Here is a 144,179-nt window from a genome sequence, read left to right as displayed (position 1 = left end):
AAGCTAGAGAGAATTCAGATTTTCACAAAATGAATAGATTTATATGAATAGATAGTTTATTATTAGCATAGTAATTATATGTAGTGTACTTATATAATGTTTTTTTATAATAGTGGCAATGGATGAACCACAACTACACACAGACTTTCTGTTTAGTCCTACCAGCCTGTGTTTTTCATGTCCACCACACCATGCCACTCAGTTCCAGCTGGAGATAGCTAGTCAGTTTGGTATCAGTGTGGATTTTCACCACAGCCCCATTTCCCTTCAGACTTATCCCACTTCTGACTCTATCAACCAAACAGTCTCAGGACCCACTCCCAAAGCAGGCGTGTGTGTGTGTGTGTGTGTGTGTGTGTGTTGACTGCTGTGTAGAACAGGAGAAAGGAGGATTCTGGAACAGCATTAGAATTCTGTTAAGATGAGGAAGGAGGAAATGGGTACTGGTACACAGCCATCGTCTACTACTGTTTCTGTCTCCTATTATACCGCAAACTCCTTGAGGGAGGGACCACGTCATGATTATCTTGCATTTCCCCAGCACTATGCCTGGCACATCTTACACATTAAACAAATATTGAAATAAAAAAAAGAAATATTGAACAAAACATTAGCATAAGAAACATCCAGAAACATTAAACTGGTCATATCTAATGAAACAGACCAACTGAAACCCAAATCAGGTCAGGAGCCCCTTGCCAGAACCAACATTCTCACTGAGAAGGCTGGTGTGGACAGACAAGGAAGTGGGTAAGGGCAGATTAGGATACAGATGTAGTTTAAGGGCTACTCTGAATGGCAAAGCAGCTGGTCAGGTGCAGTAAGCTCCCTGGGAGTGAGTTGAGGTGTAAGGACTGATGGACACATTACCTTTTAATGAAAGTGCCCTGGAATCTTTGGAGGTGACTGCACAGTAAAGTGGTATTTGCCTGGTCTTAAAAGTGCAATAGAGAAGACGCATACACACTGAGAAGATGGACTGAGAGACACGGAGAACTGTTTCACTTGACGGCAGTGAACCAGGTGGACAAATGTTCCCTTCAGCACTCAGCTAGGCTGGATCAAGAAGTGCTGGAGTGCAGCGGGCCAAGAGGAGGGCAGTGGACTGGCATTCACATGAGTATCCCAAAAGCAGCATAGGGATTCTTTCCCAGGAAGGATCCTACCAAGAAAGACGACTGGCAGCAGGTCCCCAGCGCTTTTTTTTCCCAGGAGAGAGAGAGAATAAAGGTACTAAACCCTTAGTGCTTCCTTCAGAACAGTGGCTGAATTCATGGACTATACTTCAAGTCAGTGTGGGAAATATTATTCTTCTGTGGCAGAGGAAAGAGGGACAACCCATATCTATCATTATCACAGAGGGAAGTCGCAGCTACACATGTGCTCTTACAGAAGGCATGGTCAGAGAAATGACAGAGAAAAGACATCCCTCAGTTCCGGAAGCAACTATGAAACATCAGCATGTCAGAGGCATCCCAGCCGGCCGAGAATGTATCAAAAGACCTCTACATAAAAGTATATCCAGGGACTTATTCTGTCATTGTGGGCTCAACTTCCTTGACCAAGAAGACTCACGTAGTAGTCATTGTTTACTGGACAAAGTGTCTTCCCTGTTGGCCTTCACTGCCATCACAACACTCTTTTTTTCTTTTTCTTTTTCTTTTTTAATTTTTTTTAGTTGTAGTTGGACACAGTATCTTTATTTTATTTATATATTTTTATGTGGTACTGAGGATGAACCCAGCTCCTCACACTAGCTAGGTGAGTGCTCTGCAGCTGTGCCACAACCCCAGCCCCCCAACATCACTCTTTTTTTAAGTAGCAAGAAGAATAAAACCACCATATGATTTTCTTAATAATTACACATTAATCCTGCTTTTAGCACTAACTACAGAGGTCAGCCTTCCTGGGAACTAGAATATGTCTCTTTCAGTTCCATTTTAACTTGAGAGTCCCCCATCCTCATTTGCCTGAAAGTAATAATGTGATGATGCTGTCTGAGTAGTTTTTACTACTGGCTTTCCAAGTAAAGGCTAATTATGATAATAAAGGGAAAGATTTGGAAACAGAAAATTCATTTTATTGCTATTAAAAAGAGGTCAAACACAATGTTCCCCATGTACAACTGTAGGCTTTATGAAAAGACAGCAGAGAGGCTGTGGAGACATTTGCCCAAATCAGGTCTACTATACCCTGAGGCCTCTGTGGAAGTGTTGTCCTCAAGCAGTGCCACCAAGCAGGGCCACTGGCTCCTGTGCCCTTTACACGTGGGGCCTTTCTGTTGCTCATCTGCAGTGAGGTCTTAATGGGGTGAAGACGCTGCTGCTTACTTGACTCTCACCTGTAGCCTGTGTTCTACCTTCCATTGAACAAGGTCTTGTCGACCACTCTTTGTAATTTGTCAGGTATTTATCGTCATAATTCTTTAACTTCCTGTTAAAAAGAAAAAGAGAAAAATCCTGAGTCCCATGCTGAATAAAAATTTAAGGATCAAGCATTTGCCTAGCCTGCATGAGGCACTGTGTTCGATCCTTAGCACCACATAAAAATAAGTAAATAAAATAAAGGTATTGTGTTCATTGACAACTAACAAATATTTTTTTAAATGTTTAAGGATCAGAAATCACTGTTTTTAGAAAATTCATTAATATATCCCAAGATTTTTTAACCTACCACACCAACTATATCATTTTGAATATAGCTAATCTTTCCTCAGGAAAAATGCTACATATTATGTGACCAAAATAAAGTTTTAAATAGATCTATGTTAGCATTCCCATGAGGAACAGACTTGCCTAGACAGTGAGACTAGTAAAGCCGACCCATGGGTCAGCGCTATTTAAATGGAGAACCTAGCACCTCCCCTCTCCCAAGAAACCAATGATGAGCTTCATGGGTTCTATAAGCCTTCTGAAATTATATGAAAAATTGTGAGTACAATTTTCTGGAAAAGGGAGCCATTGGTTTTATAATTCTCAAAGGGCATGTGACTCCAGACGATCTAAGAACTATGTAAGGATACCCTAAAATGACCCTTCTCAAACATTCTGCTTTACCTAGACCCCCAGGGATTTTAGTTTGAATTCTTGGGAATTCTTGTCCCTTGGATGTATCCTGGTACCTCAGTTTTCTGTGTTCAGCTTCCTCTGGCAGAGTTTACAATGGCTTCCTGTTGGTTGCTTTCAGGGTCAGCTCCTTGGTAGTCCCCACTACTGCAGTTTGAACTCTCTGCTGTTTGTTGTTCTTCTCTTCTTTCCAGATGTTGCAACCTCTTGGTCCTAAACCCAAAATAATTAGGTATGGTGAATATTGATGAGATTAGTCTTGATGACAAGTAGAACTACATTAAGATTCACTGAATGCTTAAGTATCTATAAGCTGCTAATATTGTTCTGTATTTTTAAAGAGAAATAAACTTTGTTAATCATTTTAAAAAAAAAGCACAGTAGAAGTTTTATTCTCTAGTCACCAGGAGTGGAGCCAGGCTGGCCATCCAATAGGACTTTTAGTGGCATTTCCAAGCTCACTCCCTAATTGAGCCAGCCACTCTTTTGACAGGCTGGGGCACCTCAGTTCTCATGCACCAGGCCCACAGGGTTCACCCACTTGCCCCTGTTTAACCAATTAGCCCAGTGTTAACATTTCCTACAACTCTGGTAATGAAGGATTTAGAGCACCTGAGTCTGAGGAAAAACAAGTAACTCTGAGAAACCCAAAGTCTTCCTGACTTATGGTGAAACTGCTAAGATCTGACCATTGTTTCCAAGTATTTCAGGACCAAAACCGAACTTCATTCCTACCTACACCTCAGGAGGATCACACTATAGTTAGATACTTTGTGCATTACATGAAGGCTCTGACTGAGGGGCTCTAGACCTGAATCCAGACTGCACTCTGCTCACTAGACGCAGGGGTCTGGTTGTATCCTGCATCTCCCAGGAGAAGGGGGCCCTTTTCTTCTTATAGAGGCAATTACTGCTTGCCACACTAGAGCTTCATCTGCCCAGAAGGGACCCTTCATCTAACTAGCACAGAGACCCATTCCCTTGCCATTGAATTCCTAAGATGGACCCAGAAGCCTTGGACTGATATGACATCATTCTTGACTCAACAGGAAGTACCTCAGGCTTTCTTACTATCAGTGAGACCATCATAAATGCCTGACCTCATTGATTCTGTTTACCAGATGCTTATTCCCCTTCCTCCAGTAGGGCTGGGATCCTGGCCAATCTTCCCAGCCTTGCTGATGAATATCTCCGTCTCCCCAGCTGCTGTCTTCAGAGCATCCTCTGACCCCTTGATTGCTCTGCTCGGTGGCTGCTCATCCTACTCCTACCTCCCCCCTGGCTCCTCTCCTGGCAGTTTCCTGGCTTACAGTTTAGCTCCGAACTTTCTTTTATTTGTGCCTAGCCTCCTGCGTGAATTCTGACATCAACACTGAATGCTTCTGGTCCTGGTGTTCAATCTTGATTCTGGACTTCAAAACTTGAAGGCTTAGCATTGACAACAACCTCTGATCTGGGCAGAAAGGATTGTTATCCACAGATGGAGTGCCTCTGTCCAACCCAATAAGACATCCTTGAGCAGCCAGACCCAACACACAGGGCATGCTTTACAGATCTCTACTTGGAACTTCCTCTGTTCCAGCACTCACTCCCCACTTGTTCTTCTGCTCAGTGAGCAAGGATTCATCTCACTGTTGTCTTGGATCCCATGCATCCTTCTAGATGATTGGCCTCGACACTATTTTTGGCAATTTGCTCACAAACTCTCAGTAACATCCTTCATAATGTGGCCCATTTCCTAAGATCTTCCCAAATGATGCCTATCACCCCAGCTATCACCCCTAACATCTTCCCTTCACATCCACAACCTGCTTTGGGGTAAGGTCCAGAGACTTTGATTGATGACTAGAGCGGGAGGACTCAGAAGCCAAGTCTGAGAAGGGGCATGTCCTGAAAGTCCACATTGTTACCCAACTGGACTGGCTGCCTGGAACTGAGTGTCATGGTATGTCAGACATGAGACACACAGGCCAGAAGATCTGGAGAGAAAACCAGAATTGGAAAGGAATAAGAGACTAGGTTTATGAACCAAGTTTGTGTCCCTCCCACCAAATTCATAATGTTGAAGCCCTAACTCTCAATGTGATGGTTTTGGAGGTGGAAACTTTGGGAGGTGATTAAGGTTAGATCAGGTCATGAGGGTGGGGACCATATAGTGGGATTAAGGGTCTTTTTTTAAATTTTTTTTTAGTTGTAGGTGGATGCAATACCTTTATTTTATTTATTTATATGTGGTACTGAGGATTGAAACCAGTGCCTCACATGTGCTAGGCGAGTGCTCTACTGCTGAGCCACAACCCCAACCTGGATTAAGGGTCTTATAAAAAGAGAAAGGGTCTACATCTCTGAGTGCACACAGCAAGGAAAGGCTATGCAAAGGCACAATAAGCTATCTACAATCTAAGGAAAAACCCTCCACAGACACTGACCATGCTGGAACCTTGATCTTGGACTTTCCAGACTCTAAATCTGTGAGAAAATAATTATTTCTAAGTCACCAGTCTGTGGTATTTTGATATGGTAGCCCAAGCTAAGACACTAGGGTGCTGATCCTGTCAAAAGCCTGGGAGAAAGATTACTGTTATCATTTAGATATAAGGTATCCCCCAAAAGCTCTTGTATGAAATAATGCAAGAAGGTTTAGAGGTGAAATGATTGGGTTAGAAGAGCTTTAACCTAATCAGTACATTAATCCTTTGATAGGGATTAACTGAGTAGTGAATGTAGACACAGTAGGGTAACACTGGAGAAGGTGGGTCATGGGGGCATGTCTCTGGGGTGTATAGTCAGTGGTGAGGGGTGTCAAAAGTATTATGAATGAGGACCATAAACACTCACCTTATTAATTACTGGGAGCTGTTGACAGGGTTGGCTATCCTCAAGTTTGATAATCTACAAAAATATTCAGGAGACTGATATGCTATACTTAATGTGATATGAACTTGAATTATTTACTTATGAAATACTCCAAGGTCTTTTCTACATATTTAAGAGATTTTAAAGATTTCTATTGTTTAATGAATGAAAGTTAAAATTAAATTTTCTTCAGGTATTTTCCATAGAAACATAAGTGATTTTGTTGTTGTTTGGTTTTGGGGGGTTTTTTTTAACAGTACTGGGGATCAAACCTGTGCTCTCATTCATGCTAGACTGGTGCTCTACCATTACCACTGAACTACATCCCTAAAAGCCAATTTTTTTTCTGGTGAGAGATTTGATTTTTAATATTTTTGTCATATTCTTTTTTTTCCTTTAATTTCTATTGTTGGTTGTTCAAAACATTACATAGTTCTTGACATATCATATTTCACACTTTGGTTCAAGTGGGTTATGAACTCCCATTTTTACCCCGTATACAGATTGCAGCATCACATCGGTCACACATCCACTGTTTTACATATTGCTATACTAGTGTCTGTTGTATTCTGCTGCCTTTCCTATCCTCTACTGTCCCCCATCCCCTCCCCTCCCATCTTCTCTCTCTACCCCATCTACTGTAATTTATTTCTCCCCCTTGTTTTTTCCCCCTTTCCCCTCACTTCCTCTTGTATGTAATTTTGTATAACCATGAGGGTCTCCTTCCATTTCCATGCAATTTCCCTTCTCTTTCCTTTTCCCTCCCACCTCTCTCCCCTGTTTAATGTTAATATTCTTCTCATGCTCTTCCTCCCAACTCTGTTCATAGTTACTCTCCTTATATCAAAGAAAATATTTGGCATTTGTTTTTTAGGGATTGGCTAGCTTCACTTAGCATAATCTGTTCTAATGCCATCCATTTCCCTGCAAATTCTATGATTTTGTCATTTTTTAATGCAGAGTAATACTCCATTGTGTATAAATGCCACATTTTTTTATCCATTCATCTATTGAAGGGCATCTAGGTTGGTTCCACAGTCTTGCTATTGTGAATTGTGCTGCTATGAACATCGATGTAGCAGTGTCCCTGTAGCATGCTCTTTTCAGGTCTTTAGGGAATAGACCTAGAAGGGGAATAGCTGGGTCAAATGGTGGTTCCATTCCCAGCTTTCCAAGAAATCTCCATACTGCTTTCCAAATTGGCTGCACCAATTTGCAGTCCCACCAGCAATGTACAAGTGTACCCTTTTCCCCACATCCTCGCCAGCACTTGTTGTTGTTTGACTTCATAATGGCTGCCAATCTTACTGGAGTGAGATGGTATCTTAGGGTGGTTTTGATTTGCATTTTTCTGACTGCTAGAGATGGTGAGCATTTTTTCATATACTTATTGATTGATTGTATGTCCTCCTCTGAGAAGTGTCTGTTCAGGTCCTTGGCCCATTTGTTGATTGGGTTATTTGTTTTCTTATTGTTTAATTTTTTGAGTTTTTTGTATACTCTGGATATTAGGGCTCTATCTGAAGTGTGAGGAGTAAAAATTTGTTCCCATGATGTAGGCTCCCTACTTACCTCTCTTATTGTTTCTCTTGCTGAGAAAAAACCATTGGTCCACCCGCCTGTTTTGGTACCAGTACCATGCTGTTTTTGTTACTATTGCTCTGTAGTATAGTTTGAAGTCTGGTATTGCTATACCGCCTGATTCACACTTCCTGCTTAGCATTGTTTTTGCTATTCTGGGTCTTTTATTTTTCCATATGAATTTAATGATTGCTTTATCTATTTCTACAAGAAATGCCATTGGGATTTTGATTGGGATTGCATTAAAACTATAGAGAACTTTTGGTAATATCGCCATTTTGATGATGTTATTTCTGCCTATCCATGAACAGGATATATTTTTCCATCTTCTAAGATCTTCTTCTACTTCTCTCGTTAGGGTTCTGTAGTTTTCATTGTATAAGTCCTTCACCTCTTTTGTTAGGTTGATTCCCAAGTATTTTATTTTTTTTGAGGATATTGTGAATGGAGTGGTTGTCCTCATTTCCATTTCAGAGGATTTGTCGCTGATATACAGGAATGCCTTTGATTTATGCGTGTTGATTTTATAGCCTGCCACTTTGCTGAATTCATTTATTAGCTCTAATAGTTTCTTTGTAGACCCTTTTGGGTCTGCTAGGTATAGAATCATGTCATCAGCAAATAGTGATAATTTAAGTTCTTCTTTTCCTATTTTTGTGCCTTTAATTTCTTTCGTCTGTCTAATTGCTCTGGCCAGTGTTTCGAGAACTATGTTGAACAGAAGTGGTGAGAGAGGGCATCCCTGTCTTGTTCCAGATTTTAGAGGGAATGCCTTCAGTTTTTCTCCATTCAGAATGATGCTAGCCTGAGGCTTAGCATAGATTGCTTTTACAATATTGAGGTATGTTCCTGTTATCCCTAGTTTTTCTAGAGTTTTGAACATAAAGGGATGCTGTACTTTGTCGAATGCTTTTTCTGCATCTATCGAGATAATCATATGGTTCTTATTTTTAAGTCTATTGATGTGGTGAATAACATTTATTGATTGTCGCGACCCCCTCGCCAGCAAGGAAGACACGACACAGGATTCTTCTTTCAGCGGTTTATTCAGGCCTTAACTCTAGTTTTCTCTCAAGCGCTCTCTCCCATGCACCCACACACAGCCTAATAAAGCTTACTCAAGTCCAATCCAAGCCTGCCACGCGGGGTTTTCTCATAGGGTATTGAGGGACAGCACGCCAACTCTCCCTAATAAGGAGTTGTTTACCAAGATCCACAACGGAGACCGGCGCCATCTTCTAATGGCGGCAACGGTCTACAAACACGGCTCACCACAGTTCCCCCTTATTTCTTAAAAAACAATGCAGGCGAAAGTAGAGGTCCTATCCCACTGTGCAAACATGGCTGCAATGTATGGCTCAGTCCCAAGGAGGCGCCTTCCCTAGATCTGACACCATATCAGCCGACGCCTTTTTTCGTAGGACGGGGCGTGGACGCCAAACCCGTATGCAATAGGACATGCTTTCCTTGAGGTCCGTTGAGGGATCACTCAAGTGCAGTGCCTTGCCTCGCATCCTGCATCGTGATGACGACGAAAAGGAAAGGGGATTTTACAAGTAGCCGGTCAGTGACTATGAGGTTGGAAGTGGCAATACCATCTCTCAGCCCCTGAAAAAACGAAGGGTCCAAAGCATAAAGTGCAGCGCCAGCATGGAAGCCCACCTGCGTGCAATGGCAACAAGGCCTGCAGAGTGCATGGGCCTTTCATAACTGGGAAAGCAGGAAGAGGAGGGCATGCCAATCCCAGTGCAATGTTAAAGATAACTTGGGGTGCAATGGCCAAAACCCAGGAAATTATTGCTTAAGTTGCGCAAGCCAAACTTGTGGAGAGATACCATTCTCTAGGGCTGCAAAAGCCTGGATAATCATAGCCTTTTCTTGGCTATGTCGAGCTCTTAGGCGACAGAAAAGCCACAGACAAAGGACAACCCCAAAACAACACATCACTCCAAAAATGCCAACTCCCACCCACTCCTTAAAGAAAGAAAAAGCAGAAGACAACCAATTCGTAAATTGGCCCAATGTCACAGGGTCCACATGAGTGTTGTTCAACATGGCAATTTGTGTCAGTTGGGTCTGGATCAACTTCTCTGCTTCCATGGACCAGTTTCTGGCCAGGTACTGTCCAATAATTTGAGAGGTATTCCTGGAATCATTAAATCTGAGAGATGTTATACATAGATGTGCACGATGATCAACACAACCCAAATGTACTAGGTCTGACAATTCCTCAATCTGAGCTTGGAGGAGATCCACCCTTTGATTAACGGCCAAAATTCCTGATAAAATATGTTGATTTATTTTACTTTGAGACTCTAAAATGTTGGAAGTTTGTTGGATGACCTGATTAACTGTGGCCACAGTCTGCACTTGATTAGCCATGGCCACTCCAGCAGTGACCGCTGCAGCAGCAGACACTGCAACCGCTGTCACAATAGCTGCCATGATTCCAAAATCCCTATGGCTCCTGAGCACCTCAACAATAGGGAAGGAGTCCAGATCCGCAGTAACCGGAATCGGGACGAAAGTCGGGACCTTCATAACAACTGCCGTGCTCCAGGATCCATTCCAACACTCAGATAAGACACATGTACAATTAGAACAGTCAATCATTTCTGATCCTGTAGTATTGGTATCATTGGTCAAAAGGAACAGAAACGGAGAATGAAGGCAGACTTCTGCAGAGGGCAGTGTGGCATTGGACACCTGAGAATTGTATGAAATGTTTTTAAGCCTCCTACCATTACCAGTGTCCTGTACAGAGCCAGACACATTAAACAGCCAGCTCTGGACTCCTCTCAATTGAGCCAGAGCAGAGACATCGGCTGTGGCCCCCTTTTCATTGGAAATCAACCAATGAAACCAAGACCAGCCTGTTCCTGTAGTGGAATTAGCCTTGGAAGAATTATACAAATACCTTTTAAGAGAAGGGGAAAGAGAGAAACCCACAGCAACTTGGCGCTTCTCCCAAGAATGATCTTGACAAGGCGTGAATGTCGGGGGGAAAGAATAGTACGGGGTACAATAAGGAGAGGCCTTAAAAGAAGTGGCATTACTAGTGTTAGAAAAAGCCACAGGGAGTGACACCTGGGAAATCATAGCCAAAGTGGTGATATTCATTTCAGTCGAATTTGTAGTCTCTCCTGAGCCCTCCTTTTCCCCATTACTCACTCGGTTAAGCACCACAGACAAGGTTCCCAGTGAGACCCTACTGTTCTGTAAGGGGTCCTCCCAATTGGTCAAATTGTTGCGCTGTAAGCGAATACAACGGGTTCTCAAGAAACTGAAGCAGAAAACTCCCGTGAGATTAACACGAGAAAGGTTGAAAACCCGTTCCCCGTCTCCTCTAGGGGAGACACAAGGGGCAGACATCTCACATGAAATAGAAAAAAGAGTGGGGAGGACACTAGAATTTTTATGGACCGGCATCGGCATCGGCCATGTCCGAGCTACCGCCCACCACTGCATCGGTAACATCTGGACCATTATCGTCTGTGATAGGGCCAGGATACTCAGCAGAATGAAGGGTCTCATCATTGGACTCTTATAGGGTCCCCCGTTGTTGGTCAGTTATCTTCGAGACTTTTCTCGTTAGTCGTTCAGGGATCCACACCGGCTCCGCTCGGTCCTGTGGGAAAACACAGACAGAACCTCATGCCCATGCCAGCACGGGATCAGGCCCATACCATTGTCCGGAAAGGACATCTTTCCACTTAACATACCCAAAATTCGGGGCAGAGGGCGAACAATGTCTATCTGCAGCAGAGCGCCCTTGAATGTCCAAATTTAAAAAATTGATAGTAAATAGAGCCAGGGAGAGGCGCTCTTTCGGGGAGTGGCCTAAGCCAATTCCCCCTTTTTGTTTTAGTAACATCTCTTTTAGAGTCTTATGAGCATGCTCTACAATACCCTGGCCTTGTGGATTGTAAGGTAAACCATGGACAAGTTGGATACCCATCTGGCTGCAAAAGGAAGAAAATTGTCGCCCAGTATATGCTGGACCATTGTCCGTCTTAATGGACTGTGGTAATCCCCAGGCTGCCCAAGCTTCCAAGCAATGTGCAATAACATTTCCAGCTTTTTCCCCAGACAAAGCAGAAGCATAGATAACGCCAGAACAAGTATCTACAGATACATGGACATATTTAAGTTTACCAAAGTCAGGAACATGAGTAACATCCATTTGCCATATAGTTAAAGGCCGTAAACCACGAGGATTTACGCCTATAGAAGGAGGATGATGTAAAATCACACAATTAGGACAATCCAACACAATCTGTCGAGCATCAGCACGGGAGATGGTAAAGCGTTTCTGAAGTGCTCGTGCATTAATATGAAACTTACTATGAAAGTTTTTAGCTTGATCTAAGGAGGAAATAGGGAACACCCAAGAAGGACAAGTAGCAAGATCTGCCTGGGCATTACCCGCAGAAAGAGCACCCGGTAAACCTGTGTGGGCTCGAATATGCAAGGGGTAGAAACAGGCAGAATGATTCCAAATCAATGTTTGAAGATGAAGAAAAAGGGAAGACATTACTCCTGATGTGTGTATGGGACCCACTGCTTCCAACACCTTTAAAGCTTGAACTACATAAACAGAATCTGAGATTAAATTAAAAGGAAATGGACATTGTTCAAAAACTTTTATGACAATTTGCAGCTCCACCCATTGCGGATTGCCAGGAGCAAACTGATGTTGGATAGGAGGTTGATCATTTATCACATAAGCCCCAATACCAGTCTTAGATCCATCTGTAAAGATATTTGCAGCTCCTGGAATAGGCGTAGAAGAAGTGATTTTAGGGAAAATGATAGGATGTTCCTTAACAAATGTAATAAGAGGATGTGATGGATAGTGATTATCTATCTCTCCTAAAAAAGAGCATTGTAATATAGCCCAATTATCCAAGTTAGCACATAAGACCAGAATTTGTTGACATGTATAAGGAACAATCACAGACGTTGGAGAGAAACCAAGAGATTGTACACTTTGTCATATCCCTAACATAGCTAAGGAAGCAACTGCATCAGGATAATACTCAAGAGATTTCCCAGGGGACATAGGTGGATGTATCCACAGTAAAGGACCATCTTGCCATAAAACTCCAGTAGGTTGTCGCACAGTGGCGAGCACACATAGTTGGAGAGGTTTATCCTCTTGAAATCTACAAAGGCTAGCATGTTGTATAGCCTCTTCCACTTTAAGCAACACTGACCTGGCTTCCTCAGTAAGATGTCGAGGGGAAGTAAGATCTGAATCACCTTTAAGAATTTCATACAAAGGTTTTAATTCAACATTGGGAATATGTAGGTAACTTCTAATCCAATTTATATCACCCAATAATTTTTGGAAATCATTTAGTGTCTGTAATTTATCAGTCCTCAGAGTTATCTTTTGGGGTGTGAGAACTTTACAAGAGATAATAGCACCAAGATAATTAATGGAGTCCCCCATCTGTACCTTATCAGGTGAAATAAGCAAGCCTTTTAACTGTAGCAAATGTATTAAGTCAGTATAAGCGGCCTCCAACATACATTGGGTCTTTGCTGCTAACAAAATATCATCCATATAATGTACACACCTTAATGATGGATATTTTTGTCTGAGTGGAGCAATAGTCGCACCTACAAACATTTGACACATGGTAGGACTATTTGCCATGCCCTGCGGCAGAACCACCCACTCAAACCTCTGATCAGGCTCCTCGTGATTACACGAAGGTAAGGTGAAAGCAAAACGTTCTGAATCTAGAGGATGCAATGGGATGGAAAAGAAACAATCTTTAATGTCTATACATATCACTGGCCAATTTTTAGGGATAGTAGAAAGCAAAGGCAACCCTCTCTGAATAGATCCCATGAGTTGCATTTGAGCATTAATAGCCCGTAGATCGTGCAGCAACCGCCATTTTCCAGTCTTTTTTTTTTTATAACAAAGATGGGTGTATTCCAAGGAGAAGTGGATGGCCTTATATGTCCTAACTTTAACTGTTCTTGAAGTAAAACATGTGCTGCAGTCAGTTTCTCAGAGGATAGTGGCCACTGAGGCACCCATACTGGCTCCCCTGATTTCCAGGTAATGGGCACCTGATCCTCAGCAGCCCCTAAGAAAAACCCAACCCATGTCTGTTAAGTTTTGGTATTGATTGTATGGGACGTCTACGTCCCTGTAAATTTTTACCTAATCCAAGACCTGGTCTATATCCCATGTCTTGCATTATCTTTTGGGCAACTGCTGAGTATTCATTACTAAGTTGAAACCCCATGTCCTTCATAAGATCACGTCCCCATAGGGAGATTGGAAGATCAAGCACATATGGTTGAAAAATACCAGAATGTCCTTCAGAATCTTTCCATGATAGATGTCTACAGCTGACTTGTGGAGCTTGAGCATATCCTAAACCCCTCAGCGATTGATCCGAGAGTTGCACCGGCCACCCCTTTGACCAGTCCTTCATTGCTATTATGCTACGATCTGCTCCAGTATCCAGTAATCCTAAAATTGATTTGCCTTCTATAGTTAAGTTTAATGTGGGACGGTCATCCATTTCTAAGGACAAAAATACACAATTTCCCCCCGTTGTTCCAATCTTGTCGTTTAATCTCAAATGGGAGCCAGAAGGAAAACGGGTATGTAAACTGGGTAGGATTAACAATTGAGCAATCCGCTCTCCTGGGGAGATGGACACAATACCTTTCGGAGCTTCTACCATAACCTTTACTGTTCCTATTGTATCCGGATTAATAATTCCAGGGAAAATGTAAAGGCCTTGTAAAGCAGAAGAAGCACGCCCAACTAACAACCCTACAGTACCAGGTGGCAAAGGTCCTTTAAAGTCAGTTTCCACCAATTGGACTCCCATTTTAGGTGTTAATACGAGTCGGGAGGTGGAACAGAGGTCCAGCCCCGCGGCACCTGTAGTGGTTCTCCGCGATCTTTGGGATGTCGTAGAGATGGCCATGGTTCGCTCTCCATGGTCCCATTCTCCATTGCCCCATATATTTGCGGGCCCTGAGGTCGAGGGCCTTTCCGGCCGTTTTATGGCATCTGTCTATCTGATATTGGCTGTCCATGAATGTCCTTCACTGATCTGCATTCATTAGCCCAATGTTTACCCTTCTTGCAATGAGGACATAGTCCTGGCTGTCGAACAATTGAGGATGACCCTTTTTTGTCCTGTAATTGACATGTTCGGGGACAATCACGCTTAAAATGTCCCTCCTGGCCACATCTAAAGCACTTTCCTGTATGAGGGGGTGGTTTTCGGGTTAGCTGGAGAACGGCAGCAGCCAACCCTGCATTAGTAATGGGCCCACCTATTTCCCTACAGACTTTCATCCATGCCTCTATTCCTTTATTTTTATATGGGGTTATAGCTGCTTTGCATTCCTTAGTACATTGTTCAAAAACAAGTTGTTTGATCAAAGGCATAGCTCTATCAGGGTCCCCGAATATTTTCCCCGCTGCATCTACCATCCAAGCCACAAAGTCAGAAAAAGGCTCTGTGGGGCCTTGAATGATCTTAGTTAGATTACCAGATACTTCCCCTCTGTTAGGCAAGGACTTCCAGGCTCGGATGCAGATGTTGTTAATTTGCTCATATACTTCTGGTGGGTACCCTGTTTGTTGATTGGCAAATCTGCCCTGTCCCAAAAGCATGTCCTTATCCCAGGCAGGGCGTCCCGCCGCATGGTTTTGGGCCACCTGCTCTACTGCCCCCTCTAACATAAATGCTCTCCAATCCAGATACTTTCCTGGAGAAACACAGGCACACACCAGGCTCGCCCAATCAGACGGAGTCATACAAAAGCAAGAAAGGCCCTCCACCTGGGTAAGTGTAAATGCAGCATCCACACCATAGGGTCGGACTGATTCAGCCAATGTCTTGACAATTTTAAAGTCAAGGGGTTCATGATATCGCCCCCGATTGGCATCTTGAAACACAGGGAATGCTAGACCCATGTCCAAATGAACCTTTCTCCATGTTTGTGCATGAAATGTCCTATTGGATCCTGGGTTAGGATAGGGTGGAGGGTCAGGAGGAATCTCCAAAATTTCCTCCCCCTCTTCCTCATGTCCCACATCTGTCTTTGAGTACTTATGTTCTGTGTAGGCAGCCTTACGGGGATCACCTCTCCCTTTAGTTTCACCTTTTCCCCTTTTCTCTCTAGCTTGCCGTGATAGCAATTCCAATACTTCCTCATTGTCTGGACTACTGTCTTCCTCAAAGGCTTTCAATTCAGTCAAATCTGGATAAAGTCTAGTATTTGGCTGGCTTGAATGTTTATCATCTCTATCACTTCCCCCACTCTTAATACTTTCAGCTCCCTCGGACCTCTCCTCATGCAATTGTTCAAGAATCTCCTGTCCTTTGGTTAGGGCATCCTGACATCTACTGTCAGATAAACAACCCCTTAATAACTTCCATAAGGGAATCACCCCACCTTCGAGGGTCCCTTGTTCGTGTGCAAAATCTAAATCCCTGCCTAGTTTTTCCCAGCTGGGGGTCGTGAGACTGCCCGAGTAAGCAAACCACGGGGCCGCTAGGTCTACTTGTTTTAAGAACATCTGCAAAGTACTCTGTTTAACTTTTAAACCTTTAGATCGTAGCAGTCCATCCAGGGCTAACAGAATAGGGCTAGAAGCAGAGGCGCCCATGGCGTTAATGCAGAAAGCGAAAGCAAAGAAATAAAGCGAAAGTCCAAAAAATCCCCGCTCTCTCTGCTTACAGAGGAGCGACCCGCTAATTTTTCCGTGGATTCCCACTTACCTGGGAACTTACCGGTGCACCACCCTGACCGCTAAAAGTTCTGGATCCTGGGATTGAGAGGTATTCGGTTCCCCGTGCGGGCCACCAACTGTCGCGACCCCCTCGCCAGCAAGGAAGACACGACACAGGATTCTTCTTTCAGCGGTTTATTCAGGCCTTAACTCTAGTTTTCTCTCAAGCGCTCTCTCCCATGCACCCACACACAGCCTAATAAAGCTTACTCAAGTCCAATCCAAGCCTGCCACGCGGGGTTTTCTCATAGGGTATTGAGGGACAGCACGCCAACTCTCCCTAATAAGGAGTTGTTTACCAAGATCCACAACGGAGACCGGCGCCATCTTCTAATGGCGGCAACGGTCTACAAACACGGCTCACCACAATTGATTTCTGTATATTGAACCAGCCTTGCATCCCAGGGATGAATCCTACTTGATCATGTTGCACAATTTTTTTGATATGTTTTTGTATCCGATTCGCCAGAATTTTATTGAAGATTTTTGCATCTAGGTTCATTAGAGATATTGGTCTGTAGTTTTCTTTCTTTGAAGTGTCTTTGTCTGGTTTAGGAATCAGGGTGATGTTGGCCTCGTAGAATGAATTTGGAAGTTCTCCCTCTTTTTCTATTTCCTAAAGTAGCTTGAAAAGTATTGGTATTAGTTCCTCTTTAAAGGTTTTGTAAAACTCTGCTGTATACCCATCCGGTCCTGGGCTTTTCTTAGTTGGTAGTCTTTTGATGGTTTCTTCTATTTCCTCAATTGATATTGGTCTGTTTAGGTTTTCTATATCCTCCTGACTCAATCTGGGCAGATCATATGACTTAAGAAATTTATCTATGCCTTCACTATCTTCTAATTTATTGGAGTATAAGGATTCAAAATAATTTCTAATTATCTTCTGTATTTCTGAAGTGTCTGTTGTGATATTGCCTTTTTCATCCCGTATGCTAGTAATTTGAGTTCTCTCTCTTCTTCTCTTCGTTAGCATGGCTAAGGTTCTGTCGATTTTATTTATTTTTTCAAAGAACCAACTTTTAGTTTTGTCAATTTTTTCAATTGTTTCTTTTGTTTCGATTTCATTAATTTCAGCTCTGATTTTCATTATTTCTTGCCTTCTACTTCTTTTGCTGTTGTTTTGCTCTTCTTTTTCTAGGATTTTGAGATGAAGTATGAGATCATTTATTTGTTGGTTTTTTCTTTTTTTAAGGAATGAACTCCAAGCAATGAATTTTCCTCTTAGAACTGCTTTCAATGTGTCCCATAGATTCCAATATGTTGTGTCTGTGTTTTCATTTATCTCTAAGAATTTTTTAATTTTCTCCTTGATGTCTTCTATAATCCATTGATCATTCAGTAACCTATTGTTCATTCTCCAAGTGATGCATGATTTTTCCTTCCTTCTTTTATCATTGATTTTCAGTTTCATTCCATTATGATCAGATAAGATGCATGGTATTATCTCTACTCCTTTATATTGTCTAAGAGTTGCCCTGTGACATAATATATGATCTATTTTTGAAAAGGATCATGTGCTGCTGAGAAAAAAGTGTAACTGCTTGATATTGGGTAGTATATTCTATATATGTCAATTAAGTCTAGGTTATTAATTGTGTTATTGAGTTCTATAGTTTCCTTATTCAACTTTTGTTTGGAAGATCTGTCCAGTGGTGATAGAGGTGTGTTGAAGTCTCCCATGATTATTGTATGGTGGTCTATTAGACTCTTGAACTTGAGAAGAGTTTGTTTGATGAACATAGCTGCACCATTGTTTGGGGCATATATATTTATGATTGTTATGTCTTGTTGGTGTATGGTTCCCTTAAGCAGTATGTAGTGTCCCTCTTTATCCCTTTTGATTAACTTGGGCTTGAAATCTATTTTATTTGATATGAGTATGGACACTCCTGCTTGTTTCCGAAATCCATATGAGTGATATGATTTTTCCCAACCTTTCACCTTCAGCCTATGTATGTCTTTTCCTATCAAATGCGTCTCCTGTAGGCAGCATATTGTTGGGTCTTGTTTTGTGATCCATTCTACTAGCCTGTGTCTCTTAATTGGTGAGTTTAAGCCATTAACATTTAGGGTTATTATTGAGATATGGGTTGTTCTTCCAGCCATATTTGTTTATTTATGTTACTAAACATGGTTTGTTTTCCTCTTTGATTATTTTCCCCCCCTTTACTGTCCTACCTCCCACTGTTGGTTTTCATTGTTATTTTCCATTTCCTCTTCCTGTAATGTTTTGGCGAGGATGTTTTGAAGAGATGGTTTTCTAGCTGCGAATTCTTTGAACTTTTGTTTATCGTGGAAGGTTTTAATTTCATCTTCCATCCTGAAGCTTAATTTCGCTGGATACACAATTCTTGGTTGGAATCCATTTTCTTTCAGTGTTTGAAATATGTTATTCCAGGATCTTCTAGCTTTCAGAGTCTGTGTTGAAAGATCAGCTGTTATCCTGATTGGCTTACCCCTAAATGTATTCTGCTTCCTTTCTCTTGTAGCTTTTAAAATTCTCTCCTTATTCTGTATGTTGGGCATCTTCATTATAATGTGTCTAGGTGTGGATCTCTTATGATTTTGCACATTTGGCATCCTGTAGGCTTCTAGGATTTGGGATTCTGTCTCATTCTTCAAGTCTGGGAAGTTTTCTCATATTATTTCATTGAATAGATTGCTCATTCCTTTGGTTGGAACCTCTATCCCTTCCTGTATCCCAATGACCCTTACGTTTGGTCTCTTTATGTTATCCCATATTTCTTGGATGTTCTGCTCATGGTTTCTTAACAGTCTTGCTGAGCTGTCTATGTTCTTTTCAAGTTGAAATACTTTGTCTTCATTGTCTGATTGTATCTTCTAAGTGTTCTACTCTGCTGGTAGTATTCTCAATTGAGTTTTTAAGTGGGTTTATTGCTTCCTGCATTTCTAGGATTTCTGTTTGTTTGTTTTTTATAACCTCTATCTCCCTGTATAGTTGATCTTTTGCTTCTTGGATTTGTTTATGTAATTCATTGTTGAAGTGATCTTTCATTGTCTGATTTTGCTGTCTGGTGTCTTCCTTGAGACTCCAGATCATCTGAAGCATGTATATCCTGAATTCTTTATCTGACATTCCATCTGCTGCAGATATTACCTCTTCTAACGTTGAGTTGACCTGCATTGCTTGTGGTCCTTTCTTTCCTTGTCTCTTCATACTGTTCGCGTTTCTTTCTGCTTGGTGAAACTGTTGTGCTATTGAATTTTCCCCCTATATATTTATATTGCTCTTGTATAGTTGCAAAGTCTCCCTCACAGGCACGGGCAGTGGCTCTGCCCCTCCTCCAATTGGGGCAATGTGCCTACCACGCCAGGAGGCCGCTGGGCCTGTTTTGCCGGTCAGTAGCAGGTCCACCTACCTTGCAGGCGCGGGGGGGAGGGGGGCGGCTCTACCCTTCCGCAGGCCGCTGGGCCTGTTCTGTCTGTTGGTTGCAGGTCTGGCCTGTTCTGTTGGTGGTCGCAAGTCCGCCTTCCTTGCAGGTGCAGGGGCGGCTCTGCCCCTCCGCAGGCTGCTGGGCCTGTTCTGTCGGTGGTCACAGTTCCGCCTACCTTGAAGGCATGGGGGGAGGGGTTTTATTTAGTTATTTTGTATGCAGTGCTAAGGATAGGACCCAGTGCCTCACACATGCCAGGCAAGTGCTCTACCACTGAGCTACAGCCCCAGCCCAACTAGATGAATCTTTACTGACTGAATACATTCTTGGAACCAGAAACCAAGTTGACAGAACTATATCAGTAACCTCCACATGCTCCTGTCTTGTCATTATTTCCTTCTCCCATCAAAAGAAACTTCCAATAGCACAGATTAGTGTCACCTGCTTTTTTTTTTACAATTAACTTTATTAATTTTCTTTTTTAAAAAAATTTACTTTTTAGTTTTAGTTGGAAACAATACCTTCATTTTATTTATTTTTATGTGGTGCTGAGGATTGTACCCAGGGCCCCCAGGGCCTCATGTGTGCTAAGCGAGCACTCTACCACTGAGCCCCAGCCCCAGCTCTTATTTTCTTTTTTATTGGAGCATTGTAGTTGAAGGCTAACAGAGGCATTTGTTGTTACATATTTATATATGCACACGATATAACACTGCTTTGTGTTTTATATAAATTAAATTATACCTTAGTATGAACTTGTATCTGGTTTGTTTCCCTCAGCTTTATGTGTGAGAGTCACTTACATTGTTAAGTATAATTATAGATAGCTTGTGCTCATTGCCTTAAAGTATTCCACTGGAGGAGTATACCATGATTTTTTTATCTATTCTACTATTAAGCATTTGAGTAGTTTCCAGTTTGGAGCTATTACAAATATTAATATTATGAACATTCAAATACTGAACAAATATAAGTACATATGTTGTTGTATACTTATGAGTTGGATATTTAGTTTAATAGAATTCTATCAAATAGTTTTGAAAATTGGTCATACTCATTTACATTCCCAAATAAATATTTAATCATTTTTATTGTTCCACATTCTTGTCAACATTTGATATTTTCTGAGTTTTTAAAGCCATTTTTATGAGTGTATAATGTTCTCTCGTTGTGATTTTCATGTACATTTCCCTGATGAAGTTCAAGTGTTTTTTCTTACATTTATTGGCCATTTGGGTATTTTTTAAATTGTTTCTTTTTAGTTATACATGCCAGTAGAGTCCATTTTGATAAAGTGATACATGCATGGAATATATCTTATTCTAATTAGGGCCTCAGTCTTGTGGATGTACATGATGGTGGGATTCACTGTGGTGTATTCATATATGTACATAGGAAAATTATGTCAGATTCTTTCCACTATCTTTCCTTTTTTTATCCCTCTCCCTTCCCTTCATTTCCCTTTGTCCACTCCTCTGAACTTCTGTTCTTCCCCTCCCTCTCTTATTGTGGGTTAGCTTCCTCTTATCAGAGAAAATATTCACCCTTTGGTTTTTGAGGATTGGCTTATTTTCTCTCTGATTTCCCTTATTTCATATGTTACCTAAGTTTAGTTTAACTGTAAACTTTCTAAATTCTTTCTCTGACATTTCCTGTGATGTCAATTGAGTCTGTTGTTGAGGCATTCGGGGTGGTTTGGGGTGATTTGTTCCCTTGGGGTTTTTCCGTATTGTTTTAATGTCTACTCATCTATCCAAATGGATCTGAAGCAGGAGAGTTTCTACCTTATGAACTTATAGTGTCCTTGTAGGTTTCCAGTACCTCACAGATTAGGGGGAGATAAATAATAGCAACAACATATGCAAACAACTTATAGCAATAAATTAAGTACTTGATTCTTACTATGACGTACAATGTTAAGTGTCACAATAAAGAGATATGGTGGTATCAGCAATTTCCATCTTTAAAAACAGTAAGAAATCATGTATTATGCCTGGAGGTCCCTGGTCCTTTGTTGTAGGATCCCCAAGTCTTGTGTCATTACATATATTCCTAGCAATTCACAGAAAGCAATGTGATCAAAATATATCACACTGTATGTAGACAAAGACTGTGTGGAGGTATTGGGAGTGAAAGTACTTGATACTTAAAATGTTTAAGTATCAAGTACTTTGTTATGCTATACAATAAATGAATTATTTTGGTTGATGGTAGAGTGAAAACATCTGTATTTTGTGATTTAGCCAGTGTTAGAACTGTATATCCTATCCAACATTTTTAACTGCAAGAACTTTATGTTTGTCCAAGCAGGGCACATTTTCCTTTGTTCACATTCTCTTGAGAAATTGGAATTCTTGTTTCTCTTCCAATTATCTGCCTTCTTTTTTTTTCTCATATTTCCTTTAGGTTCTAGGTAGCCCTCTCTAAAATTCAAATTGACAGGAACAGGGATCAAGTTACTGATGGAAATACAAAATGGTATAGCTCTTTGGAAAACAATTTGGTTGTTCCTATAAAGTGAAACACACTTATCTCATCACATGGCAATTCCACTTCTAGCAGTTTATTTAAGAGCAGGGAAAATTATGTTCACCCATAGCCTTTACATGAAAGTTCATAGCATAATAGAATGAAGACAACCTAAGTGTCCATCAAGAGGTGAAAGTAAAATAAACTGGACACCTATATAATAGAATACATTTTTTTTCATAATAAAAAGAAACTACTGAGAAAAAATAAGTGGTGATTGTTTCAAGTAATAAAAATGATAAAAAAGAAACTTTTCCTGATTGCTATTGAATTTGAGTCTTACTCTCTGACACCCCTCTTAGATCTATGTAAGAGCTAATAGCTACAAGTATCCTGCCTTTCATTTCATGCTTTTCATCTCTTTGTCTCTGTTCTACCTTATGAATAATTTCTTCTGTGTTTAATATGTTTAAACAGTATATTTTAATTTTTAGATGTTCTATTTCTTGAGAAAATTTTCAAGGTCATTATTTTTAGTCCTTTTTCCTTATAGAATTTTAAGGCCCTTTATTAATATTTTTTAGCCAATTAAACACTTTTTTGTGCAACTGATAATGATAATATCTAATGTTTTGGGTTTAATTTTTCTACTTTGTTTCTTGGATATTCCCTGTAGTGTCTTGACTGCTTGTGTGTTTTGAGATTTCCTATGGTCAAATCATACTCTTTGATGATATTTGGTGGAAACTTTTAGACATGGGATTTGAAGGTGGTTTCCTTTAGTAAAGATCTTGTTTGTTGAAGTGATTGAAACTTGTAACCAGCCTACATTTTTCCTTTTTATCTTGAAGTTTTTTTTAATTCTCAGAGATATAAAATGTGGAACACAAACTCCTATTTGGATTAGTTTGTAGTTATGAATTTTCAGGGGTGATTTTTACACCCTTCTACCCATATAGTGGTCAAGATGAAAAAATTTCCTTACTGCTTCAATCTGTGGGATGTGTTTATATCTAGTGCACTTGTCTCCTGAAGGTGTTGTCATTTGGGATCCTAGCTACACCTGGGACTCTCCTATTAGACTTTACATTGATTGGGTTCTGAGCTTGTTTCTTGTCTCTTTCTTCTCATGCCACTGTCAAAAGCATGAGGAAGGCTATGTTCAAAGCACTCTCATCTTTCAGAATTCCCACATGTTTATTTCTGATATTTTATAGTCTTATCAACTCAGTGATTCATTTAATAATAACTTTTAATTCCAACATTTTATTTAGCATTTTTGTTTCCAGTGAAGGGATGTTCAGACTAAATAATTTGCTACATTGAAGAAAAGAGGAGTTCTGTTATATTAATTATTAGTTTTTGTATGCTTGAAGTATTTCATATTTAAAAGAATAAATATTTGGGCTGGGGTTGTGGCTAAGTGGTAAAGTACTCGCCTAGCAAGTGCGAGGAGGTTTGATCCTCAGCACCACAGAAAGAAAGAAAGAAAGAAAGATATTGTGTCCAACTAAAAAAATATTTAAAAAAAAGAATAAATATTTTAAGAAAAACTCCTCAAAGGAAATAGATAATCCCCCTGTTTTAGGTTAGGATGGCAAGATTATTGGTAAGTATTTCTTCCCCCCATTTTTCAGTACTATACATAGACAAATTTTGAAAATAAGTGGTGATGAATCTCTAAAATCACGTCCTTTTTTTCATGTTTTTTTTTTCTTTTTCACTACTAAAGATTGAATCCAGGGGTGTTGTACCATTGGGCCACATCCACAACCCTTTTTTATGTTTTATTTTGAGGCAGGGTCTCACTAAGTTGCCCAAACTGTCCTCATACTTGGATCCTCCTGTCTCAGCCTCTAGGGTCATATCTTAAAATAACAGTTCATTTCTATAAACTGAATTGCCAAGTAATTCTTAACTTATTTTAATCAAGTAAATTTTGAGAGGAAGTATACCTACCTATGGAAAATATCCAGGAAGTGGGTAACAAGCATTACTAAATGTTGAAAAAAATACTACCCAGTTGTAAAATACATAAAATCATCATATCTAGAACTTTTTCAGGAACAGTAGAATACACATTTTTCCCCTTAAAGAATTGGCTTTTAAAAAGACCCAGAATAGCAAAAACAACTCTAAGCAGGAAGTGTGAATCAGGCGGTATAGCGATACCAGACCTCAAACTATACTACAGAGCAATAGTAACAAAAACAGCATGGTACTGGTACCAAAACAGGCAGGTGGACCAATGGTACAGAATAGAGGACACAGAAACCAATCCACAAAACTACAACTATCTTATATTTGATAAAGGGGCTAAAAGCATGAAATGGAGGAAGGATAGCATCTTCAACAAATGGTGCTGGGAAAACTGGAAATCCATATGCAACAAAATGAAACTGAATCCCCTTCTCTCACCATCCACAAAAGTTAACTCAAAATGGATCAAGGAGCTTGATATCAAATCAGAGACACGGCATCTTATACAAGAAAAAGTTGGCTACAATCTACATACTGTGGGGTCGGGCTCCAAATTCTTCAATAGGACACCCATAGCACAAAAGTTAATAACTAGAATCAACAAATGGGACTTACTCAAACTAAAAAGTTTTTTCTCCACAAAAGAAACAATAAGAGAGGTAAATAGGGAGCCTACATCCTGGGAACAAATCTTTACTCCTCACACTTCAGATAGAGCCCTAATATCTAGAGTATACAAAGAACTCAAAAAATTAGACAATAAGAGAACAAATAACCCAATCAACAAATGGGCCAAGGACCTGAACAGACACTTCTCAGAGGAGGACATACAATCAATCAACAAGTACATGAAAAAATGCTCACCATCTCTAGCAGTCAGAGAAATGCAAATCAAAACCACCCTAAGATACCATCTCACTCCAGTAAGATTGGCAGCCATTATGAAGTCAAACAACAACAAGTGCTGGCGAGGATGTGGGGAAAAGGGTACACTGTACATTGCTGGTGGGACTGCAAATTGGTGCAGCCAATTTGGAAAGCAGTATGGAGATTTCTTGGAAAGCTGGGAATGGAACCACCATTTGACCCAGCTATTCCCCTTCTAGGTCTATTTCCTAAAGACCTAAAAAGAGCATGCTACAGGGACATTGCTACATCGATGTTCATAGCAGCACAATTCACAATAGCAAGACTGTGGAACCAACCTAGATGCCCTTCAATAGACGAATGGATTAAAAAAAGTGGCATTTATACACAATGGAGTATTACTCTGCATTAAAAATGACAAAATCATAGAATTTACAGGGAAATGGATGGCATTAGAGCAGATTATGCTAAGTGAAGCTAGCCAATCCCTAAAAACAAATGCCAAATGTCTTCTTTGATATAAGGAGAATAACTAAGAACAGAGTAGGGACGAAGAGCATGAGAAGAAGATGAACATTAAACAGGGATGAGAGGTGGGAGGGAAAGGGAGAGAGAAGGGAAATTGCATGGAAATGGAAGGAGACCCTCAGGGTTATACAAAATTTCATACAAGAGGAAGTGAGGGGAAAGGGGAAAATAATACAAGGGGGAGAAATGAATGACAGTAGATGGGGTAGAGAGAGAAGAGGTGAGGGAAGGGGAGGGGAGGGGGGATAGTAGAGGATAGGAAAGGCAGCAGAATACAACAGACACTAGTATGGCAATATGTAAATCAATGGATGTGTAACTGATGTGATTCTGCAGTTTGTATACGGGGTAAAAATGGGAGTTCATAACCCACTTGAATCAAAGTGTGAAATATGATATATCAAGAACTATGTAATGTTTTGAACAACCAACAATAAAAAAAATTAAAAAAAAATAACTAAATAAAATAAAGGTCCATCTACAACTAAAAATATTTTTTAAAGATTCATCTAACTATACATGTAAATGCATTTTATACATATAGATAGTAAATTTTTTAAGTGTTTGCTTAGATTAGAAAATATCTTATGCAGTTTTTCTTATTTTTTGCCAGAATTGCTCTTCTTTCCATTTCCAATATATAGAAATTTTAGTTAAAGTATTTACCTAATCTCATTACATTCCAGGTTGGTTCTTAGATACTGTCGCCTCCCTCATGGAGCTTACATTCAAGTGTCACTTCTGATTTAATGTTTTCCCAGTCTCTTCAAGGCAGAAATAATTATTCCCTTTTCTGTTCTACTCTTAGTTCATAATACAAGGATGACACTTAGTACCAGTTAATATGTTTTAAAGCAGAGTGCCATGTCTTATTTATTTTTGTGAACTACCTAACTCAGTGGTTGGCACAATAAATAAGTGCCAATAAATAAGTGTTTGCTGAAATAATAAACATTTACAATTGCAGAGATCAAAAGATCAGCCATGCAGGATATAAATCCCACACAAGGGGCAATGAAGAGAAGGGAGGCAGGATAGGAATCAGAAAGACAGTAGAATGAATCTGACATAACTTTTCTATGTTCATACATGAATACAATACCAGTAAAACTCCACATCATGTACAACCACAAGAATGGGATCCTAACTAGAATAAGTTGTACTCCATGCATACATAATATGTCAAAATATACTCTACTGTCATGTATATCTAAAAAGAACAAATAAAAAGAATAAAAAGCATGTGGTAATAAATGTGGACATAAAGAAGACACAAACTTATATCTACCAAGTTTTGTAAATATTTATGATTTCTCTTTTTTACATATTTTAATTAAAATTAAATTACCCACACATTTATGGGGTACATGTGATTTTTACTTTGTAGTGCTAAGGATTGAAACCAGGGTCTTGTGAATGCTAGCAAGTGCTCTACAACTGAGCTGTACTTCCAGCCCAAAATGTGAGTTTTCATTCATGAATACATGTGTAAAAATCAGATCATAGTAACTGGCATATCCATCACCTCAGACATTTATCATATCTTTGTGTTGGGGACATTCAAAATTCTACTATCTAATCTGAAATAATTAATTGCTGTCAATGATTATTGTCTGACTATGCAATGGAACGTTAGAAATTATTCCTTCTACCTAACTGCATCTTTGTTAGCCAACCTTTCTTCATCCTTCTTTCCCCTATACCCTTTCCAGAGTATTTATGAGTGGTTAAGAGGAAAAAAATCAAATTTCTGAGTAATGTGAATAAGAATGACTTTATTTTGTACAACAAATAAATCAATAAATTTATTTTTAGGTATGCAATTGATCCTTCTTATTAGTAGATGTCACATTTGTGTGTACTTGCCTAATAACTGTAATTTATTTGTAAACCCCAAATTAATACTCTTTCACTTTTGCAATCACTCTCAGATAAGCACAGAGCAGCAACAAATTTGAGACAAGTGAAGCACATGTTCCCATGTTTACAATATTTAGTGCCCAATTACATTAAATGTTTATGCTGCCTTTGGTGATTTTTCTATTTAAAATGGCCACACACATTGTGCTAAAGTGCTGGTTAGTGTTCTGAAGTTTAAGAAGGCTGTGATATTCTTTAAAGAGAAAGTATATATGTTTGATAACTTTCATTTAGGTATCAGTGGGTGAGGGTGTGTGTGGGGGGGGGGTATGTGTGTGTATACACTTGTACATGATGTGCATGTTTGTATGAGCAAGGAAAAGGTGTAGAAAAAAAGCATATGAAGTTCTTAACACTAGTCATCTCAGTTATTGACTGAGGGTAGAAGGATATGAAAGAGACAGTATGAAGGAATGGCTAAGAGCAAGAACTGTACAGCCAAAGAATCAGGTTCAAATCCTTATTCTGCTACTAACAAGTTTTATGGTCTTGGGCAGGATCATCAAGCTCTCTATCAAAGAACCAGACAGTGAATATTTTAGGCTTTGCAGTTAATTCTACTATTATAACATGAAAGAAGCTATAGACAGAATGAGTAACATTCTGTTACAGAATGGGTACAGCTAGGTACCAATAAATCTTTATTTACAATATCTGGAAGGAAGAAACTCCTGGTCTTCCACAAGTTGTTTAACATCTCTGGACTTTAATACTTTCATTCATTTGAGAAACAGATAATAGTGACAATGTATTGTTGTGATATTTAAGTGAGTTAATGTTTACAGATAGTGCCTGATCCAACTGTTACTTATTTTTCATATATGGTTTCCCTTTTTACAATAAGTGTGTATTACTTTGGTAATTTATCCAACATCAAATAAAGACAACCAAACGTAAAATAAAGAGAACACCTGTACCCTCGGGGAATATAAAAATCCTGTCAAAATGACTTAAACATAAAACAGGAGTTAGTACACAAGACAGCAGAGACTAAGCAGCAAATGAGTGCTAACAAGAAAGTGAACTGTTGGTTACCTGAGGCTGGTTCAGAGTAGAAAAACTTTGTGGGCAAAGTAAGAACTAGTTGGGTAAGAAAATGTGGAATTCAGACAAGTGGCAAGGAAGAAGAATGTGATCAGTCCAGGCAATGAAGCAAGAATGCTGTGACACATCTGGAACAAAAGAATCAGGTTAGTGTTGCTGGGGCTGAGTTTAAAAAAGAGTAGAGTGAGAGAAAAGATAAAGAACATAGAAAGCAAAATGTAGAAAATCTAGAATGTCACTTTTTTAAAAAAAGAAATGCATTTAATCATTTAAAAATTGGAAACACTATATAATAAAGATTTTTAATAAAGATTGAGTTAAAACAAAAACTCCAGCTCTAGGTCCATCAGAAGTATTTTTATATGTGTGGCAAAGTACTAGTCCTTAAACCTGATTAATTCTTTTTAAGAACAAGTCATACTTATAACCTTCTATTACCAGTAAGTGTCCATATGATAAAATGCATTTGGTTAGGTTCTGGGGATTCCAAAACTCGGTGACAAAATAAACTTTACCTTTTATAATTGTAGTGAAATGATACTAATCTAGATGGGCCTTAATAATAAACAGGCAGAAGAGTTTTTCTTTCTTCATCAGATTAAAGTTTACACAATTTCACAGGTAGTTCAAATCTGAAGTTCTTTTTAGGCTTTGAACAGCATTTTTAAATTGGAAGAACTTTCAAACTAATATAATACAATACACTCATACAGATGCCAAAAAGAAACCTAGAAAATACTGATTTGCCATATCATAGAGTTAGCAAATGCCAGGGGTCCTTTTACTATACTACACAGTTCAACAACTTGAATTCTAATAATTATGTTACCTAGAGGCAGGTACTTGTAAAGAATAATAATAAAGAGGAGACACAGACAAGGTACAGGGGCAGGGAAGGTGGCAGAGTGGCTCTTTGTTCAAGAGGCCATGTTTATTTATAACAATAGGTTACATTAGGTCATTAGTACCATAGCCACATTATTGTTTCGAGTATCAGTAAGCTTGCTTATTTTGCAGTTACATATCATAGTTACAATATGCAATGTTGGGAGTTTTGTGCAGTTCTCAAAAAAGGTCCATTGTCTGAAGTTACTGTTAGGTGGGCAGCTCCAGGAGCACTGGAGATTGGTGAAACATTGTAGTTATCAAGAAAACAAGTTCCTTTATTTCCAGGAGTTATGAAGATTAAGGTTGAAGCTGATAAGACTCTAGCATGGAGGGCATTACCATAGTGACTGGGCATCCTGTGCCTTTGCACAGAGACTTTCCCAGGCACCAAGCACGCCACAGCCATGAAGTCATCAGAGACCCCAATCCCAAACACAGAACCCCTACAGGTACTACCTGAAAGAACAATCAAGGCTTGCCAATGGAGAAAATGCCCTTGTGGCAGCTATGAGTTCAGCTTGTTGGTTGGTGGTATTGGATGGGAGAGGTTTTGCCTCTATGATGGATGAGAGTGAAACAACATCATACCCCGCCACTTTAACCCCTTTGTGTATAAAGGAGCTACCATCTGAGAACCAGAGGAGGTCTGAAGAGGGCAGGGGTCCCTCAGAAATGGTGGTAGGGCAGGGTAAAATCGTCTCTAATACCTCCAGGCATTTGTGGATGGGATCTTGTGAGGGAGAAGATGGGAGAAGGGAGGCAGGGTTTAGAACCCTGGAAAGACAAAGTAGCCCCTTGTAAGTGAGGAAATCCTTTAGATGGTGAGGAGATGAGATGGTTAGTGGGGAGCCAAAGGTAAGCTTATGTGCTTCTTTCTGGAGGTCATGGGCTGCTGCTAGGGCTCTGAGGCATGGGGGCCAGCCCCTGATGGTGGGGTAGAACTGTTTGGATAGGTAGGCCACTAGTGCAAATGTGGGGCCATATTCCTGACCCAGAACACCCAGACTTTGTCCCTGTTTTTCATGTACATAGAGGGTGAAGTGTCTGGAGAGGTCTGGGAGATGCAGGGCGGGTGCCCAGAGGAGGGTCTTTTTGTAAAGGGCTTCCCTACCGCTGAGGGTAGGGGTTCACCTTGGGGGCCCTTGGTTAGATTATATAGTGGCCTGGCAAGGAGGGAGAAATTCAAAAGTAATCCAGGCCCTGAAGTATCCAGCCAAACCCAAGAAGGAGAGTCATCTTTGGTCTTTGGTGTAGGTATAGACACAATAAGCTGTTTTCTGTCTACTGTAATGGCCTTTTTCCCTTGAGAGATAGAGAACCCTAGATACATGCTATTTGAGCCTTTTGTGGAGAGGCCCGATATCCCTTTAAGGCCAAGAAATTAAGTAGGAGAACTGTGTCATCTGTTGAGCACCCTTTGGACGGGCTTGAAGAATTTGTAGAGGTTTGCAAGAGGTGCAGAGAGCAGGATTGGATTGGAGCAAGAAGAAAGCCTGGAAGAGATCCCTTAGAATGGAGGGATCCAGGGACCCAAAAAGGGGCCATCTGCTTTGGTTCTCTAAGGGATAAGTAGGCCAGGCCTGGGTGCTATATTTGATCCAAGAGGCATTGTAGGGGAGAGTCGACCGGCAGAGAGGACACATTACCCATGTAAGGAGGAGGGAAGAGGACTCAGAGAAGGAGAAAACTGATTTATTGGCAAAAGGGGCATCCCTGCTAGAGCCAAAAAATCAGGAGTGCCTAAGTGGCAGGTTCAAGCTGCAGAGATTGGTCATCACCAAATCCTGACAGTCGAAGCTCTCGTCCTGGATGGAGCCAGAGCCATAGGAGACCTTGGCCAAGGCTTTTCAGGACCCCTCCTGGAGAGGCCGGATACTCCCAGGGCTGGAAAGAGGGGAGAGGAAGGGGAGGGTAAGTGTCTCTCTAGCTGCAAAGTCTTAAGGTGAAAGGACTAGGACTTTAGACTCTGCCCAAGGAAGGAATCCCTGAGGGCCACCGTAGCCTTAAAGGCTGTGGTGGGGTGCTTTCCTCCCCACAGGTGGGCAAAGAGATTTGCCAGACGATAATCAACATATTGCAAGAGGGTGGATTCAGGACACTGGGGGTGAAAAGATTGGAGGTCAGAGGCCAAGGTTTGTCCAAAGAGGTGTGGACTATCTTGAAATCTCTGAGGAAGGACAGTCCAGGTTAAAGGCAAAAAGATATCCTTTAAATCTATGACAGAGAAGTGGGTGGCAGTGTGGGGGATCTGAGACAGCAGGGTGTATGGGTTGGGAACCAAAGGATGTATGGGCCTAATGGAGGTGTTGATGAGTCATACGTAGGACCTGTTGGGCTTTTTTACTGCTAATAAGGGAGAATTGTAAGGGGAATGAGCAGGACGGAGGTACCCCTTGCTAAGAAGGTCCTGAATAATAGGTTGTAGGCCCAAGAAGAGATTTTGTGGACAGGGGGTATTGAGCCTGATTTGGGAAGGTGTTAGGATCTTTGAGATGAATGTTAACTGGTGGGCAGGAAATGGTGGAGGGGGTGTGGGTATTTGGGCTTGAAGCAAATAGGTGATAAAGAACCAGACAGAGGGTTTGAGAAGCCAGGTCATCCTGCAGCTAACTTTGTTTGGCATGATCTGCAGACCAGCCTGTCCTGCACCTAACACCCTCAATTCCACTCTTCATTCCTAGTACAATCTAGCTCCCTCCCCTCTCTATTAAGGCTGCTCTTCAAACTTTCTCCTAACTGAGTGTACCAGCTTGCTTCTCTCTTTGCTTTTCTCGAAGGCGGCCAAGGGAGAACGGTGGCCCATTGTTACCATGTTTCCCTTTGAGAGCAGTCAGATCTCTCCAGGTTTTATGTGAAACACCTCAACTTTAAATACTGATACTTGAAATTCTTACAAAACTGGGAGGGTAAACAAAACACACATGTTCCTCCTTAGGCCCAAAAGGCAACTGGTAAAGTGCTCTCTTATGATCACACTTATTCAGGGGTCATCATGCTCTGGACACCTAAGTGGTTTGTCAGAAGGACAACACACAACGGTTCCACTACCGGCCAGATCCAAGCAAGTAGGGGGTCTGTAAGGAAGAGAAGGGGGTCTGGCTGGAGGGGGCCCTTAGGGTCACTTGCCTTGAATGTAGGGCAAAGAGAGAACCCAAGAGGGGCCAGAAATGAGGGGGAGCATTAGCATTAGGTTCTCAGATGGTAGCTCCTTTATACACGAAGGAGGTAAAGTAGTGGGGTATGCTGTCGTTTCCCTCTCATCCATCATAGAGGCAAAACCTCTCCCAGCCAATACGCTGAACTCAGAGCTGCCACAAGGGCATTTGCTATGATGGCAAGCCTTGATTATTCTTTCACTACCCACAAATATTTTCTTTATATGAAAAATATATTCCCAAAAACTTATCTGTATTTATAAATCTGCTCCTAGAATGTCGTTAAGACATTTGCTGTATAAGAATGCCTCTTGTTTAGTATACTATGTAGTAAGTGGTAATGATTCTTCCAAAATGTTGAGGCAATACTTGAAAAGCACATTTGTAAGACTAAATAACTATGTAAAGATGTTTTATTTTTAATATGCCAATTGAAAGTCCATTTGTAGTAATAAAGATCAATGATTGAAAAAGACCTCTATAGGTTTGTTACTAGAAGAATTATTTTTACTCAGTTCAGCTTGTATAGTACTTTAAAGAAAATTATTGATATTTTAATAAATGTCAAATACATGAAAATCTATATCACATTATCATAAAATTATTTTAATAATGTAGTGTGCTAGTGCCATAGTGCTGTTTGAAAGTTCAGCTATCAAGTAAGTGATTGTGGGCAAGTTACTTTACTTCTCCAGTTTCTTCCTTAACTGTGAGGTGTAATTGAAATAATAGCATAAAGTTCTTTTGTTGGGGGGCAGTACAAGGGATTGAACTCACTCAGGGGCACTCTATCACTGAACCACTTCCCCTCCCCTATTTTGTATTTTATTTAGAGATAGGGTCTCACTGAGTTGCTCAACACCTCCATTTTGCTGAGGCTGGCTTCAAACTCTTGATCCTCCTGCCTCAGCCTCCCAAGCCACTGGGATTACAAGTGTGTGTCACCAAGCCTGGCAAAATAATAAGATAAAGTTCTTGGCACAACACCTGGCACATAGTTAAGTGCTTAATAAATGTTGGTTTTTATAATTATTGTTGTTGCTTTTAGTTCTAAAACAAAAATCACACAGACACTTAAAATTTACTGAGAGAAGTAGCTCAAAAAGTCCAAATAACAAAGATTTGGTTGAAGCAAAATGTCAGTGTGTTAATTTACAGTGAGAAAAAAATAACTGTGAAACTATTCATATACTCAGTTCAGAACTTTCCTCTCAGGAAGGAAACACATTTAGGAACCCAAATGAGATCAGGGTCTACTTGGTGAGTACACTGAAATCAAGCCAGAAATGTGACAGCTTTCTCTCTGCTCTATTTCTCCTTTAACTTCAATCTTTCCTATCTCTACTATAATTTAATATTCCTAGGAAAATTATTTTACTTGCTATCATGAACAAACCCTCTGGCTTTCCATTAGCTACAGAATAAAGCCATAAATCCTTAGAAAAGTTTTTAAAATCCCTATTAATATGTTTCCAAAGTTGCCATCCAGATGTATTCCCTCTTTGTGTCCAATACAATGAGCTCTACACTCAAGATTGGTTGTTTGGGGCTGGGGATGTGGTTCAAGCCGTAGCGCGCTCGCCTGGCATGCGTGTGGCCTGGGTTCGATCCTCAGCACCACATACAAACAAAGATGTTGTGTCTGCTGATAACTAAAATATATATATATATTTTTTTAAAGATTGGTTCTTTGTTATTCTCTGAAACATGTCGTGCTTATTATTTTTTATTACTTATTTATTTTAATCAGATACGTATGACAGCAGAATGCATTTTGATGCATTATATACAATTGCAGCACAACTTTTCATTTCTCTGTACATAATGTAGCATCACACCATATGTATAGTCATACATGTACATAAGGTAATAATGTCTATCTCATTTCACCATCTTTCCTGCCCCCATACCCATTCCCCGATTTGCCCAATCAAAGTTCCTCCATTTTTCTCATGCCCCCCTCCCCATATGGATCAGCATCCATTTATCAGAGAGAACATTTGGCCTTTGTTTTTTTTTTTTGAGATTGGCTTACTTTGTTATCGTGATATTCTCCAACTCCATCCATTTACCTGCAAATGCCATAATTTTATTCTCTTTTAATGCTGAGTAATATTCCATTGTGTATATATACCACAGTTTCTTCATCCATTCATCTATTGAATAGCAGGTTGCTTCCACAGTTTATCTATTGTGAATTGAGCTGCTGTAAACATCTGTGTGGCTGCATTACAGTAGTATGTTGGTTTTAATTCCTTTGGATATAGACCAAGGAGTGGGATAGCTGGGTCAAATGATGGTTCCAACCAATAAATGGGATAAGGAGCTGAACAAACACTTCTCAGAAGAAGATATATGAAAAAATGTTCAACATCTCTAGTAATTAGAGAAATGCAAATCAAAATTCTCTAAAATTTCATCTCACACCAGTCTGTTGCCATGCTTATTCTTATTTCATAATTTCCTCATGAAATTCTCCTCTTTCCAAAGTTTTTTGATCATTTAAGTTCCAGTTTAAGTCCTACCTTCTTCATAAAGAATAGACAATTCATTCCAGTCTATACTAAATCTCTCAACTCCTATGATTTGATTTGCCTTACCCTTTTTTACAAATATGCAAATATAGGCAAATTGACCTAACTCCTATAAGTGTTATTTCCCTAATCAGATTATAAACTTCTGTAAGAGGAAGTGTTTGGGGTTTGGGTTAATTTGTATATACTTTTACAATATAACAGTGTTGCATATATTATATAATACTGAATATCAAGGAATAAAAAAGATGCATTAATGATTGTCCTAATTCAGCAAGGTTGTTTGTCCCTGACATGCCCCTTTTTATAGTTTGGATCCTAAATGTCCCCCAGATGTTCTTACATTAATGTGAATGGCAAGTCTGTAGCACTTTTGGGAGTTGATAGAAAATTTAGGAGATCAGGACTAGTGAGAAGAAGTTAAGTCATTGAGGGTAAGCCCTTCAAGGGAATATCAGGACCCCGGACCCTTTCTTTATATTTGTTTGCTTCTTGGCCACCATGAGGTGAGCAGCTTTGCCCTACCACCTACTTCCTGCCATGATGTCTGCCTTGAAAACCCTCAAAACCATGGACTGAAACCATGAGCCAAAATAAATTCTTTCACCTTTAAAGATCATTGACTCAGATATTTTGTTACAGTGGTGGAATGCTGATCAACACACTCCCCTAGGCTCCTAGCATTCAAGTTTCTCTGAGTGCTCTCCCTACCCTTTAATTTCTATCATTTCATCACCATATACAGCACAATTTCCTAACTGCTTCGGGAAGTCAATAACTAACAAAGAATCACTCTCTTCAAATATCTCTTTATTTCTGATTTATTTTACTCTAGACGATAAAAGTACATAAACATGAAATAAATAGGCAATAAGTAACTTTGTAGACAGTTAAAATGTAGACATACTCTCTCAAAATATTATGTGCCAATTAACTGATAAAAATGCTGCTAAATGGGGGTGGGAAAGACACATGAAAATTCTGAAGTGACTCACTAAATGATCATTGACCTCTCTTTAAATTCTACACAAATTGTGTATTTTTTCAATTTTTTTTTAGTAGTTGTAGATGGATGGCATGCCTTTATTTAATTTGTTTACTTTTATGTGGTGCTGAGGATTGAACACAGTGCCTCCCAAGTGCAAGGCAAGCACTCTGCCACTGAGCTACAGCCCCGGTCCCAAATTGTGGATTCTGATGGAATTAGAGAGCTGAGCAGGAGCCATTTGTGAGAATGTTTCAGTTCCTTCAACAATTAAAACTTGTAAAAAAAAATTAGAGAGCTTGCCTAATACACTACTTCCTATCTTACTTGACCCAAGGATGGAAATGAAAAATTCTAAAAACTATAATCAAGGATAGTTATATAAATAATTTCCCAGGTTGTTCAGTTAGGGATAAATTTAACAAGCTCAAATTTGAAAACACAAAGGAAGAATGAATTCAAAAATAGTCTTATCAGACCCTATCTGAATCTGAGTGGGAAATATCTTTATTGTGAATTTTCCAAAGGAGAACTATTGAGATTGGTTGCCTTCTTTGGTAAATAAGTTTAATAAACATTTTAATCTCCACTACCAATTATCTATAAATTTAACATATGGTCTCTGGATTAATTTTATCAACTGCTCAATGCAAATCATGGATGATTTGTTCATTCAAAAATACTTTTGTATAACCCAATCCAAAGGAATTAAATAGGAAATTCACAGAAGAAATATGAATGGTCAACAAATATATTTTAAAACGTTCAACATCTTTAGCAATTAGAGAAATGCAAATTAAAATGACACTGAGGCTGGGGATGTAGCTCAGTGGTAGAGCACCTGCCTAGTATGTGCGAGGCCCTGAGTTCAACCCCCAGAACAGCAAAAATAAATAAGTGAATAAAGACACTGAGATTCCATCTCACTCCAGTTAAGAATGGCAATTATCAAGAATACAAGTAATGGGCTAGGGTTGAATTCAGTAGTAGAGCATTTGCCGACCATGTGTGAAGCACTAGGTTTGATCCTCAGCACCACATAAAAATAAATAAATAAATAAAATGCATTGTGGCCATCTACAACTAAAAAATATATTTTAAAAAAGAATATATGGCCACATCAATGTTCAGAGCGACTCAATTCATAGTAGCTAAGCTATGGAACCAACCTAAATGCCCTTCAACAGATGAATGGGTAAAGAAAACGTGGTATATAAAAACAATAGAATACTACTCAGCCATAAAGAAGAATGAAATTATGGCATTTGTTGGTAAATGGGTGGAACTAAAGACTATCATGCTAAGTAAAATAAGCCAATCCCAGAAAACCAAAGGCCAAATGTTCTCTCTGATACCACACAATAAGTGGGGGATATAAGTTCATTGGATTAGGCAAAGGGGAATGAAGGGAAGGGCAGGATGATGGGAATGGACAGAAAGACAGAAGAATGAACTAGACTTAACTTTCCTATGTGTGTATATGAATACATGACTAGTGAAATTCCACATCATGTACAACTGCAAGAATGGGATCCTAATTTGAATAAGCTATACTCCATGCATGTATAATATGTCAAAATACACTCTACTGTCATGTATAAGTAAAAAAAAATACATTTGGAGGAGAAAAATAAATTATAAATCATGTGAAAATTCAAAAATATATCTTACTCATTTTTGTGACTCCCTCAGAGTGTAATACTGCTCTGCATACAACAGGGGTTCAAAAACATCTCTTGAATTAATTTCATATGTAATTTGTTTGTAAATTTCAAACTCAAAACTTAACATGTATACTTTATACCTGTTAGAATGACTATCCAAAAAGTGGAAAAGAGTAATTGTTAGGATGTGGAAGAAATTAAACCCTATCCACAGCTAGTGGACTGTAAGAGGGTCCAGTCATTGTGGGAAACAGTATGGCAATTCATCAAACATTTAAACACAATTACCATAACATCCAGAATCCCACTTCAAGGTATACACTGAAAAAATTTGAAAGTAGGGACTCAGGTACCTGTAGACTAATGCTCATAGCAGCATCAACTGAAATAATAAAAAGGTAGAAATAATCCAAATGTCTAACAATAGATGTATGAATCAATAGGTGTGGTGGTATGCACCAGTAGTCCTAGCTACTCAGAAGTTTGATGCAGGGAGATTACTACTGTCCGGAAAATTGAAATGAGACCTTGTCGCAAAAAAACAAAATGACAACAACAAAATGAAGACAAATGAATAAACAAAAGGTGGTACATACAGGGAATATTATTCAATCTTTAGAAAGGAGTAAAATTCTAATGCATACTACAAGATAAATGAACCTTGAAAACATTATGCTAAATGAAAGAGCCAGACACAACAGAACAAATACTGACTGATTCCATAGATGAAGTAACCATCACAGGCAAATTCATAAAATAGAACATAGAATAAAGGTTATCAGGAGCTAGAGGATGGAAAAGATGGGGAGTTTAGTGGGTAGAGTTTCTTTCGGGGGTAATTTTTTTAAAAGACTTGGAAAAGCATAGTGGTGACAGTTACACAACATAGTAAAGGTTCTAGTGCCACTAAATTTTACACTTGAGAATAGGTGAGGTGATGAGTTTTATATATAGTGCACCAAAGTAAAAACAAAGTAGTATTTAAGACATCTGGTTTTCACCTCTTTTGCTTCACAACGTAAACAAACTTCCCTTTTCTTTTCAAAGACCTTAATTAATTTCAGTTGAGGTTATTTTCAGTGTTTTATGGAATTCTAACTAAAATATTTGTAAAATAAGCCATATGAAGAAATTTTATTCTGGATCACTCAGGATAGGTTGTTGTGTTATCAATTAACTCAAGATTCTAGAAGCCTTTTGCCAGTAACAGAAGGTAGAATTATTTCAGGATACTGCCACAAGGTAGTGATAGAGATTACAAACAGTAATATTTAATTTCTCAAATTACTTCTTCAGAGAGGCACTAGGAGACACTATTACAATATTTTTATGATACTGAAAACTATCAAGTAATTCCTTAAAACTTCTAAAGTCTCTTGTTGACTTCAAATTATAACCATTAAATCTGATTCAACACATCTGTTGCCTCCCTTAAATTTCAACAATTAAAAAAAATGTTATTGTCTAGACCTTCATTGGGAGTTTGGAATATAGTGTTATTCTATCAGTTCTTTCTTACTTGCCAGTTGGAATATTTCTATGAAACAATTCTTCCAACTATAATTGTTATGTACTTGTAGATAAGATAAAAGAAAAATCAAGATAAATACTTGATTATTTTCCTCTATTCACTAGATTTTCTGAAACAATAAATTGATTTGCAAACATCCTGCAATGATAGACAATTATTTTTGATTTATTGGTATTATTGTGAATTCATAGATTTTTTAAATGCATTTGGTGTGTTTGAATCCATTAAGTTATCACCTTTTAAAAAAAAATGAGGAGTGGGGGTGTGAGTAGCAATATGAGTTTCAGATCTAGTTCTAGCTCATTAAACTAGGACCCCCTACTGATGTATTATTAGTTTCAGAGACAATAAATAAGATGAATGATGATTTTTAAATAGCTTTCTATACTTGTGGGGTCCTTTTTTATGGATCTACAATAACAAGATATTCTGATGGCATGTCTAGAGAAACTGATGCCATCTGACATGCCCTGAAAATAGTGTCAACCAATTAGAACACGGTACATTACTACACCTATATTTTCAGAATGTACAGATGGCCTGAATTAAATAGATATTATCACTAAAAACCCTGAGACAGTTAGGGCATTTGCTTTTGAGAACAAGTTAAGTATATGGTAATATGTGGTAAATTCCTTAGGAATTAATATTTATGAGTAAAATTAAATTTTATACACACAAATCTATGTATACAGAGAAAAATAACCAGCAGTACAATCTAGTAGAAAAAGGCTTTGAAGTTAAGGGACCTAGATTCAAATTCTGACTCAACTACCTAGCAGTTATGTGATTGTAGCCAAATTACTTAATTTCTCTGGGCCTGAGTTTTCTTTTTGTAAAATGGAGACAATAGATCCAACTTCCCATGGCTCTTTTCTGAGCATGTGTTTTTCTGGAGAGGTAGCATAGCACAGCAGTTAAGTACTTGCACTCTTTTGAAGCTGGCTGCCTAAAATCATATCTGTACTTTACTCACCATATGACTATATGACTTTGGGCAAATAGTGTGCTTCAGTTTTCTCATTTACAAAATAGAGATAATAATAGTATCTACTTCATAAGGTTATTTAAGTATTGAATTAGTCATTATTTGTAACTTGTACACTCTCTGATACATATTTCATTATATGTAACAAGTCATATTTGCTTAAAAACATTACAATCTCCTGATTTTCCTCTAGCCTCCTAGTTGTTCTTTCTCACTGTTTACTTTAGACTTTTCTCCCTGCCCATTTTTTCTTTGTTATTTTGATGTTCTTCCAGGTCTGTCCTAGGTACTCTTCCTTTTTTCACTTCTAAACACACTCCCTGGATGAACAAATATACTCTCGTTTTCAATGACAATTTATATTCTAACTATTGTTATATGTATATCCCCATCCCAGATTGTTCTTGTCAGTTGCTGACCAGTACTTCTGCCTCTCCATTAGACAGTTCCACTTGATGTACTTAGCATATCCAAATGTGAATTATTTTTCCTAAAAATCTACATCTGTTTCCTAGCTAAGTGAAAGACATTATCAAATACTAATCATCCAAGCCTAAAATATATGACTCAACCCTGATCCCTTCCGTATTCCCCTGCCCAATCATTTTAATATTTCTCAAATGTGTTCACTTCTCAGTTTATCCATGTTATGGTAATCTCCACTTTAGATCAGACCAGACTTGACTTTTGCCTGAACAGTTGCAATCACCAATCTGCCTGTTGCAAGTCTTGCCATTCTCCATTCTGTTCTTTACATTGCAGCTAGAGATTTCCTTTCAAGTCACAAACTTAATAATGTATTATTTCCTAGGCTGAAATACTTCAAAGGTTCCCCATTGCCCTCAGAATAAAATCCAAACTCCTTAGCATGTTTCAAGATTTAGCTCAAGCCTCCATAGCCTCATCTCTAATCTAATTTCCTCTTGCATTTCTATCCACTAGCCCTTCTAATCTAGTTTAATTACCCTAAGGGACTCTATGCCCTCTGGCTTTCAGGCTTTGGCAATATTTTCTCCATCTGAAATGTCCTTCTCTATCTATTCCAAGGTCCTACTCATATCCTGGAGATGGCTTAATATAATTTCCTCAAGTAATTATTTCCTGATTCTCATTTTCACCACAATCAAGTTCAAATTATGTGTCCATTGCAAAATATACTGTATCATAGTTGCCTTTACCTACTGACCATGTATACTGCGAGCTAAAATAATGACAAAGTTTTAATATATATATATCTTTACCATTCAACCATTACCACTATCAAATTCCAGAACATTTGTATCACTCCTAAAAGAAACTACATGCCCATTAGTCATCATGCTCACTCTTCTTCTCTCAGCCTTCAGAATTACTAATATTTTTCATCTCTATGGATTTGCCTATTCTGGATATTTCATATAAATTGAATCATATAATATGCGATCCTTTGTGTCTTATTTATCACATTCTTAAATCCTAAGTGTCATCACAATATGGGAACAAAACAGGTGCTCAATAAATATTTGCTCAATCAATGAAGAAATACTATTGTAACAAAGAATTAATGGTCTAGGGGGGAGAAATTACAAAATTGCAGAGGTAGGAGGAACTTTAAATATCATCCAGTGCAAATCTCTAATTTTCTAGATGAGGAAATCAAGATCCAAAATATCATTGACTTACCCAGGGTCAGTCAGCCATTTAGTGGTAAAAATGAAACTTAAAAATGCAAAATGTTGGTGCAGGACCCAGGCCCACAGTAGGCCCAGGTCCATCCCGCCACTGGCAGACATTTGCCAGAGCTCAAGCTCTGGCACAGGACTGCCTCTTCTGACTAGCAGACCATCACAGGAGCTCAGGCCCAGCCCAGATCTGCCAACACCAACATATGCAGGACCCAGGCCCAGGTATTGGCACCAAAATTTTTAAAGAACTCAAAAATCTTAACACCAAAAAACAAATAACCCAATTAATAAATGGGCCAAGGAACTGAACAGATACTTCCCAGAAGAAGATATACAATCAATCAACAAATATATGAAAAAATGTCCAACATCTCTAGCAATTACAGAAATGCAAATAAAAACTACTCTAAGATTCCATTTCACTCTAGTCAGAATGGCAGCTATTAAAAATACAAACAACAATAAGTGTTCGTGAGGATGTGGGGGAAAAGGCACACTCATACATTACTGGTGGGACTGCAAATTGGTACAGCCAATATGGAAAGCAGTATGGAGAATCCTTGGAAAACTGAGAATGGAACCACCATTTAACCCAGCTATTCCACTCCTTGGTCTATACCCAAAGCATACTACAGTATATGAATGGATAAAGAAGCTGTGGTTTATACACAATGGAATATATACATAATGGAATATTATTCAGCATTAAAAGAGAATAAAATCATGGTATTTGCAGGTAAATGGATGGAGCTGGAGAATACTAAGTGAAATTAGCCAATCTCAAAAAAACAAATGCCAAATAATTTCTCTGATTTAAAGATTTTGATTCATAATATGTTACTGGGGGGCAGGGGATTAAATGAACTCTAGATAGGGCAAAGGGGAAATGGGGAAGGAGTAGAAGGGAGGAGGAATAGGAATAGGAAAGATGGTGGAATGCAATATCATCATTACCCTAAGTACATTTATGAAGACATGAAGGATGTGACTCTACTTGTGTACAACCAGAGATATGAAAAATTGTGCTCTATATGTGTAATATGAATTGTAATGCATTCTGTTGTCATATATAAAAAATTAAAATTTTAGATAAAATTTTTTAAAATGCCAAAAGTTTAATTCACAACGTAGGAGTTTTTCTAGACTGACTCCCCAAACTGAAAATTCCCTTTTTCTTTCCCTTTACTTAAAATGATGAAGTATCCATTGCTTTCCTAAGTGTTGGGCTTGCTTACTTGCTTGTGTCTAAACATGGTAGATTCTTTCTCTGATGTTTTAAAATGAGCTTGCTTCATGAAGGTAAAAAGACATAAATTATTTTTCAAAATAGCCAAGCCCCTTTCAGTCTTTAATATTCTGCTGCTACTATTGTTTCTCCCTTTGAGCAAGTGTCTTGTGGAAGTTTCCTATTGAAGTACAACTTCTACTTAATTTTTTTAAATTTTTTTGTAGTTGTAGATGGACCAAATGCCTTTATTTTGTTCATTTTTATGTAGTGCTGCATATTGAACCCAGTGCTGCACGCATGCTAGCCAAGCAGTCTGCCACTAAGTTATAGCCCCAGCCCAGTTCTGCTTAATTTTGAAAGCTCACATGCTAATGGCCCCAGGAGGTATGACTATCAGAGATCACACACTCTCAGAGAATAGCTCTGATTTCTTTTAATCACCTTGTTCTGATTCAATGTCTAAAACCTAGAAGATATTTCATAACTATGGAAATTAAGAATAGAATTCTTTCAAGTGTCTTTTGCTTGTGTATTTGCTTGCATATTGGACCCACAAACATCTGAAATTTCACAGCGTATCCATATCATTCAGTCTTATGATGGATATGCTGATTCTGTGACAAAAATTAATGATCTTCTTGAAAAGTCAAGATTTCTGTGATCTTTTGGAAAAAAAATCACTTTAGGCTTATCTCTTGACCTACATCTCAAATATTCTATTTTATTTATTATTTATTTTATTATTTTAATTGGGGTTTTTTTATACATGACAGTAGAATTTATTTTGATATATTTACATAAGCATGGAATATATCTTATTCTAATTAGGATCACAGTCTCATGCATGTACACATGTTGAGATTCACTGTGGTGTATCAAATACTTTATTTTAAATGGTGGCACAATTACTTACTATTTTACTCCTTCTGTGTGTGAATCCAAGATTATCAGAAAAAGATTAACCAGCTGTCGTTGTGTTTATTGAGACCTAAACCATATTTTTTGCCATTTCAAGTGAAGCAAAACCCAAAGCTTATTAGATCCGTTCAAAAAATAATCATATTTGATATTACAATAATTTTCATATACTAAAGATTTCTATACATCTTTCCCAAACTTCCAAAACTATATTTTTACAAGAAAATCCTCTATAAATTAATTATACACAACAGATAGATTTTGAACTGCAACTATGTACATTTATTTGTTTGTTTGTTGTAGTTGAACACAATATCTTCATTTTATTTTATTTTTTTTTAATGTGGTGCTGAGGATCTAACCCAGGGCCTCGAACGTGCCAGGTAAGTGCTCTACCACTGAGGCACAACCCCACCTTAGATGACCTTCTTTGCATATGTATGATATGAAGAATAGTTTTGCTTAAATGAAATGCATATCAGCATAAATGGATTAAAAGGATTCATAAAGCTGTAAGGAAGCAGAGATTTCATTTATTACCAATTCAATCCCTTCATTTTAAAGAAAAGGAAAGTCAATTTAATGGAGGAAGGATAGTCTTTTCAATAATGTAAGAACAAGAGGATGTCCCAGGCAGAAGGAGAGAAAAAGAAAGGAACAGAGGAAGGAAAGGAGAAAAAAAAGAACCTCATGCTAAAACTCACACCATGTACAAATATTAACATAAAATGGATCATGGGAATGTTACAGAGCCGAGATAGTGTGTGGCTCTCACTCTTACAGCCATTGCAGTACATTGAGTTCCATAGAGACAGCAAGTGAGAGCTCCACAGGCACTGGGCAACTTTGAAGAATAATTAAACCTGGGCAAAGGAGACACTAACAAGCTGAGAGGCAAAATGTCATCATATGCATTCTTTGTGCAAACTTCCTGGGAGGAGCATAAGAAGCAGCACCCAAATGCTTCAGTCAACTTCTTAGAGCTTTCTAAGAAGTACTCAGAGAGGTGGAAGACCATGTCTGCTAAAGAGAAAGGGGGGAAATTTGAAGACATGGCAAAGGCAGACAAGGCCCATTTTGAAAGAGAAATGAAAACTTATATCCCTCCTAAAGGGGAAACAAAAACAAAGTTCAAGGATCCCAATGCACCCAAGAGGCCTCCATCGGCTTTCTTCTTGTTCTGTTCTGAGTATCACCCAAAAATCAAAGGAGAAAATCCTGACCTATCTATTGGTGATGTTGCAAAGAAACTGGGAGAGAGGTAGAATAACATTGCTGCAGATGCTAAGCAGCCTTATGAAAAGAAAGCTGCTAAGCCGAAGGAAAAATACAAAAAGAATATTGCTGCCTGTCGAGCTAAAGGAAAACCTGATGCAGAAAAAAAGGGGGGGGGGGGGTTGTCAAGGATGAAAAAAGCAAGAAAAAGAAGGAAGAGGAGAAAGATGAGGAAGAAGATGAGGATGAGGAGGAAAAGGAAGATGATGATGATAATGAATAAGTTGGTTCTAGTGCAGTTTTTTCCCTTGTCTATGAAGTATTTTAACCTCCATGTACACAACTCACTTCTATTAAAGAAAAAATTGAAATTAAAAAAAAAACAAATAATGAATTTAAATGTAAAACATAAAACTATAATAAAAAAGAAAGTGAAGTTCAGCAAAGAATCAAGACAGCTTCACAAAGGAAGTGGCATTTTAGGAGAACATGCCTATATAATTTCCTTTATTTGTTCTTTGGCAATGGTTAGCCTACTTCAAACCAATAGAAACAAACATTTTGCCCACCATTTTAGAATCAGGAAAGGAAAGGAAGTATAAGACCTTTTCTTTCCTGTCAACAATGCTCCTGAGAGCTAAATGTTGCTTTTACAATCCCAGTACCCTACTCATGGCTAAGAGGAGAGGTAAGTCTTGATTCCCTGTTCAGAACTTATGGCTTCCTTCTCTACACACTATCATATGCTTTCTACTTCCACTAGTATTTGCAAAATATTTGTATTAGTCAGAGTCTCTACGGGAACAGAATCAACAGGAGGTATGATTATAAAAAGAGGATTTATTAGGTAGGCTTACACGACCAGAAGCTGGATATTTCACAATGGCCTTCAGCAGGTTGGAGAGCTGGAGGAACCAATAGCCCAGTGGATGTGCAGTTCAACAGCCTCATAACAAGAGGGATACACAGTGCTATCCTAGTCCAAGACTTAAGGCTTCTGGAAACTCCCTGGAGGATCACTGGCAGAGTCCACTTTGGAAGAGTGAAGGAGCAAGATTCTGATATCCTCAGGCAATTGCGGTAGCAATCAAGAGTCCCTTCTAGAAGAATCAAGCTTGCATCTACTGCTGCTTCCTTGTTCTTCCAATTTTTTATTCCAGCCAAGCCAACACCCCATTGTCAGTACTGCCCACACTTAGGGAGGGTCCCTACTGTAGTTCTTTATCCCACGTGCCAATCATTCCTAGACACACTCTCATTGACACATCCAGAAGCCTCTTAATCTTCAGCATCTCTTAATCCAAGTTGACAATTCAAATTAACCACTATTTTCCATGTAAGGAATATGTTTATGAGTGTCCTTCTCTCACTACACCATAATCTCCCACAGCTCAGGGACCAAGTCATTATGTCTCTGATCCATATGGTACCAAATGGAATGCTTTATAAAATGGTAGTATAAAGTAAATGCTTGATGAATGGACAAATACAGTGGTGTCAGCTTTTGATAACTGGAAGTTATATTGATTTTAGGAGTTCTATTGAAAGTTGAAAGCAAATAGCAAAAAATAAACCACCCTTCCTACTTAGCTTCTTTCTAACCAATCTCTTCTCAGTGTGCATAATCACACTGAACAGGGACACCTCTAGAGATGTCCTGGGGACACATTCTATTCAATACGTGTGTTTTGAAAAGTCTCAAGTATCCCATCTTTTGGAGAAGATATCCAAGATTTATCTGAACTTGATGGGCAAAGTTCTGATTGGTTTAAGTAGGCAAAACTGAGCTGTTTATTGTATCACAATGTGTTGTCTGGTTTCTCAGCAGAACCTCTGAGATTCTAAAAGCTGAGAGCCTGACTCCACAAGATTCTATTAACACGTGTTGCCAAATAAAATTATTAAGATCAAAGAGAGAACCATGAATTCCTATTAACTGAGAATTAAAAATCATCCTTAGCACTCAAAGATTAAGGGTCAATGATTAGAGACTGTCTCTTTAGAAACATCTGTGTCATGTGACTGTATCAGATACAGTCACATGACACAGATGTTTCTAAAGTGGAAAGAGAAAATCTTGCCAGTGAATCTGGGTGCAGTGGCACCTGCTTGTATCCTAGCACTTTTGAGGATGAGGATGGAAGACCACTGGAACTGAGGAATTCAAGATCAGCCTGGGCAGCACAGTAAGACCTCATCTCAAAATAACTAATTAAATCCAGCCAGTGAAAGTCACCTCAAATAAGATTTTCCTCCCTGTCCTCCTTTCACCTGTTTTGCCTGTTACTATGTGTATAATAAGTTTTGGAAAAACTTTAACAACCGGAGAATTTTGACATCTTTCATGAATAATGATCAACTTCTAGTGCAATACACATTTCCCCATCCCTAAACAAGACATTTTGCTTTGAAAGCGAGGATTTTCAGTCTCTTATCACTAAAAGGGTGGATGTAGGGGCAGAAGCTGGGAAATTGTTTGAGTTAGTTTACTCAATTATCTATTGAAAACCTTCCATGAATATAACAAATAAAATGAAATTAAGCAGCTCCTGCCCTCAATGAGTTGATAAGCTAGTCGGAAAGGTGAACGTTTTACCCATAGCTCCTACTGCAGGGCCAGGGTCAGGTGCTCATTCATCCATTCAGATTCTAAACAAAAGTCTCAAGGAGATCAGCAAGGAATGAGCAGGGGAAAGAGTAAGAGAAACTTCACAGAAGCAACTAGAAGAAAGAGAGGATAAATTATTTTTTCAGTCCACCAATATTTTTTTTTTAATACCCATTGTCTGCTGGGTACTGTGCTGAGTACTGGGAATCCTGGGGTGGTAATTCAGGCCTCTGACGCAGCTTATTTATAGACTATGGTTAAGAAAGAAGAACAGGTTAACAGATAAATGAAATCTAGGTTGACATAAGTTCTGTGAAGGAAACAGAATAATAAAAAGTGAGAGAAAATAATTGAGTGGGAAGGATTGCCATTAGTAAGGGGCAAGGGAGAAGGTTTTTGGACATGGTATAAGTTGACTGAGCTCAGACCAGAAGGCAGGTGACAATTAGGACAGCCAGCATAGAGGAGCCAGTGGTCCATTGGAATGGAACAAGACCATCTATGTGTGTGGTCGGAGCTTCAAAAGCAGTTACTTCTGGGAAGTATAGGATTAAAGCAGTAATCAACTGAAAGTGATTTTGCTCCCCAGGGAACTTCTGGCCAAGACTGGAGGCAGCTTTGATTGTCAGGACTGAGGAGAAGGATGATATTAGTGCTGAGATTGCAAAAACCTGCTAGGAGAGAGTATTTCATTGGAAATTACAGTTTTCTTCATTCTATTTTGTTTGTTTGTTTTAATTAGTTACACATGACAGTACAATGACCTTGACATATCATACATTTGAATCACATGGGATATAATATCTCATTTTTCTGAAACTCCTGTTCTCAGCAGCTTGGATCTTTTTTCTTTCCGGCAGGAACAAAATAAGAACAGCTAGCTGTCAAGTGGCCCACTCTTTACTCCATTGTCTCAGGAAATCCCATTGCAGAAGCTGAAAGGACTCCAAGAAGCTTTGGAAAGTTGTCCAGGTTAGAAAAGACGTACTTAGACACATGGGAAAAGCCGTGGGGAAACCAGGTCCTGCGGCTGCCAAGGGTTACCTCTGAGGAAGGGACTGAGCTCAGGACTGGATAAGGAGAATCCATGTAGACTTTTTAGTTTGCATAATTACACACTAAAGTTGAAAATACCTAGTAAGTCACTAGCAGGAAAGAGGTGGGAGATGCCCTGGAAAACTGAGGAACTTTGCCCTTTGGATCCCTAACCCGTCCTTCTGTTCAACGCCAGACCCCTCCAAGATCTATCCGGCCCGGGCTCCCTCAGCCCTGCGTTGGCCTGGGACCTCTCTGGGACCCCGCCTCGCAGCGGCCCGTCTATGGGCCCCAAAGTCCCCTGGGACCTCACCCCCACCCAGCCCGGCCGCCTCACCTCGGCGGGCAGGCACCGCCTGTAGGAGCCCCCGAACAGGCCGTTCTCATTCTACCGGTTGCCCAGACAGACCAGGTCCGCCCGCAAGCTTCCCGAGGCCCCGAGAACTCGGTGCGGGTCCCTGGCCGCGCCCCCAGCTCCCAAGGCAGCACGAGCTCCGTGCCGGTCCCTTTAACCCCGGAGCGCGGCGCGAGCCCTAGGAAGTGAGGAGATAAGTGGCTCTAGCTGCGGGAGAGCGGCACTTAGAGCCGGCGCCGGAACTCAGCTGTGAGCCGAGGGGGGCCCCGCCTTCCGGCCGGCGAGCATTAGCTGCCACACGCCCCTGCTTTGCATATTCATTTGGCTGTGCTACGCCTCCCGCGGTCGGTGGAGGAAAAATGCATTATTCATGAGGAAATATCTGACCCCGCCCAGGAAGCCTTTGCTGATTATTCATGAGCCTGAGAGGGCTTGTTTGAGCCGTTGAGTGCGGGTGAGAGGGAGGCGTTGACCCGCTAAGGTGACAGCTGTTCAGAGCCCAGGTCTCTTGAGAAAGGACGCTTGGGCGTTGTTAGTCCTGTGTTCTTCGTGTTAAAAACGTTTTTCTTTTCTTCTTGTTTGAGCCTCTGTTTGATTTTAAAGTATTTCGCAGAGTCAAACATTTTCCGAGGAGAAGCAGAAACGCCGGGGCTGAGGAGGCGGCCCAGGGGAGGCTATAGGTAACTTCCCCCGACTTTTTTTTGTTTATTTTTTACTTATAGGTGTGCACAATGTCTTTATTTTCAAGTGGTGCTGAGGATCGAACCCAGGGCCTCACGCAAGGTAGGCGAGCGATCTACCTCTGAGCCACAACCCCAGCCCCTCCCCCGACTTTTGATGAGGAAAATTTTCATACATTTAAAAAAGGAGACGGAGAAGGAAATACAAATGGGGTGGGAACACCCGCATCCCCACCGTCCAGTAACTTTAAAATTCATACTTTTGAGGAGCCGGAGGGATGGGTCTGGGCGAGGAAACGCAGCCATTAATTTGCCGCGAGGCAGCCGCCGGCTGTGTACTAGAAGGAGGCGCGTGTGGAGCTTTGGGGGTTTTCCTTCACCTGGTCAGGCTTTCTCCAGCCATTGACGTGTTCGGCCTGGAACCGATGCCTGGTGCAGACCAAGATATGAGAGAGGTGGCCACCAGTCCCCGGGGAATGACCTGGGTTCCTCTTTCACTTTATGGAGAATTTGCCTTTAATCTCTGTGGACTACAGTCGTCCTAATAGGACAAGGCAGCTAGTGTCGTCAGGTGTGAACATACTTTATATACAACCAGAGATATGAAAAATTGTGCTCTATATGTGTAATAAGAATTGGAATGCATTCCGCTGTCATTTATCTTTAAAAAATCAATTAGAAGTTAAAAATTTGAAATTTAAAAAAAAAAAACCCTCAAGATTAGCCAATGGCCTAGCTGTGCTCACCTGATGAAAAGGAAGGAAAAGCTTGGTTGTTGCCCCCAGTTGGGGTTTTAAACCTTGTTTGAGGGAAAAAAAAAAAAAAAACTCGTTAGGATGATACTCCCATTTTGCCCCCATTGACTCTAATTCCCTTGAGATGGGAAACGTCTTAGAGTTTGTAATCCTGCAGGATGATGCCTGGCACATCGCAGTTGCCTGGTGAATGTTGCATGAACCATTGAAGTAGCATGAAAAAGTTATGCAAGATCAAAAGAGTATCAACAAATACCCAGTTAATGCAGTGGAAATCTTTTACTCTGAACGAGCATGGAGTAGCAGAATTATTAGGGGCAAATGGAATGTGTTGAACCAGTGAATAATAATTTATTGAAGCAAGCTCTAAATGACAGGTCTAAATCACTGGGTGAACTTTGGTAAACCAAGTCTCCTTGCTGAACTTCACTTTCTTTTTCATTATGGTTATATGTTTTACATTTAAATCCATAATTCATTTTTAATTAATATTTGTATATTGTTAAATTTTAGGTTGAGGTTCTTTTCTTTCTCTTTTTCCCTTTCTCTCCCTCCCCCACCCTCTGTATATCATTTTAATTCTAGCAATATTTGTTGAAAAAACTATCCTTCCTCCACTAAATTGACTTTCCTCTTCTTTAAAATGAAGAGGTTGGATTGGTAGTAAAGGATTCTATGTTGTCTTCCAACTTCATTAATCTTTTCAACTCACTTATGCTGCATTTGAGTGAAGCTATCCTTCATATCATACATATGTAAGGAAAGTCATCTAGAGTTCATGTCCTTAAATAAGGTGCTGTGATACCTCTCCAGATAAACACATGCTCAGATAGAACACTGAACAAGCCTGGAAAGTAGGTGCAATTGCCTCCATTTTACAAAAAAAAAAGGATTTTAAAGCCCAGAGACATTAAGTAATTTGTCTAGAGTCACATGACTGCTAGGTAGTTGAGTCAGAATTTGAATTCAGGTTCCTTAACTCCAATGCCTCTTTCTACTGTGTTATTATGCTGGTTATTTTTCTCAGCATACATATATTTGTGTGTATAAATTTTAATTTTATTCATCTTATAAATATTGATTCCTTAGGAAATTACCAAATACTAAAAAAGCCTAATTTGAATGCTTTCTGAAAAGCAAATGCCCTGCATGTCTTTAATATGAGTTTAATATAGGCCATTTATACATTGTAAAATATAGGTGTAGTAATGCATTATATTTTAGTTGGCTGATGCTATTTTCAGGGCTTGTTTCTCTCAATAGGCCATTAGAATAGCTTATGATCATAGAGAAATAAAAAGAACCCCATCAATATAGAAAGCTATTTAAAAATCATTGTTCCTCTTATTGTCTCTAAATCTAATAACTACCACCCAGTGGGGGATAATGGTTTAATGGGCTAGAATTAGATAGAAATTCTTATTGCTACTTTTACCCTCTCCTCATTTTAATTCTTGAAATTTAAGGGAGGCAACCGATCTGTTAAGTAAGATTTGAGGTTATACTCTGAAGTCAATAAATGGTACTGTGGAAGCTTAAAGACTAAAAGACTATTGGGTGGTTTACTGCCTCATATAAAATATTGTAATACAGTATTCCCTACTGCTGCTCTGAAGAGAGAAATTTAATGTTACTTATTTATAATCTCTATCACCACCTTGTGGCAGTAATCTTCAACTTTTTGGCAAAAATCTTCCAGAATCTTGTGTCAATTGATAATACAATAGGTCACAGCCTATCCTGGGTGCTCCAAAATGAAATTTCTTCAGATGAGTTATTTCACAAATCTTTTAGAACTCCATAAAACCATGAAAATAAGCTCCAAATGAAATTAAATAAGGCTTCTGGAAAGAAAAGGGAAGATTTGCTTTTGTTTTATGTTCATGAAGCAAAAGAGGTGAAAACCAGATATTCTAAACCTTAGCTTTTTTATTATGGTAAACTATATTTAACATAAAACTCATCACCTCACCCATTCTCAGGTGTACAATTTAGTGGCACTAACTACATTCACTATGTTGTGCAGCCATCACCACTATCCATTTCCAAAACTATTCGTCACCCCCCCAAAAAAAAACCCTATCCATTTACTCCCCTTTTTTAATCCCCCCAGCCCCTGATAACCTTTATTATATTTTCCATGAATTTACCAACTGTTGGTACATAATCTATAAAATTATAACATATTTGTCTTGTGTCTAGAATTTTTCACTCTGCATGTTTTTGTGGTTCTTTATATTGTAGCATGTATCAGAATTTCAATCCTTTCTAAACATATATTCCCTGATGTATACCACATTTTGTTTATTCATCTGCCTTTCTTTTCCTTCCTTCTTTTCTTCCTCCCTCCCTTCCTTCCTTTCTTCCTTCTTTCTTTGCAATAGGTTCTTGTTATGTGTTCCTGGACTTAAATAGCCCTCCTACCTCACTACCTCAGCCTTTTCAATAGCTAGGACTATTGGTGCATGCCACTGCTCCCAATATTGATTTATTTATTCATAGGCATTTATGTTGTTTTTACCTTTTGAATATTTTGAAATGCTGCTATGAACATTAGTCTACAAGAATCTGAACCTTCATTTTCAACTTTTTTTTTTTTTTTGCTATCTTCCTGGAAATTGGATTGCTGGTTATTAAGGTTATTCTGTTTAAATTTTTGAGGAACTGCCATACTGTTTCCCACAAGGATGGACGATTTTACATTCCCACCAGCAACGCATACAGTTTTTAATTTCTTCACATTTTCACTAACACTCTTTTCCATCTTTTTGAGTAGTCATTGTAATGGATATGAAGTATACACATTATCTTTTGAATTTGGAATTTGCAAATAAATTACATCTGAAGTTAATTCAAGAAATGTTTTTCAGCCCCTGCTATATACAGAGCTGTATTAAACTCTAAGGGAAATAACAAGGATGAGCAAAATATTTTATTGACTCTCTAGGTGGTTTATAACTTATTTTTCTCCTCAGTATGTGTTTGTGAATGAATAAATCATCATATGATTTTAATTGGGTAGCTTAAAAAATTAATCCAGTGACTTTATGCTAAATTTATAGAAAATGAGTAGTGGAAAATAAATGTTTATTAAACTTATTTGCTGGGGCTGGGGTTGTAGCTCAGCAGTAGAGCACTCACCTAGCACGTGCAAGGTGCTGGGTTCAATCCTCAGAACCACACAAAAATAAATAAATAAAATAAAGGTATTGTGTCCAACTAAAACCAAGAAAAAAATTAAAAACTTATTTTTCCACAGATTATATTCAACTATAACTTATGTAATTCTTTGAAAAATTCTCAATAAGGATTCAAATTTATTTTATAGTTTGGATAAGGCCTGATAGCACTATTGTAGTATTCATTCTTCCTTTATGTTTTCAAAATTAAGCTTGGTCAGCTTCTCTCTAACTGAACAATCTAAGAAATAGTTTATACTTAACTGTCCTTGATTTTAGTTTTTCATTTATCTTTCAGTTCTACCTTTAGGAAGAATAAAATAGAAAATACTATGATAGACAAGATCTCTAATTAATTTTTTTCAACAGGTTTTAATTATTGAAAGAATCCTGAAACATTTTTACAAATGGCTACTGCTCAACTCTCTCATTCCATCAGAATTCACAAGGCATCTAAGGTATTTGTTGGAAGTTAAAAGAAAATCAATGACCATTTATTGTGTCACTTCAGAATCAAGATGTTAATCTTTGCTTTTTATTGAAACAATTTTACCACTTATCAATTGGCACATAATATTCTTGGAGAATATGTCTACATTTTAATTGTCTAATGGATTTGGGATATTTGGGAAATTAAAATAGATCACAAAGTTATTGACTGGGTGCTTATTTCATGTTGAAATATTTCTGTCTTCTAGAGTAAAAGAAATCAGAACTAAAAGGCATTTTAAGAGACTGGTTCTTTGTTAGACATTCATCTCCTGAAGCAATTAGGAAATTTGTGCTGCACATGGTGACGTAATTAGAGGAACTAGAGGGTAAAGCACTGAGAGAAATGCAGATGTTAGGAGCCTAGGGGAGTGTGTTGGTCAGCATTCCATTGCTGTGACAAAATACTTGAGATAATCAATTTAAAAAGAGGGAAGAATTTATTATGACATGGTTTCAGAGGTTTCAGTGCATAGTGGGTTGGCTCCATTGATTCAAGACCTTTGGCAAGGCAGAACATCATGGCTTGAAGCATGTGGTAGAGTAAAGCTGCTCATTTCAGTGGCTGGGAAGCAAGGAAAAAGAGAAAAAAGGGCCAGGATCCCAATATTCCTTTCAAGGGCATACACCCAATGACCTAATTTCTTCCTACTAGGCCCCCCTCCTAAAGATTCCACCACCTCCAAATGGCACCATAGGCTGGCAACCAAGTCCTTTGCATATGGGACTTTGGGGGGACATTTTAGATCCAAACCATAATAGAATGCATGCCAAGACCAGGCAACCTTGCTGGATTAAAACCTTTATTAATACATCATTCATTGAGATTCAATATTATAAAATATATGTAATAGTGTTTTATTTTCTAAGAGAACACCAAAATCAAGCAAACAGACAAAACTAAAATTTTATCTTCCAAAAGTTTATTATCTGTTTAGGATAATAAGATTTATAGACAGTAAGTTGATATACCCATATTTACCTAAGTGTGGAAGAAATATATTTCATATATTGATATGAAATATATAATATATTAGACATTTATAAAACTACCAATAACAATCCTGAAGTATTATACCAGCTGAGCAGAGGGAAAAAAATCCCTATCGTAACAAACTGTAGGGGGCTTTACCAACCATTGATCTTCATTACTACAAATTATTATTATTATTACTTTTAAATTGCACATTTAGTGTAAAATATCTTCATAGTTTCAAATTATTCAGTTTTATAAATATGTTATTCAAGTATTGCCTCTACATTTTGGATTGTTTTCAATAAGTTAATACATGCATGCTCTGCCAGCTACTACCCAATTACTTAAAAGAACCTTAATTCATCAAGATCTATAGATACAAAAAGCAATTTTTTCAAAAATTTTACACACAAACACATACCTCAATACATGTTTCATGCAAAATTAATGATGTTTTATATAACTGTTAACAACTGTATGTACTATGCTTTGACAAAAAGAATGAAATGGTAATTCATTACCACTCTCTGTGTAGTATACCAAACAAGAGGCATTCTTGAGGTGCAGAGCTGAGAAAAGGGAAGTAGAAGTGGAGGCAGAGCAGGAGCAGGAGTCCAAACCCAAACCCAGGCCTAAGCCACAGCTGGAGCCAGATGCCGGACCCAAGTGCACACGGGTGCGAGCAAGCCATGAGGAGCTGGCTGGGCAAGAAGAAGAAGTGATCCCTCACCCTCATCCCCGATAGCCAGACTCCGGATTGGCCTGATGGTCAGGGGACCAAGAGCAGATCCCAAGTCAGGCTTTATTCAGCCTTCCACAAGGGCTAGTCCTTTGGAAGGTGCCTTCAACAGCAGGACCAGGTGGGTCACCATGACTGAGAACTCCATGTCCTACAGCCAAACCCACGTGGGTGAAAGCCTCCAAGAAATCCACAGTCCACCCCATGTATTCAGAAATGATCATGGCTGCCATCCAGGCTGAGAAGAACAGCACTGGCTCCTTGGGAAAATCCATCTGGAAATATAACAAGAGTCTCTATAAGATGGGTAAGAACACCAACTCCCAGATCTAGTTGTCCATCAAGCATCTGGTGACCACCAATGTCCTCAATCAAACCAAAAGGATGGTGCCTCAGGGTCCTTCTGTTTGGCCAAGAGTGGAAAGCCCAAGAGGTCAGTGGCCTCCAAAAAGATCAAAAAAGAAATCAAGAAGGTGGCTATGCCAAAGAAGTCAAAAAAGAAATCAAGAAGGTGGCTATGCCAAGAAGGCTGCCTCCGAAGCCCCAGCAAGAAGCCCAAAGCACCCCCAGTCAAGAAGGCCAAGAGGAAGCTGGCTGCCACACCCAAGGAAAAAAAAAAAAAACAAGATTATCAAAGCCAAGCCCATCAAAGCATCCAAACCCAAGAAGGCCAAACCAGTGAAGCCCAAAGCCAAGTCCAGTGCCAAGAGGGCTGCCAAGAAGTGACAATGAAGGTTTTTCTTATGGACACTCCTTCCTCTCTATTTTCTGTAAATACTTTTCTCCATTCTTCTCTCTTGATCCTCATCTATAACCCTTTGCCCCATTCTATTCTCATTTTATTAGAGACAGAATTTGGATTCCTCAGAAATTGTAGAATAATTTCCTTTTCCTTAACCAGTTGTACAAGGACAGCAACAACCAATCTCATCTGTGTAATGATGAGGATTACTTATATTTTGTTTTGTTGATTTGCTAGTAATATTACAGGGTTAGGGATTTAGGTGGGTATGTGTGTTTTGTTGAGTAGTTTATTCACTATGAAGATAGATGGCAGAGGACAGAATAGGCAAGGTAGTTTGTTCTGGCTAGACGAGAGGGAACCCAGAACTACAGGGGTTGTAGGAGTATCTTTAAGTCTTTCTTTAAGTTGGGCACCCCTTTTGAGACTTTCAGAACCTTTGGTGGGAAGGAAAGGGGTGGCAGCTGCAAGCAGCAAAGAAGGGAGGTAGAAAAAACTCTCCCTGGAGTGACTCCCCAATGATGAGCAGTGGCAGGTCCAAGCCCAGTTTCCTTCTCACTTTTGTTAATCTGCGCTTATGGTCTCTCTGTTTTCTTAGGGAAGGGGATGGGGTCCAAGTAACAGTTGGGAGAAGCTAAAGCTTTTGCCAGTCAGCTAGAAACTATCCATTGGAAGGTCTTTGGGCTTCACAAAGTCCCCTGTTAAATGGAAGTGGAAACTTTTGGGGAAGGTGAGAGGAATCAGTCAGCCAAGTGCTTCAGTGTACACTGTTGAAACTTCGGGTTTTTCCACATAATTGATGGATTGTGTCCTAGGAGGACTTTTTGGTGGTTGTCTCTATTGCATAAGACATCGTTTTATCTGGTCTCACTAGCCACTTAAAAACCTCCTGACCTCTTTTTACTTCTGAGTCTTTTATAAATAGTTATAGACAGGGAAGGGGAAGGACAGGAAGTGGACAGTAAGACAATGCAGTTGATTTTGAATTTGCCAAGCAGTTTTAGAGACTAGGTCTGTATATATGTATATATGCCTGTCTAGGGCTAATATTTAACATTACACACTGGGAGCTGGAAGAAAAAGAAAAAAAACTGTAGAGTTGTCTTCCTTTTATTTTTAATAAAATAGGAAAATCACCCACTTGCATTCCCCCACTACACACACACCTTTTCCAAACAAGTGTTATTTGTGCCAGGAAAAGATTTGCTGTCATCATAATTTTAAAACTTTGCATTCTTATGCATCATAATTACATCTAGAATGTCTTTTGTACATTCTAAAATCATTTTTATGGATATAGAAAAGCTTTGGGGAAGTTCTTTTTCATCTAAAGACCTGTTGAGGGGTAGTTTCTGCTTCTGTGTGACAGAATTATAAAACTTAAGCAGTAGAATTGTGTTATATAGTAAAAGGATCTCAGTCACTTGCTAGCTCTATGATCTGGCAAATAATTTATTTCCTAGGTTTCTTTTTGGCACCTGAGGCATGAGTACATTTTATTAGATTAACTCAAAGAGCCTTTCAGTTTTAAAATGCTGTGCAAGGCCTAAAAAAGGATTGAGGGTAGATCTACCCAACTAATTTTCTCGACCTTAATCTGAAGATAAATGCCTATTTATTATTAAGGCCACATAAGTATTAAAAATAATTTCATCTATGTTAGTGTAGTCTCACTACAATTGTAACAGGTAAAGTATATTCTGTCACAAGTTTTGGAATCCCCAGAACCTAACCAAATTTGTATTTTATCATATTGAGGCTTGCTGGTAATAGAAGCTTATAAGTATGACTTGGTCTTAAAAATAACTTTATCATCTGGGAATGGAACCACGATTTGACCCAGCTATCCCTCTCCTTGATCTATACCCAAAAGACTTAAAAACAGCATACTACAAGGACACAGCCACATCAATGTTTATAGCAGCATAATTCACAATAGCTAAAATGTGGACCCAACCTAGATGCCCCTCAATGGATGAATGAATTTAAAAAATGTGGCATAAATACACAGTGGAATTTTACTCAGCAATAAAAGAGAATAAAATCATGGCATTTGCAGGTAAATGGATGGCATTGAAGAAGATAATGCTAAGCGAAATTAGCCAATCCCCCAAAAAAACAAATGCCGAATATTTTCTCTGATATAAGGAGGCTGACTCATAATGGGGTAGGGAAGGGGAACATGGGAAGAACTGATGATTCTAGATAGGGCAGAGGGGTGGGAGGGAAAGGGGGTTAGCAAGGATGGTGGAATGTGATAGACATCATTATCCAAAGTACATATGAAGACACAAATTGGTGTCAACATACTTTATATACAACCAGAGATATGAAAAATTGTGGTATATGTGTGCAATAAGAATTGTAATGCATTCTGCTGTCATTTATTTTTAAAAAACCTTCATCAACCCTAGCCAGAGCAATTAGGCAAAAAAAATTTAAAAGATATGAATAGGAAAAGAAGACCTCAAACTACTCCAATTTGCCAACGATATTCTATATTTAGAAGACCAAAAACACTGCACCAAAAAGCTTTTAGAATTCATAAATAAATTCAGCAAAGTAACAAGATAACACCCATAAATCAATTGTGTTCCTATACACCAGTGATGAATCAGCTGAAAGAGAAATTAGGAAAACTATCCCATTCACAATAGCCTCAAAAAAAAATAGTGGGAATCAATCTAACAATAGAGGTGAAAGATCTCTACAATGCAAGAAAGAAATTGAAAAAGGTCTTAGAAGATGCAAAGACCTCCCATGTTCTTGGATAGGCGGAATTAATACCATACAGATTTGATACAATTCCTATTAAAACTCCAATGATGTTCTTCACAGAACTAGAAAAAGCAGTCATGAAATACATTTGGCAAAATAAGAGGCCCAGAATGGTCAAACTAATCTTTAGTGAGAAAAGTGAAGCAGGAGGCATCACAATACCAGATTTTATAGTACAGAACTACAGTAACAAAAACAGCAAAATATCGGCATAAAAATAGACACAAAGACCAATAGAACAGAAGACACAGAGACAAACCCACACAAATACAGTTATCTTATACTAGATAAGGCACCAAAAACATACATTGGAGAAAAGATAGCCTCTTCAATAAATGGTGCTGACAAAACTGGAAATCCATATACAGTAAATGAAATTTATCTCCTATCTTTCACCCTACACAAAACTCAATTCAAAGTAGATCAAGGACCTAAGTAAGCATTAAACCAGAGACCCTATGGCTACCAGAAGAAAATGTAGGCCTGCATCTCCATTATGTTGTCTTAGGAACAGACTTCCTCAGTAAGACTCCTAGAGCACAAGAAGTAAAATCAAGTATCAATAAATGGAATGGTATCCAACTAAAAAGCTTCTTTGCAGCAAGGGAAACAAGCAAGAATATAAAGAGAAAGCCTACATAATGGGAGAAAATCTTTTCCACCTGCACCTCAGAGCATTAATCTCCTGGATATATAAAGAATTCAAAAAACTTAACACCCAAAAAACAAATAACCCAACCAATGAATGGGCACTAAATAGGCACTGAATAGGCACTTCACAGAATAGGCATCGAATAGGCACTTCTCAGAAGAAAAAATATGAATGGTCAACAAATATATAAAAAAATATTCAACATCTCTAGCAATTAATGAAATGCGAATCAAAACTACACTGAGATTCCATCTCACCCCAGTCAGAATGGCAATTATCAAGAATACAAGTAACAGTAAATGTTGGCGAGGAAATTGCTAGTGGGACTGCAAACTGCTATAACCACCATGGAAAACAGTATGAAGATTCCTCAGGAAACTTGGAATGGAACCACCAATTGACCCAGTTATCCTCAGCATATACCCAAAGGACTTAAAATCAGCATATTATAGTAACAGCCACATCAATGTTTATAGTAACTCAGTTCACAGTATCTAAGCTATTGAACCAACCTAAATGCCCTTCAACAGATGGATAGATAAAGAGAATGTAGAATATTACTCAGCCATAAAGAAAAATGAAATTGTGGCATTTACTGGTAAATGGATGGAACTGGTTACTATCATGCGAAGTGAAATAAGCCAATCCTAGAAAACCAAAGGCCAAATGTTCCCTCTGATATGTGAATGCTAACACATAATAAGGAGCGGGAGGAGGGAAGAATAGAAGCATTAGATTACACAAAGGGAAATGAAGGAAAGGGTGGGGGATGGAAATAGGAAAGAGAGTAGAATGAATCAGACATAACTTTCCTGTTATATATGAGTACACGACCAGTGAAACTCGACATCATACACAACCACAAGAATGCAAGAATGGGATCCTAATTAGAATAAGTTATACTCTGTGTAACTATCATATATATATCATATGTAAAATTTTTTTAATCTTTTTTTGGAAAGTGGGGTACCAGGGATTGAACTTAGGGGCATTTCACCACTGAGCTACATCCTCAGCCCTATTTTGTATTTTATTTAGAGACAAGGTCTCAATGAGTTGCTTAGCACCTCACTTTTGCTGAGGCTGGCTTTGAACTCGCGATCCTCCTGCCTGAGCCTCCCAAGCTGCTGGAATTACAGGCGTGCACCACTGAGCCTGGCTAAAATTTTTAAAAAATAAAAATTTTTAAAGAACTTCATCAGATTTGAGGACTACTACTTTGCTACACATATAAGATACTTCTGGTGGTCCTAGAGCTGTAGATGTTTTTTAACTCAAGCATTTAATAATAGAAGAAAACTTCCCTATCCAAGTTTCAGGAATTTCCTGTTTCTTTAAGGATTAAATACAATTTTTTTTTATGTAGCATTCTAGATTTGCTACATCTTGGTTTCTATGTCCTTCCCCCTTTTTATTCCCATTATACCCTGCTTGAACTCTCAGCATCACGATTTCAACCTGATACCTGTGTCCCAGATGTGTCACAGCATTCTTGCTTCCTTGCCTGGACTAATTCTATTCCTCTTTCTTGCCACTTGTTCAAATCCTACCTTTTTTTCAGGACCCAACTAGGTCTCGTTTTGCCTACAAAGCCTTCATACTCAGGGCCAGCCTCAGGTAACCAATAGCTCACCTTCTCTTCCTGGAGCCTCTAGTGTCTCTCCATTCATTTACTACTTAGTCTCTGCTGTCTGGTATTCTAACTTCTCTTTTATGTCCAAGTCTTTTCTTTTTGATTGGATTGTAAATTCCATGAGGCTACTGATGTTTTTCCCTCCCCCCACTCCTCCCCCCTCTCTCTCTAGTATTGAGGATTGAACCCAGGGTCGCTTGACCACTGAGCCACATCCTAGCCCTTTTCATATTTTATTTTGAGACAGGGTCTCCCTAAGTTGCTTAGGGCCTCAGTGAGTTGCTGAGGCTGCCTTTGAATTTAGGATCCTGCCTCAGCCTCCTGAGTTGCTGGGATTACAGGCATGCACCACTGCGCCTGGCTCAAGTGTTCTCTTTATTTTAATTTTGGTTTTATTTAATATTTTACAGATTATCAGAGTAATACATGCTTGTTGTAACAATTGAAATGATACATGAAAAATATTAAACTGTTGAACCAGGCTCTATTTAAGCACTTTATAAATATTAACTCAATTACTCTCAGCAACAATTCAACAAAGTATGTATCACTAAAAAATATTTTTAAGTAGTTGTCACTGTTATCTATATTTTACAGATGATAGAAATAGTTTGCAGAGAAGTAAATATCAGGAACTTTCCACCATACATTGTAAATAAAATTTTGTTGGAACATAACCTACTCCCATTCAGTTAAGAGTGTCTATAGCTTCCTACATGCTAAATGGCAAAATCAACTACAAAGCCTAAAATATTTACTACGTGGCCCTTTGACAGAAAAACTTTCTGGCCTGTGACCAAGACCATACAGTTTGTTAGTAACAGAATAAGGACTTAAACCTGACTCTTTGTACTGTCATCCTCTTAATCATTTTACTATACTCCCTTACTGTTATCCTTCTACCCTTAAATCACCCTCTGAGGTTATGCTGTTAAGAACTTCACCTGCTTCTTTCTACACCTTTTTCCTTGCTTATACAAATGTGCGCAATTATCTGTGAATACACACACACACACACACACACACATGCACACACTTATTCATGCCTAAATGAAAGTTATCTAACACATGCATTTTTTTTTCTAACGGATATCACAGGAACTTAGGAATCAATCAGCATTTCCTTATGCTTGGGGCCATTTTAAATAGCAAAATCATAAAAGGAAGCCCAAAAGAGTTAAATAATTGGGCACTAAATAGACTAAAAAAAGTACACATGTTTACAGTATGATAGCTGAACTGAGAAGAAAGAGAGTGGCTTTATTTCAGCTCTCATACTGTAAACATGGAAACATGGGCTTCAGATGACAAATTTGTTGCTGCCCTATGCATATCTGTAAATGATTGCAAAAATGAAAAATTGTTGGTTCTGGATTTACAAATAAATTGTAGTGAGTAAGAAAGTACACAAATGTGCAACCTACTAATAACAAGAATCGAACCCAGTGCCTCACACATGCCAGGCAAGTGCACCTCTGCTGACCACAGCCCCAGCTCCTTTTTCCCCCTTTTGAGATGTTGGGGATTGAACCTCCCACATTAGGCAAGCGCTCTAGCACTGACTACATAATATAATGCAATATAAAGCCCTATTTCCATTTTATTACCTCTAAATATATCAAATTTGAAGTAAAAAAAAAACTTTCTATCCTACCTGTGATAATAGTATAGTTGGTGGGATGAATATATTTAAAAATACTAATGTTTTTCACCTTATTTTTTTCTAGGAAACAGTTTTTCCATCCCAAATCACTAATGAGCATGAGTCACTGATAATGGTGAAGAAACTTTTTGCTACTTCTATCTCATGCATAACATACCTAAGGGGCCTGTTCCCAGAGAGTTCTTATGGAGAACGCCATTTGGATGGTAAAATTTAATTAAAATGGTTGCTTTGGTTGTTATAGCCATTTTCTCTATTTAGCAGGAGTAAATTCATTTCTCACAATGTACCAATTGCAACTCATGGGTCTACAAGACTAAATTGCTCATCCGTTTTCCATTTTAATTTCACTATTTTAGTGGTTTTTCTTAAAAGAAACATTAACTTCTGACAAGTTACAAATGAAAAAAATAAATCTGTATGGACAAGCATAGTAGTATTTCTAAGCTATCCCTATAAAATAATAGCCAGAACAAGATCTGAATGCTAAAGATTCATTTTAGTTTTCACCTTATTTGAATTTGTTCTTTGAGGAAGTTCAAAGGAATCAGGTGAAAAACTCTTCTCCCTATTAACATATATAACTATGCTGGGGGGAAAAAGGCAAATCTATTTGTTGATTATTATGGATATTTAGACAAACTACTATTCTTACTAGTTCTGTCTTTTTCTCAATTGCCAATTTCACTCCTTTTGTTTCTTGTGCCCTTAAACATATCACCTTATTGCCTTGTATCATAAGCTATTTCTGGCTCCTTTCCTTCCTTCATATTAAAAAAAAAATGTACCTGGGATTCTTCAGTTTTTCAAAATATTAGTGTCTTTTTTTTTAAAAAAAAAAAAGACACTAATATTTTGGACTTTGGATCTTTTTGATTTGTTATTAAAATGGGAACTGTCATTTGGAAAATTAATAGAGCCACAAGTTTCCTTGTTAAGATGTTATTTTTTCAAAATCTAAATTTAACTCTCTCACATTCATATTTAATGGCATAACTTAGCCTCATTCATTCCAATTTAATTTTTAAGTAGTATTTAATTCTCTATATAAGCATCAATGAAATGCATGTGTACTATAAACAATATCAGCATGATATTGTGATCATGATAACTTAATTTGTATTATATGACTTTTTAAAAAATTATGGTATATAAATCTGTAGTAGTGAATATGTTTATATATAGCATCTCATTACAGTTTCTCTTTGTATTTATAATATAGAATTGTGAAGGACATGTTTTAGGTAATTAAGCACTTATTGTATGTCAGTCACTATCCTAGACATGGGGTTAAAACCATTCCTTTGACAGTTATAGTAGAAGTTTTGTCTCCTTCTCACCATTTGTACTTAAAGTAACCCACATTATTAAAATGCTCAATTCTCCTATGTCATTTTCTTTCTAATAATCTTTAAATGTTATGCCAACCTGGAATGATTTTCATATCCTTCAATTGAAGAAGAGATGATGTCTATTTTAGGGTAGGAAAACAATATGAAAAGGTAATTGACTCATACAAAATTATAACAAATCAGTGATTGACTTTTGACTGATCTTAATCAAAACACTTTTAATATGATGTTTCTTTTCTTCCCTAAACACTTGGCTTTATTACCAAACATTATTTCCATCTGAAACCCAAGTATTTAGGGAAGAAAAGAACCTTGAGAAAAATCCATGCAATTTTTTTTTTCATTTTTTATTCAGTGAGATGGAGAGAAATTAGATTGAGGTGTATGTTTTAAATTAGTCAATGGAGTTAGTCTCAATACTATGATTACTTAAAATTGAAAAGAAGTAAAGAGTAACAAATCTATTTTGCAGTCCAGTTGTTCTGTGTTATAAACATGAAAGGCTGCTAAACTGTCATCAAATTGGGACTAATATAATTATCAACATAGGATTTATTTTTAAAATGATATTTAGAGATTCAAAATGTTTATAGGCCATAAAACTAAATAAGTTATATAACTAAAATAATGGAAAAACCGTAGCATGGACATTCTCAGTACTGTACTCAGCAGATGAAAATAGACTGTTTCTATTTTTATAGATCTCAGTTTAAAAATTCTTCGAGAAGACAAAAAATGTCCTGGGTCACTGCATATTATCAAATGGTAAGTAACTGAAATTTCAAAAAAGTTGAACAAATTTTTATAATAGCCGAAATTGCCCATAAGATTTGATTTAGTATGATGATTTCCTTAAAACCATTTCTTTCTTTAAAAAAAAAATTCTAGAATTTTGTAGCAATTCTTCAATAATACTTTAAGATTATTTTAAGATACTGATTTGTTTTCAAAAGAAAATAAACTTGTATAAAGAAAAACATCAAGATTTGTTTATTATCATTTGTACCTCAGTGTAATAAACATTATGAGAGAAAAAAAAAGATGTTCCACTGCCTTAGAATTGCTTAAAGTTCTAAAAGCATTTAAAAGATGTTGAGAGATTTAAAAATAATTAAATGGGAAAGGTAAAATGGTTAAATGGTTATCAATTCAATATATTTAAAAGCAGGAAAAGGGTAAACTACTTCTGTACTTGGCAATATTTTGGACTTTTTTTTCATGTGGTCCAAATTGACATCAAACGTTTATTTCTTGACAGGATTCAAGGTTGTTTTGATGCTTTGGAGAAGAGATATGTAAGAATGTTTTTAAATCTTTACCAGGGTCACACTCATCTTTTGTCTCTTAAAAAAGTTTAGATTTTTATCTTATATTTTATTTTGTTGTGTTTAACAGTGTATCAGTACCTACATTTGCATTCACAAACCAGTTTCCTTTTACTTTATGTCTTTGTAGTCTCATTGAGGTCTCCTTTATGACAATTAGAAGTGAAACCCTCATTTTTTTATTTTTCATATGCGTATCTTTTTGACCACAGAATTTCCTCTGAAGTCACTGGAAGATATCCACAGGATGTGGGATAGGGGAGGCAAGAATCTGATATTAGCACATTGAACATATTCAAAATAGTGGTGATTCATTTGCAGATATGAAAGGAAAAATATGACTTGAATAATTGATTTTTATTCTTAGTTATTTTGGTAACTGTGTTCAATTCATGTATGTAACCTGTTCTCTGAATTAACTACTGTTTTGCCTAGAATTTTTTTTAAAAACACAACTGAATAAAAGACATTGTATTTTATATAAAAAATGCAAACATTCAAAGAAAAAAAACATGGAAGTATTTATTATTTGATAAGTTCCTTTTATTTAGCCTAAATTCAAATTTGAAGATTTAAAAATATAATATTTATACTTATAAGATTTCTCAATAAAGTTAAAAATATCAGCCAGAGAAATTTGTTTAGAAAATCCAGAAACTAAAAATAATTATAAAGATGTATTTAAAAGGTATGTTTAGAAAACTATCATTTAATTTTAACCAGTTCTCCAAATATTAGTAAGTTAGCTATAAAGTTTTTGTTTCTAGGATTTTTCATATTTGTTTTAATAACCCTCCAAAATTACCACAATTTCATATGTTATGTGAAATATACCCCTATTGAATATGAAGTAGGAAACTACTTAATTGCTGAGTTGCTGCAAGGCAAATAGGTAATACTGTTCCTCTTACCATTCAGTTACTTGCATGAATTAAGGTTACACTTCAACATGGCTTAAGGGTCATGTGGTATTTAAATATAATTAAATATATATCTTTGTGAATAATATTTTGATGAAACTGTTTCCATCATTTTCAGTCATGATATAGCAATGTCACAATGATACCCAGAGCAAGGAACTGTGCCAAGGAACACTGGGTTATAAAAACTTTATAAACTTCATAGCAATCACTAGTTTTACTATTGTTCTGGACAATAAAGAATGTGCTGCCAAAGCCCATTTTATAAAAATAAGAAAGAATAAAAACACAACTCAAATTTAAGTGCATCTGATCTTTCATGCTTCCCTAGAGAGCTATGAAAAGTGTGAAAAAATGGAGGCACTGGTCTTAGTTGAAGAGACAAGGTGCATATAAATTAAATTTCTACCACAGCTTTCCCTCCTTCTTCCCATCTATGTCTTCTTTTTACTCCTCAATTCTGATTTTTTTTTAATATTTATTTTTTAGTTATCGGCGGACACAACATATTTGTTTGTATGTGGTGCTGAGGATAGAACCCGGGCCTCACGCATTCCAGGCGAGCGCGCTACCACTTGAGCCACATCCCCAGCCAGAATTCTGATTTCTTTAAGAAATTTTATGTGATTAAGCCTTCATGGGTGGGAAGAGCCTTCCATTGGATTATTTAGTACATTCATATATTTCCTCTCTTCACTGAAATTATTATTTATGACTTATTCAACTCTGGCCTTGGGGACCTAGGGAAACAAATATAAAACAGGTGAGGGCAAAAGCTCATAGACCACAGTAGAAGATGAGCACTACTTATATGCAGGGATAATGATCAATGGTTACATACTAGCCCAGCTCTACCTGCTGAGAAAATGTTGGTTGTACTTCTGAATTGATGATAAATCACTGCTTTTCTGAGGCCCCAGGTGAACCTTCACCAACTTCCTTCCTGTTGCTCCACCGTTTTTTTTTTTTTTTTTTCTCTCTAGACTTTTCTCAAATCTAGCAACTAAGGATTAACACCTCTAGTCCAAAAGTTGTGTCTACAAGGCCAGCTCTAGACTAAGTCAGCATCCCTTCTGATTGGTCAATACCTGTGCCATATTGGACTTCAAATATTGATTTTTTCATATCAGTTTGATATTTTTATTTAAAAATATTATATATATATATATATATATATATATATATATATATATATATATATATATATATATATTTGACTATCACCCCTATAACAAGTATAAGTAACTATAAGACTCAGAAAATGATGCATGCTGGGACTGGGGTTGTGGCTTGGTAGTAGAGTGCTTGCCTAACATGTGAGGCACTGGGTTCAATCCTCAGCACCACATAAAAATAAATAAATAAAAATATTGTGTCCATCTACAACTAAAAATTTTTAAAAAAGAAAATGATGCATGCCAAGTTGGGTGTGATGGTACATGCCTGTAATCCCAGCTACTTGGGAGACCAAGATAGGAAGATCACAAGTTGGGAGGCCAGCCTGAACAACTTATTAAGATCCTGTCCCAAAATTTTAAAAGGGCTGGGAATGTAGCTCAGTAGCAGAGCATTCCTGAGTTCAGTCCAATATTGGTAAGAAAAAAAATGATAGATGTCAAAGGAGAGCTACTAATCAGCTGCAGTATGAGGCATGGAAAAGGAAATATTGTATTCCATAAGGACATAAGGGGAAATTTTGAAAGACTTTTGAGCTTTTGAGACCCTGAGGGTTTGGACAGGTTGAAAAAAGGAGGTCATCACTGGCATACTAAACAATATTCTTTTATTCTCCTTCATCTATTCATTTAGCAACATGTTCTGGGTGTTCATCATTAAGGGGCCATACAATATATTTAAGAGCTAGAATTTCAGAATCAAACAGTCTTAGGTGAATCCCAGTTTTATCACTTAATACCTGTGTGACTCTGGTCTAGTAACCTACCTCTTAGGGTTATCTAAGAACTAAGAATTCAATGAGTAAATAATTGAAAACAATGGTTCTCAAACTTTAGTTCATATCTGAATCACCTGGAGGGCTGTGGTGAGCCGTTCTAATAGACCGTGGCCGCCATTAGAAGATGGCGCCGGCTTCCACTGTGGCCTGTGACAAACAACTCCTAATATGGAGAGTTGGCACGCAATCCCTTATCACCCTATGAGAGAGATCCACGTGGCAGCTTGGGATTGGTATGTGGGAGGCTTTATTAGGCTGTGCTTGGGCGCTCGGCGGGGGGTCACTAGAAGATGATACATGAATCAAGGCCTGAATAAACTGCTGAAAGAAGAATCCTGTGTCGTGTTTTCCCTTGCCGGCGAGGGGTCGCGACAGAGGGCTTGTTAAAACACAGATTGCCAAGCCCCACCCCCAAATTTCTGATGTGAGAATTTGTATTTTAGACAAATTTGAGGTGATGCTCTCACTGCTGCTCTAGGACCATACTTTGAGGAACACCGATCTGAAATATTTAGAACAATGCCTGGCACATAATATGCTCAGTGTAGATGTTGACCATTTATGCCTTCATTCTTTATCCTTGACTGTTTAATCTGTACCAGACATTGTGCCTAGACACTGGATACAAATGAGATGAAGATGTGATTCCTCCTCTCCAGGGGGGTCACGGTGTACTAGAGACTTACTTCTTAAATAAAATAAATCTAACATTCTATGTACTAAAATAACATGTAATGTACAAGAATATCTTAACTAGTTTGATGCATTTATTATACTAAATGATTATGTGTATAACTGATGTAAATTGTTTTAGAAATTGACTTAAGCTCTTAGATAAATAGTATTTAATTATTTTTCAGTTGTTAATATTTTATAACTTCTCTCAGGTGATTTTGTGCTTGTAGGGAATAAGATTTTAAAAGTAGTTTAAGTAAAGTCAAGTTGGATTACCTAGAGATTCTTAGAATATGTGCTAGTAGATGATTATTTACAGTTATGAAATTTTGGGTGATTTTTACATTGTTTTCCTTGTGCTGTATGTATACTATGCTTGAATTATTCAAATAATTATGTAAATTTTATATAATTATTATTAAAAAGATGATATATTTATCTCTTTACTCCCATTCTCAGTTCCCCACCATTGCAAGTCCCTGTCCCCATTATATTCTTTCAGAAACCTGAATCTGATCATGTCATTCTTTTACCTAAACAATATCCAGGGCTTTTAAAATAAAAGTCAAGAGTCCTTCACATGACCTGCAAGACCTGTATGATCCCTATCTGCCTTCCCAAAGCATTGCTCTAATTTCCATGTTCAAGCAACACAAAGATTCTAGTACATGCCAAGCTCCTCTGAATTTTGCACATATTGTTTCTTTTGTCTAGAAAATTCTCCCCTTGACCCCATACACATTATCTACCTAACTCCAATTTATCCTTTAAATCTATGCTTAAATATTTACTTCTCCAGGAGAAGTAAATATTCCCTCTTCCCCAGCCTAGATTATCCCTCTATTTAGTATTCTCAAGGCATCTCATGCTGCTTTTTTATAGCCATTAATACAATTGCAATGATGTAGCCACTATGCTGGGTTTTTTTGGTTTAATATTGGTCTATGCTGCTAATCTGCAGGTTTCCTGAGATCTGGGGCCATATGTATTTTACATGTATGAATGAACTATTAATTGATTAATACCATTTCACTGAGTGATCTTAAAAATCAATTATATGCAGCAACCAAAATAACCACAGGGTGTCACTAAAGTTTTAGTTATTTGCAATGAAATTACAGTCCTAAAATTTTCCCATTTGAATTCTAGGCTAAAAAAAAAAAAAAGCTTGATTATTTCTATCTATGTCTATATATTCTATTCTATTAATCAGAGAGAATCTCTTAATAGTAGTGTATATATAGAGGCAAGAGTTTTATAGATATCAGCCTTAGAATTTTATTCTAGGAGATTAGTTTCAAAAGAGATACTTTTTTTTTAAAGATACTTGGGGTATTTTTAATTTTTAGAAACAAGGAATTATTTCATATATCTTGATGCATTTATGCATTTATTGCCTCCCAAATTCAAATATAACTTCTTGAGAATAGGATAGTTACTTTTTTTTTTTTTTTTTTTTTGTATCCCTTTGCTTTCCAGCAGTTTTGGGTATGTAATAGGTACTACTTGAATGAATGAATAATTACTATTCCTTTATCTGACTTTTTGAATAATTTTTTTCTACCTAAATATTTGTAACATGTCTGAAATACTATCTTTTCCATATTTTTATTTGTGCATTATAGTTGTACATAATGGTATGTTATACATACATATAACATAACAATATTAACTTGGCCAATATCATTCCTCAATATTTCCCCTTTCCATCTCCTTCTACCTCCCCTTGGTTCCTTTCCTCTACTTTCTCTGAAATAATATTTTAATTAGCTTTTGTTGAAAATAACAATGATATAGATGTAATTATATTCTAACAAAGTTTTCTTTTTTCTTGAAGCTACATATGGCAGTACTTACAGTAAGTACATACTTAAAGACTAAACCTCTGTCTCTACTTCCTTGACGTTTATATTCTCCCTCTTCCTTTTTTTATCCATATTATTACATTTTGGAATTTAAAAAATAGTTCATCAGAAGTTTTATTAAAACATTAATTATATATTTTGTAGATTATAGATATGGAGAAACATATGGGATATACTATCTGCTTCATCTGTTGGCTATCAGGATTTTTATATTTTTAAAGTTACTTTACAGGCTCAAAGTTTTTTGTTTTTGAAATTTTATAGACTCTTTTGAAGTTTTGTATACTCCTGATTATCACATGGCATATGTAGTTTTAAAAAAATGAGAATATGCCATTAAGAGTCTTAGATATATGATTTGTTTAAACATTTAAACCATGCCAATTATTTAGAATTTATTGTAGCTTATTCACAATAGTTATAAATACCTTGAAATTCCTTAATAGTCAGTGTTCATAAAGTATTCTAATGGATCCGTGTTCACAAAACAAGAGCTTATCCTATCTCCAGCTTGAAATATGTATCAATACAATACTCAATAGAGTACAAATTGTCCTCTTTATGTAGAAAATGTATTCTGTGAGGAGTAATCTAGTAAATTTCAGAAATTAAATGCTGTTTATTTTTACTTTAACAGCTTTACACAAATCCAAAGGAACCTGAGGTAAGAAGACAAATGTATAGGTAGATAGTATATGTGTATTATATTTAAGTATGTTTACCTGAGTTGAGACTATAGACTATGTTGCTACACTACTATTTGAACAGTAAGAGTGAGCTCTTTCAACATATTTTCTTATAAATGTGACCAATTCTTTAGTATGAGATTTTCAAATATTACCTAGGGGTATTATTTTTTTTTAAAGGCATTGAGTAGAACTGGGCCTCTTCCATAACATATTAACATTAAAAGACTCTCTTGATATATAAATATATAAAAAACACATTTTATTTCTTTTAACTGATTCTGAAAATTGCTTATGGTCTTTTAGTAAAATAAGCCAGACATGGCATAATTCTAAACTTTTTTTTTTTTTTTTGCCAACTAAATTCTCCCCTTTTGACCTTTACAGAGTTTCAGAATTTTTACCTTTTTACTTCCCTATCTATTTCTTTCTTTACCTTAGTGATTGCTGCTTATACTCAAGGCCAACTTAAATTCAAATCTTTCATAAAAGCCTCTTTACCTAGATTGTCTACACTAACTTCTCTAAATTTATTTTCCAGAAGAACCCCACAATTTAACACTCTCAATTGAATCATGCAGATTATTTTCCCGAGCAGACTGTGAATTCTTGAGGACAAGGTTCTTGTCTTGTTTTCTGTCTTCCAGAGTGAATATTATAGTCCTAGACACATAATAGTTACTTTTGCCACATTGGCTTCTGTGGCTGTAGTACTGAGTTGGAAGGAGAAGCCCTCTGTTCTCTCCTCTTGTTCTGTTCTCTTCATCTTCTTCCTAGCTTTCTTTACTTTTTCCTTGATTTCAGTTTTTCTTCTCTTAGCCAATGTATTTGGTCTAACTGCTCATATTCAAGACAAAATTGTTTTTAACTCTTAAAATTCTCTCTTTGCAAAATTATGAATAACCATGTAAGCAAAGGGGAAGCAAACTTTGAATACAGATGGATCACAATTTCTCAATGTCCAAACTAGTTTTACCTTTCTTTATCTTTGTCTCTTTTTTGTTTTAAATTTTTTTTGAAGTTATAGATGGACAGAATGCCTTTATTTTATTTATTTTTTATGTGGTGCTAAATATCAAACCCAGTGTCACACATGCTAAGAAAGTTCTCTGCCACTGAGCTGCAGCCCTAGCTGTCTTTGTCTCTTGTCTTCCTTTTTTCTTAGGTTTAAACAGAAGTTTCCTAAACTACAACTTCTGATAAATTGTTAATTGGTTATTTTCTTGGTACAGCATTTATCATGTTTTCTTATGAATGTAAAACTCCTAGTTATAAATCAGTAATTTGGTGGGTAGTGAAATGCTGACTAACTTAGCCTTAAATACAGGAAAATCTTACAGAATGGGGAAAAAAAAAACTGAAATGAGTTTCAATGCTAGCACATACAACAATGAGGATAAAAAACAAAAACTTATTATATGGTAAGTTCTAAGCTATCACTTATGACCCAAGAAAATATCTTGAATATTTGTAAATTATTCCCTATAGTGATGATCCCTAACTACTAGGTGTTCATGGCGCCCTTCTGATTACTAAAAGATTTGATGGTTGCTTGAGGATATTAAAAAAAACTCAAAAGAATAACAGAGTCAGCAATAATTATAGTATAACTACTACTATAGCATAGCAACATTCATAGTGCCTAAAAGCATCCATCCACAAGATTACACTGTTTTATTTGCTGTTTAGCATCATGTCACTGATACTACTGTTTAGTTCCGTGATCATATTCTTTAATGTACTCACAAAACAACATTCTCACATAAACAGTCTTTGGCATTTATCTGATATTGTGCCAAACATTTGAGTCATATCCCTAGAAATATATCCTTCCCTAGACAAAATTTCATAAACAGTAACAATGTTAATATTTACCTAAAGCAGCAAAAATATACTTTACACATCAATTTAAATTTGCAGGACTCTTGTGACAAGTATGTTATGATACAACAGTGAAAGACTTTTTTTTTTAAGATAAATTGTGCTTCCCTAGTTCAAAGGCCAACAAAGTTTGGGGTACTGGCATTTTTGCACATGAAGTTTTGTTCTGCTTGCTCCATCTTTTGAAAGAGAAATTGACAAAGGCAGCTGAAGTAGTAAAGAATGATAGCTTTTCATAGACGCATACTACAAAAAGTATGGTGGGTATTAATAAGATATGTAAGCTGTATGTAAATATGTTAAATAAAGGTTTAATTTGTGACATAAAGAATTAGTATACTTGAATATTGTAAAAATACAGATCTTATGATATTACCATCTATTCCTTTGTGCTTATTAGAGGTAGTCAATGCCCAATTATAATAGTCTCCTTCAGGAACTGAACTATAGGTGGTCCCTGTTTCTAACCACATTATGCTTTCAGAAATTTTGGTTTTTAAAAATGTTTATAAGATGAAACCCTAACTGAGCATGAACTCTGGGCTAAATATTTATTCACTCAGCAAATATAAATTGGGGCTGGACATGGTGGCACATGGCTGTGATCCTAGCAGCTTGGGAGGTTAAGGCAGAAGGATCACAAGTTCAAAGCCAGCCTCAGCAACTTAGCAAGACCCTGTCTCAAAATAAAATGTAAAAAGGGCTGGGGATGTGACTCAGTGATTAAGTGCCAAATGTGTGTGTTTGTGTGTGTGTGTGTGTGTGTGTGTGAGAGAGAGAGAGAGAGAGAGAGAGAATATATACATATTATATATGCATTGGGCTCATTTTATGTGCTTATCATTATTCAAGCTACAAAAACATGAAAGTAAATGGAATAAATAAGGTCCCTGCCCTCTTGAAGCTTTATATTCTTATGTGGAGGGATAAATAATAAATAAGTAAACAAAATTTAGCAAAAACTTTCAGATAGTCATATTACTGTGTATGAAAAAAATTTTAAATGTAGTTTACTAAACAATGCTGATGTAGAGATGGAAAAGGAAGAAATGAATGGCTGTGTTAGATTGGCAGTTCATAGAAAGCCTTCCTACTGGACCACTATTTTAGCTGAGCCTGAATGACCAGAAGGAGTCAGCCTTTGCAGGTCTATGAGAGGCAATGACATGTAACAGGTAGAATAATATGCTAATTAACATTACAGGTACTAGAGTCAAATCTCAGCTCTACCACTTAACCAGCTTCTTCAATAATGAGAATAATAATATATACTTCAGAGTAGGGAGGGCTACTGAAATCTACTTCATGGCTACAGCATTTTGGGCAGTGGCCAAATATTATCATTAACCGGAGATAGCATGTTCCAGAGTATAACTATACAAAGGCCCTAAGATGGGAAGGAATCTTGGATGTCTATGAAAGAAAAGGTGCCATGATCCTATCACTTAGTGAATGGGAGGGAAAGTGCAGGAGAAGTAGGTAGGGGACAGATGAGTAAGGTCTTATAGACCAAAATAATTCATAAATTAAAAGTTGTCAGGGCGCCGGGATGCCATTGGGTAGAGGGGTTTAAGCAAAGGTATTGCATGGTCTGGTTTGTATTGCCAAAAATTTTTTGGCTATAGAATAGAGAATGAATATTAGATGGTCTTCCAATTCGCTTTGAAGATAGTCCTGAAAAGTCTTACCAATGCATTGGAAAGTGGAGGGAGAAGAGGCTGCGTGTGTTGCTGTTGCTTTGGTCTATATGAATGTGATCAGCATGGTTGATAGAAACAATTGATGTTCAATTTAAAATATCACCTTTGTCAGGCAACACATCCTGAAAAGTGGGAGAACATTTTGTGAGTTATAATATACCTTCTTTGATAAATTAGTTTCAAGTTAATAAGAAATAGCATCTTCTATAAAACAATTATAAATGTAAAGCCTATTGCTTCAGTGATCAAATAATAAAATGCAAGTAAAATTATCAGCTACTGAAAGATTTCTTTCATTTAAAAAATAAAAACTTACAACATTAAATAGCTATAGTTGACTCAGAAACATAGGCAGGCAGGAAGTAGGCATTGTTTGACAGGGCAATTATATCCAGCATTGATTAAGAGAAGACACTGTGTGTGTATCTAGCCTGTCCAGAGTGAACCTGTTGCTGTTAGGCAGCTGTAGATGCTTCTAATCTCACCCATCTCTCCTACTGTAGCCATAAGCAACCTTCTGAACTTTCATTTCTCAAGTAGGTTGTCTAGTTAGAGAAATACTTGTATCTTAAAATTAACTCCATGATAAATCTCTCACTTTAGAGTTTAACCAACATGAGCCAGTTTTCCCAGTACATGGTCACCTGTGATTAAGGTGTATATTAAGGTGTAAGATCTGCAGAACTAGAAGACTAAACTTCAGAGTAGAGAAAAGTAATAGAAGCACTGGGACTTTTTCTGATCAATCTAACATCTTCATTCCCACATTATCAAGGATTATATATTCAACCAGATGAATGAGGTGCACTTTTGTGTGTTCTGAAATCTGTCCCTTGTTATTTCTAGCTTTCTTAACAGAAGAGCAGATAGCAGTAATATCCACTTTTTAGTGTAGAATTGAAAAAATAATAATACTTGATAGATCCCTTCTTTTTGTTCGTCTAGTCTTCCCTGAATTTCTGCAGTAGCCTCTTAACATGTCAGTTTCCATACCTTTCTTAAGATTGGCAGGGTGAGCTTTAAAAATGCAAATCACTCCCCGACTTAAAACCCTTCTGGTTTATATGGAATAAAATCCAACCCCCCCTTACCATGGCCAATAAAACATAACAACCCTCTCTACAACTTCATCTCCTACATTCTCCCCCTTGCTCTCTCATCTTTAGCCTCCTCTCAGATCTTGGAAGAGGGGGATATCCCTTCTAGAGGCTTTGTATTGCTGTTTGCTCTGCCTGAATCATCACACCCAAAGACTGCACATGGCTCACCTCTCTTGAGGTTCAACTCAAATATCACCTCTTCGGGGATGCTTTCCTTGGCCCTTTCAAGCCAAATCAGTACTTTTCCCCCTTCATCCTCCATCACAGCATCTGCTTCATATTGTTCACAGCAATCGTACTAGGTGAAATAATTTATTGATTATCTCCTGATCAGACTGTAAATTCAAGAAAAACAGGGAGCAAAAGTTTTGTTCATTACTGTGACTCCAATGCTTGATACAAAACAGACATTCACTAAAATAGGTATTATGTGAATGAATAGTTTCTCAGCTGATTCCTCCCTCATAACCTAGTGGGTCAGATACTTGACTGTGCCTTAGTTTTTCCAACTTCAATTATAATGGAAGCATTTATCATCTAACTCACTTTTGGAGAAAAAATATCTTTATATCTGGAAATATTACTCCTAAATAATATAATACTGTGAAATAAACAGGTATATAGGAAGCATGGTAGGTATACAATGAAAATGTGCCTTATTATCAGATAAAATCTGGATTTCTTTTTAAAATTAATTTCTTTATTACCTTTGGTTTTCTAGAAAGTGACTGAGATATACCAGTTCAAATTCAAATACACAAAAGAAGGAGCCACTATGGATTTTGACAGGTAAAATCTAATTATTTAATGAACCTGAGAAAATATATAGAAGTGAGATAAACATAAGTTTTTATAAGCCAGAAAAAAGTTTTATACTTCGTTTATCATTTTTCCATAAATCCTATAAAATTTCACTATTATAAAAATGAACTGTAATAATTAAATTTCTGAAATCCATGGATTTAATTGATGAGAGTAGAGGAGATGATAAGCATCGCCATTATATTAACAAGGCTGTCTGCACAATGTTGATTGAAGAACTCCATAAGGCCCTGTCTAGTTACTAACCCAATGTTTCTCAACTGCTATATTGAGATACTGATCTTTTACACATTCTATATAGTCAGTTGGGGCCAGGGTTAGATAAAAAACCCTGGACTATTTGCCTATATGCATAACTTTTGTCATCTGCCTACCTCACAGTGATGTACAAATAGCATTTTCTATGTGCTTCTCTGTATGGAAAAGATTGGAAAACACCTTATTGTCCTATCAAATCTAAAACTCCAAGTTTTAAACACATTTAGTGGATTAAATAGCACACTAGTGGATTAAATAGTAGTTCAGAAGGGCCCATTGCAGATGAAGATGTTTTGTTGAGGAGCAATATTTATTCTTCTTTCAGTAGTTTTTTGGCTTCAGATCAGCCAGGAGGTAGAGAGAGCTAAGGATTTACTGATACAATAGAAATGGAAGATGCAAATGATAGTGAAAAGCCCTAGGTAGTAGAGTGCTCCAAGTAAGGGAGATGGATATCTCCGAAAGGAATGAATTTAAGAGAAATGTGGCAGAATTCCCCCTTTTCTCTATTATTAGCTCTCTGGAGCTTGACGATTTCTCTCTAATACTCACCTCCTTAATTATTCTCTCATTTATAAAACTTATAGGCAATACTCAAATGTGAGAACAAAGTTCCAAAAATGAGAGTTAAAATTTTAATCATCACTAGCTAACGTTTGTATAGCACTTTACAGATTATATTCACATTTACACATATTTTCTCACATAAAGCTGTTGTTTTTACTCTCTAAAACTCAAATATAAATATCCCTGGCAACCAGATTAATCTCTTTGGTTTTAAAGACACATATGCCAAGAGGTAAGCAGTAAAATAAAAATGGCCAAATCTTCCAGATATTAGGGAGTCAAGAAAATAATACATATTAGAATTTCCTAGAAGCCAAAAAATAGTATTTGTTTACATCAGAGTTTTGAATGATTTTACTGATGAATCCTGGAGGATCCCCTGGGTCACCTGGCTATAGCCCTTCACTCAGGTTACCTTGTTTAAATTGGTTAAATTCTGGCAGACAAAGCTAAGTTGTTTGAAATTGATGGAAAAGCTTAATAAAGGTTTGCTTTATGAATTTACACTGCCTCTAAAGATCAGTTAGGGGAAAACTCAATAGTTCAATTACTTAGGATTATTTTTCAACACTGTGCAATTATACCAACAATCATAGTTCTTCCCCAAAACTACTCAAATATGAGACTAATTGGAGAAGAAAATTTCAGAGAGAAAAAAAGTTTAGAATTGGAAGGTAATTTAGTCCAACTTGTTCATTCATATTCATTGAATGAAAGATACTGATGAAATATACAGTCACTCGCTGCTTAGTGAGGGACAAACAGTTCTCCTAAGGGGAAAGCTGTGGGGATTATAAGGGAAGACTTCTTTGAAAAGATGACACATTGCATTAGGTTTTAGAAGAGAAATGGAAAAGCACAATACAGGTGGAATGAACAGCAAATGCACATGGTTGAGGGGAAATTGGACAGTAGCTGCTGGTGAGAATAGAGAAGAGTATGAATGGACATTAAATGCATTTTACACCATCCTTTATTTGATTGAAAGGCTATTAATTTAATGGAAGAATTTTAAGCATGAAGGTGATATGAGCATATTTTCCTATTTAGTATTATTATGTTGTCAGTGGTATGGAAAATGGTTTGCAATGTGGAAATGAAAGAAAGGAGGAAGAATAGTTAAGATTCCCATTGGGGTAATCCCTGAAAGTGTGAGGATGGGATACCTTTGAGAGATAACCAGATGGTGGATACAGAGCTAGTAACTGATTTTATGGTTAGGGAGTTATAGAAATGTCTGTAAGCTTATCTTACAAATGACATAAACAATAAAGTGTATCTAAATGATTTGACTGAAGACATTCAGCTAGTTAACAGCAGAGATAATATTAGATGCCAGGATACCTAATTCCAAATCCAGTGTTCTCATTATTATGACATGTGGTTATTTGTAATAAGCAAATTTTTAAAAATAAGGTCATATTTTAAATGCTTTAGGTGAACATATTATTTAGAAGTCCTTTGTATATGCATTGAAAGAGTATAATTATTCCTTTAATTTATAATCTAAAAATTTTCTCTAAAATGTCTAGATGTTTATATTTATTTGATCATATACTCAAAAGTTGTGTTCTTTTGGGAATATATTGTCAGTATTGCATATGATTGAAAAGTATACCTTTTTTTCTATGTGATTATAGCAGTAGTACAAGCTTTGAAAGTGGAACAAATAGTAAAGATATTAAGAAAGCCAGTGTACTGCTGATTCGTAAATTATATATACTGATGCAGAACCTTGGACCCCTTCCTAATGATGTTATACTTACTATGAAACTCCATTACTACAATTCAGGTAGGTGGAGACCTTTATTCAAATTCTTCTTAAGTACTAAACTAATATTTTATGTAAATAGAAGGATTTTACAAACATCTGAAAGATACCTGTTGCTGTACTTAAAATATTAATCTGGCTTCTATTGAAACTAAGTTTCATGGCTTTTTGCCCTTTTCATTTTGCAGTGACTCCACATGATTACCAACCACCTGGTTTTAAAGAAGGGGTGAACTCACACTTCTTGCTGTTTGATGGGGAACCTGTCAATTTGCAAGTGGGATTGGTCTCCACAGGCTTTCATAGCATGAAAGTAAAAGTCACTACGGAGGCAGCCAGAGTATCTGATTTGGAGAACAATCTGTTTCAGGAGAATAATACTACTGAAATTGCCCATCAGGGTCTAGACTGCGATGATGAAGAAGAGGAGTACAACAATCAAGTAAGGCCAAGTTTTAGTGAGCCTCCATTTCTTCAGTTAAATACAACTGACATTTTTCACTTTGCATACAGTAACAACAGTCCAGTGGAGCATGCCAGGTATAAAAACTGAAACAAAACTAGTTTTGACATCAAGGATTTTTTAGTCTAAAAAAGTACAGTCCTAGCCAGGACAGGTGAAGTGACTCACACCTGTAATCCCAGCAGCTATGGAGGCTGAGGCAGGAGAATCATAAGTTCAAAGCCAGCCACAGCATCTTAGCAAGGTCCTAAGCAATTCAATGAGACAGACCCTATCTCTAAATAAAATACAAAAAAGTGCTGGGGATGTGGCTAAGTGGTTAAGCACCCCTGGGTTTAATCTCTGGTACCAAAAAAAAAATAGTACGGGCCTCAAGAAAGAAATATGTTTTTAGATGAAATTGCCTATTGCCCATGATTAGGAGAAAAATATTTCCCAATATATTTCTAATTTTTATAAGTGACATATTTTTAGGACTTACAAATATTTTAGGTGTCTATTTCATATCAAATACAAGTACAAATCAGCTCTTGATTTTCTGGAATAATCAAGTGGGAAGAAGCCAAGAAAGAAAGTTTGTGGATTAACCCAAATCAGAGTGAAAACAAAATGTCAGCACTCGTTTATGTGGAGAGACAAGCTTTGGGTCTAGATCACTGGGGAAAGCCAGGGGAGCTGATGGGTTTGCAGCCAAAGGAGCTGAACAGGCAGGGCTCTGAGCCCCTTACCTTGCCTTTTGCATAGAGACTTTAGAGTTGGGTACTGCTAGGGCCCCACTGTGCCCTAGGTAAATCTATACTGTTGACTTACTGTTTACTGGCTGCTAACTGTAGGCTGACATTGTATTAAAAGGGTTCTGAGACAAACACATTTTTAAAATCTTCTCAGGAGACATTTTAAGATTAGGATAATAACTTATTTGCCTGAGATAATCTGAGTCCTACTTACAGAAGATGACTATTAGGTAATTTCTGAAGGTTCTTTCCAGATCTTTAATTCAGTGATATATATGTTTACTGCATGGAAAACAAGCCCAGTCTTACTTGAATTAATATAAATAATACAACCAAACGAACAACAAGGTTGTTTTGTTTTATTTTCATTTTTAGTATCTTTACAATGTCAGTCATGAAAAAGGCTTTAGATTTTTGGTACAGTTTTCTTCTCTGATTCTACTCAAGGAAGATATAGCTAACATAGAAAGGCTAAGAAAAATAAATAAAGGTTAAGAAAAGAATGAATAGATTTCAACTGGATTTTTATCCTTAAAAAAATTAAGAATTTCTTGTTTGCCAAATAAGATTTAAATAAGACAGCCTAGAAAAGTATATTTTAATTAATAGATTAAATGAGGCAGGTGATGACATTTTCCAAGTATATATTTAACAGAAACTATATGTACAAAGATCTGGCTTTCATGGTAAACTTATATTTGATATTAGTTTCTCTCTCAATCAGCCAATCATATGAGAGAATGCAAATATACTGAAGTGCTACAGACATTTTTCTACTAAAGATTCCTATTGTTTTACTTCATGGAAAATACAAACGTTTATACGCATGTGTACATATGTAGAACTTTAACCTTATTGCTTTTAAAAATTACTGTATTTTGAAACATATAATTCATCAAAGAGAGTACACAAAAGTTATATGTACCATTTAAAGAATAATGAAAACATCCGTATACCCACACAGGCCAAGAAGTAGAAATTTACCACTAGAAGCCACCAGGTATCCCTTTATTAATGCACTTCATGTATCTCTAAAGATAAATACATCCTGAGTTATTTTATAATCCTTCCTTTGGTCTTTTTAGTTTTATCATCTACCAATATTTTGGCCCTTTTAAAATTTCTATATAAAAATAATAATACTTCAAGTATTTTTCTATGATTTTAGTCCTTACCTTGACCATCAAAACTGAGATTCATCATTATGTGTGGTTGTTCTTTCATTTATACTGTTGTAATGTATTCTACTCATTTGTTTTGTTTCATTTTTGAGATGGGGTCTTATTCTGTTGCCCAGGCTGGTCTCGAACTCCTGGGCTTAGGTGATCCTCTTGCCTCAGCTTCCTAAGTGTTGGGACTACACGTGTGTGCCACCATGCCCAGCTAATATCCTACTCTTGTTGAAGTTATTTCTTTTTAATTGTTAGAAACATTCATGTACATATCTCCTGGTACACATGTGAAAGAATATCTCTAGGGATTATATCAGAGAGTTCTAGTCTTGCACATTTTCAACTTCATTAGGTAACACAAAACTATTTTCCAAAATGATTGTACCAATTTATATTCTACCAACAGTGAAGGAAAATCCATACATTCTTGCCAACACTTGATATTGTCAGAGTTTATGTCTTCTGCCAATTTGCTAGATCTGAGGTAGGAGTACAACCTCATTATTGTAATTTTAATTTCCCAGGTTATCAGTGAGTTTGAGAATCTTCTCATTGGTCAGTCTTCTATAGAAAGTAGCTGTTCAAGTCTTTCATACATTTTTTTTTTGTACCAGGAGTTGAACCCAAGGTACACCCCCAGTCCTTTTTTTTAATTTTTTTTATTTTGAGGCAGAGTCTCACTAAGTTGTGTAGGTCCTTGCCAAATTTCTAAAGCTGACTTTGAACTTGTGATCCTACTGAGTTGCTGGGATTACAGGCATGCACCACTATGCCTGGTTCATACATTTTTCTATTGATTATTTATTTTTTCCTCATTGACTTTCAAAAGGTGTTCTGAATTTTTTTTTACTTACTTGTGTTTTAATATTTTTTTCCAGGTTTGTGCTTGTCTTTTAACTTATCTTTAAGAGGTCTTTGATAAAGAAATATTTTTAATTTTAATGTAGTTTATTCTTTTTCTTTAATATGTGCTTATGGGTATCTCAAGAAATCCTTTTCTACCTGAAGGCATTAATAACAATCTCCTGTATTTTATCCTAAAAGTTTTAAAATTTTTCTTTTCACATTTAGGTTTTTAATTTTTGTTCCTTTCTTCCTTTTATTTTCCCCCCAGTACTGGCAATTGAATCCAAAGCCTTGCACATACTAGGCAACCACCCTAACACTAAGCCACATCCCATACCCACATTTAAGTGTTTGTTTACTTGTTTTGTAGTTCTGGAGATAGAACCCAGGCACACTCTACCAATGAGATGCATCCTCAGCCCTTTTTTTGTTTTGTTTTCCTAACTAGGTTCTCAGACTGGCCTCAAACTTACTATCCTCCTGCCTCAGACTTCTGAGTAGCTGAGATGATAGGTATTGTCCACTATGCCCATATCACATTTAGATCATTAAAAGTTTGTTTTCTGAGGTAGACTAGACCCCGTTAACATTTGTTAAATTTAAACATAATCTGTATAATAAAATATATATGTCATAATAATATATTTCAATAAATATTCACAAACTGAATACTAAGACTGGTAGAAGGGTAAGACAAATAAGATGCTTAGGGGAACCTTTTTTTCTAATTTCTAAAAATTTTTATTGGCACATTATAATTGTACATAACAGTGGGATTTGTTGTTACATATTCATACATGCAAATAACAAAATTTGGTCATTTCCATTCCCTAATAACTCCCATTCCCTCCCCTTCTCCCTCTCCCTGGTCTCTTTTCTCTGCTCTACTGGTCTAAGGAGGCACATTTTAAGGTTGCTTTCAGGTGCCAAGAGTGAGCTTAAATTGTGCTCTCTGAGTATATTGCTTTCCGCGCCTTGTCCCAGCTCTACTGAATAAACATGTGAAATCAACAGTCAGACCAAGAAACAGAATAGTACCATCCTTCCAGAAACTTCTTACTTTTCAGTCCCTATTCATTCAACAAGAGTATTGCTGTCCTGACTTCCATTCGTTTCTCTTGATTATTCTATAGATGTAGAATCACATAGTATGAGCTGTCACTTTAGTTGATATTACAATGTAAGATTTATGCATATTTTTACATATTGTTGTAGACCATTATCATAATTTATCATTCCACTGTTGATATGCATTTGAGTGATTTTCAATTTGGGGCCTTTATGAATAGTACTGCTCAGACATCTGGAACATGTGTTTTAGTGACATTTGTAGTGGGAATAGAATTGCCAGGAGTAGAATTGCTGAGTCAAAGGATATGCATACATTTAGTCTTAAGAGACACCACAAAAAGTTTCCAAAATGGTTGTGCCAATTTATATTTCCATCAATGTATGAAAGTGTGGTCACATCCTTACCAACCCTTGGCATTTTCCACCTTTTTACTTCTATCCATTCTGGTGAGTATGCAATGGTATGTCATCATGGTTTAATTGACATTTCTCTGATGCCTAATGAAGATGAGCACCTTTTCGTACATTTATTGGCCATGTTGTATATCTTCTTTTGTGAAGTTATCAGTTCATGTTGTTTGCTATTTTTTATTTTTCTTTCATTTTTATTGATTTGTAGAAATTCTGCATATAAATCCTTTGTCAGATAATGTATGCTGAATATCTTCTTTAACTTTATAAACTGCCTCTTAATCTTATTTTTTCTTTTCCAGTTTTTACTGGTACATGACAGTTGTACATAATGATGAGATTCATTATTACATATTGATATGTGCACACAATACAATACTATCTTTTACTCCCTTAATAAGGTGTTTTATGAGTAGAAGTTCTTCATTTTAATGTAAGTTCAATTTATGAATTACTACATTGAGCAATTTAGGGTACTGCTTAAGAAATTTTTGTTTGCTCCAAAGATTATAGAAACTTTCTATATCTTTTTTTTTTCCTCTAAAAGTGGTAGAGAAATAATTGCAGAAACACAAGGGTTTTGTTTTGTTTTTAATTATAAGAAAAACTTCTGCTGTGTGTAGTAGAGTACCTGCTTAGCATTTGTGACTCTGGGTTCAATCCCCTGCAGGGACAGGGCAGGCAAATCAACAAAACTCCAATGAATAACTTCATACCAAAAAGTATGAATACCTGGAGTTTCTCCCCCACCTTAAAATATGTGAGTGTGTGTGTATGAATATGTAGGATGGAAAGGCAGTTAGAAGATTTGCATTGCTTTTTAAATTAATGTTATTATGATATTGCTTTTTATTTTTTTTATTGGTTGTTCAAAACATTACAAAGCTCTTGACATATCATATTTCATACATTAGATTCAAGTGGGTTATGAACTCCCATTTTTACCCCAATTACAGATTGCAGAATCACATCGGTTACACATCCATATTTTTACATGATGCCATATTTGTGACTGTTGTATTCTGCTACCTTTCCTATCCTCTATTATCCCCCCTCCCTCCCCTCCCATCTTCTCTCTCTACCCCATCTACTACAATTCATTTCTCTCCTTGTTTTTTTTCCCCATTCCCCTCACAACCTCTTATATGTAATTTTGTGTAACAATGAGGGTCTCCTTCCATTTCCATGCAATTTCCCTTTTCTCTCCCTTTCCCTCCCACCTCATGTCTCTGTTTAATGTTAGTCTTTTCCTCCTGCTCTTCCTCCCTGCTCTGTTCTTAGTTGCTCTCATTATATCAAAGAAGACATTTGGCATTTGTTTTTAGGGATTGGCTAGCTTCACTTAGCATAATCTGCTCTAATGCCATCCATTTCCCTGCAAAGTCCATGATTTTGTCATTTTTAGTGCTGCGTAATACTCCATTGTGTATAAATGCCACATTTTTTTTATCCATTCAGCTATTGAAGGACATCTGGGTTGGTTCCACAGTCTAGCTATTGTGAATTGTGCTGCTATGAACATCGATGTGGCAGTATCCCTGTAGTACGCTCTTTTAAGGTCTTCAGGGAATAGTCCGAGAAGGGCAATAGCTGGGTCAAGTGGTGGTTCCATTCCCAGCTTTCCCAGGAATCTCCATACTGCTTTCCAAATTGGCCACATCAATTTGCAGTCCCACCAGCAATGTACAAGAGTACCCTTTTCCCCACATCCTCGCCAGCACTTGTTGTTGTTTGACTTCAAAATGGCTGCCAATCTTACTGGAGTGAGATGGTATCTTAGGGTGGTTTTGATTTGCATTTCTTTGACTGCTAGAGATGGTGAGCATTTTTTCATGTACTTGTTGATTGATTGTATGTCCTCCTCTGAGAAGTGTCTGTTCAGGTCTTTGGCCCATTTGTTGATTGGGTTATTTGTTTTCTTATTGTTTAATTTTTTGAGTTCTTTGTATACTCTGGATATTAGGGCTCTATCTGAAGTGTGAGGAGTAAAAATTTGTTCCCAGGATGTAGGCTCCCTATTTACCTCTCTTATTGTTTCCCTTGCTGAGAAAAAACTTTTTAGTTTGAGTAAGTCCCATTTGTTGATTCTAGTTATTAACTCTTGTGCTATGGGTGTCCTATTAAGGAATTTGGAGCCCACCCCAACAATATGTAGATCGGAGCCAACTTTTTCTTCTATCAGGCGAAGAGTCTCTGATTTGATATCAAGCTCTTTGATCCATTTTGAGTTAACTTTTGTGCATGGCGAGAGAAAGGGATTCAGTTTCATTTTGTTGCATACGGATTTCCAGTTTTCTCAACACCATTTGTTGAAGATACTATCCGTCCTCCATTGCATGCTTTTAGCCCCTTTATCAAATATAAGAAAGTTGTAATTTTGTGGATTGGTCTCTGTGTCCTCTATTCTGTACCATTGGTCCACCCGCCTGTTTTGGTACCAGTACCATGCTGTTTTTGTTACTATTGCTCTGTAGTATAGTTTGAAATCTGGTATCGCTATACCTCCAGATTCACACTTCCTGCTTAGAATTGCTTTTGCTATTCTGGGTCTTTTGTTTTTCCATATGAATTACATAATTGCTTTATCTATTTCTACAAGAAATGCCCTTGGGATTTTGATTGGCATTGCATTAAACCTATAGAGAACTTTGGGTAATATCGCCATGATATTGCTTTTTAAAGTGCTTTCTAGGGGATGTGTGGTAGAATGCATGCTTATTAGGTTCAAGGCCCTGGGTTCAATCTCCAGCGTGTGTTATCATCTCACAAAGCCCAGTGTGATGTTAGTTTTTATTTTAATTCAGATTTTTGGTCAGTTACACACTGGAGAAAATAATGATAATGTTACTTGTCTAGAACTATAATCAGTTTGCTAGGTTATCTAATACTGTTGTATGTCCTTCTAGATTTCCATTTGAAGCTAAATGTCTATTGTTATACTGATGATATTATGCTTATAACAAATCTAGGCATCATGGCAAGTAATTCTTCTAGCATTTATATTAGGAATCCAAATTGAGAGCTAAGACTTCAGAAGACCAATCCTTCAGACAGAAGTAAAGAAAAGTTAGAAACAACTATGTATTTTATGGAGCCCCATCTCAAGTGTGCTTCATCCTGCACAGTAGAGGCTCTTCCCGCTCTGATAACCAAATACAGAACAAACAGAATCATTAAGCTAAAAACATTATTTTGACATTTAAACAAGGCTACTTGAAATTTACCATGAAGAAAGCTTAAAATAATTGAATATATTGTAATAACCATAAATTATTAGCATTTATTCAGCCAACAATTTTATATTGATGCCTACCATGTCACAGTACAAAGGTCACATGCACAAAGATAAATAGACCAAATCCCTGTGGTAATTCTATGTTTAATCATTTGAAGAATTCCAAAACTGTATTCTAAAGTGGCTGCACCATTTTTTTTTTTTTTTTTTTTTTTTTACATTTCCAACATCAGTGTATGAGAGTTTCGATTTCTTCACATTCTTACTTATATGTGTCTCACTTTTTGATTCTGGGTATGAAGTGGTCACTCATCGTGGATTTGATTTACATTTCTCTAATGACTAACAAAGTGAGGCATCTTTTCATGTGCTTATTATCCACTTATATATCTTAATGGAGATATATTGATTCTGATTCTTTGCTCATTTTATGTTGGGTTTTTTTTCCTTTTATTGTTGAGGTATAAGAGTTCTTTATCAAGTCTGGGTAGAATACCTTTTCAGATACATAATTTATTAATATTTTCTCCCTTTCTATTTCCATTTACATGGATTTTCCTTAATTTCTTTCAGCAATGTTTTATAATTTCCTGAGTATAAATTTTGCATTCATTTTGTTAAATTTATTCCTAAGTATGTTATTCTTTTGATACTATTGTGAATGGAATTTTTAAATTTCATTTTCAGATTATTTATCATAAGTGTATAAAATTACAGATGAATTTGTGTGCTAATTTTATATCCTGAAACCTTGTTGAGAGGATTGATTTGTCATGTTGGAGGGTGTAATTAGATGAAATTAATATTTAAATCAGTGAACTTTGAGTAAAGTAAAATCAGCACTCCATAATGTGCATGATCTTCAGATAGTTGAAGGCCTGAAAAGAACAAAAAGTTTGGCCTCCTTGAACAGGAGGCAATCTCCAGCAAACTGCCTTTAGTCTTATCTGCACCATTGACTTTCCTGGGTCACTAGCCTGCCGGCCTACAGGAAATTACACCATTGGCTTTCATCCCTCTGGAGTCTGCTGACACACACTGTATATTTTTTAGACTTCCCAGCCCCCATAATCACATGAGCAAATTCCTTATAATAAGTTTCTTTACAAATAGTGTATATAAATCCAGCAACATACATATACATGCATGCATGCACAAGCTCACACTATAACCAAGCTTGATTTAATATCTGAAAATTAATAAATATAATACAAATATAAATATAATACATTATGTAAAACAATAAAAAGCAAAAATCACATGATTCTATCAAAAGAAACAGAAAAAGCATTTGACAAAATCCAACACTGTTTTAATGACTTAAAGAAAGCACTCAGCAAATTAGAAAGGGCAATGACCTTTTCAACATGATACAGGGCATCAATCCTGAAAAATACTTAATATCATACCTAATGGTAAAAGAATAGATGCTTCTCCCCCCAAGATCAGAAATAAATACTATTGTCACTTCTATTCAACATTTTAATGGAGGTTCTAGCCAGGTCAATGAGATAAGAAAAGAAAAGGTATCCAAATTGAAAAGGTCATTGCCAATAGGATGTTCTTATCTATAGAAAATCCTAAAGAATCCACTAAAAATCTATTACAATAAAGGAGTTCAGCAGGTATTTTAGTCAGGTTTCTCCAGAAAAACAAAATTACTAAGATAAACTTATAAGATTTTTAAAAAAGAAAAAAATGTGTGTGTGTGCGCGCGCCCTCGCGCGTGCTGTCCTGCTGAGTTTTCTTTGCTAGTATTATATTGAAGATTTTTGTGCCCAATTCATAAGGGATACTGAGCCGTAGTTTTCTTGTGATATCTTTGTGTGGTATTAATATCAGGTAACACTGGCTTCATTAAATGAGTTCAAAAGTGTTTGTTCCTCTTCTACTTTTTGAAAGAGTTGGTATTAATTCTTTAAAAGTTTGGTAGAACCCTGCACCTACTAGAAGAAAAAGTAGGCCCATATCTCCATCATATTGGTTTAGGAACCAAATTCATCAACAAGATTCCTAAAGTGCAAGAAATAAAATCAAGAATCAATAAATGGGATTTTAAAAACTAAAAAGTTTCTTCACAGCAAAGGAAACAATCAAGAACATGAAGAGAGAGCCTACAGAATGGGAGAAAATCTTTGCCACCTGAACCTCAGATTGAGTATTAATCTACAGGATATATAAGAACTCAAAAAACTTAACACCAAAAAAAAAAAAACACAAATAACCCAATAAATGAATGGGCAAAGGAACTGAATAGATACTTCACAGAAGAAGAAATATGAATGGTCAGCAAATATATGAAAAAATGTTCAACATCACTAGCAATTAGAGAAATAAAAATTAAAGCTACTGGGCTGGGGATGTGGCTCAAGCGGTAGCGTGCTCGCCTGGCATGCGTGCAGCCCGGGTTCGATCCTCAGCACCACATACAAACAAAGATGTTGTGTCCACCGAAAACTAAAAAAAAAAAAAATATATTAAAATTCTCTCTCTCTCTCTCTCTCTCTCTCTCTCTCTCTTTAAAAAAAAATTAAAGCTACTGAGACTTCATCTCACTCCAGTAAGAATGGCAATTATCAAGAATACAAGTAACAATAAATTTTAGCAAGGATGTGGGGAAAAAAAATGTACACTCATACATTGCTGGTAGGACTGCAAATTGGTGCAACAACTATGGAAAGCAGTGTGGAGATTCCTCAGAAAATTTGGAATGGAATCACCAATTGACCCAGTTATCCTACTCCTTGGCATATATCCAGAGGACTTAAAATCAGCATACTATAGTGACAGAACCACATCAATGTTTATAACAACTCAATTCACAATAGCTAAGCTATGGAACCAACCTAGATGCCCTTCAATAGATGAATGGATAAAGAAAATGTGATAATATTCACAATGGAATATTACTTAGGCATAAAGATGAATAAAACTGTGGCATTTGCCAGTAAATGGATGGAACTGGAGGCTATTATGCTAAGTAAAATAAACTACTTTCAAAAAACCAAAGGCCACATATTCTGATACAGAGATGCTGACTCACAATAGGTGGCAGGAAGGGAGGAGCAGAGGGGAGAAGGAAGGGGGTTGGGAATGGGAAAGACAGTAGAAAATCAAACATAACTTTCTTATGTTCATATATAAATACACAACCAGTGTACCTCCACATCATGTACAACCACAAGAACGAGAAGTTATACTCCATGTATGTGTAATATGTCAAAATACATTCTACTGTCATGAATAAAAAGAACAAATTTTTTTTAAATATACAAAACAAAAGATTGGTAGACTTCAGTGGTGAAGCTCTCAGGAGCTGGGCTTTCCTTTGTGGGTAATTTTAAAATTATTAATTCAGTCTCTTCACTTATTATAAATGTATTCATAGTTTCTATTTCTTTATTTGTCAGTTTGGGTATTTTTAATAATTTAGGAAATTTCCATTTCATCTAATTTGTTGATACAAAATTTTTCATAATATTCCCTTATAGTCTTTTGATTTTTGTACAGTCAATAATTATGTCTCCTTTTTCATTCTGATTTCAGTAATTTTAGTCTTTGCTCTTATTTTCTTGGTCAGTCTGGCTAAAGATTTATCAATTTTTTTGATTTCTCAATCATATTTTGAATTCATTGATTTTTCATATTGCCTTTTATTACTTTATTTCCTGAATTTCCTCACAAATGATTATTAGACCTGTCATTCTAAGAGATGGTGGTATGTGGTGCATGACAATATTTCTTCTAAGATGGGTCTGCTAGCAACAAATTCTCTGTTTTGTTTTCTGGGAATTTTTTAATTTTACCTTTGTTTTTTGTTGTTGTTTTGGGTTTTTGTTTTTGGTGCTGGGAATTGAACCCAGGGCCTTGTGCTTTCAGGGTATGCACTCTACCAACTGAGCAATATCCCCAGCCCCTTTACCTTTGTTTTTATTTTTTTTTTATTGGTTGTTCAAAACATTACAAAGCTCTTGACATATCATATTTCATACATTTGATTCAGGTGGGTTTTGAACTCCCAATTTTACCCCAAATACAGATTGCAGAATCATGTCGGTTACACATCTACATTTTTACATAATGCCCTATTAGTAACTGTTGTATTCTGCTACCTTTCCTATCCTCTACTATCTCCCCTCCCCTCCCCTCCCATCTTCTCTCTCTACCCCATCTACTGTAATTCATTTCTCTCCTTGTTTATTTTCCCATTCCCCTCACAACCTCTTATATGTAATTTTGTATAACAATGAGGATCTCACTCCATTACCATGCAATTTCCCTTTTCTCTCCCTTTCCCTCCCACCTCATGTATCTGTTTAATGTTAATCTTTTCTTCCTGCTCTTCCTCCCTGCTTTGTTCTTAGTTGCTCTCATTATATCAAAGAAGACATTTGGTATTTGTTTTTTAGGGATTGGCTAGCTTCACTAAGCATAATCTGCTCTAGTGCCATTCATTTCCCTGCAAATTCCATGATTTTGTCATTTTTTAGTGCTGTATAATACTCCATTGTGTATAAATGCCACATTTTTTTTTATCCATTCATCTATTGAAGGGCATCTGGGTTGGTTCCACAGTCTAGCGATTGTGAATTGTGCTGCTATGAACATCGATGTAGCAGTATCCCTGTAGTATGCTCTTTTAAGGTCTTCAGGGAATAGTCCGAGAAGGGCAATAGCTGGGTCAAATGGTGGTTCCATTCCCAGCTTTCCAAGAAAGCTCCATACTGCTTTCCAAATTGGCCGCACCAGTTTGCAGTCCCACCAGCAATGTACAAGAGTACCCTTTTCCCCACATCCTCGCCAGCACTTGTTGTTGTTTGACTTCATAATGGCTGCCAATCTTACTGGAGTGAGATGGTATCTTAGGGTGGTTTTGATTTGCATTTCTCTGACTGCTAGTGATGGTGAGCATTTTTTCATGTACTTGTTGATTGATTGTATGTCCTCCTCTGAGAAGTGTCTGTTCAGGTCTTTGGCCCATTTGTTGATTGGGTTATTTGTTTTCTTATTGTTCAATTTTTTGAGTTCTTTGTATACTCTGGATATTAGGGCTCTATCTGAAGTGTGAGGAGTAAAAATTTGTTCCCAGGATGTAGGCTCCCTATTTACCTCTCTTATTGTTCCTTTTGCTGAGAAAAAACTTTTCAGTTTAAGTAAGTCCCATTTGTTGATTCTTGTTATTAACTTTTGTGCTATGGGTGTCCTATTAAGGAATTTGGAGCCCAACCCCACAATATGTAGATCGGAGCCAACTTTTTCTTCTATCAGACGTAGAGTCTCTGATTTGATATCTAGCTCCTTGATCCACTTTGAGTTAACTTTTGTGCATGGCAAGAGGAGGGGATTCAGTTTCATTTTGTTGCATATGGATTTCCAGTTTTCCCAACACCATTTGTTGAAGATGCTATCCTTCCTCCATTGCATGCTTTTAGCTCCTTTATCAAATATAAGATAGCTGTAGCTTTGTGGATTAGTCTCTGTGTCCTCTATTCTGTACCATTGGTCCACCCGCCTGTTTTGGTACCAATACCATGCTGTTTTTGTTACTATTGCTCTGTAATATAGTTTTAAATCCGGTATCACTATACCACCTGATTCACACTTCTTACTTAGAATTGCTTTTGCTATTCTGGGTCTTTTATTTTTCCATATGAATTTCATGATTGCTTTATCTATTTCTACAACAAATGCCATTGGGATTTTGATTGGCATTGCATTAAACCTATAGAGAACTTTTGGTAATATCGCCATTTTGATGATGTTAGTTCTGCCTATCGATGAACAGGGTATATTTTTCCATCTTCTAAGATCTTCTTCTACTTCTCTTTTTAGGGTTTTGTAGTTTTCATTGTATAAGTCCTTCACCTCTTTTGTTAGGTTGATTCCCAAGTATTTTTTTTTTTTTGAGGATATTGTGAATGGAGTGTTTTTCCTCATTTCCATTTCAGAAGTTTTGTCGCTGATATACAGAAATGCCTTTGATTTATGCGTGTTGATATTATATCCTGCCACTTTGCTGAATTCATTTATTAGTTCTAGTAGTTTTTTTGTAGACCCTTTTGGGTCTTCTAGGTATAGAATCATGTCATCTGCAAATAGTGATAATTTAAGTTCTTCCTTTCCTATTTTTATGCCTTTAATTTCTTTGTCTGTCTAATTGCTCTGGCCAGTGTTTCGAGAACTATATTGAATAGAAGTGGTGATAGAGGGCATCCCTGTCTTGTTCCAGATTTTAGGGGGAATGCCTTCAATTTTTCTCCATTGAGAATGATGCTAGCCTGAGGCTTAGCATAGATAGCTTTTACTATGTCGAGGTAAGTTCCTGTTATTCCTAGTTTTTCTAATGTTTTGAACATAAAGCGTTGCTGTACTTTGTCGAATGCTTTTTCTGCGTCTATTGAGATGATCATATGGTTCTTATCTTTAAGTCTATTGATGTGGTGAATAACATTTATTGATTTCCGTATATTGAACCATCCTTGCATCCCAGGGATGAATCCTACTTGATCATGGTGCACAATTTTTTTGATGTGCCTTTATATCCGATTCGCCAGAATTTTATTGAGGATTTTTGCATCTAGGTTCATCAGAGATATTGGTCTGTAGTTTTCTTTCTTTGAGGTGTCTTTGTCTGGTTTCAGAATCAGGGTGATGTTGGCCTCATAGAATGAATTTGGCAGAGCTCCCTCTTTTTCTATTTCCTGAAAGAGCTTGAAAAGTATTGGTATTAGTTCTTCCTTAAAGGTTTTGTAAAACTCCACTGTATAGCCATCCGGTCCTGGGCTTTTCTTGGTTGGAAGTCTTTTGATTGCTTCTTCTATTTCATCTATTGATATTGGTCTGTTTAAGTTGTGAGTATCCTCCTGACTCAGTCTGGGCAAATCATATGACTTAAGGAATTTATCGATGTCGTCACTATCTTCTATTTTATTGGAATATAGGTTTTCAAAATAATTTCTAATTGTCTTCTGTATTTCTGTAGCATCTGTTGTGATATTGCCTTTTTCATCCCGTATGTTAGTAATTTGAGTTCTCTCTCTTCTTCTCTTCGTTAGCATGGCTAAGGGTCTGTCGATCTTATTTATTTTTTCAAAGAACCAACTTTTAGTTTTGTTAATTTTTTCAATAGTTTCTTTTGTTTCAATTTCGTTGATTTCCGCTCTGATTTTAATTATTTCTTGCCTTCTGCTACATTTGCTGTTGTTTTGCTCTTCCTTTTCTAGGGCTTTGAGATGAAGTGTGAGCTCATTTATTTGTTGGTTTTTCCTTTTTTTGAGGAATGACCTCCAGGTGATGAATTTCCCTCTTAAAACTGCTTTCATTGTGTCCTATAGATTCCGATATGTATCTCTAAGAATTTTTTGATTTCCTCCTTTATGTCTTCTGTAACCCATTGATCATTCAGTAACATATTGTTCATTTTCCATGTGATGTAGGATTTTCCTTCCTTCTTTTATCATTTATTTCCAGTTTCATTCCATTATGATCAGATAAAATGCATGGGATTATCTCCACCCCTGTATATTTACTGAGGGTTGCCCTATGGCATAATATATGGTCTATTTTTGAGAAGGATCCATGTGCTGCTGAGAAAAAAGTATATCCACTTGATGATGGTTGATATATTCTATATATGTCAGTTAGGTCTAGGTTGTTGATTGTGATATTGAGTTCTATAGTTTCTTTATTCAACTTTTTTTTGGAGGATCTGTCAAATGGTGAGAGAGATGTGTTGAAGTCACCCATAATTATTGTGTTGTGGTCTATTTGATTCTTGAACTTGAGGAGAATTTGTTTTATGAACATCGCAGCACCATTATTTGGTGCATAAATATTGATAATTGTTATGTCTTGTTGGTGAATGGTTCCTTTTAACAGTATATAATGTCCTTCCTTATCCCTTTTGATTAACTTAGTCTTGAAGTCGATTTTATTCGATATGAGGATGGCCACCCCTGCTTGCTTACGAGGACCGTGTGCGTGGTATATTTTTTCCCAACCTTTCACCTTCAGCCTGTGTATGTCTTTTGCAATCAGATGTGTCTCCTGGAGGCAGCATATTGTTGGATTTGTTTGTTTAATCCATGTTACCAGCCTATGTCGCTTTATTGGAGAGTTTAAGCCATTAACGTTTAGAGTTACTATTGATATATGGTTTGTACTTCCAGCCATGTTTGATTATTTATCTTCTTTTTTTTATTTAATTTAGTTTGTTTCTCCATGGTTAGCTTTCCCCCCGCCCTCTGTTTTTATAGAGGCACTTCCCACTGATGGTTTTGGTTATTGTTTTTCATTTCTTCCTCGTGTAGTGTTTTGCTCAAGATGCTTTGCAATGCTGGTTTTCTGGCTGCAAATTCTTTTAGCTTTTGTTTATCATGAAAGATTTTTATTTCGTTGTCATACCTGAAGCTTAATTTTGCTGGATACAGAATTCTTGGTTGGCATCTATTGTCTTTCAGTGTTTGAAATACGTTGTTCCAGGATCTTCTCGCTTTCAGCATCTGTGATGAAAAATCCGTTGTTAACCTTATTGGTTTACCCCTGAATGTAATCTGTCTCCTTTCTCTTGTAGCTTTTAATATTTTCTCTTTGTTCTGTATATTGGATATCTTCATAACAATGTGTCTTGGCATTGGTCTACTGTGATTTTGTGTGCTCGGTGTCCTGTATGCATCTAAAATTTGTATATCCGTTCCCTTTTTTATTTCTGGAAAGTTTTCTGTAATTATTTCATTCAGCAGGCTACTCATTCCCTTGGTTTGAATCTCTGTACCTTCTTCTATCCCGATGACTCGTAGGTTTGGTTTTTTTATGTTATCCCATATCTCTTGGATGTTTCTCTCGTGATGTTTAACCAGCCTTTCTGAGTTGGCTAGGCTGTTTTCAAGATGATATATTTTGTCTTCATTATCTGACGTTCTGGCTTCTACTTGCTCCACTCTGTTAGTGATACTCTCAATTGAGTTTTTAATTTGGGTTATCGTTTCCTTCATTTCTAGAATTATTGTTTGGTTTTTTTTTATTATCTCTATCTCCTGATAAAGATGCTTAACTTCTTCTTTTATCTGTTTATGTAATTGATTTTCAAAGTGTTCTTTCACTGTTTGGATTTGCTGTCTCGTATCCTCTTTAAGGTTCCATTCCATCTGTCTAAGGTGTTCCTTGAGTTCTTTATATGACCATTTTTCTGCTGACTCTAGGTCCTCCTGAATATTTAGGCTGTCCTTCATTGTTTGTACCCCTTTTCTTCCTTGCTTTTTTATGCTGATCATGTTACTTCTTGTTCTGTTTGACTGCTGAGTTACTGTTTATTCTTATAAATTTATTTGATGCTTGGGAGGAAAGATATTAGAAGGGAAGGGAAGAAGTCACTAAAGAGAATGAGAGTAGGCAGGTAGAATTCAAGGAAGGGGGAATAAGAAAATTGAAAAGAAATGAAAAGACAAAAGAAACAAAAACAAAACACACACAAAAAAGTTAGAAAATAAAGAAAGAAAGAAAAGAAAAAAAAATTTTACAAAAATAATAATGATAATAAAAATAATGAAAATTAAAATTAAAATTATAATAATAATAATAAAAATTTTAAAAAAATTAGAAACATTAAAAAAGTTAAAGAACAACAACAATAAAAAATTGAAAATGAAAGAAAAAAAAGAAAAAGAAAAAAAATGATGATAATAATAATAATAAATGCAGTCATAGAGTTCGATTAATTTCTCTTCCAGTAGGTGGAGCTGTGCCCTCTGGGTCAAGCTTCTCCTCTCACTAAGTGGGAACCAATCACTGTGTAGCAGCTCTTCCTCACAGACTGGGCGGGTCTCCAATCCTGAGTGCCTAGGGCCTTCTCTTGTGTTTCCTCAAGCCAGGCCGCACTCACCTGTGATGCTCACCACAATACTGGCTACACGCCATGTCTGCTGCTCCTGGGAGCCCTGTTGCACTGGTTTCAATGCAGTTATCTCCTCCGCCCGTGACGTCAGTTCTCTGCCAAGGTGGTATCACATGAAAATGGTGACCGTTCGTTCCCTTTGCCGGGTGACCAGTGCAACGGGTGGGTCCTGACTGTCTCTCCCAATCCCCGTTTCAATCCTGTGGCCACTGCCTATGAAGGCTCGGTTGGTTTTTACCTCTGAAAGTTCCTAAGGGCCAACCAGTTATTTCAGCGGGATTGTTAGTGCTGAGTCACGAGAAGCAGGCGAACCGGAGCTTGGATGCAGCCGATCCGGGCTCGGTGTGTGTGTTCTGAGGGGCCCAGACTGTACACCCCAGATCCACGTCAGCTCAGCATTGCCTAGTGATCCTGAGCAAACAGCATTTATACAGTTTACAGCTCCCTATGCCCGCGCAGTTGAACAGGTCAGAGACTTGATCTCTCCCCGCCCGCTGCCATGTTAGATCTCCTCAATGATATTCATGTTGCCCTTACAGCTTCCTGGCATAAGCAAGTTCTTGGGATTATACAAACTGCTGCTTCTGTTTCCAGTCCAGATTTCTAGAAATTAAACCCTGCTGCAGTCGCCTCTTCCCCGGGGCCACGCTCAGGGGCGCCGCGCTTGTCCGTGACCGTAACTGCACCGCCGACCGGTGCCTAGCCCCCAGGGCCCAAGCGGCTGCCGCTGCGGCTCTCCAGCTCCCTTCTCTGAAGCACGGGTCCCCTCGCAGGGGCATGCAGAACGACCCCAGAGCAGGCTCTGCCCGAGGGTGCAGCGGCGAACAGGCGACCCAGGCGCTCAAGGCTGCGGTCCAGCCTTTGGAGGACAGGGCTCAGCACACAGCCCAGCTCCAACCTCTAGGTGCGGCTGCCGGACAATGTAGCCATAGCCATCAAGACAGCTGGCAGAAAGCAAATGGCGGCTCCCGCGGAGTGGATTTTCGGCACAGAAACCGTAGCCCAGCCAATGATCCCAATCCACAAACTCTCCCTGTATAAAAAATATTCAAAAAAAAAAAAAGAAAAGAAAAGAAAAGGCGGGGCGCACTGAGCTTTCTTTGCCTAGGGTACTTACAATCAACTGCTGATTACACATTTACCTTTTCTGCCCGGAGCGAAGCGAAAGAGGAAGCAGATGGGAGCAAAGCGCCCGCGGCTCTGGGCGGCAAAGAGTCCAGGAGCCAAGCGTCTCTTTTTCGATCTCTTTGTTCTTCCTGCTGCTTGGCAAAGTGGTCCGCTATAGATTAACGGTGAAAGGAGTTCTTACACGCTGTGCGAAATCTCGATTAAAGCCGCTGCTCTGAGCACCACGCTCAGCACTTCAGCAACCCCCGTGCGCAGCGGCCATCTTCACCACCACTCTTACCTTTGTTTTTAAAAGATAGTTTTATTGGATGGATAAAGAATTCTTGGTTCTTGGTTGACAGTTTTTGCTTTTTTTTTTTTTTTTTTTTTTTGCCCTTGAGCAGTTTGAATATGTTGCACTACCTCACTGGCCTCCATTGTTTTTTTTGTTTGTTTGTTTTATTTTGTTAATATTTTTTTTAGTTGTAGTTGGACACAGTACCTTTATTTTATTTATTTTTATGTGGTGCTGAGGATCAAAACCAGGGCCTCGCAGGTGCTAGGCGAGCATGCTACAGCTTAGCCACAACCCCAGTCCCATGACCTCCATTGTTTCTGCTGAGAAGACAGGTGTTGCCTTACTGGGGTCCCCCTGCTAGCAGTGAGTTATTTTTCTTTCATTGATATTCAAATTTTTCTCTTGTCTTTGGTTTTCAGCATTTTTTTAGTATGATATGTCTGATTGTGGATCTCTTTTCTTTTGTCTTCCTTGGAGTTTGTTGAGTTTCCTAAATATATGTGGATGTGAGTTATTGTTTTAAAATACATTTGGGGTGTTTTCAGTCCTTATTTCTTCAAAATTTTTATGCTTCTTTCTCTTTATTCATCCTTGGTACTCTCAGTATATTTATGTTGATGCACTTAATGGTGTCCTACATTTCTCTGAGGCACATATCAGTTTTTTTTTTCAAAATGTCACTATCTCTATTGATCTAACTGCCAGTTATTCTTTCCTCTGCCAGTTTAAATTTGCTGCTGACCTTTTCTAGTGAGTTTTCATTTCAGTTATTGTAGTTTTCAAATCCAGAATTACCACTTGGTACTTATTATAATTTCTATCTCTTTATTGAAATTATCTATGTGACATTGTCATCATTATACCTTCCTTCAGTGCTTTAATCATGGTTTCCTTTAGTTCTTTGAACACATTTATAAGGGTTATTTTGAAATATTTGCCTGTCTTATTTGACATCTGACTAGTCTCATAGGCATTATCTGTTACCCATTTCTTTTGCACATTTCAAGTTATACTTTCTGTTTCTTTGCATGTCCCATAATTTTTTGTTTGAGAATTGACATTTTAGATAGCAACTGTTGTTCTGGTCCAGCCTCCACTTCCTGGACTCATCATTATATTTTCTTCATTTATTTGTTTAGTGACTAGTTAGATTATTTTAATGAAATTTAATTCTCTGCTGCAGTATTAAACATCTGATGCTGATACTCAGGGGTGCAGCCTGAGGTATGTCCACAGTCACCCTCGGATGATGGTGGGTTTTATCATGACTTTCTTTGATCATCTCTTTCCCTTACCATACTCAGGTTTTAAATTCAACTAATTACTAGTGATTGCTATGTTTTCAAAAATGCCTCAGCCACAAACTGTCCTTTAGTCTAATTCAGTCAAATTTGGGCTCTTTTGACGGGATGTTTCTGAGTTTCCAGTGTTTAAAATTTGTTCTTAACCTAGAAGGGCTTTTCTCGACTACCTGTTTACTTGATTCTTTGCTGTGAAGTTGTCAAACTATAAATGCAGCCTTTATCTCCAATGAATCTACCAATCTCTTCTCAATTGCTTTTCAAAACAAGGTTCACTATATTTGAGCATGTCCTTAGCTTTGAACTTTTCCATGCTCTGTTGCAAATAAAGTCACTATCCTTGGAAGGAATTATCTGTTTTGTTCTCCACTTCTCTCCCTTGGAAAAAAAAATCTCTTGAGTCACAGATCAGAAGCTAGAGATTGGAATAGTAGCTTTTCTCTGAGTGACACTGCTGCTTTAGGAACTAAGTGCTAGGTGTCCAGTACACTCAGGTCCTCAGCTTGTCTCTCCCAGATGAAGCCACTGCGTTTTAAGCCACAGCAAGGGTGATTGGGACTCCAGAATTCTCAACAGTGCTATGCCAAAGGTAAAGTCTATTTCACCAACAGTGGCTGGAACCCTCATCTTATGGCCATACTAATATGGAATTTAACCTCAGTGATACATAACTGGAAGTAGCATAAAAAAATGATGATGTTCTTTGGCTCCTATGAAAATAATTCTTGGAGTGAGAGCTTGGGGAAGAAGGAGGGAGCCTTGTATTCTTGGCTGCACCAGTCTAGTGGAATGGAGTCTCACTGAGATGGTTGTTCAGATGCCATCAACTTTCAATGTTCTTAGCAAGTTTAGGTAGATATTCTTGAATAAAGGTGTCTTCATTTGATTGATGCCTTTAGGACCATTCCAGATACTTTAATTTTTTTAAATTGTTTTGACCAGTTTTGCTAAAAACCAGATCTGTGGAGCTTCTCATATGAACATGTGAAATGTTGATATCTTATACAATTTTTTTCAAGGTAAAATATAGGGACAGAAAATAGATAAGTAGTTGTCCAGTTAGGTATGAGGATTAACTACAAAGGGGCAAAGGGTATTTGGGAACTGGTATACATTTTTCTTGTGTATATGTTTATCAAAATTCACAGAATTGACACTACAACAGTGTAATTTTATTGTGTGCAAATTATAGCTCAATAAAATAAATGGAAAAGGTTTTTACAAATATCCTCAAAGATTTAAAGAAAAATATGAATATGATGAGATAAAAATTAAGTGTTAAAAGGGGTGCACATAAACCCAAAATCTTAAAAATGCTGTATCTGAAATTTTCAAAAAATATTTTTCAGTTGTAGATGGACACAATATCTTTATTTTTATGTGGTATTGAGGATCAAACCCAGTATCTCACATGTGCAAGGTAAGCACTCTACCTCTAAGATACAACCCCAGCCCCCATATCTGAAATTTTAAAATATCACTGCATGAATTTATCAGCATATTAGAGGCCACAATAACTCAGTGACTTTGAAGATGGAGCAATGGAAACTATCCAAATTGAAACATATTGAGAAGACAAAAGAAAAAAAAAATCACCCCTCAGTGAAAGGTGGGACAACAAATGTATAACTGAAATCCCAGAAACTGGATGGGAGTTTAAAATATAGTGCCTGTAAGTTTTACAAAATGATGAATTCTATCAAATAATGTAAAGAGATGTAATGTAACCTTAAAAGTCCTTAAGAATATAGAGAAGAAGATTGCAGAACTCATTTTAGGAGGCCAACGTTATGCTGATGCTAAAACGGACCAAGGCATTCCAAACAAAGGAAACTTTGGACCAACCAATATCTCTCATAACTATATATGCAAATAACAAAATATTAGTGAGTTCAGCAATATAAGGAATAGATAATACATCATGAATAATGTAGTTAATCTCAGGAATGCATGATTGGTTTTAGATTTGAAAATCAAACAATATAATTCCCTGTATTAAAAGAATGATGGGGAAAAATTACAGGATCATGTCTATACCTACAGAAAAAAAAATTAGAGCCCAATCTCTTACCTTGCACAAAAGTCAACTCAAAGTGGATCAAAAACCTAGGAATTATACCAGAAACTTTGCAACTGCTAGAAGAAAACAGGTTCAACACTCCAACATAGTGGCACAGGCAATAGCTTCCTCAATAGGACTCCTAAAGTTCAGGAAGTAATACCAAGAATTTAAAAAATGGGATGGCATCAAATTAAAAGCTTCTTCATGCAAAGAAAAAAGAGTGTGAAGAGAACCTACAGAATGGAAGAAAATCTTTGCCAGCTACTCTTCTGACAGAGGATTAAAATTCAGAATATATAAAGAACTCAAAAAACTTAAAACCAAAAAAACAAATAGCCCAATAAATAAAGAGGCAAATAAACTAAACATACATTTCTCAAAAGAAGAAATACAAATGCCCAAAAAGTATAAAAGTGTTTACATCTTCAATAATCAAGGAAATGCAAATCAAAACTATACTGAGATTTTAATCTCACTCCAGTTAGAATGGCAATCATCAAGGATAAAAATAAAAATAAATACTGGCAAGGATTTAGGGAAACAGGAATACTTACACCGTTGGTGGTATTGTCAGTAGAAGTACTATGGAAATCAGTATGGAGTCTCCTCAAAAGACTAAGAATGGAACCACCATATGACACAGAAATACCACTCCTTGGTATTTATCCAAAAGAATTAAAGTCAGCATACTATAGCGATAATATGCATTGTATCACTAGGCCTTGTTCATAGCAGCACAATTCACAACAGCCACATTATGGAACCAGCTTAAGTGTTGTCAACAGATGAAAGGATAAACAAAATGTGATATATATACACAATGGAGTTTTACAAAGCCATAAAGAAGAACAAAATTATATCATTTGCAGGGAAATGGATGAAATTGAAGAACATCACATTGAGTGAAATAAGCCCAACTCAAAATGTCAACAGTCTCAGTTTCTCTCATGTGAAAGCTAGATAGAAAAAAAAAAGTAGGGGAAAGGATCTCTTGAAATATAAGTGAGACCAGTAGAGGATAAGGATCAGGGAGAGGGAAAAAGGAAGGGAAAGGGAAGATACTGAGAAAAGAAATTGGCCAAATTATATTATGTGCATGTGAAAATATACCACAGTGTATCCCACTATAATGTATAATTATAATGCACTACAATTTTTTAAAACAATGAAAAGGCAAGCCAAAGACTTGGAGAAAATATTCTGAATATGTAGATCCAATAAAGAACTTGTAGTCAGGGGTGGGAATATAGCTCAGTGGTAGAGCACTTTCCTAGTATGTATGAGGCCATGGGTTCAATGCCCAATACCACAAAATAAAATTAAAAAATAAAAATAACTTGGAGTCAGACTATGTAAAGGATATTTATAACTCAATAAGAGTTATAAATATGTCCAAGAATTTGAGAGATACCTCACAGAAATATTTATCAGAGATCAAATAAGCAGATGAAAAAGATGCTTAACTTCATTAGTCATCAGAGAAATGTAAATTCAAATCAAAATAGAATATTAGCACCTGTCTGCTAGAATAATGAAACTTAAAAATGTTGGCATTATCAAGTATTATCAAGGTTGTAAAGCTTTTAGAATTATCATATATTGCCGGTGGGTGTGTAAAGTGGCACAACTACTTTGGAAAATATTTTATCAATATCCTATAACATTAAGCAGTACTGACTATATGATGCAGCAATGTTCACTTTTAGGTATTTATGAAAATATACAATCTCAGAAAGACCTATATATGTGAATGTTCATAACAGCTTTATTCATTACAGATCCCAACTAGAAGCTCCTAGAATGTCCATTGGTATGTCAGAGGATCAGCAAATTATAATATCTTTGGGAAATGAATTATCATTAGCAATGGAAAAGAACAACTGATTACATGAAAGTATGTGAATGAATTTTTTAAAGTTAGAAAAGTCAAACACAGAAGAGTGAATTTTGTATAATTTCATTTACATGAAATTCTAGAAGAAGCAAGCCGTAATGAGAGGAAATAACTCAGTGTTTGGCTGGTGGGTAGAGATGTAGTGCAAAGAGGTATAAAGGAACTCTTTAGATTGGTAAAGTGTTTTACATCTTCATTGTAATAGTGGTTACAAGGATATATACAATAGACAGAAATAAACACCTAAAATAGATGTATTTTATTATAAGTAAATTTTGCCTCATTACAGTTGAATTTTAAAAAGCAGTGATCCAGTGTTAATCTTTAATGTCCTATTAATAATTGGTCAATATTGGAAGTAGCCTAAATGTTCTCCTGTGAAGAATTGTTTCAGTAAATTTTGATATAACAATAAAATGAAGAAAAAAATTATTGTTCTAGAGAAAATATTTTAAAATATTTGTACTTTTTAAAGGAAAAAACCAAAAATAACACCTAATAATCTCCCCATATATAATAAAATTTTGGTTATATCTATAACTGGTACTTATATTTTTATAACTATATAATTCTCTTTTGAGGGGAGCTGGTGATTGAATGCAAGACCTCTAGCTTGCTGAGCTACACCCCCAGCCCTAACTATATAATTTATACTGAACTGAGTCATATAGTAAGCCATGATTGCTTTTTTCTTTCTTGAACAAGTTTTTGTCTTCCCTCCAATTAATACTGATTTTCATTTGTTTAGTTTTCTCTTTACTTCTTCCTAATTCAATTCCAAACCTACTGATTATCTAAATCTGCACTGTTCAAAATGATAGCAACTAACCACATGTGGTTAATAAAACTTAAATTAATTTTAATTAAAAGAATAAGTTCCCTCGGTCATCAATTCCATGTTAAAGTGCTCCACTAGGTTCTACTGTACTGGACAGTACAGATATAAAACATTTCTATCATCACAGAAAATTTTAAAGACAAACTTAGTCTAAATCTTCCTTAGATATTCAGAGACAGCAATTTCATCCTTACTGAGAAATCTCTCTGGAATCTTTTCACCTTTGATCAAGTCTGGATGGTGCTGGACTGTCATCCTAGAATCTCCCTTCATCAACTTCCAGGGAATTCTTTGCCCCCTCCTGAGTTAGATATCTTGTTTCCTGTTCTTGGTTTATTCTCTCATTTCAATGGAGCACCTTCTCTGATAATTTCCTTAGTGAGGATTGAATGGGAGGTAAGTTTTTGAGATCTTACATGCCCTAAAAATACCATTATTTTACTCTTATACTTGACTGCTAATTTGGCTAGAAATTTTAAAAATCAACTATATTTTATTACAGTTTTTGAGGTATTATCCTCTTTTTTCTAGCTTCCAGTATTGTTTTTGAGAATTTCCAAGCCATTATAATTCTGTGTGTTTTCTGATTTTTCTTGTCTGGAATCTTTTTCCTCAGGGTTCTGAAATTTCATAACATGTGCCTTGATGTAGATATGTTTTCATCCATTATTTCTGCTAAGTATTCAGTGGTCCCTTTCAATCTGGTAACTCAGGTACTTCTTCAGTTATGGGAAATTTTCTTCAATTATTTTCTTGATGAAAATTGTATCCCATCAAATTTCTCTGTCATGTATTTCAAGGTCTCCTAATTTTTAGGTATTGGACCTATTATACAGGTACTCTATTTTTAAAAAATCTTTTCAAATTTTCTGTGTTTTTGCTTTAGTCCTGTCTTAGGAAGAACTGCTCAATTTGGTCTTTCTCTTTTAATTTTCATTTGGGCTATTGCATTTTCACTCCCAAGAGCATTTTGTTATTATTGTTCTTCTCTGATTATCACTTTTTATGGTAGTCTGTTCTTGTGTATGGTTACAAAATTGTCTCTTAAGGATATTAATTATCTCTATATAGATTTTTAAAATCTCTGTATGTCTGTGTTTATTTCCAGTGTTTACTCTGTTGCCTCCTTTCCCTCTCCCCTCTTCCTTGCTTTCCTTAAAGGTTCTCAGAGGGTTGCTAGTGCTTGAAAGTCTGCTCACATTTAATGGGGGGAGACTGTAAACGTCTGCGCTTAAGGATGAGGCATGCTTATTATGGATTTCACTACAAAATGACTTATCCAGATCTTTGGGGGAATTCCCAATATCTGTCTTTTTAAGTGTTTCTTCTTGGTCAGTTTCCTCAGAAACTGGGCTGGCCATCAGTGTTTAGGGAGTCAAACAGAGATAGATGCCAAGGGTCTCAGCATTAAGAATGTTCAGAATGCATGCTTTCACTTAACTCCCTAATTCCAGTACCATAACACTCTGCCTTAACTATTCTTTGTATTCTACTATTCAAAGACGATTTTATATCATGTTCTCTAGAGAATAAGCCTCCAAGTTATAAAAGAGGGGCAACTATTTACTTCTACAAAATCGGGTAGGGGGTTTGAGGACTGCAGAAGCTTCATAAATGTTTTTCATCTGAATTTTCTTATTTTAGCCTCTCTGCCCACCTTGCTCATCCCATCTTCTAAGGATCATGCTGCTGGGAATTCCTTAGACTGATAGACATTTATTTGGTTGGTCCTCGGTTTTTTGCACTGCTGGTTTAGGTTTCTTAGGTCTGTTACCTTAGTTATGCCTCTTCCATCTGCTTTCTAGCTTTCAAAATTTCATTTGCTATTATCCTCTCATCCTTTCTGTCTATTTGGATGTCTGCCTCTTAAAGAAATCTCTTCACTATCATTCTAGTGAGGTTTGGGGAAGAAACTAAATAAATGTGTCATCTTTTTGCTATCAATTTACCATCTTTATCCAAAGTTAGCAAATTTATTTCTAAAAACAAATATTTTAAGAGATAGTTTATAAGACAAATAATGCATTTTTTCCTTAAGCATTTTGGTCTGACGAATAAAATTAATACTATTTGTATCAGGCGGGATTGCTTGAGAGTTTTAGCATGAAAAATATTCTGTAATATGTAAAAATACTGCAAATATATTTAAAGAATCTAAGTCCAAATGGTCTCTAGAAGAGACAGTTGGAAATAAACATCTCAGCTGTGCCACTGAATGTAATAAATTACATTATCAAAAATATTTGCATTTTTTAAAAAATTCTCACTTATACAGAATTTTTTGAGTTTACCAGAACATTCTAGGCCTAAGCTTAATTTAGGGGGAAAAAGGACTGGTAAAAGATAATATGAAAATCACCTAGATACTTTTGTATTCGTTTATAAGGACACACAGAAAGATTAAATTCCTCCACTCTTTTTCATAATGCACAAATATTTATTTTAATTATTCCTATCTGAAGATATTTATTTTTTGAGAACAGCAAGACATTTAATTATTCACTCTTTCCATTCCTTAAAGGTTTCCACAAGTTTCAGTAAATACACATTATTTTCACAACTATGTTTCAGAGTTGCTCTTGGTGTACCAGCAGATACATAATCAATCCACCTTACCAGTGCTTTGTATCTTTCTGCGATATTGAAGCCAATGGCACACTGCAACTTGTGTAGACAGAAAGGGCAAAGGTTTAGAAGATGACAGCTTCTTCCAAGTGATTGGAGCCTTGCATGTGAGCCACTGGCATTGTCACAGTCCAAATATGTGTTCAATCTCATGGATCACAGCAGCAAAACACTAGTGATTTCAGGAATAAAGTAGTTATTAAAAATGGAATAGTCATTGGAAGATTTTTTTCTGGAGCTTCTTCACTGTGCCTTCATAGTGTGAGCTATAGAATTCACTGCCATATCTAGCAAAGCTGAATATGCCCACACTATCTGTCAAAGAAGCCTGTCCAAAGCAAAATTCCAGGAATCTCTTTTGTAAAGATCAATCATTGTTATTCCCACAACACAGAAGACATCTTCAGATTTCTTCTTTTTTAAGAACTTCAGGATATGTCCTGCATTAATTTGTAAATTGCCATGTAAGCATTTAAAAGAACACCGTGTTGCAGAAACAGAAACCTGTTCTAGGAGTATTACAGACAAGCCATAGAAAAATGCTTCATAGTAACCCTTGAGCCATTTAATATATTCTTCACTGATAACTCTGGTGTTTCCTAGAGATCCAATGGACAGTATATAAACATTGTGCTTCTCTGGAGAGGGTATATTTCTGCAGGGATTAGCTGTTCAAAGTCTTGGGGAGCCTCAGGATAGGAAGTGATCCAATCTGATTGTGAAGGCAAAGTATGAATGCAAAGTAATAGATCGTGCCACAGAGATCTGGTTGGCTGGAGGGCTTCATTTATTAATTGCTGTTCTCTAGCATCTAATTTCTCATACTGTGACACAAGGACTGGGTTCTTAGGGACGAAAACTGTTTTTAGTATCTGTTCAGAATGATGTAATACTTGCATAATGGCAGGTCTCATCCATTCACATCATGTTCCTATGTAGAGCTTTCATCCTTCCCTTGAGTGGGGCAAACAGATGTTACACCATGAGGCTTTCTTTATAAAGGAAGGCTCCCATGAGGCTTTCTTTATAAAGGACAGGCATGCTGAAAGGTGCTCTGGAGGGTGCCTTCACCCACGGGTCTTGCCGCTGCCCACCCGCCTCCCACAGATACCCCAGTGCCCCTCCACTTGTTTTTGGATGCTTTGTGTCACAATGCTGACTTTGTTCAAAAGTTAGATTTTGAAATTCTTGGAGAGATGAAATTGGTCTAAGCATTAGATAGAAACCTACAAGTGTTCCTAATTATTACTTCTAGTTATTGTCCTTTTTCATTCTTTCCCAGTTTCTCACAAGATGCTTTCTCTTTACTGTACTGCTCCCACCTGTTCTTTAACTTGCAGAGCTAGCTTCTTTCTTCACCTTCAACTTCGTAACTACTGTCTTCAAAATAAATAATGATTTCTATCAAAAAGATCTGCTAGCTGCATATCGCAGCACACATCGGTAATCCCAACAACTTGAGAGACTGAGGAAGGACTAAAGACTGCAAATTCAAAGCCAGCCTCAGCAATTTAGTGAGACCCTGCCTCAAAATATAAAAATAAAAAGGACTGAGTATGTAGTTTAGTGGTAGAGTGCCTCTGGGTTCAATCCCCAGAATGGAGAGGTCACGAGATCTCATAGTCTTTGCTCCTGATTGATTCTTGATCTATTCCAGTTTTTTATTTAGAAATTTTGTGTGTGTGTGGTACTGGGGTTGAACCCAGAGGCTCACATCTGTTAGGCAAATGCTCACTGAGCTACATCCTCAGTGCTTATTTTATTTTGATATAGGTTCTCACTAAATTGCCCAGGCTGTTTTCAAACTTAGGATCTTCCCACCTCTGCCTCCATAGTAGCTGAGATTATAGGTATGTGCCACTGCACCTGGCTTCTTGATCTAATTTATGATGTTGACTATACTCTTTTAAAAATATTCCCTCGTTTCTGTGATATTTATACTCTTCTCATTTTCTTTCCATCTGTCTGACCCATCATCTATTTCTCTCTTTCACTTTTATTCTTCCTCCAACCTCAAATTGTGGTCTTCTTACAGCATCTCCAAGATGTTTAACCACATAGTCTTTCAGTTCTACACACTTTCTTTTGGAATACCCATTCATTTTTAGGGCTTCAAATATCACATACATATACTGCCAATGTCCAAATGTCTTATCTTTAACCTACCCATGCACAAAAGTTTCATATCTATCTCTTTAGCCTTCTGTTGGGCATATCCTCTTTGATGTCTCACTATCATGCCAAGTGTGCACATCATTTTGTTCACCACTGTTCTTCCCCTTCCACACCCAGAATAAGTTTCCCTATCCAGTTTTCCTGTTTCTCAGTGTCACCTTTATCTCAATGTCTTAAATTCAGAATCTTGAAATCATTCTCCTTATTTAGTCAGGTATCAGAATTCCCCCAAGCCTTTCCTTTCCAGTGTTTTCTTACTGACAGACTTTCATCCTCTTTCATTTGATCTGATGCTATCACTTCAGGCTCTCCCACAGCCTCCTCAACCCTGCATACCACTGCCATCTAATCTGTTTTAAATATAACTTATCTAATCAAAAATATTTCATTACTCCTATTTCCTACTATATCAAGTCTAAACACCTCTGTTTGGCTTTCAGGCTGCTCATAATCTAGCTCCACCTTGCTTGCCTTATTTCTCATTATTACTTAACACATTCCCTTTCCTTCAGTTAAGTTGGCTTTTGCAGTGTCACAAGAACAAGTCAAGTTCTTTTCTGCCCCCATAGCTTAAAAATGCAATTTCTTTTGTCCATAATGCCTCTCTTATCATAGACCTAAATTATACACATCTTGCAAGAGAATTGACTATGCTTCTTGTTTCCACTTCCCTGTTTTCTACTCTCTTTAGCCCACTTTACCCAGGCTTTCATCCACTGCACTATCCAATCCACAGTTCTTTTTATTTTTCTATCATTACTCACTTCCTTGGTCTTACCCATCTCAGTTAGTGATGCCATCATTTATCCAGTTGCTCTAACCAAAACACCTAGGAACCATCATTGGTTCTTCCTCATAACCCACATCCAGTTCAAAGCAAGTCCATCGAACATTCCCTTCAAAATATATTTCAAATGTGACCATATTATCTCACTGTTAATTCAAGCAAACAGTACCTTTCAGTGGTCTTACTGACCTTGCATAGTGTTATTTGACACAAAGCATCCAGAGTCATCTTTTAAAGATGTGAATATGTTCATGCTCCTTCTTTTTCTATGGTCTTTAAGGCCATACCTGATCTCCAACCAGTTGTCCCCAAAATGTCTGTTATAGCAAAAGTATTCAGGTCAGAACCAAGTATTTTAGATGTTAAATTTCTTCAGCCTCCTATAGCTTGAAACAGGTCGTCATTCCTTCCCTGATTTTCATGACCTTGACATGTTTTAATAGAATGGGCTCATTTTGTACAGTTTTCTTTGGATTGTGTTTGTTTGAATTTTCCTTGGGATTAGATTTCAGAGTATTCACCACAGAAATGGTGCTGAGTAATCATTACTTCCTTCAAGTGGCATATGATTTTTATTTGTCCCATTAACGATAGTGTTTATTTGATTATTGGTTAAGATGTCTATCAGGCTTTACTGTAAAGTTATTCTTTTCTTCCCCTTTGCAATTAATAGTTTATAGGGAAATACTTTGAAACTATATAAATGATCCTGATCCTCATCAAATGTTTCCATTTATTAATTTATATCAGTATGAACTCTTCATGAGTCCTTATTATATCTATTACCATCATTATTTATTTTGATGATCACATTCTCTAATATTTTGCCAGTGGGAGCCCTGTCAAGAAGGCTTCCATTCTTTAATATGATCCCCCTAATTCTTTAAGCATTTCCTTACATTCTGGCATGCAGAGTCTTCTTATACTTTCCCTATTCCAGCTCTGGAATCAGCCATTTCTCTTAAGAGCCTACAGAATGGGAGAAAATCTTTACCCCCTGTCCTTCATTTAGACCATTAATTTCCAGGATATACAAAGAAAACATTACACCAAAAAAAAAACCCTATCAGTAAATGCACAAAGGATTTGAACAGGCACTTCACAGAAAAAAATATGAATGATAAACAAATATATGAAAAAATTTTCGACATTGCTATCAATTAGAGAAATGCAAATTAAAAACTGACATTCCATCTCCCTCCAGTCAGGATAGTAATTATTAAAAATACAAGTAACAATAAATGTTGGTGAAGATGTGGGGAAAAAGGTACACTCATACATTGCAGGTAGGACTACAAATTGGTGCAATCACTATGGAAAACAGTATGAATATTCCTTAGAAAACTTGCAATGGAACCATCAATTGACCCAGTTATCCCACTCCTTGGTTTATACCCAAAGAACTAAAAATCAGCATAGTATAGTGATGTGGCCATATCAATGTTCATAGCAGCTCAATTCATAATAGTTAAGCTGTAGAACCAACCTAGGTGTCCTTCATTGATGAATGTATAAAGAAAATGTGGTACATATACACAATGGAATATTATTCAGCCATAAAAAAGAATGAAATTATGGCATTTTCCAGTAAATGGATACAATTGGAGACGATCATGCTAAGTGGAAATAAGCCAATTCCAAAAACCCAAAGGCAGAATGTTCTCTCTGATATGTGGATGCTAATGCACAATAGGGGGTGGGGGGAAATAGAAGTTCATTGGAGTAGATAAAGGAATGAAGGGAAGGATGGGAGATGGGAATGGGAAAGATAGTAGAGTGAATGTGCATATATGATTGCATGACCAGTGAAATTCTACATTATGTACAACCCCAAGAATGGGATCCTAATTAGAATAAGTTATACTCCATGTAGGTACAGTATGTCAAAATACACTCTACTGTCAGGATATCTAAAAAGACCAAATTCTAAAAATATTTTTTTAAAAAAGACCCCTGGTTTGTAACCTTTCCTTTTAGTAGCCAAGGTCTGGGCTTTCTTGGTGAACAAAACAAGGGAATATCTATAGCTGTGTGTACATGCACACATACACACACATACGCCTATATTTGTGTGTCTGTGTGGAAGTCCATGAGGTTACCCCTATACTGACAATTCCAATCCAGTACTATAAAGGTCATTCTAGTTTTCTCAACTTCCATATTTGTAATTTCTTCATTAGTGAGAAACCTGTCTCCTGTCATCCTTAACTTATTTGTTTGATCAGCTCCCTAAAATATAAACAAATTCCCATTCTCACCACATATGTCCCACATATAGATAGCCATCTCATCCTTCTGGGACTCTGACTCCCCAAACAGATTGCCTCCTCACCCTGCTTGAGCTTTGACATTCTGCCCTGGGCCTTTCTTCTCCTCATGTAGATGCCCTCTTCATCCTTCCCAGGCTCTGACACCCAATTGTGGATCACTCACACATGTGATGCCTTCTTTATTTCATTCAGGCTCTGCCTCCTAACTTCAACCCTATTTTCCATGTGTATGTTTCTCATCCTTCTCACACTCTGCTATCTATCTATGCAGATGCCTACCTGGCTGTCACACCTAACATTGGCTTTAGGAATGAGCTGGTCATCAAGGGGTGGGAAAAATAAGAACTGTGTTCAACATTTTATTTAGAATGTGCTTTCTAGTTAGTGTTGATATAACAATATGTTAAGAAGGCTATTGTATTTCTGTTCTCTTTCTCTTAAAAAAAGTAGAGTATCAATCAGTGTGGAATACCATGGCAATTGATGGACAAGGGTTTCTGTTAAAACAAACAAATCAATGTAGAAACCAAAGAAAGAGAAAATTTTCTTCACATTTTTCATCTTTTGTTCAAATGTCTTGGTATTATGAACATAATCTCAGAATCAGTATTGAATAGTAATGATTAATATATTCATGAGTCTTGCATTTTTTAAAATTTTTTGTTCTTTTTAGTTATACATGACAGTATCTTGCACATTTTGAAGAAGATGGTTTCTGATGCATGATGCTTTTGAATAAAAATTTATCTTTTAAAACAGAAATGCAAATATTTAGTCATGATAACATTACTGTCATTCATTTATACCACAGGATTTTTCAAGGCAGTGTTTACATTGAATTGAAACCTCTGCAAGATGGTCCTTGATGACCTTTTCACAGAGAAGTGCTAATAAGGAATAAAGATATTTCCATCAAAGAGTCTAAACTCCTGGAAACTACAGCTTTCCCAGGATAAAAATATTGTACCTGAGTTTGCCTCCAAGCCTTTCAAGATACAAACTAACCCTTTCGATAAGTAGCTTTCTCATTCTTACTTTTACTCCATATTTTCCTTTCTAAATTACAAATTTAGCCTTTCTTCTAAATCAAGATATGATATGGAATAATTTTTTAATTCTAAGCCAAAAACATACCCAAACTCCCAGTGAGTTCCCAGGAGTCCTAAATGCTATAAAAGTACTCTCTTGGTTGTGTCTTGCTCCTTTAGGGAGTCATCCCTCCCCATCTGTATCCTCTTGGAGACCATGAAGAGGAAAAACAGTCTCTGTGGCTTCTCCAACCAGGTGGGTCAGATTAGCTGTACAGTTCACTTAGGAGGAAGCTAACAAAGCTCCTCTGTGGGTGTTTGAGCACATTTTACAAAACTGTTAATGACCTCATGAGCCAAAGAAACCAGGTCTCACATTGTGGACTAAGCCTAAATATTATAACTTTATATTTATGTAGTGTCTTTTTTCCAAGGAACTCCAGCTTCTTTACAGACATTATGTCATTAATCCTCAAAGCATCCCTGTTTGGTACAGGGCTAATATGATCCCCTTCCCTTTTTTTTTTTTTTTTTTTTTTTACTGTGATGGAAACTTGCAAGTCAGTGATGGAACCCAGCCCCCTAGTTCTTAGTCTAATGCATTATACCATGAAAAAATCCAGACAAATACTTCTGCAAGTTTATTCATAGCTTCTTGGGTGGGATTTGAGAAGATGTCTCAGTTTGTATGCATTTCAATCTTCAGTGTCTCTAGCTTCTATTCTTACAGTTTTCTTCATTACAAGATCAGCATGTTCAAGCATATGTAGTTTACCTTTCACTGCTGCATTTATGGCAAAATAGAAGTTTGTAGCTGAAATTTGAAGTGAAAGACTTTGTTATTGGATATGCTATTTTATTTACCACTCAGAGATTCCTTACATTTCTTATATCCCAAAATAAGTTAGTTTTTTTTAAGTTTCCATGACAACTCAGGGTGCATTTCATTTTATAGCAATCCCATGTTCACTAACATCAGGTAAGGTTCAGCTAGATACAAGCAATTTGTATTTAATGACTAACAAGTACCAAATTTTGTGCCAAACATTTTCAAACACATAATCCTATTTTACATATGTAATATTTTATGAGAACCTGTTAGATTTAAGTCTTATGTGTATGGAAACACTCCCTAGACTAACACAAGAAAAAGAGAGGCACTAATAAAATATGGCCTCATCTACTATATCCCACCCAAAAAAGAACCCTCTCAATTAACTCTTAATTCCCTAAGTGGAAACCCCTGGGGTAACTATTTCCACAAAAGTGGAAAATATGAGTAAATTATAAAAATCATCAGGAATTAGCTCAAGTCAAAAACAAAACAAAAACACCTCAAAAGACTGTTAACACAAAAGACTGCAGTTAACACAAGGCACAGAGAAGAGAACAAAACGTATTCATAGCTAAAGATGACAAATATTTCTTTATTTTAGTTGGTTAGACACTTCCTAATCAGGATTATTAGAATCAAGAATGATGAACTATAGTGACAAAACTTTAAAACTCATAAAGATCAGTTTTACATTCCATTTTTAAATAAGTTGATATGAACTATTTGTGTTGTTTTTCTAAGTTGGTAGATGCCTATACTTTGCTGAATTAGATACTGATAGTGAAATGAGAGATACTGAGCAGAATAAGAAAAACTCTTTTCTTCTGAAACAAAGCAGAAACTTTCAATTATTAATCACTAAATTCTAAAAACCTCAGAGTAAAATGTGTCATATACCCTGCAACAATACTGTTCCGCTCTGCTCTCTAGCCCAGCTAGATTTGAAATGGACCTACATTTCTAAATAGTGTTTAATTTGAAACTGAGCAGCCCTACCACATCATGGAAAATCTTTATAGGCTGGAAAATATGTATAGTATGTCATACTTTAGGTATATAATCTAGCTATATTCTGTAGCATAGTTATACTGCAGTGTATACTCAACAATTTAAGTTTTTAAGAAAACATATACATAACATTTCAAGCATTTGTTTTTTCTTGTCATAGGAAATATTAACCAAAAGGAATGCCTGGTGTCCCAAATAAAAAATTTAGTGATGGGGAAATTTAGAAAATGTTAGTCAAAAACTAATATTTAGGGCTGGGGTTATGGCCCAGTGGGAGAGCACTTGCCTAGCATGTGTGAGGCACTGGGTTCGATTCTCAGCACCGCATATAAACAAATAAATAAATAAATGTTTAAAAAAAAAAGAACTAATGTTTAGCCAACCGCAGTGGCACACGCCTGTAATCCTAGCAGCTTGGGAGGCTGAGGCAGGAGGATCGCAAGTTCAAAGCCAGCCTCAGCAAAAGTGAGGCACTAAACAACTCAGTGAGACCCTGTCTCTAAATAAAATACAAAATGTGGCTCAGTGGTCAAGTGCTGTGGTAAGCCATTCTTATAGACCGTGGCCGCCATTAGAAGATGGCGCCGGCTTCCACTGTGGCCTGTGATAAACAACTCCTTTTTTGGAGAGTTGGCGCGCAATCCCTTACCACCCTATGAGAGAGATCCACGTGGCAGCTTGGGATTGGTATACGGGAGGCTTTATTAGGCTGTGCTTGGGCGCTCGGCAGGGGGGTCGCTAGAAGATGATACTTGAATCGAGGCCTGAATAAACTGCTGAAAGAAGAATCCTGTGTCGTGTTTTCCCTTGCCAGCGAGGGGTCGCGACAATTGGTGGCCCGTACGGGGAACCGAATATTCCTCGAACCCAGGATCCAGAACTTTCAGCAGTCAGGGTGGTGCACCGGTAAGTTCCCAGGTAAAGTGGGAATCCACAAGCAAATAGCGGGGCGCTCTCTCTGTAAATAGAGAGCGGGAAAAAGGACGCTCCCCTGTAAAAGGAAGAGAGCGGGGAATTCATAGAACGGAACGCTCCCCTGTAAAAGGAAGAGAGCGGGGATTTTTGTACCTTCACTTTCTTTATAGTTCTAAAAACATTATGGGCGCTACTTCTTCAAGCCCAATTTTGTTGGCCCTAGATGGGTTGCTACGTTCAAAAGGACTTAAGGTAAAGCAGAGCACTTTGCAGATGTTTTTGAGAGAAGCTGCCGGGGCCGCGGCCGCGGTCTGGGCATGAGGATGGCGGTGGGCTCAGTCAAGATGCAGCCGCCGTGCGAGAACCCGGCCCTGGCCGCAGCGGTGGCGGCGGCGGACAGCGCTCTGCGCCGCAGTCCCAGCGCCCGCGAGCCAGAGCGCGAGCAGCCGCCGGCGTCACTGCGGCCGCGGCTGAAGGACCTGCCTGCACTGCTGCAGAGCGGGCTCACGCTGCGGAGAAAGTGGAGCGCTGCTGGGGGCCGGGACCGGACAGAGCCGGTGTGGGTTCCAGAACGCCTGACAAGAAGAGCCCCGACAAATAAATCTGAGGTTAATATAACCACTTTGGCCATTACTTCCCAGGTGTTAATTCCGTTGTCTCCTTCCAATCAGACCTCTAATGCCACTCATTTTAAGGCTTCTCCTTATTGCACCCCTGAGTATGGCTTCCCTCCTATATTTACACCTTGTCAAGATCACTCTTGGGAGAAACATCAGGTCGCCAAAGGTTTTTCCCTTTCCCCCTCTCTCAAAAGGTACTTGTATAATTCTTCCAACAATAATTCCTCTATAGGAGCGGGTTGGTCCTGGTTTCAGTGGTTGATTTCCAATGAAAAGGGGGCCACAGCCGATGTCTCTGCTCTGGCTCAATTGAGAGGAGTCCAGAGTTGGCTGTTTAATGTGTCTGGCTCTGTACAGGACACTGCTAATGGTAGGAGACTTAAAAACATTTCATTCAATTCTCAGGTGTCCAATGCTACACTACCCTCTGCAGCAGTCTGTCTTCATTCTCCGTTTCTGTTCCTTTTGACCAATGATACCAATACTACAGAATCGGAAATGATTGACTGTTCTAATTGTACATGTGTCTTGTCTGAGTGTTGGAATGGATCCTGGAGCACGGCAGTTGTTATGAAGGTCCCGACTTTCGTCCCGATTCCGGTTACTGCGGATCCGGACTCCTTCCCTATTATTGAGGTGCTCAGGAGCCGTAGGGATTTTGGAATCACAGCAGCTATTGTAACAGCGGTTGCAGTATCTGCTGCTGCAGCGGTCGCTGCCGGAGTGGCCATGGCTAGTCAAGTGCAGACTGTGGCCACGGTTAATCAGGTCATCCAACAAACTTCCAGCATTTTAGAGTCTCAAAGTAAAATCAATCAACATATTTTATCAGGAATTTTGGCCGTTAATCAAAGGGTGGATCTCCTCCAAGCTCAGATTGAGGAATTGTCAGACCTAGTACATTTGGGTTGTGTTGATCATCGTGCACATCTATGTGTAACATCTCTCAGATTTAATGATTCCAGAAATACCTCTCAAATCATTGGACAGTACCTGGCCGGAAACTGGTCCATGGAAGCAGAGAAGTTGATCCAGACCCAACTGACACAAATTGCCATGTTGAACAACACTCGTGTGGACCCTGTGACATTGGGCCAATTTACGAATTGGCTGTCTTCTGCCTTTTCTTTCTTTAAGGAATGGGTGGGAGTAGGCATTTTTGGAGCGATGTGTTGTTTTGGGATTGTCCTTTGTCTGTGGCTTTTCTGTCGCCTAAGAGCTCGCCATAGCCAAGAAAAGGCTATGATCGTCCAGGCTTTTGCAGCCCTAGAGAATGGTATCTCTCCACAAGTTTGGCTTGCGCAACTTAAGCAATAATTTCCTGGGTTTTGGCCATTGCACCCCAAGTTATTTTCACATTGCACTGGGATTGACATGCCCTCTTCTTTATGCTCTCCCAGTGCTGAATAGCCTTTGCACTCTGCAGGTCTTCTTACCATTGCACGCAGATGGGTTTCAGGACTGGTCTTTCTTCTCGGCTACAGACTCTTTACCTTCCTCTGGGGCTTAGGGATAGTGTCGCCAACTTAATTTTTGTCATTACTACCAGGCTACCTGTGTTATCCTACTTCTCGCCGTCGTCACGATGCAGGATGTGAGGCAAGGCACTGCACTTGAGTGATCCCTCAACGGACCTCAAGGAAAGCATGTCCTATTGCATGCAGGTTTGACGTCCACGCCCCGCCCTACGAAAAAAGGCGTCGGCTGATATGGGACCAGGTCTAGGGAAGGGCCCTCCTTAGGACTGAACCATACACTGCAGCCACTTCTGCACAGTGGGATAGGACCTCTACTTTCGCCTGCATTGTTTTATAAAATAGAAGGGGGAACTGTGGTAAGCCATTCTTATAGACCATGGCCGCCATTAGAAGATGGCGCCGGCTTCCACTGTGGCCTGTGATAAACAACTCCTTTTTTGGAGAGTTGGCGCGCAATCCCTTACCACCCTATGAGAGAGATCCACGTGGCAGCTTGGGATTGGTATGCGGGAGGCTTTATTAGGCTGTGCTTGGGCACTCGGCGGGGGGGTCGCTAGAAGATGATACTTGAATCAAGGCCTGAATAAACTGCTGAAAGAAGAATCCTGTGTCGTGTTTTCCCTTGCCGGCGAGGGGTCGCGACAAAGTGCCTCTGAGTTCAATCCCCAGTACCCCTGCCCCCCCCAAAAAACTGATGTTTGTCCAAGCAGTGTCTCCCTGTATAGCTATGCTGATGGTACAATGCAAAATTCTAGATACCTAAAACAGACAAAAATGTAACTGGTGCCCCTGGAGTTTAACAGTGTCTTGCAGCCCTGACTTTAACTGAATAATAAAGCTTTTGAAATGTCCATGTTTTTTCTCTGATTCACAGCTTAAGACCAATTATGAGCAGCAGTGGGGCTTTAATTATTATTCTTGCTATTTATATGCATGCAAGGTTTTTAGTTTTTTCATCTCCATATTGGTTCCAAACGACTTCCTTACTGACTGAGGTTCAGCACACTAGTCTGGCTTTCTCACAGGTTTTCATGAGTCAGGGGAAAAACATGTACGTTCTAACAGGAGTCTCATCGGACATGCTCAATCAGCCCTGGGCTAATTTATGAAGTCCCTCCCTCCATTCTTTTCTTTCTATATTCCTATAGCACACTAATTGCCCTTACTTCCTCTTTTCTGTATTGGATCCTGGTTAGAGTTTGTGGCTTATATGCCTGTGTCTCTTGCCATCTTGAAACATACTACTGTCAACTCTTGTTATCTTGCTTCCACCCTGCCCTGCTCCCATCAGCACTATGGCACTTGATGGAAACTTGAATCTTCTGCTTTCCTGACCCTCCTTCTTTACTCTTCCATTCTTCAGATATACAAGAAACTAGCAGTTGTAGTTGTCTTCTAGGAGGGGAATTGGGTTACTCTGGGATGGCAGGGAGATTCTTGCTATATACTCTTACATTACCTTTTGAACTGTATACTAGGTGAATGCATTAGCTATTGAAATAGGTAAATAAAACAAAAATGGAAGCAGGCAATTAAATAACTAGACTTGAACTGAACTTATGACAGAAAATTCTGTTATTTATAGGAAAGGGTTCAAATGTACTAAAAAAAAATAAAAGTGTATCAGGAAGAAAGATACGATTATTTTGTGCTAGGAACTTTAAAATTTCATTGTTTCATTGTTTCCTGGATAAATGACATGAAAATTCAGTTTAGGTATCTATCTCTTATATAAAATATATCCACACTCTGAATATCCAACTACTTCTTAGAAGTTTTCTTTTTCTTCTCTTCAAGTGAGCTTATGCCAACATAAAATGAAAACCCAAATTCTTAGTGAGCATGTCTTGCATTCTGCCTCCTCGTGTGGAAAAACATTTCAGATGATGCCAGAGTTCCCAAAGGTCATCTCTCTCTTCTTCCTGCCAGCAAGAATAGGCAGCTCTATGACCCAAGGTTTGGATATCACACTAATAGAGATCATTGCAGACAAAGTGGTCTTAGGTATTGTATAAGATCTAGCTCTGTAGTCATTTCTGTACTTACAGTTTTATGTGTTCCTTTCCACACCTGCTAAAGCACTTTGTAGAGCCTCAGATACAAGCAAATGACCTACATAGCAAGTCTGTGAGAAGCAGCATATCACATTTCCAATTCTGTATCTATAATCTGTACCTCTCTTTTTTGAAGAATCAGCAAAACTTCTGATTTTAGTACATATAATAGCACCATCATGTCATTGCTTGTGGATTTATTCCATTCATGCCACAAAACAAAAAACAAATTTTTCATTTTTATAACTAAAGTATGTTCTTGAGGATGTTGCTGTGCTTTATGTGTCCATCTTTAGCTACCATGGAATTCAAAATTAATTACTCAGGCACTTAAAAGTATGGAACTTACATTTTTCAATTTAAAATCATATAATATTTAATTAGAATAAATAATTTAATTTTTAAAAAGCATATAATATTTTAGAATATTTTATGATTGAAAAAATTAAGTCAAATTAATTTTAAGAATTTTAAGGGGTTTTCTGTTGGTTCATTTGTTTGTTTTGTGGTGTTGGGGATCCAGGGCCCTCATGTGTACTAGGCAAGTGCTCTACCACTGAGCTACATCACCCACCTAGCTTAAGGTTTTTAAAAAATATTATTTTATTATCTTTTCAGCTTGCAAATAGAAAGAGTTTTATAATAACGTTTTTACCATATTGAAATAAGGAAAATAAGGGATGAAAGTAATAAGCATATTGATTATAAACATCAAGTAATAAAAGTAATAACTTTAACAGAACTTATAAATTAATATAAGATGTCATATTTTATTTTTTGTTTTGATATTGGGGTTGAACACAGGGCCTTGTTCATGCTAAGCACATACTTTACCATTGAGCCCTAGAATGTCATTTTTAAACTTTAATAGTGAAAGCTACACACAAATACATTATCTTAGTGATTCAAAAATTACTAATGAGGATATTCTGTACCTTTTATTTCACATTTAAAATGTGCATGTGTGTGTGTACGCACACACAGAAAATGTGAGGTGTGTGATATGGCAACCACTAGCCACATATGGCTATTGTGTGCTTCAAATGTGACTAATTTGAATTAAGATGTGTTATAAGTATAAAAAAATATACTGGAATGTGTACATGTACTACCAAAAAAAGAATGTAGGCCAGGTATGATGGTGCATGCCTATAATCACAACCACTCAGGAGGCTGAGGCAGAAAGATGGAAAGTTTAAAGGCAGCCTGGGCAATTTAGATTAGCCTCTGTCTTAAAATGAAGAGAAGAAAAAGAGGGACTGGGGATGTAGCTCAGGGATAAAGTGCCTGAATTCTATCCCCAATACTGAAAAAAAAGTAATAATTCAAAATATCTCAATAAATTTTATATTGATCACATTGGAATGATAATCTTTTTGATTAAATAAAAATATTATTGGGATGGAGGTATAGCTCAGTGGTAGAATAAGTGTTTAATCTGTGCAAGGCTCTGGGTTTTATCACCAGTACCTCATAGATATACACACACATACATGCACACACACACACTTTCTCTCTCTCTCTCTCTCTCTCTCTCTCTCTATATATATATATATATATATATATATATACTATATGTATATAATTATATACTTAAATATATATACATATATAATTATATAATTATAAACTTAAATATATAATTATATATGTATATATATTTAAGTTTATAATTATATATTTATATATATGTACTTATATATATATATATACATATATAATTAAAATTTAATTTTATCTGGTTTTTACTTTTTAAAATATGGCCAAACTCTAAAATTATATATTTGGTTTATAATTGTGTCTATGTATTACATTCTTTTTCTATTGGATAACACTATTATATGTGTGTGTGTATATGTGTGTATAAATTGATTTCTAATAATCAGAAGATACATTCTTTTGAAATTATCTCTAAACTGTCCTATTCAAATATAGGAAATATATTTTCCTTTGTGGTCTCATCTTTTTAAAATAATCATGTGCTGCTTTTATTTTTTACTATCATAAATATACATAATATAGAATTTACTATTTTGACCATTTTTAATTGTATCATTTCATGGCATTAAGTACATTCATATTGTCATGCAACCATCACCATCATCCATCTCTAGAACTTTGTATGCTTCCAAACTAAAACTCCATACCTATTAAACAATAACTCCTCATCTCTCTCTCCCCTCTTCTCCTGGCAACTATCTTTTTATGTTCTGTCTATAGGAATTTGACTACTCTAAGCCAGGCGTGGGGGCTCATACCTGTAATCCCAGTGGCTCAGGAGGCTGAGGCAGGAAAATAGTGAGTTCAAAGCCAGCTTCAGTAAAAGCAAGGTGCTAAGCACACAGTGAGACCTTGTCTCTAAATAAAAAATACAAAATAAGGCTGGGAGTGTTTCTCAGTGGTCAAGTACCCCGAGTTTAATCCCTGGTACAAAAAAAAAAAAAAAAAGAATTTGACTACTCTAGATGCCGCGTACAAGGAAAAATCAAAGAATATTTGTCCTTTTGTAACTGGCTTACTTCATTTAGTCTTCCTTACAATTCACCCATGTTGAAGCATATATCAAAATTTTATTCCTTTTTTAAAAAACTTTGTTTTATACCTTTATTTTATTTATTTATTTTTATGTGGTGCTGAGGATCAAACCCAGCACTTCCACCTGCTAGGCGAGCCCTCTACCACTGAGCCCCAACCCCAGCCCCATCCTTCTTAAGCCTAAATAATATTCTGTTGTATGTATAAACCATATTTTGTTTATCCATTTTTCAGCTCATCTAATGATGGACATCTGGGCTGCTTCCACCTTTTGGCTACTGTAAATAATACTGTGAACCTGGGTGTACAAATGTCTTTACATGTTTTTGCTTTTAGTCCTTTTGGAAATATATCCCAAAGTGGAATTACTAGATCATAAGGTAGTTTTATTATTATTTTTTTTGTGTGTAACTACCCTGCTGTTTTCCATGGCTGCTATATATTTTACATACCCACAGCAATGCACAAGTGTCCCAATTTCTCCACATCATCTCTAACACTTGTTCTTTTCTTTTTTTAAATAATATCCATCCTGATAGGTGTAAAGTGGTATGTCATTGTGGTTTTGGTTTGCATTTCTCTAATGATTAGTGATGTTGAACATGTTTTTATGTGTTTATTGGCCAACTGTATATCTTCTTTAGAGAAATGTCTCTTCAAATTATTTGCCCATTTTAAAAGCAGGTTGTTTTGTCATTGTTAGGTTGTAGGGGTTTTTTTATATATTCTGGGTATTAATCCTCTGTCAGATATGTGATTTTACAAGTATTTTCTCCCATTCCATTTTGCATCCTTTGAACCACGGAATTTTAATTTTGATCGAGTCCAATTTACCTGTTTTTTTTCTCTTATTGCCTGTGTTTTTCCAAGAAATCCTTACCAAAACCAATGTTATAAAACTTTCCCCTGTGTTTTATTCTAAAATTTTTATAGGTTGGTTATTGTTTTGTTTGCAGTTCTGAGGATTGAACTCATGGTGCTCTATCAATAAGCAATATCCCTAACTTTTTATTTTTTATTTTATTTTGAAACAGAGTCTTGTTAAGTTACCATTGCTGGCCTCAAAATTGTGATCCTCCTGCCTCAGCCTCCTGCGTAGCTGGGATTACAGGCATGGGCCACCACACCCACCTGTTCTTATTGTAGTCACTCTAACTTTACAGTATGTTTTGATATCTGGAAGGGCACCTGACTCCCCTTCATTATTCTTGTTTTTCAGTGTCTTTAATGTTTACCCACACATTTTCTTTTGCACATGACTATTAGAATCAGCTTAACAAGTTCCAACAGACATATTATTGGAATTTTGGCCAAGATTGTGTTATTTTGATAAATTGGTCTTGAGAAAGTTGACATTTTTATAATAGTAACTTTGTATTTTGAGGAAACATTATTCCTAATCCCTATATTCCTATTACCACCATGGTTCCTAGTGCTTTTTCTATTTGTTTATGTTATACCCAGATTGCCTATGTGGAGCAGCTCTGTCCAATAGAACTTTCTGTGATAATGAAAGGTTCTATGTCTGTGATGTCTGATAGATAACACTCATCACATGTGGGTATTGAATACCTGAAATGTGGCTAAGGCAACTGAGGAACTTTGCCTCTTCCAGCTTTTAATAGTTGTCGGCATTCCTTAGTTTGTGGCCATATTACTCCAGTCTATTCCTGTGTGGTCACATTTTCTTCTACAATCTGTGTTCAGATATCTCCCTGCCTCCTTTTTGTAGGATTACATGTGATTACATTTAGGACCCATCTAGATAAATAAGAATAATCTCTCCATATCAACATCCTAAATCACATCTGCAAAGACTCCCTCTCCACTTCCCACACAAGGTAATATTCACACATTCCAAAGATTAGGACATGGACATCTTTTGGGACCCAGTTTTCAACCTACCACAAGGATCCAGTTTGGCTGGGATAGGGGATTCTTGGGGTAATAGGAATGATAACAACTGTCAGTTACTGAATGACTTGCACACATGAAGTGTTGTACTAGGCACTCTCTCTGTGCTATTCCATTTACTCATTACAAGAACACTGTGTAGGCCATCTTTGATGACTGAGAAATGATGATTAATAGAAATTGAAAGTCACAGGAAAAATTGGTTACAAAGGAAAAGCAATGAATTCAGCTTTGGCTGCATTTAGTTTGAGGTCCCAGTAGGCGAAGCCCAAGAAAGTGTCAATCCCCCATAGAAGCCTTGCAAGAAGTTCTGATGACCTGACCTACAATTTTCTTTTAAATGGTTATACTCTTCCTACTTTCTGTTTTATTTGGGTTTTTAAAAATTTTTTTTTAGTTGTAGATGATCGTAATACCTTTATTTTATTTATTTATTTTTAATGTGTTGCCTAGATCAAACCCAGTGCCTCACACATGCTAGGCAAGTGCTCTGCCACTGAGCCACAACCCCAGCCCTCACCTACAATTTTCCACCTTAGCTCTTCTCTTCAGAAGAAGCAATTTATAAGGAGCACTGAGTGAAATCAGAACTGGGTTCATGACTTCCACTTACTAAATTTGTGAAATAGATAAATCATTTTATTTCTCTGAGCTTCAATTTCCACATCCGTGAGGAATATGACATAATATATATGACATTTAAGTATGCAGACTATTATAAACTTTCAAATGTTTATGAAAAGAACAACAAAAATGTAAATATGTCAACCACAAGTATTTTAATTTGAAGGTGATATATCTTAAAGCTATCTGGATCCTAAGTAATGTTAACATTATTTTTGCAAGTCTATTTTCAGCTCCCTTTCCCATTATCCATATGACTATTCTGTATCTCATATTCATCACTGAAGTTCATAAGAGCTACCCAACACCAATTCTTTCCCTTTCTAAGAGAATAATCTAAACTCATAAAGATAATTAAGGCCATCAAGCATGAACACCTCTGTCCTCATATTTAAAGGTTTGTCTTGTGGAACTCAACTTATGTCCTCAACTCATAATTTTTTACTTTAAAATTATATACACATCAGTAGAAACTGTACTTCAAATTTTTAATTTTGATCTTTTCATGAGATAGCAATATAAGATACTCTCTCATGATGGTGAGCAGTGGCAGACTGCTACAGCTCCCAGTTGACAACACAATCACAGGGATAAACAACAGACACCCTCCAGTACTGTGTTTACTAAACTATGATGTTCAGTAGGGTAGGTGTATTAAATGCATTTTTTACTTAGAATATTTTCAACTTATAGTGGGTTTGTCAATTTGGATGTAACCCATCATAAGTTCAGAAGAATCTGTATGTTTACTTTAGCTCTTTTAGATCTCAGAAGAAGAAATATTCTTTTTTTTATCCAAAGTGAATAATTCTTTTCATATGTGTTCTTGTTGCAACTTCTTCCATCCTTGGCTCCAGGTCATGTAATCAACACCTTTATGGACATCTTTATTTTGAATCTTTTCTCTCCAATTCAGAAGCTTGAAAACATAGTCAATTATTTCTCCATTCACCCTTCCTACCATATTCCCACACCCCATGTCCTCAGCTTCTTCTATTTCAATATTGGTCAATGGCATTATCAGAAACTCCAGTAATATTTGTCATTTTTTATTCCCTTCTTTCCTTCTCATCCCTGTGCCCATTCCAGTTAACGTTCAAGTCATGATAGTGATACTGCTAGTTACCAGTGATAGGTTCTGTTTCCCCAGGTGTTGAAGTGGGAACCTCCAAGAAGTGCTGAGACAAGCATAGAAAGCAGGTTTTATTTAAAAAATAGTAACACAGACTCTTCCTGGGAGGAAGAAAGGGGCCATAGCTGGTATCCAAAGAAGAGGAATATCCTGCCCCTCTAATAAATTTTAAATTTTCTCTGTTCTCCTGCCCTCTTTTTCCCATCCTGTGTATGGGACCAGTTGGCAGGGGCGGGGGGCGGGGGGATGCACCAAAAAGCAAATGGACTAGGGGGAAAGGGCCAAATCTGGAGTGATCCAGGAAGTAAGGTACCAGCCAGTAGGTATCAATTAGCAACTCTTATAACTCCCTGCAGGGAGGAATAATTCCTGAGGCAGGTTACCTTAGCAACAGGCTGGAGCAGGAGCAAGGGGGGGGGGGTGTCTTTGGAAGGAGGAGGGGAGAAAGAACAGCATTTGATTTCCTTTTCAACCAGCCCCCACCTTCCTGTTTGGACCCGATTATTTATTATCTATATTGACCATCTTTCTGCTCCCTAGCTTCAGCAGGGTTTAGGTTCATCTTCTCTTGCCTTGTCCCACTATCCTATTAGCACTATCCCTCTATCCTTTGCACTGTTTTTGTTCTTGCTCAGATTGTAGTAGCCTCATTGCGTCTCATGTCTGTTCTCTCCTGTCACCCTTCACACTGCTGCCATGGGAATCCTTCTAAAATAAATCTGTTCTTGGAATACTTCAGTGGTATTCTATTACAGGACAAAATCCAAATTTTAGAAAATGATATCCTCATCCCATTGCTGTTGGTTCCAGAGGTATTCTGCTTTATATCCTTATAGCTGTAGTCCTTCTGTCTAGAATGTTTTATCTGTATCCCACTCTCCAACACCATTTGCCTGGTCAATTTCTGCTCCTCTTGTACTACTTAATTCAAACTTCACATCCCCTTTGCAGCCTTTCCAAATCTCCCCAGGAAGAACTGATATGATCTTTTTGGAACCCCTGGTGTGCCTTATATCTGACTTTATCATTTCATCTGTAATGTGTTTGATTCACCCTATCAAGCTCTCTTTGAGACCAGCTTTGTATATTTAGTGTTTAGCACAATGTCAGGAACAGAGAAGGTTCTCAGAAAACATTTGTTAAATTAATTAATTAATTATAAAACATTTTAAGTTATACTATGCCCTAGATAATAAGGAGGGGAGTATTGATACAATTACTTTTGGAGATAAATGCAGATATTCACACAACCCTACAAAGAACATATATTTATCTCCTATTTAGGGATAGTGATGGTTCAGTACCCTAGTGTAAACTACAGAAGAAAAGGAAATTAAGCGAATTGGCAAACCCTTCACAAGTCCCAGTAAAACATGGGACACTTCCCAACATATCAGAGAGCTTAAAGTTCCACTGGAGTTGGAGATAAGTATTCTTTTAAAGCATTTGCATTCTTTCTGCTCTTTCATCATGAATATTAACATAAGCTGCATTTATATTAATGTTATTTATTTTATAATTGCTATTGATATTTCATTGTGCCAAAAGATAAATGGGAGAGAAATCAAAACTAACATCAGTGCTATAACTTCCTTATAGGGGCAAGGGGCACAGACTCTGTGAACCAAAGAATTTCTTGATTTGAGAACTGCCAAATCCAGAGATTTTGGATTTGGGCCTTATTTATAAATTTATACTGGTGAGGACTTATTTTCTAAAGAGAATACATTTTGCCAGATTTGACCTGAAAAATAATTTTGAAGTAAACAAAATTCATTACACTCTTATCCCAGGTACATAAAGTACTCACAGTATTTCCTGGTTGCCTGAGGCTACCTCTCTCTTCCTCTCCCAAACAGGTCTACCTCCTAATACAAAACAATCTCTGTGGCCTGAACTGCTCTTTCTGTATGAAAACATACCTGTGTCTGTTTTCCAAATGTGAGGAACCTGCTTCCAACAGTCTGCCATTTAGAGATCGTTTGATAAATTACACTAACATCATATTGAGTAAAAATTCCAGGAGATTTTGCATTATTATCTGTAGTGTATTGGATGACATAATACCTAACCCTGGGAGCCAATCTAATAAAGGGATGTTCTCACTGTTCCATATACTTTCCATGTCTTTTCATGGTTCAGGGGCTTTAAACAAGCTGAACCTTCTTCCTGGAATCACCCTCCTCCACCACAACCTCCAGTGCAGTGAACTGCTACTCATTCTTCAAGACCCGGATCAATGTCCCTTTTTTAAGAAGCCCTCTCTAATTCCCCAGATTAAGTTGGTTACTTATTCCCTTTTGACTTTTATAAAACTTTGTGTACTTGTCTCAATTTCTTTGATCTTTTATGCACTCTTAAATTGACATCTGAGCAACTTATACTCCCACCAATCCAAAGTACCCAATAGCCTCCATGTGGCTAAATCAAGTGTCATACTTCAGTCCTCATCTTCCTTGACCTCTCAGCAATACTCAACACTACTGACCACCACCTTTTATTTTCTCTATTCCCTCTTCTCAAAACACTTTTCTCCTGGCTTTCTTGACACAACAGTCTTTGACCTCTCTTTTCCTTCATCTCCTTTGTTGACTCATCTTTCATTTAATCTTTAAATATTGGAGTTCCTTAAGACTGTGTCCTGGCACCTTCCCCTTCTCCCACTCAGCAAGCAAGCTCTTCAAGACGCATGGCCTTAATTATCCTACATATGCAGATGACTTTTAGATTTACATCTCCAACGCAGACCTCTCTCCTGAGCTTCACACTTCCACATACAGCCACCTATTTGTATTTCCCTGGGGGAGTTTTTGAATATAGCAGGTTCCAAATTCCCATTTTTACCTTCCTAAGAACAGCACTCCCATCCGTGCACTAGCCTAATTAGAAACTGGGGAGTTGACACACCTACCTCTTCCTTATTATCATATCCAGTTGGTCATCCTTCTGACTCTTCCTTTTAAATGTTTCTCTCAATGTCAACTTTTCTGCATCTCTACTGCCACACAGTTATCACCTGACTACCACCACAGCAGACCCATCACCCTACATGCACTTAATGCCTCCAGAATAATTAATTCTACACTGCAGGTGGAGTGTTTTTTGATAATTCATTCATTCACTTATTCATCAAAAAATTTTATTCAGCCCTTACTATGTGCTCACTTCTTAGAGGTTGATGATACAAAATGTGACCAAGACCAACATGTTCCTGCTCTCCTAGAACTCTACAAAGAGTATGGTTGGGGGATCTAACCTAACTGGATAGGAGTGGTATAGAAAAAGAAAATCCTCTTTCCTCTGCTCTCATGCCAAAATCAACACAAGAGACTTCTGTGACCTACAAAGTTAGGAACTTCTCCCCACCAACAAGCAAGCAAGAACTTCTGGGTGTCCTCTACTCCAACTCAGTTCTGTTACAGTCTACCCAGAGATACTGTCAGATCCCACAGGATGAGGGCTCAGTCCCTGAGGATGCAGCCACACACCTTTTAAGTGCCAATTACAAGCTGCAGGTTGTTTCACCTGTGCTTTGGACCAACTGGCTATAAATCAGCATTCCCACAACCCTCTTCTCAAGTTTGACTAATTTGCTTAAGTAGCTTACAGAACCCAGGGAAACACTCTTATGTTTGCCAGTTTACTATAAATGTTACAAAGGATACAGATAAAGACATACATTGGGTAAGAGATAGGAGAAGGAGCACATGCTCTCTATGGACCAGCAATTTCCACATGTTCAGTTATCTGGAAGCTCTTCAAACCCTATCCTTTTGGATTTTAATGAACATTTCATTGCATATCTAATGCTAATAGACTTGGTGGGGAAACCCAGAAAGGCCTGTCTGTTCAGAGTCTCCCTGGTCTCTCTGTATAGCATTCCTATCTCCTGGGTATAGGACAATATCCCTTCTGAAATGGGGGGGGGAGGCTTATCATTTACTATCTTATCAGATAAGATATTTCAAAGAAATGTGATAAAATTAGAGTTTCTATGACTTGTCTTGGGGGAGAGAAGACACAGCATGCCAGTGAACATTAAAGGCAAAGTCCAGAGGGAAGCAAGCCAGGCCCATTTGAAGATCTGCAAGTAAAGAAGCAATGTGGGATCAAGATGAAGCCACAGAGATAGGGCAGGGCCATAAAACATCTAGAATTTATCCTAAAGTCAATAAGAAGACATTAAAGAGTGAATGATGAAGCAGAAGAATGTGTTCAGATTTACGTATAAGACAACTTGTGTTCCAGACTGGAGAGTGAATTGGAAAAGCAGTAATAGTAATTGGGAGAGATGATGTTGGCCTCCAATAAAGTAGAAGTAGTAGGGACAGAGAAAAATGGACAGATTTGAGAGATGTTAAGGAGGTAGGATAAATAAGATTTAGTGATTGATTGTTATAGTAAGAATGATGGAGTGATCAAAAAATGATTCAAGATTTTTAACTTGGACACCTTAAGTAAGTGAGATCAAAGATTGGAAGTAGGCTTAGAAAAGTAGGTGATGAATTCCAATTTGGATACACTGCATTTGAGTTTTCCTTGGAAAATCCACGTGGAGACTTTTAATAGGCAATCAGGTAGACACATGGCTGTGGAATTCTGAAGGCAGATCTAGATTTGGATCATATAAATGTGGGAGTCTTTTCTGGGTGTGGTGGCTCATCCCTGTAATCCCAGCAGCTCTGGAGGCTAAGGCATGAAGATCGTGAGTTCAAAGCCAGCTTCAACAAAAGCAAGGCACTAAGCAACTCAGTGAGACTCTGTCTCTAAATAAATTACAAAATTGGGCTGGGGGGCTGGGATTGAGTGTCCCTCAGTTTAATTCCCAGTACCCACCACCACCACTCCAAAAAAAGTGGGAATCTTGTGGGTGATAATTGATTCCTGGGAGTGGACAAGATCACTCACAGACTAGAGAAAAGAAAAAAAGACAGCCAAAGACAGAACTCAAGGAAAATATTCAAGTAATATGCATTTTTAAGAGAATGAATAAAAGAATAAGTAATAAAAAGAATCATTTAGAAGAAGGGACTCTTTCCAGTGCTATCTAAATACTGCTACAGATAAATAGATGATAGATAAATAGATAGATAATCTAATTGCTACCAAATCAGCTGCTACCCTATTTATGTATAAGGCAAAGCTGTTCTGAGGTTTCTTAAATGGTGAATATGTTATTAAACCAAAAATAATGGAAAATAGAAGCAGGGAAAGGCATATCTTCAGCCAGGCACAGTGACACACACCTGTAATCCCAATGACTCAAGAGGCTAAAGCAGGAAGATTGCAAGTTTGAGACCAGCCTCAGCAATTTAGGTCCTAAGCAACCTAGTGAGAACCTGTCTCAAAATAAAAAATTAAAAAAGCATATCATCAGGTCTTTTTTAGAAACATATACTCTTATTAGTCTGCATACAAGAAACACCTTAAAATATGAACTGCGTTAGAAACAATTTGATACTTGTTTAATGTTGTTCACTTCACCCAGATAATCTGTCTAGCCTATCTGATTACTGGCTGTTTGTTTGGCCAGTCAGCTTTAGCATCAAATATGCTAAAATCAGCCAGTTGGGATATACCTGAAAGATGTTTCTCAAATGTTCCTTTGCATAGATGAGTTTATTGGTTTATATCATTCATATATATTATTTATTTGTGTTAGGAATTGTCCCTGGACTAATAACATACTTGCTTTAGAATCCATTAATTTTCTGTAAATCATTGAGAACTCCCAAGCCTCACTGGTTGCCTTGGTATACACATTATAGAAAATGTTTTGACTAATTCACTGCAGTAAAATTGTTGTTCTGCAACTTGTAATAAAATTCTGGCTTATTTGAACTAAGAAGAAAAAAAGAACAAAACTATTAAACCATGAAGCCAACTTGTCACTTGAGAATTTGTAAACCCATCTTCTCTTCTCTCACTTCTTCTCAGAATTGACAGAAGTAAGAATAATTTTGTTTGAATGAAAAGCATGCTCAAGCAACATTTCTAGACAAGTTGAATTTCACCAAGTACTTTTTCTTACAATCAAACTATAGCAAATTTATCTCCTAGATAAAGAAGTTGGTTTATGTATTTGGGGGTTTTATGTTCTACTACTTTCCCTTAAGTAGACCATTTCAAACTTTTGCATGTATAAGCAAACCAGTTATTCGATTAGCAGCTCTATTTATTTCATCAGAGTTCCACTATTTTATATATAGTCAATGTCTCTGTTTAAGCCAGAAGGAATTTATGGTTTCTGAGATCAGGAATTTAACTGCTTTCTACAACTAAAGGATAAATTAGTACTTAAATTACCCTTTTAAGACCAAATGTTTGTTTCTAAATGGTATTCAAATGCTTTAGTGACAGTACCACTATTTTGTAGTAACATCATATGAATAATAATAATAATAATAACATGAAACTAGTACAAAATTAAAAAGGGATAATGTGGGACCCTGTGCTAGACATTCTGACAAGTCTTGATTTAAAATATATCCTATTCCAGCTGGTTGCAGTGGTGCACACCTCTAATCACAGCAGCTCAGGAGGCTGAGACTGAAGGACTGCGAGTTCAAAGCCAGCCTCAGCAATTTAGTGAGGCACTAAACAATTCAGTGAGACTCTGCCTCTAATAAAATATTTTTAAAATGGCTGGGGACATGGCTCAGTGGTTAAGTGCCCCTGGATTCAATCCCCAGTACCAAAAAAAAAAAATCATATTCCATTTTCCTTTCAAAGAAGGAACAAAGGATATGGAAAACCCTTTTCTCCCATCTAGCAGCTAGAAAATATATAAATGTTCTCTATGTATTTCTTGGAATTCCAGGCACTAGAGATTGTCTGACAGATTATACTATATCCAGATTTTTACTTAGTTAAGCAAAAACAAGTCCTAAAATCCTTACCAAAGCTAAGCCCAATGGAGATGATGATGGTTAATGATGGCTCACTAATCAGCTTGCTTTTTTAAATATTTATTTATTTATTTTAGTTGTAGTTGAACACAATATCTTTGTTTATTTATTTTATGTGGTGCTCAGGGTCGAACCCTGGGCCCCACACATGCTAGGCGAGTGCTCTACCGCTGAGCCACAATCCCAGTCCTCAACTTGCTTTTAATCAATAACATATTAGAGGGATCTTTCTTAATTCATTAATCTGAACATATGATAGAAAAAAAAATAAGACTGTATCTCTGCTAACTGAAATAGGGACTTAAATTATGGCTCTCTCTAAAGCAACCAATGCTCTAAATCTCTCCTAACCCTGAATTGCTCCTAGTTGGCCCCACACCTTGACAACTCTCTCTTGAAGAGTTGAATGTGCTGAATTCACAAGAGAGATCCAAGAAACTGTCCCCAAAACTGGCTGCCTCCAGGAGACCTCAACTCCTGAAACTTGTAATACCAGACTCTGATACTGGCAGTAAGGCCTTCATGCAGGGCCAAACCAACCCACAGGAAAGCAGGTTTGGATCCGTTATGCAGCTTGAGGGATTAATTCTTGGTCTACCTGTCTTATATATGTCTTGTTCAGATGTCAAAATCTCTGCTGAACTGTGCCTTTCTCTGGTGATTCTCACAGATTCAAAGAATGAATTTTATGTACAGTCAGCAAAGTTCTGAAAGCTCCAGGAAGAAGAGGAAGGTCAGCGAACCAGTGAAAGTCTTCATCCCTAACAGAAAATGAAAGTTAGATGCCTTCACTACATTTATTTTAAAATAATTTTATTTTGCAAAGATATATGTTAAGTATCTTAGCTGGAAAGTAAGATCTTATCACCAAAACCTTTTTCTAAATTTGTTACTCAACTTCTTTAGTCAATTTACTGTTAAGCTACTGAGTAGGATATGGGTTCACTTTGCCTTGAATCTCCAGGGCTGCCTTGGAATAACATTACTTCAAACCTGAGTTAGAGATAAGACAACCCTTTTATTTGTAAAAGAACCACAACAGCTATAAGCTGTTGTTCCCAAAGGAAAGAAGGGTTTTCTTTGTGTAATTAAACTATCCAGGTATTTAGACTACTCTGAAATGTTTTAACTTGTTGTAACCTGTATGTTGGAATGCCTCTATAGCTTTATTAAAATTCTCACAGAGTTGCATAGGATATGTGTGGTGATGCTTAGCCATGTGTGATTTGTGTGTTAACTTCAGTCATGAGGTTGATCAGCTAAGTGTGGACCAGCATGTGCTCTCCTTGTAAAGTTCCTCAATTCTTACCCCTATTCTGTTGGCCAGTCCAAACCAAGGGACATGCTATAATTCAAGTGTCTGTCTCCCTTTTAAGGCCTATGTTAAATATTTCCCAGTAAATACTTCAGTTTATCCATCTGTAACCCACAAATGATGCTATTTGTCCCCTCCTTAATCTGGAAGAATTTTGATAGACTTAATGATTAGTAAGAAATGAATAATAAACGACTTAAAGTATTATTTCTATTAATGGACAATTTAAATGTTAAATGTATGTGTTTTATAGTTAAATAAAACCAAAATGCAGGGTATTTTTTACTCGTCTTTTTTCACATTGTATAGTGTCTTCACTTAGATCAGTGTGTTTTCTTCAAATGTAAAGTGCAGTGAGGCAATCAACTGAAGTGCTTATTAAGATATGGATTACTGAGCCTGCCTCATTTCTACTAAATTAAACTCATGGGAGTTGGACCCTGTGGAAAATTCTCAGGATTTTAATGCACATAAAATAATTGAGAATCTATGACCTCTGACCCAGACTAAAGAGAGCCTCTGGGCTAGATATACACAAGTACCAGCAGAAAGCCATGTGTTACAAGTAACAGGGAAGAAAATCCAAGGGAGTCTGCCTGTCTAGCACCACCCCTTGCTGGACTCTGACCATCCAGGGCAGCCTACCAAGTGGGGCCTTGATCTGGGCTGAAGCACCAGGACCTGGGGGGAGGGGGGTAAAGGGAGTACATTTTCCCTGCCCAGTATATTAAGTGGATTCATGTAAGCCTGCTCTGCCACTAAAGGAGAAGGAGGGAAAAGGTATTGGGTTTATTATATCCTTGATAGAATTGTAGCCTGAGTCACCATAATTTCTTTTAAGAGCATCACATAAAGAGATTAGCTGTCTAGTAGAGGGATTAGGTTTGTTTTGTGTCTCTCCAGAGAGCAGATCTAAGACCAAATTGGTGAAAGCTACAGGAGGTCAATTTGGCTCAGTAGAAGGAGGAGCTTTTAACTTCACAGGTTGTCAAAATTTTAAAATAGGCTACCTTGTGAGGTAATCATCATACCTTCACTGCAAGCCTTTGAATACAATGGAGTTTTATGGAGACTCTAGAGTCTTTGACCTGGCAAAGCAAATTATGTAATCAGTCAATTTGGATTTCAGAAGGAACCATTTTATTTAAAGGGGGAATTGAGTTCTCAATCTTTACTTACAGTTGTCAGTAAGATTGACAAATCCTTTAAGTCAAAGTCTACAATCTGTTTCTAGAAAATTTCTGTAGTGATTTTATTATCTGTTAATACTCCTCTCCCGATGGAACAGTTATATTGCTGCCAGTGGGTGGAATGTGTGTTTCTGATGCAGCATGAGGCAGTAAAAAGAAGTTGCTGAGCCTGTGCCTTTGGCTGGGCTCACAGGGAAGGAGATTTGTTATCAGGAAGATCTGAGAAACATGAAAATATGAACTAGCTGATTTTATACAGCATAGCTCATATATGCAACCAGCTATCAAGATCGGAGGGTATTCAATTCCATTTACCAAATGATTTATTAGAAGGAAAGAAATCTTTTCTCTAGTCGATTCATTTCTGCCCCTAACAGAATGATATGAATAAACACAGGGAGCTGGAACTTCCAAGAAAAAAAAAAAAAGATGACCTAGGCCAGGAGCTGGGAAGCCTGAGCTGAACCAGACTAGCCCCTCCCTCACCCGGACTGTGCTTGCTTCTTCAGCACAATTATAAAGATTAGATGACGATAGCTTGGAAACTGGGACATTGTTAAATTAAAAAATTATGCAGAGGAAGTTTGAATTTGGCTGTTTGGGGTTTTTCTGTCTTTACAGAAAGTTAGTCTAGCTGGAAAGAAATGGGTTAGGCTCGTGATTGCCACCAGCCTTTGAAGCCAGGCACTGAAACCGCACCTTCATTTCCCCTCTTGCAGGTCCCTCTGGTGTCTGGGTTCTTTCATTCTCCAGCTCACTTCTGCCAGGAAGAAGCTGGAAATAGTGATCAATGTTGAAGTTGCATTCACATTAAGTTCAAAGTTACATATGTACTTTTAAATTTTCGCTAACCATTAAAGCCAATTTTCAGTGTAACTTAAAATTGTCAATTTATGTATGGTTTCAAACCAAACAATATTGGATCTTTAGGAACTTTCATAGATTCTTATAGTAAAAATAATTCTCAGTTATAGTTGTCATTTAGAAATATGTCATCCCAAGTAATAAAATGAAATTTATACTGTGCTTGAAAGAGTTAAGGCAAAATCTTCCACACTGTGAATCTAGATTCTATACAAGTGAGAAAATGCCTAAATGTATCCTCTTTAGAAACTATAAGGGTTTTTAAGATAATATTTTAAGTGTGTTTATGTGATTTGTGTACTGAGGTCCTGGCTGAGACTTGATACATACTTTTCCATTTCTATGGAAGACAGAGAGAGCATCAGTGAGGGCATCATTGTTTTGGTTTAAAAAAAATTTAAAAAGCCGAGCACATCTATAATCCCAGTGGCTAGGGAGACTGAGACAGGAGGATCACTAGTTCAAAGCCAGTCTCAGCAACACTGAGACACTAAGTAACTCAGTGAGACCCTGTCTCTAAATAAAATACAAAATAGGGCTGGGGATATGGCTCAGTGCCCCTGAGTTCAATCCCTGGTATCCAAAAATAAATAAGGTAAATAAAAGGGCCCTTTTTTAAATTAGTGGGCCTTTTGGTTATGCAATGGTAAAGTCAAGTTCTAATCTTAATGGCAATGCTTAAGGGTCTAAATAGCTAATCTGCTCATATAATGTCCTCTTGGGTTTACTACATCTTTGCAAATAAAATAGGGCTTCATCTTCTGGGAGGGTCAAAGTTGTTGAGATTCACTCTTATAGCTCATAGTTATCCTGGCTCACTCTCTGCAGGGGAAACTGGTCCCTGCAGCCTAGCCAGAAGTTGGATTTTAGATTTGCTCAGTAGGGAACCCTGGGAAAGGGTTTGGCCAGCCGTGCTGATTTATTCAGCATCTGAGTTTTTCCTGTGTTATAATTTGATTGTGTTATCCCTGAACCTTCAGTAAATTCTCACTAAATGTTTTAGAGTGATTTTTGTTGTTTTGGTGGTGGTGGTACTGCTATTTGGGGCTGGGAGAAAGTCAGGGCTTCACATGTGCTCTACCACTGAGTTACATCTCCACCTTACTCTGGTCTTAACTGTGCCACAGGGTTCAGCAGTACAAAGGTTTCTCTGTAGCAGGAGATGTGGCAGCCTAGTTGAAGCAGCCATAAACACTTGGGAGACATTGGTGGAGTGAATAAGCATTGAGGTCTCAAATACTTAAGGACAGAAACCTGATGTAAGAGAGACTTTAAAAATACACACACACACACACACACACACACACACACACACACACACATATATATATATATATATATATATATATATATATATATATATATATAGCTGTAGATGGACACAATACCTTTATTTATTTTTCTTTTAAGTGGTGCTGAGGATCAAACCCAGGGCCTCATACATGCTAGTCAAGCACTCTACCACTGAGCCACAACACTAGCCTATAAGAGAGATTTTTGAGGAGTTGTTATTTGAATGTTTCAGCACTCCTGAAGGCTGGAGAGATCTGGGACATATAGCTTCTGTTAGGATAATTACTAATGGGCTCTAGGATAAATGAAGTTAATTTTCCGTCTTCCTTTTAACAAGGAAGTTAAGAACAAACTTGAGCTACGATTCAAAACCTGACTGCCATTTTGTAGGAAAGTTATTTCACCTCTCTGGCCCTCAGTAATCATTCTATAAAATGTGGATAATAATGGTATCTGCTTATAACTCTTTGGAGGACTAAATTGAGCAATTCAAGCAAACTGCCCACCATTCATTTAGCCAGTGCTCCACAGATGTCCATCATTATTGCTATTTTTTTAAACTCTCAACAAGTCCTCTTCTACTGTAGTCTCCAGGAGCTTAGGATTCCTGTGCTGCTTTTTGTCTATCTAGAGTTACCTACATCAACATCTTCTCCAAGCACTTGACTCTGCCCGTGTTCTCAGCACCTGCCCACTCCTTTTTCCCCAAATCAAAAATTCCCTTTCTCTTAGCATAAAGAAAAGGGAAACATCAAATTATGCTTAATGAGCTGCCCTCCCACATTTGCATTTTAAAACAGAAGCTTGTTAATAACAAAAATGAGTCTCACTTGGGACTGCCATATAAGAACAGACTGAATAAACAGAGGGAAGAAGAAAGTTTAAAGAGAACTTTGTAGCTATCTTCAAATAAATGAAGGGCATGAAATGCAGGGAACCACAGATACATTATGTTTTGTTGCAAACAGCAGAACACACAGCCAGTGGAGGAAGTCAGAGAGGCAAATTTGGCCTTGATGTTAAAATATTTCTCCTCCATTCTCTAACAAAGTGCCTGGCACATGGAAGGCAACCAACATTGTCCTGTTTTTATTAGTAATTAGAGCTGCCAGCTGGTGACTGCTTCGGGCTGTAATGAGTTCCCACCATTAGAAGTGTTCAAGCCTAACTGTATAGAATGTTTCCATTTGAACCAACTGAATACTAACCTTCTTCTGGCCATAAATTTCTATGACACTTTTATTAATGGTAGAATTTCAACAGATATTTTGGAGCAAATAATATTTCATAATTCTTTCTTTCATAATTTCCAAAAGGCAGTGAAGTGGTTAAAACTGAAGTCTTGGAATTCAAACCCTGGTCATCCTATGTATTTACTGTGTGACTCCGGGCAAGTTGTCTGTTCTCTCTGTACTTCAGTTTCCTTAGCTATAAAATGGGGTCAATAGTAGTGTCTTTCTCACAAAGTTATTGTGAGAGCTAAATAAGTTACTGTAATCCAGGTGGAGTGCTTAGAAGAATGTCTGACACATATACAGAAGATTAATGTTCAGTCAATGTTAGTTATGAGGTATTATCTGATACCCTTACCTTTTCTAAGCTTTTTACATCTTTTTAGTATGTGGAGGCACATCATCAATAGCATAATTGACCCTGACCTGGTTTTTTTCCTGAATCAGTTGCCAGCCTTGGCCACTGTGATGAACCAGTAAGTGCACTTTCGTATAAACTAGTTTTAAAACTGCACAAGCAGGAAGAGGCTGTGATATGATATGCAATTTACAAAGGATCCTCTGATGAAACACAATCATGGCTGTGGACACCCTTATGGTGCTATGTGCCTGGCAAGTGGTAGATACCCAGTAAATATTTGTTCAATGAACAGATGAACTTGGCATGGTTCTTATTATTTCCTACATTTTATTTACTTAGTTTTGATTAGGTAATACATTCACATGATTTTAAATTCAAAAGGAACAAAAGGATATATAAAGAAAAACATTCCTTCCCCTGCCCCCTAACCATCCAGTTCCCTTCCCCACAGGTAACTATTACAACCGCTTTCTCATATATCTTTCCAGAGCTATTTTTGGCATAAACAAGGAAACATGCTTGCTTACGCACATTCATTTCTTTCCCACCTTTTTAAACAAATAACATCTTACACTGCTCCAGGCATAATTATTGAAGTGGCCCCCAAACTTGAGGGTGAGCGTGGGTATGCAAAGGAGGAATTAGAAAAGAAAAAGTTCAGAAGCAGAAATATCAACCATAGACTATGACTAGGCCCTGGAGGGAGGGAGAGAGGGAGAAGGAGAGAGAGGGAGAGAGGAGAGACCTAGGATATATACACACTGTGACTGTGTGGGTGTGTGGGTGTGTGGGTGTGGTGTTAGGAATTGACCCAGGGCCCATACTTGCTAGGCAAGCACTCTACCATTGTGCTACAACCCCAATTCTGGACTAGTGTACTGAGGAGATAGATAGAGAAAGAATTGTTGGAGGCTTTTTCAAATTACACTACAGTAACCATCACTACAATCAAGATATAGATCATTTCTGTCACAGCCAGCCCACCCTCCTCAGGCCTAGGCACCCAGTCCTCTGCTTTGTCAGAGTTATAAGTCTATTTGAATGTGGTGGGATCTCTATTTAGCATGGCTAATCACAGTCAACATCCATGACATTCGCTTGGCCAAGCAGTCTATTAAGCACCTACATGTGCTCATTCATTTAATGAGCACAACCAATTGTAACAAGTTCTATTGTTAACCCAGTTTCAGATGAGATAGCTAAGACATAAAGTGAAATCACTTGCCCAAAGAACAGCTAGTAAATAGCAGAGCCAGAATTTTGAAACCAAAACAATCTGCTTCCAAAGACAGTTTATGAAAATAAAGACACTCAAGTCCCAACAGAAAGACTTCACTACTATTCAGCAAGATGGAGGGGGGAATCCTTAGCAGGGTAATATAGAAACAACTTGTTCAGCAAACTTCAAGCATGTTTTAAACAGCCAGTAGGTTTTCTTGATTAGTGGGCAGAATTTGACTTCATTCCCCTGCTTTCACTTGCACACCAGCCACGCTGTTTTCTTCTAAGAAATTAAAACATTTAGAACTATCTCTGTATGTTAAAGAACTGGTGTGGTCAGGGTATTACTAAGAAGTATAACTATCTCTGCCTATCTATGGGTCCCAGAATATGCATGTCATTCTGAAACCACAAGGAATGTGGTTAAGTCCCCTGGTCACATCTCTCAACAAAAATTTATCCATTTTACTGTTGCCTCCAAAGAGCTTTTCTCTTGGACTAAGATGTTAATTCACAGTGATGCCTACTAATGGGCCTTCCCTAAAGAGCAGCCTATTAGAGAAATTAATGACATGAATGTTCAGAAACTTCCCAATCTGATGAAATGGCTCCCCAGCTGTAACAATATGAGAAGGAAACCATTGACTTAAATCATAATGGAGATAAGTTCTTAACAAATGAAATGTAGTTTGCTAAGATAACTATAGACACCATGAGAAACAGGATAGTGAAAATGTTACTAATGGAACCAATATTCACTCTCCAATGGGGGTTTATTAGATACATATCATATTTCTTCAAGTTTTTTTTGCCTACTAACTTTTTAAAAATTGTTTAAAATTTTTATTATATACATTACAGTAGAATGTATTTTGACATTATACATACATGGAGTATAATTTCTCATTCTTGTGGTTGTACATGATGTGAAGTTATACTGGTCATGTATTCATATATGAACATAGGAAAGTTTTGTCTGATTCATTCTACTATCTATTCCCATTCCTCTTCCTTTCTGTCATCCTCCCCTGTTCCAATCCAGTGAACCTCCATTCCTTCTCCTCCCCATTGTGAGTCAGAATCTGCATATCAGAGAGAACATTCTGCCTTTGGTTTTTCAGGTTTGGCCTATTTCACTTAGCATGATAGCCTCTAGTTCCACCCATTTTCTGGCATTTACTAGAGATTTGTCAAAGTGTGGATTTTAGTCTTAATATTATTTTATTTCATTCTTCTTTTTAGCTGAGTAATATTCCATTGGGTATTGCGCCACATTTTCTTTAACCATTCATCTATTGAAGAGTATGTAGGTTGGTTCCCTAGCTTAGCTATTGTGAATTGATCTGCTATGAATATTGACATGGCTGCGTCACTATACTATACTGATTTTTAGTCCTTTGGGTATATGCTGAGGCATGGAATGACTGGGTCTAATGGTGGTTCCATTCCAAGTTTTTTGAGGAATCTCCATACTATTTTCCAGAGTGGTTGCACCAATATGCAGAACTACCAGCAATATATGAATGTACCTTTTCCCCGACATCCTTGCCAACATTTATCGTTACTTGTATTCTTTTTATTTATCTATTTATTTTAGTTTTAGATGGACATATACCTTATTTTATTTATTTATTTTTATGTGGGGCTGAGGATTAAACCCAGTGCCTCACACATGCTAGGCAATCACTCTACCACTGAGCCCCAATCCTAGACTTACTTATATTCTTGATAATTGCCATTCTGACTGGAGTGAAATGAAATCTCATTGTAGTTTTAATTTGCATTTCTCTAATTTCTAGTGACTTTGAACATTTTTTCAATTACTTGTTGACCATTCGTATTTCTTCTTCTCTGAAATGTCTTATTCAGTTCCTTTGCCCATTTTTTGTTTGGGTTATTTGTTTTTTGGTATTAAGTTTTTTGAGTTCTTTATATATCCTGGAGATTAATGCTCTAAATGAGATGCAGGTGGAAAAGATTTTCTCCTATTCTGTAGGCTCTCTGTTTACGTTCTTAATTGTTTCCTTTGCTGTGAAGAAGCTTTTTAGTTTGAT

At 37.3% G+C, this 144,179-nt stretch overlaps 1 protein-coding gene and 4 pseudogenes across 1 annotated transcript; 4 read left to right on the top strand and 1 right to left on the bottom strand.

Annotated features, from left to right (window-relative positions):
- Positions 1–421: 421 nt before the first annotated feature.
- On the top strand, positions 422–3,313 carry LOC124089457 (A-kinase-interacting protein 1-like; annotated as a pseudogene).
- Positions 3,314–44,899: 41,586 nt separating this feature from the next.
- On the top strand, positions 44,900–45,540 carry LOC124089456 (high mobility group protein B1-like; annotated as a pseudogene).
- Positions 45,541–49,637: 4,097 nt separating this feature from the next.
- Positions 49,638–120,054, top strand: Hormad2 (HORMA domain containing 2). The gene is made up of 14 exons (XM_046439404.2): positions 49,638–49,736; positions 49,978–50,038; positions 54,239–54,327; positions 63,606–63,747; positions 65,595–65,658; positions 66,152–66,188; positions 71,605–71,625; positions 72,270–72,296; positions 77,721–77,788; positions 80,287–80,438; positions 80,606–80,859; positions 114,807–114,882; positions 117,284–117,375; positions 117,658–120,054. The coding sequence occupies exons 3-14, from the start codon at positions 54,277–54,279 to the stop codon at positions 117,703–117,705; spliced, it is 1,032 nt and encodes a 343-aa protein (XP_046295360.2). The 5' UTR covers positions 49,638–49,736; positions 49,978–50,038; positions 54,239–54,276; the 3' UTR covers positions 117,706–120,054.
- Positions 55,988–56,993, top strand: LOC124089448 (histone H1.0-like; annotated as a pseudogene).
- LOC124089407 (archaemetzincin-2-like) lies at positions 108,208–109,265 on the bottom strand (annotated as a pseudogene).
- Positions 120,055–144,179: the final 24,125 nt, after the last annotated feature.

The sequence above is a fragment of the Marmota monax genome, unplaced genomic scaffold, assembly GCF_021218885.2.
Source record: "Marmota monax isolate L192 unplaced genomic scaffold, Marmota_monax_Labrador192_F-V1.1 WCK01_AAM20220418_F8-fsc00253, whole genome shotgun sequence".
NCBI lineage: Eukaryota > Metazoa > Chordata > Mammalia > Rodentia > Sciuridae > Marmota > Marmota monax.
This window is presented reverse-complemented; position numbering and strand designations above follow the sequence as displayed.

Excerpts from the sequence above, each read along its gene's own strand:
- Hormad2 (XM_046439404.2), top strand. The coding sequence starts at position 54,277 with ATGGCTACTGCTCAACTCTCTCATTCCATCAGAATTCACAAGGCATCT. Across the intron at positions 77,789-80,286 it reads GCCACTATGGATTTTGACAG|CAGTAGTACAAGCTTTGAAA; the intron begins GTAAAATCTAAT and ends ATGTGATTATAG. Across the intron at positions 117,376-117,657 it reads GCAGTCAGGGTGGTGCACCG|ATGTTTTTGAGAGAAGCTGC; the intron begins GTAAGTTCCCAG and ends AGCACTTTGCAG.